This window comes from Nymphaea colorata, chromosome 3 (assembly GCF_008831285.2).
Source record: "Nymphaea colorata isolate Beijing-Zhang1983 chromosome 3, ASM883128v2, whole genome shotgun sequence".
Lineage (NCBI taxonomy): Eukaryota > Viridiplantae > Streptophyta > Magnoliopsida > Nymphaeales > Nymphaeaceae > Nymphaea > Nymphaea colorata.
In genome coordinates this window covers 20,462,999-20,603,816 of record NC_045140.1, presented here as the reverse complement: position 1 = coordinate 20,603,816, position 140,818 = coordinate 20,462,999, and the positions used below count along the sequence as shown (strand labels likewise).

General features: G+C 39.1%; 13 protein-coding genes and 1 non-coding gene across 25 annotated transcripts; 8 read left to right on the top strand and 6 right to left on the bottom strand.

Moving 5' to 3' along the window:
* Positions 1-4,431: 4,431 nt before the first annotated feature.
* On the top strand, positions 4,432-7,206 carry LOC116251554 (UPF0496 protein At4g34320-like). 3 transcript variants are annotated; one of them, XM_031625894.2, is made up of 3 exons: positions 4,432-4,865; positions 5,053-5,097; positions 5,803-7,206. In XM_031625894.2, the coding sequence occupies exon 3, from the start codon at positions 5,839-5,841 to the stop codon at positions 6,958-6,960; it is 1,122 nt and encodes a 373-aa protein (XP_031481754.1). In that variant the 5' UTR covers positions 4,432-4,865; positions 5,053-5,097; positions 5,803-5,838; the 3' UTR covers positions 6,961-7,206. The 3 variants fall into 3 exon arrangements, with proteins under 3 accessions (XP_031481754.1, XP_031481756.1, XP_031481755.1); XM_031625895.2 differs by having other exon boundaries at positions 4,865-4,955; XM_031625896.2 differs by lacking the exon at positions 5,053-5,097.
* Positions 7,207-12,478: 5,272 nt separating this feature from the next.
* Positions 12,479-17,683, top strand: LOC116249627 (methyltransferase-like protein 2). Of its 3 annotated transcripts, none has more exons than XM_031622791.2 (9): positions 12,479-12,828; positions 13,936-14,167; positions 14,367-14,503; positions 14,668-14,701; positions 14,825-14,900; positions 16,071-16,248; positions 16,377-16,466; positions 16,563-16,662; positions 17,191-17,683. In XM_031622791.2, the coding sequence occupies exons 1-9, from the start codon at positions 12,538-12,540 to the stop codon at positions 17,325-17,327; spliced, it is 1,275 nt and encodes a 424-aa protein (XP_031478651.1). In that variant the 5' UTR covers positions 12,479-12,537; the 3' UTR covers positions 17,328-17,683. The 3 variants fall into 3 exon arrangements, 2 of the variants coding, with proteins under 2 accessions (XP_031478651.1, XP_031478650.1); XR_004171234.2 differs by having other exon boundaries at positions 12,481-12,828; positions 14,352-14,503; positions 16,571-16,662; positions 17,191-17,331; XM_031622790.2 differs by having other exon boundaries at positions 12,482-12,828; positions 14,352-14,503.
* A 1,253-nt stretch (positions 17,684-18,936) lies between these two features.
* On the top strand, positions 18,937-19,008 carry TRNAD-GUC (transfer RNA aspartic acid (anticodon GUC)). Its single transcript has one exon. It is a non-coding gene; the product is annotated as a tRNA-Asp (tRNA).
* A 1,376-nt stretch (positions 19,009-20,384) lies between these two features.
* LOC116250174 (geranylgeranyl pyrophosphate synthase, chloroplastic-like) lies at positions 20,385-22,248 on the bottom strand. Of its 2 annotated transcripts, none has more exons than XM_031623645.2 (2): positions 22,035-22,248; positions 20,385-21,897 (listed from the first exon to the last, which is right to left on the bottom strand). In XM_031623645.2, exon 2 carries the CDS (start codon positions 21,837-21,839, stop codon positions 20,658-20,660), a length of 1,182 nt encoding a protein of 393 aa, XP_031479505.1. In that variant the 5' UTR covers positions 21,840-21,897; positions 22,035-22,248; the 3' UTR covers positions 20,385-20,657. The 2 variants fall into 2 exon arrangements, with proteins under 2 accessions (XP_031479505.1, XP_049932638.1); XM_050076681.1 differs by having other exon boundaries at positions 20,385-21,890.
* Positions 22,249-27,264: 5,016 nt separating this feature from the next.
* LOC116250173 (dolichyl-diphosphooligosaccharide--protein glycosyltransferase 48 kDa subunit) lies at positions 27,265-33,622 on the bottom strand. The gene is made up of 13 exons (XM_031623644.2): positions 33,220-33,622; positions 32,528-32,664; positions 32,307-32,432; positions 31,488-31,541; positions 31,267-31,380; positions 30,489-30,544; positions 30,368-30,409; positions 28,394-28,469; positions 28,149-28,220; positions 27,950-28,075; positions 27,712-27,816; positions 27,547-27,630; positions 27,265-27,448 (listed from the first exon to the last, which is right to left on the bottom strand). The coding sequence occupies exons 1-13, from the start codon at positions 33,500-33,502 to the stop codon at positions 27,401-27,403; spliced, it is 1,323 nt and encodes a 440-aa protein (XP_031479504.1). The 5' UTR covers positions 33,503-33,622; the 3' UTR covers positions 27,265-27,400.
* Positions 33,623-35,436: 1,814 nt separating this feature from the next.
* Positions 35,437-41,681, bottom strand: LOC116250244 (homeobox protein knotted-1-like 11). Of its 3 annotated transcripts, none has more exons than XM_031623805.2 (6): positions 40,346-41,681; positions 37,674-37,794; positions 36,596-36,804; positions 36,291-36,422; positions 36,074-36,210; positions 35,437-35,993 (listed from the first exon to the last, which is right to left on the bottom strand). In XM_031623805.2, exons 1-6 carry the CDS (start codon positions 41,093-41,095, stop codon positions 35,957-35,959), a joined length of 1,386 nt encoding a protein of 461 aa, XP_031479665.1. In that variant the 5' UTR covers positions 41,096-41,681; the 3' UTR covers positions 35,437-35,956. The 3 variants fall into 3 exon arrangements, with proteins under 3 accessions (XP_031479665.1, XP_031479667.1, XP_031479666.1); XM_031623807.2 differs by having other exon boundaries at positions 35,437-35,985; XM_031623806.2 differs by having other exon boundaries at positions 36,611-36,804; positions 40,346-41,679.
* An 18,092-nt stretch (positions 41,682-59,773) lies between these two features.
* On the top strand, positions 59,774-60,908 carry LOC116249680 (uncharacterized). Its single transcript, XM_031622875.2, has one exon. It carries the CDS (start codon positions 60,267-60,269, stop codon positions 60,654-60,656), a length of 390 nt encoding a protein of 129 aa, XP_031478735.1. The 5' UTR covers positions 59,774-60,266; the 3' UTR covers positions 60,657-60,908.
* Positions 60,909-70,009: 9,101 nt separating this feature from the next.
* On the top strand, positions 70,010-75,795 carry LOC116249723 (protein PHOSPHATE STARVATION RESPONSE 3-like). The gene is made up of 7 exons (XM_031622952.2): positions 70,010-70,198; positions 72,218-72,434; positions 73,086-73,162; positions 73,242-73,281; positions 73,382-73,439; positions 74,106-74,175; positions 75,090-75,795. The coding sequence occupies exons 1-7, from the start codon at positions 70,178-70,180 to the stop codon at positions 75,495-75,497; spliced, it is 891 nt and encodes a 296-aa protein (XP_031478812.1). The 5' UTR covers positions 70,010-70,177; the 3' UTR covers positions 75,498-75,795.
* A 721-nt stretch (positions 75,796-76,516) lies between these two features.
* LOC116250256 (trafficking protein particle complex II-specific subunit 120 homolog) lies at positions 76,517-86,972 on the top strand. The gene is made up of 10 exons (XM_031623853.2): positions 76,517-76,975; positions 78,012-78,218; positions 78,775-78,957; positions 79,135-79,244; positions 80,205-80,264; positions 80,648-80,942; positions 81,642-81,940; positions 82,640-83,517; positions 84,071-85,042; positions 86,446-86,972. The coding sequence occupies exons 1-10, from the start codon at positions 76,547-76,549 to the stop codon at positions 86,664-86,666; spliced, it is 3,654 nt and encodes a 1,217-aa protein (XP_031479713.1). The 5' UTR covers positions 76,517-76,546; the 3' UTR covers positions 86,667-86,972.
* Positions 86,973-94,996: 8,024 nt separating this feature from the next.
* LOC116249673 (uncharacterized) lies at positions 94,997-99,846 on the bottom strand. Of its 2 annotated transcripts, none has more exons than XM_031622865.2 (3): positions 99,690-99,846; positions 95,546-96,087; positions 94,997-95,407 (listed from the first exon to the last, which is right to left on the bottom strand). In XM_031622865.2, the coding sequence occupies exons 2-3, from the start codon at positions 96,059-96,061 to the stop codon at positions 95,402-95,404; spliced, it is 522 nt and encodes a 173-aa protein (XP_031478725.1). In that variant the 5' UTR covers positions 96,062-96,087; positions 99,690-99,846; the 3' UTR covers positions 94,997-95,401. The 2 variants fall into 2 exon arrangements, with proteins under 2 accessions (XP_031478725.1, XP_031478724.1); XM_031622864.2 differs by having other exon boundaries at positions 95,546-96,083.
* Positions 99,847-105,584: 5,738 nt separating this feature from the next.
* On the bottom strand, positions 105,585-112,175 carry LOC116250015 (uncharacterized). Of its 2 annotated transcripts, none has more exons than XM_031623338.2 (8): positions 111,900-112,175; positions 111,388-111,518; positions 110,232-111,147; positions 109,545-109,636; positions 109,055-109,129; positions 108,445-108,506; positions 107,190-107,259; positions 105,585-106,762 (listed from the first exon to the last, which is right to left on the bottom strand). In XM_031623338.2, exons 1-8 carry the CDS (start codon positions 112,033-112,035, stop codon positions 106,103-106,105), a joined length of 2,142 nt encoding a protein of 713 aa, XP_031479198.1. In that variant the 5' UTR covers positions 112,036-112,175; the 3' UTR covers positions 105,585-106,102. The 2 variants fall into 2 exon arrangements, with proteins under 2 accessions (XP_031479198.1, XP_031479200.1); XM_031623340.2 differs by having other exon boundaries at positions 111,933-112,172.
* Positions 112,176-114,208: 2,033 nt separating this feature from the next.
* LOC116250016 (transmembrane 9 superfamily member 11) lies at positions 114,209-116,788 on the top strand. The gene has a single exon (XM_031623342.2). It carries the CDS (start codon positions 114,651-114,653, stop codon positions 116,622-116,624), a length of 1,974 nt encoding a protein of 657 aa, XP_031479202.1. The 5' UTR covers positions 114,209-114,650; the 3' UTR covers positions 116,625-116,788.
* Positions 116,789-119,321: 2,533 nt separating this feature from the next.
* Positions 119,322-135,056, top strand: LOC116250017 (adenylate kinase 5, chloroplastic). Of its 3 annotated transcripts, XM_050076780.1 has the most exons (21): positions 119,720-119,818; positions 119,914-120,110; positions 120,190-120,291; positions 121,538-121,666; positions 121,750-121,884; positions 124,309-124,455; positions 125,268-125,342; positions 125,432-125,519; positions 126,431-126,480; positions 126,625-126,753; positions 127,513-127,548; positions 127,636-127,716; positions 129,278-129,416; positions 130,964-131,043; positions 132,956-133,021; positions 133,335-133,364; positions 133,455-133,564; positions 134,152-134,289; positions 134,445-134,474; positions 134,574-134,654; positions 134,757-135,056. In XM_050076780.1, exons 4-20 carry the CDS (start codon positions 121,610-121,612, stop codon positions 134,596-134,598), a joined length of 1,416 nt encoding a protein of 471 aa, XP_049932737.1. In that variant the 5' UTR covers positions 119,720-119,818; positions 119,914-120,110; positions 120,190-120,291; positions 121,538-121,609; the 3' UTR covers positions 134,599-134,654; positions 134,757-135,056. The 3 variants fall into 3 exon arrangements, with proteins under 3 accessions (XP_031479203.1, XP_049932737.1, XP_031479204.1); XM_031623343.2 differs by lacking the exons at positions 119,914-120,110; positions 120,190-120,291 and adding an exon at positions 119,322-119,634; XM_031623344.2 differs by lacking the exons at positions 119,914-120,110; positions 120,190-120,291 and having other exon boundaries at positions 121,507-121,666.
* Positions 135,057-139,156: 4,100 nt separating this feature from the next.
* On the bottom strand, positions 139,157-140,358 carry LOC116250018 (uncharacterized). Its single transcript, XM_031623345.2, has one exon. The coding sequence runs from the start codon at positions 140,271-140,273 to the stop codon at positions 139,752-139,754; it is 522 nt and encodes a 173-aa protein (XP_031479205.1). The 5' UTR covers positions 140,274-140,358; the 3' UTR covers positions 139,157-139,751.
* Between the last annotated feature and the right edge of the window lie 460 nt (positions 140,359-140,818).

The window sequence follows — 140,818 nt, the reverse complement described above, 5'->3', positions numbered from 1 at the left end:
TTTGATTGATTGTTTGTCTGGACCTGTCTATTCAATTTGAATTTGTCGGATGGTAGTTTCTGGATTTTACCTTTGGTGGCAGTTCTGGATTTTCTCCTTTGTTTGCTCAATTTTGGTCTTCTAAAGGTTCCTGTCTTCCTTGATTGAATTTGGTTGGGAAATAAAGTAACTCGAGGCCGATTATCCATGCGTTCGTCAGAATCTGTTTCACCAGACGGGAGGCTTCTTTTACAGAACGACGTTTGTGCATGACAACATAAGCAGCACCTTTCTCTTCTTGAAATGGTTGAAGGAACGTCACAAACTGTTGTTTTGGGTGAACAATAATAGAAAGCAGTCTTAGAACGAGCATCATGTTGTGTGCATGCTCTGGCGAGCAGTTCAAATTTCAGGAGGTGGAGCCTCCTCTGTCCCCAGAATCTTTAACGACGAGAGATTTTCGGCTGGTGGCCTTTTCTCCAGGACTTTGGATTGGGATGCCAAGTTTGAGGATAATCATGTCGAAGAGGTTGAAACTACTTTGACGGAAGCCCTCTCACTGAACTATGAGGTGCCTTTCTTCCCCTTCTTGGTGCTTTATTTTCCTCTTGACGGCTCTATAGATGGTTGTTTTTAATATTCGTTAATCTCATTTTCCTGTGCAGGAAGCGCGTGCTTTATTGGGACGGCTGGAGTACCAGAGAGGTAACTATGCTGCTCCTCTCCAGGTGTTCCGTGGGATTGATAATACAAAGTTTGATACCCAAGATGACTAAATCTATAGCTGATAAGGTCCAGCGTCAAAAAGCTCGATTTAAAAGCCAGAAGGTGCAAAAAAATACAATCTCTATGCATTCTGTGAGTCTCTTGCTTGAAGCTATCTTACTAAAAACAAGATCACTGGAACAGCTTGGTTTAACAAAAGGTACGGTATCTAGTTGCGTAATTACCTTTCTGTTTAAAAATGGTGTTCCTAGTCTTCGAGTAGACATGTCTGGATTTGTCTGACTGTTTTCCTATGTTTGTATGTCTTAATCATTCAGCATGCTGCACGTGATTAGTAACACTATGTTTAATGGTATTTACGATGTGTAGATATACTAATCAATTTCCTTTTACCATATCATATTTGCAACCCAACATGCAGTCAAGTTCTCTCAAAGCAGACAGCACTTGATCAAGAACTTTGAACCTTCTCTTTCCTTGGTAGATTGGAGCTATTATCCAATTACACAGTTAATACAGCAGTAATAACAGCACTATAACACCAAGGGAATAATGTTGGGACTGTACAGATGAACTACATTGGGCAGGTATCATATGCCTGAGAAATATTGGGATGGATGCATGCTCACTTACACACCCGATAGCAAAATGGACTTGTTGAGAGGGAAAAACCGGCATGTACCCTTAGGTCATTCTTTTTTAGTGGAAGCCTTCCGGTGTGATGCTTATTTAATTAGTAACACCTTCTCATACAGGTTCCCCAAAGAAAAAGTGTATGTGTATCAACTTAGAGTGTACAAAGACCAGATTACATACGCAAACTGAATAAGGCCATTTATGGCCTAAACAAGAACCTTGTGCTTGGTACTCTAGGCTGCATAAATATCTTGAAAATGAACGTGACAGGATCCTCCAATGCAGCCATTTATTCAGTCATACAAGATCTGAAACTTGTGGAAATTAATTTCCGCCTTGTTAGAAATCATATCAAAAATGACAATATTCAGATTGAGGAGAACACAAATAGCAAATGGGTTCACAAAACCGCTTACTACCATATTGTTTGAAGCCTTCATATCCAATCTTTGCAATGCTTAAATTGCGGGGGAATGATAAGCTAACAACTATAGTTTACTGGAGGAATGTGCTACCAATTACAACACTGTAATGGAGTAGTACTTGAGTAGTTAACGTGTCTGGTGGAGCAATTAAAGGAAGTGAAGCGACAAACGGGGCAGCTAAAGTTCTCAAATTTTAAATTGTTGCCATATGTTATTTGTCTTTTTATTCATTGTGATGATTGTAGCCACATGCCATTTTTTTTGCGGTTTCATGGATATGTTATTTTTGTGTTTTTTTTCAATCATTTAACAGTTGTAACTTAGTTCATTTATGGCTCTCTCTCTCTCTCTCTCTCTCTCTCTCTCTCTCTCTCTCTAAATGTGTCGACATGTACAAAGTTTTGCTTGATGGTGCCGATCATCTTTGGCGTTTGGATATAATCAAACGGATGAACTCTATTGCCACTGAAATATTTTGGACAATCCCAAAGGACAAGTGTGAAGGGGAACTAGCCCTACTTTGAGGGCGAAACCTTTGGCTTCGTGGACATAGCCCTCGTCGCCTTCTCTTGCTGGTTCAAGGCCGGCTTCAAGATAGATCCAGGACGATCGTGGAGTGGGTGGATCGATGCATGAAGAGAGAAAGCGTTTCAAAGACGCTGCCAGAGCCCGAGAGAATTTGCGACTTCATTGACTACATGAAGAAGAAGTCTGGTGTTTTAGTTAAAGCAATTAAGCATTTATATATCGAAACGTGGATCTCCTATCTAACGTCTGCATTGTCTATGATGTTGGCAGTGATCTAAGGTGAATAATATTAGTAGCCTGTAAGGCTCGTGATAATGAATAAAAGGTCTCGTTGCTTGTACGTATTTGCATAAATCAGATGAGAATTACATATATATATATATATATATGTATGAATGAATATATAGTAGGGCGAACAATGGAGCCCTTGAAAGGTTTTATACGACAATCTCTATATGCGTAGTGCTATCTTTCTAGGTCTTAATCATACCCATAAAATGCAGCATGTGAGAAAAGAGGACAACCATCTCTTTTAAGGAAGGTTATTCTTGGGGGAGACGTCAACATGTCATTGTGGTTATCATTTATTTGCATAGTCTATATTCTTAAGTTTCTCACACAAAAGGTTACTTGATTGGTTAAAATTTTAAAAACATTTGGCCTAAAAACCATCTACTGCCTCGGAATTTATACCCACCCTAAGTTAAATTTGTAGCTCTGTTTTGATTTATGCTGTCGGGTATATTCAGAAACATGCTTATTCCTAAGTTAAATTTGTAGCTCTGGTTTGGGCTGATCATGTGGGCAATTGCCCACACCAGCCCACGTAAATTGCCATACCTATATATGCATTTCCCCTCTTAACGTTTACTTATTTATATATAAGTGTAAAAGTTTAAAATTTAAACTATTAGTGCCTATTAGCTAAAATTTCTGGTTTTGCGGAAGTACAAGTTTAAGTACTTACGCCTTGAATCAAATTTGAAAAGTAGATGGGAAAGTAAGAACTTGCACTTTAATCTCATATGAGCAAATAGAAATACTAGATTCAATGTTTATTTAGGGAAACCACATTCAACACAAAATCCTTAAATGTCATACCTTTATACCTCCTATGTTCTATCTTGTTGTAAAGCTTGTCCAATCATCAGATATAAAAATACCAGTTAGTACGGACCTTGATGGTTTAAGTTTGTTGACTTTATTATTTCCAATACGAAAAGTTAATGCTTTGAACCTTAGTAAAGACAATCAATTACCTTGATTGTGAAGTAACGTCCAAGTAAAAAATATATATTTGGCTACTCACAGTGAAAATAAAATTGGCAAAAATGAAGACGAATTAAAAAAAAAGGGGGAATGGATGAGGACTGATTTTGAAATTTTGAAGCTTGGTTGGCCGCCACGAAAGACTTTCCTGCCGTTAGATCGTGACGTCGTTATGACGTGAGTAACAAAGAGACCGCTAGTAACCGCCGACACGTGTCCGAAGCAATTTCGTCGACCCTGCCAACCCGCCAACTCTCCTACTTTTGGGCCGATAAACCTTCAAATATAACAAAAATATCCTCTTCGGGTATTCGGATCCTTAATCCTGGTAGCATTCGGTTTGGGTCGGCGATCCATTTCAGGTATGGAAAAAATCGCGTCACAACCGGTCCGTGTTGACCAGGTCTGTGCAGATAGGCACGCGCCTCCCTGCTGAGAGCTCCAACTCCAGTAGAGAAATGGCTTCATTAAGCCATGCAGCAGGGCTCTCTTAAAGGGTCGGATTGGATTGAATCCGGAAGAGTCCGAGAATGATCGTCCATGCTTGGTTAGGTAAGTCAAGGTCCACTGGTAAGATGCATTGCTGATTGTCGCTTTCCGGAAATGTACTTTCTCCCACACATTTTGAGATAATTTTCATACGGACTTCAAGTTTTGCTCATAAACTACCCAAGATCTATCACTGTTTATGGTAAGACATTGACTAGATTGCTTCTTCACCTAAACTTGGACATGTTTTGTTACCGGATTCTAACCTTGAAGGATCATGACTGACTAGGCTTTGAATATGGGGATCAGTCTAAAGTTTTGGAAAAAAAAATGAAACCACCTACCTTGGGAACCTAAAATCTTTGGGCTTTTCTGAGGATAATCTCAAGCCTCGGGTTTAGGCTCTTAAGCAATCACGGAAAACGACGTAAACTTTTTCTTATGGGAAGCTCAGAAACTTAAGTTTGCATTTCGGTTGCAGCCAACAATTTGGACATGTATGAGAAGTTTTTCTTCTAAAACACTTCTTCTACATGTAACAGTTAAGTGGCTTGTGATCTTGAAAATGCCCTAGTTGGAAAATGGTGCTGGACATTTCGGGCTGAAGCAGAATATTTGGTGAGAGAGGGAACCCGTGTCGTGAGAAGTGCATATGTTTGATAATGGCGATACGTGAGAGGAGGAGAGGGGAGGTGAGGAGTGTCGTGGTGTAGCTTCTGTTAGCTGTTCGCTTCTTTGTGGGGCTCCTGTTGACCCTTGCTTCCCGCGTTAAAAGTGTGAGGGTGGCAGGCAGAGAAAGAGTTGCTTGCTCAGGTATTTCCGTGCATTCCTTCCCCCTTTTCTCTCTCCTCTTTTTCCTCTATGCGTGCAAGTTTTTCCCTGAGCTCCACCGCCTGCTTTCCTGTATATCTCCTTCTCTCTCTCGTATCATCCTCTGTGTTACCACATTGCTCTGAAAGTTGCATTTGCTTTCTTCCTCATCTTGATTTTATTTTTTCAGCACTACTACTTTCCATTACCAATCTGCCTTGAGCTCTACAGACTCGTAAGTCTTCTTTCATTTTCCTATTTCTCTATGCTGGTGATAGCTGCAATTTCCCTTTTCTGGATTTGCATGATTCACGTTGGAGGTGTTTTTTTAATCCTTAATCGATGCTTTTTTTGGGGGTTGAATCGCGATCTTCGGTTTGTGAATGTGCTTTGGTCCTTGGATTCTTCCATTTCATAGGGCATCTATTTATTGAACAATTATACACAATTTTTTTTTTTTAAAACTCTGTTGCATGATTCTTCAGTCATTCCCCCCAATCGTTTTTTCAATTTTTTTTGGGATGTTGGTGGCTTTTTTTCTTTTTTTGTTGGGTGGGGGGGTGTGGGTGTCGGGGGTGTTTTGTGGTGGGTGTGGTTGTGAAGTTATTGAACATTGAGGTTATGGCATTTTTTCAAATGGCGACGTTGTTCAACTGAAAGTAAGCTCAAAAAGCACCTGACATCGAACGGTTGCTCATTATCAGGAATTAGGTTGTATGTTGCTTGAGATTTTTGTGTAGGTCTTTTCCTGAAACCTTTTGTAATCTATGTAAAGAAAAGGGGGAAAAGGTGTTCAAGAACATCCTTTTTCTTTCGGATGTGATTTCAAGACCAAGCAATTAGTTTGTAACGAACATCTTCTAAATTCAAATTGCTATCTTACCAAGCTGCAAAGGAGCTTCAAACTGATGGTTTTTTTCTCTTATAATTGTTTTGACAGTGAGTGAAGAGGCTGCAACAAGGCTATTTTGCTTCAATGGGAAGCCAATTTAGCAAAAGGGGAGGGGAACCACCTCAGAACATTCCGATCAATGGCAATTTACACATTGCATCTGAACTGAATTCTTATGAAGCTGCTTGCCAGCTTGATCCAACCCTGCGGACATTTGATAGTACATTGCAAGTGCGTACCAACCGGGCAATTAATAGTATAGCTAACGGGGTTGAGGTTAGAGCTCTTTCTTTTGATTCACTGAAGGAGATAACTGGATGTCTCCTTGAAATGAATCAAGAGGTTGTTAAAGTGATTTTGGAGTGTAGAAAGGATATCTGGAACAGTCAAGATCTCTTTGACCTGGTTGAGGAGTACTTTGACAACAGTTTGCAGACACTAGATTTCTGCACATCACTTGAAAATTGCTTGAAACGTGCCAGAGATAGCCAATTGATAATCCAGGTCTCTCTACAGCAGTCTCATGAAACAGAAGAAGGATGGTACCAGAGGACATTAGAGGAACTGAGAAGCTTTAGGGCTGCTGAGAGCCCGTTTACTGAAGAATTCTTTAAACTTTTCCAATCTGTCTATACACAACAAGTTTTGATGTTGGAGAAGTTGCAGGCACGGAAGAGCCAGCTTGATAAGAAGCTAAAAAGAGTGAAAGTGTGGAGAAGAGTGTCTTCCATTATATTTGTGGCTGCCTTGGCAGCTGTTTTAATCTGTTCAGTCGTTGCTGCAGCCATGTCCGCTCCTCCTATTGCTGCAGCATTGGCATCTGCTACTTCGATACCCTTAGGATCAATGGGGAAATGGGTTGATTCTTTATGGAAACGCTATGAGGATGCTGTTAAAGGGCAGAAAGAGCTCATCCATTCAATGCAAACAGGAACTTATATTGCTATCAAGGATCTTGACAATATTCGTCTCCTCATTGGTAAACTAGAAAATGAGCTAGAATCGATATTGCAGAATATTGATTTCTCCCTACGGGAGAATGCAGGGCAGGATGCAATTAATTTGAGGATTGATGAGATAAAGAAGAGATTGGCAGCATTTATGAAGAGTATCGAAGATCTGGAACAACAGGCAGATAGATGTAGCAGGGATATATTGCGGGCAAGAACAGTGGTCATACAGAGAATTATAAAAAATCCAGGCTAAAGATGATGCTCCCAATATATCTTGGTTCTAATGCAATCTTCTTCCTCATTTGCCCCACACATTGAGGTACTGCAGCTACCATGCATGAGATCTCACTGCGTTATTTAAGCATAAAGGTCATGAAGTTAAATATATATCCAAGGTTGTCTTGGACAACTGTAATAATGTTCTTGTTTCCAATTATGAGCTACTTTGAATTTTTGTGTTATTTGTTGGGCAAGTAATATGCATAATGTACTGAACTTATCCTGTTTTTGCTTGTTCTTGGTCTTTGCCTGCTGCATCTCCAACTTTTTATGCTTCATCACATCTAAATTGCTTCTTTTCATTACCAAGCATGGGGCTGTTGACATGATTCTTTGTGATGCTTGTTCTTGTAGACTGACGGCTCCTGAAAATATATGTTAAAGGCAAACTTTAAAAGAAAGAAGTTTCAAAACCTAAAACATGAAAAGAAATCGTGTGAGATAAATCTTCTAATTTGGGGGACCAACTTGTGAAGGATCATGTGTTCCTCTGTCACAGGATAAACGAGGCAAGGAGAAAAGCAAGAAAATGTATGTTCTTTCTTTTCACGATAATCCCTCTGAGGGATATAATCTCTTCAGTATTTCTAGATAGGAATATGGCCTCAAAATGTTGCAAAACATGAATCTGCCTTTTAGCTACCATCTGATTCTACTCGAATGACCCTCCTTTAAAACCCTAAAAGGACCAGAATGTTGTAGATGCCCTTCAAGAGAGGAACATGTGTGTGTCCGCCAATTGGTGACCCATACCCAAGAGGGAAAGATTGACAACTGGATTTTTCTTGTGAAACTCTGAAGATAAGTAGCAATGTGCAAATCCCGTCAATCATTTTTGCACTTGGAGGAAACAGAGAGTTGGGATATGGCCTCATTATTCAGTGTGAGATTGCAGCTTTCATCTTTTCCATCTGCAAATAAGCTTAGAAGCAATAACATTCAGCTACTATTGTGGAATTATTAAGGCTGTCTGTCTATGACCACAAGCTGAAGGTACCTGAAATTGGAGAGAACAATTACAACTAGGACATGACCTCTTAGGTAAGTGAAAATTTGCAACTTTTAGTTTTCCTATACATAGATGGGCTTGTAAGCAACGACTTTTTTTTGAAAGATGGGGAGGGGGGGAGTGAATTTTATGCTGCACCTTGACCTAGATAGGCAATGTTTGGTCTTTCAAACGGTGTGCCACGGCTTCATTTTCCTTCTTCAGTCATGCTGTCACCTAATTTACATCTGAATTCTAATTGAATGGATCCACTAAGGGATGTATCGTTTTGGATCATAGATTTCTGGTCTCGTTTAGGGCAAGTTGCTTCATATCTGTGCTCCACTGTGCAATACCATGCCCATCAATGATGACTCTTCAATTGCTTTAATTTGCACCATAGTGATTAAATACACAAAAAATTGGTTTCTGCTCTGCTTGTTGAGGCACTAATCTTGAGGGTCTGTTTCCCTGCAAATGCCTTGTGGACAGAAAGATCATGACATTCGCCTACGCATTTGAATAAACGTAAATGTACTTTATCCTTATGCATATCCTTGAATTTCTCACCAAGTGTGAGATAAACATATGGATTGATGTTTAGTTAAGAATGTGTAATGGTTTTCCACTTGTTCGGTTTCACGTATCTTAGAAGTGAAACATAATCAACATTGTATATATTAAGCAACACGAATTAATAACTCCTTTTTTCATCAATTCTATTTGATTAAATGGGAACTGTATATTGGAAAAGGTGCATTTAGCTTCATCAAATCCCTCTTCAGTCTTACTAAACCAGACACACGGTCTGAAGCAATGATCACTAGCACTCAAAAGCAGGTATGAACCACAAAAAATTTCTTTTGATGTAGACAGACGGTGTTGCATGTATAAGGCACTCATTTGAAACACATACATGTCACAGACCAGTCATATGGAGAGAGTAGTGAATCTTAAATTACCAACTGTGACTGGAGGTCGATGCACTGTTATTCTCTTCGTCTTTCCTAGGCACTGCATCGTAAGTTCTTCCTTGTTGTTGAACTACTGGAACACTTTACTCCCACGTCTGTCCATGAAAGTGAACTGGACTTTGGAGGAGGCAAGTGAAACGGGAAGAATAGAATCAGTCTGTTATCTCATGTTGTGATGTTGATCAATGCTATTTTTAATCCAGGACTGAGAAATCAGGTGCATGAGAAAACTATAAATTGGAGACTTAAACCAGCTAATGGGAAGTGCTCAATCCAATAGGAAACTAGATTCCCCGTCCATCTTGCAAAATTTTTACATTTTCTCAAGGCACTTCCTTCTAAAAGTTGAAGTTTCAAGAACTTGTTGGGCACTCCTAGCATTTGTGTATTGCTTGGTCTCCTTCAAGCACAGATAAGAAACAACTATCGCAGTATATAGATCATAGATATGACAGACAGTAGACGTTAGAGCTAGAAAAGTTTTGGAAGGTTACTGGGTTGTGTTGTGGCCACATTTTTCAGATATAATTGTAAAAAACGAAGATTGATTGTTCTGAAGAAAGTGTTAGAGGTATCATGTTTGTCTTGTACGTCTTGTTACTGCTTATATAAAAAATTTAATGGTTGTCTAAAGGGTCTGGACTCTGAACTAATGAACGCTGCAGATTCCTAACCATCACAATCTCGACATCTTTTATTTCCTTGACAGTAAACCAATTCTTCTAGTGGCAATTGCGTCGGACTAAGTATTGAACTGTTCTCAAACAGGCCCCATTGTCGTCCAATTACTCTTCAATTTGAATGATTTGATACCAGAATCTGGCTAGAGTGAGAGAGATCACTTTTTTGCTGTGGAAAAGAGGAAAAGAGACATGGAAACCTATACGGATAATTACAATTCTATAAAATTGAATGTGAAATCAAATGTTCAAACACAGCCCCACTTGCCCTAATATATATATATATATATATATATATATATATATATATATATATATATATATATATGCTGCGTAAATGTTTCTCTCCCTCTCTTTAATCTATACATATGTGCATGTGCGCGCGTAGACAACGACTCTGACACCCATGTGCCTGCACCAAGACAAGTTATTTTGTTTGTTCTAATAATTTCTGATCTTGTTTCCTTGCTGGAATTTTGTTTGCTTTTCCTCGGAATTCAGCTGCCAAAAGATATTGGCCAACTTCGTACCCCGGAGATTTGTCTAGCCAAACTATCAAACAAAATTGTGATCAGTTGGATGATTTCCTCTTTCGGATAAGGTTGTCCATGCAATCAACAGGGTTTCTTCATGATTCTTAACCCTCATGATCAAATACAGAAGATCAATGTTTCTTCAATTCATGCAGAATGAGCAAATATCAACCACAAAAAATATCAACCAATTACATGGTACCAACTTAATTCGACAGAAGTATGAGAAAAAGAATAATAAAACCCAGAAAATTAGGAACGAAAAGAGTTGATATATCCATACGAAAATAAAATTTGCTTACAGTTCGTATCATGAATGGTTCTTCCCGCTTTCTTGTAACGCGCTCTTGGAAATTATGGAAGAGGAAAGAGCATGGTTAAGTTCAAAAGTAGATGGAACTAAGAAATGGTCCGCTTTTCATGAGAACGGTAGAGAAGTAAGTCGTATAAAGGCGGTTATCAGCCGAGCATCTCTCAGTCGAGCGGTCCTAAACATAAAAGGTGGCTGAAATAGTTGAGTTGTTGCAACCACCATGGTCCCAAGTTGAATGAATGGTGGAGTTGGAACCACGATTGCACTTTACCGTCCGTAACAAAACATTGCAACTGGGGTGTCGATGTGTTCGGTTCGGCCCCAACCTGACCCAGACGGTACAATGGAGATGATCCAGATCTCATGTTCAGATGGAGGTCCAAGCTGGATCCATCTTTACTCCTGTTCCATTACTGAAGTTTGATCAAATCTTGGACTAAGGTCTGCAATTTTCTGATGCAGAATGTTTAGAAAAGGAAAAATCGATCAGATCTGGTTCTCCAAACCTACTTGGTTTTTCTAATACTATAGATCAGTGTGGACCTAAACCCCACCGTGCGCTGATCGGTCCAGAACTCGGTTGATTGCTTTTTATATAAAGATAACATGGAGCGTCCTTGCCTCAGCATTAGCACCTAAGGCGATGGCGTTAGTACAACACTTCACTAACTGGAGGCTCACCATTGGAAGGGATATTAATATATCCGATTTGAATCGGATATCCGATCTCAAAAAAACTGGATATGAAAAAAAAAAAATTAATATTCAATTAAGAAATCGGATCGAATTTGGATTTAATAAATGACATCCAATCGGATTCGGATATGCATAAATATTCGACCAGATTCGGATATAGGTTCAGATCAGATTCATTTTTAGACAAATATCCTATATCAAATGCTATTAAATTTTGAAAATTGACCGTTTTAAAATTCGGATTCGGATATAAATATAAAAATCGGATTCGGATTGGATTTGGATTGTAAAATCAGATTTTGGATTTGGATTCCGATACGAATTTTCTTTATTCAAATTTGAATCCAAATATGTGAATATAAAAAAAGTCGGATATGATTAAGGATCTATTCGATCTGTTGTCATCCCTAATCATTGGCCTTTCGACTTCTCATTTTTGAAGTGAACCGAGTTCATATCCAAAGGCAAAAGAATATTGCGCCCCAAAAGTTGTAGCGCACTGTGTGGCAAGGCGGTTGCTTCATAAAAGTAATTGGATTAAATCCTTGGGTGGTCTGGAGAACTGATGCTCGGGGTTTGCCTCGGAATTTATTAACAAAAAATGGAGATAGTATTTACAACAAAAATGGGATCACTTTCCAATATGCAAAGTGAATCACAATATCTGTCAAAACAAACTTGGTAGATGATTGGCAACATCAGGTAAAACTTGAAAGAGAGGGTGAATTGGTTTATTCTAATCAAATCAGGGCAAACCCCGCTAATGGAACCACATGCCATGCATTGTTGAACTTTTATTATTTATTAATATTTTCAATTACTTTCTTGTATTTTTTTTTATTGGTTTTTGGATGAAAAGTAATTTAAATTGATCTAATAAAGTAAAGATGCTGATTCTGATCCGCTGAAAAAACTAATTCTAACAGCAGCATTTGCTTCTTGAAGACTTGGACCGAACTCAAACCGGACGCATCGCAAATATGATGCAATTAACTTCCCCGTTTTAAACATCAATCTATCGCGTTATTTTAAGTTAGTAAAAACACTATCTTGACGACGTTTTTAGTATCGATAGAAAGGAGAAGAGGAATTTAACAGGTTTATCGATAGAAAGGAGAAGAGGAATTTAACAGGTTGGTGACAAAGTATTTAACGCATCCAAATGATTTGCTTTTCAAGAGTTCTGTATAAAAACTCGGGAAAAATAAATTTAAATAACATTAACGAGAAATTGAGAGCAACCGATTAAACGGTGTTATACCTCGTCACCGCCGGACCTTGTTTTCCCGGCAATTGTCAACCGCGTTAGATCCAACCCGAATTCATCGTATAAAAGTGGGATTTCCCGCTGAGTTCGAATGTGAGGGATGGCAGATGAAGGGAAGAGGGAGGAGCTCTCCGCCTTCCTTTCCACCGGAATCTACCGCTTGGGGACGGCGAATGATGTCGTTTTCATCGATCCCCCGCGAGTGCTCAACTGTGGCTACACTCGTTTTAGGGTTTCTGCTTCCGCGTACTATGAACGCCCTTTCTCGCTCGGATCTGGGCAAACGCAACGGAAAGATGCTTCGCCAATTTTGAACTCCAAAGGTCGGAAGCGCAAGCGGAAGGAATATGTACTCAATGAACGGGAACGTGCGGCAGAAGAGCGTCACCAGGTAGTTGAGAATTGCCATCCCTGTTTCCTTATTTGCTGGTTTTTATCTTGTGAACTTGTTGCCTTCCGTAGGATTTTTTTGGTAGCTTATTATAGCAATGGGCGGGGGCGATAGTACCCTTTCCTGTTTGTAGTGAAAACTTTTGCGTTTTTTGTGGTTGGTTAAGTATTGCGTTATTTTCCTGTGCTTGGGAACGTGGCTGCATGGGTTATCAGCTTCTGAGATTCAGAATGATCCAATGGTTGATTCATCTTCCGGGGAAGCTAGAAGTTGAGTCGGATTTACTTACGTTTGAGTTCTTTGGAATTATTTCTTTTCGTTGCTCTCAATTGCATGCTTGAGAATTTTAAGATCACAGCGACATGGTTCACATTTTCATTTTTTGTGGACCGGTTTCTTGGTTGTTTAGGCGGTCTACGAAGCCTAGTTGAAGGATTGTTCCGCTGACGACGAGGGCCTTGTTTGATTTGGGTCCTTTTGTGTCTTGCATGGTGTTTTATGTTTAAGTAGACTAATCGTTGAAACGGATGACGGATACCCTCAATAAGCACTGAGCAAAAACACATGAAGTCAGTCATCTTGGTTACGGCCCTGTTCCTTTCTTTCCTGTTCTTGTATTGCAGTAGACCGGTCAACTTACTCGAGAATAGTGGTACAAATAGAAAATGTTAAAAGGAATTTTTTTGAATCTTCCTCTTGAGTCAGTATTCTCCTTTGATAGCTGCATGTCCAATTTTTGAAAAATCAAAATGAGGTTGAAAATGTACATGTCCACCCACAACCAAAATCAAAATCTTCCTCTGGTTTTATGGATCTTTGCTAATGATTAAGTCTCACTGCGTGGATGGCTCTTATGATTAAATTTGAAAATGAGGCCAAGGTCCTTACACTAAGAGTCTAAGATGTCAATAATAATTTTACAACAATTGAAAATTGTGAAAGTTAAGAAGGATGCAGGAGAAAAATCTGAGTTGTGGATTTTCAGGTCTACTGAGTCTATATGAGTTTGACTTTTAGCTGTCCGTTAATGGAATCACTATGTTTTTATATATGAATTGAACGACAAGCTTGTTGTGTGCATCTTAGCTTTCCCTTTCGTGATTTTAGGATGGAAGGCTTTTCTTGCTGAAGGCACACCAACTATTTTTAGGGGCCACAGAACTTCTGCATTGTCTTTCCAATTTAAAGAGAGATAATCTTCTGGATATGAAATACGAGAAGGCACCATTTGCTAAAGAAGAAGAGTTTTCCTTTGTTGACCTTGGAAACCTTTGGCAGGCACCTTTCTACGAGATTTCTCTCCACTTCCTTACTCCAAAAACTGAGTACATCAATGAAGGTAGGTTTTTTGTTCTTAAATATTTGACTGTTTTATGATGAACCTTTATGTTTATTGTGAATCTGTTGGCCTAGGGTGTGATGAAGTCTTTCCTTGCTTACAGTTGACCTTTCTTATATAAAAAATGTATTTTTAATTTTCTATACAAGAACTTGTCTGTGATGCTGTATCACATTTGTATCAGGCATTTTTTCTTCAGTTGTCACTGGTTTGGAAAATGGTGGAGGATCGGTCCAAATATTCAATAACCTAGTTACTAATAGTTCAAATGATGACATGAAAGCAGAATTTCTTGGTAACTGGTATATCCTGCCCAAACAAAGTTGCTTCTATATGGTAAGAAGTAAATGCATTTGTTTTGCAGCTATAGTTTGTTCCAGAGCGTCTGTACAGATTATGTTGTCTGTAATGCTTTATGTTTGTTTTCTCCTGTATTAGTAGCTCCATTCATCTAATTAATGTGCTGTTTTTCATGTGTAATATTTCTGGTTCTGCTGAAGTCTGATTTGGAGCAAATACACAATCTTATCCCAGGTAAACTTTTCGTGCAAAGTCTTACACAGGCTGACAATTTGTATCTACTGCACTTTCCTGTCCATTCTGTTTAAAGTTGATTATGGTTGTTCTGGACTTATTGTGCTTGCAACTTTTACGCAGCTTCTTGTGATCAGGGATTCAACCTTATTCTGATTGACCCTCCATGGGAAAACAAAAGTGTACAGCGAAAGCTTGTGTATGTGTTTAAACTTGCAAAAGTTAAATGCTTTATTTGGCTGTATAGTTCTTTGGTTTGGTTTGTATTCTGTATTTGGATGGAGAATCCTGCTCAGGTCCTCTGTCTCTTTTTTTTGTTATTGTTCTTAATTAAGTTGGCTATAACTGTAACACCATTAAAACAAGCTGCAAAGATAGTATTGCATATCTGATCCTGTCTTGTTCACAACAACTCTATTCATAGAATGTGTCCTGGTTCTTGATTATGGAACCCTTTAACAGAACATGCTAGAGACAATATGGAGTGAATAAATTTGTGCATGCACGTAGTTTGTATTCATGTGTGAAGCCAGTGTTTCACGTGGTCATATTTATAACTTTTGAAGTCCTAATGTAGTAGAAGTCTCAGAAACCGGTTAGACGTTTGATACTGTTATGGTTGTTTCCTTTAACTTAATTGGTGCAGAAATTTTGTTTAAGCACTATGCTGTTCTGTATTAATGATCTCATGCATCAGCTTATTTTGTTTTTCTAACACCTAACATTAGCCTTGATGCTGAAACTGTAGTCATAAACTGATAAACATGAATGATATTTTCACACTAGTGCAAGAATATTGCCAGAGAAGAAGAAAATGAGGAATAATAGAAACATGTTGCGATAATTTGAACACATTACCAATTTAATTTTTTTGTGAAAACATTGTCATATTTTCATGTTTAATATATAGTAAAATAATTTTGCTTTTTGAACATTTTAATAATTATTTTAAAATTTTATGATGATTTTATGAGGAAATTTGTACAAAAATTATGTTTTCAAATTTTGTTCTACTTTTTGTATATATATATATATACATATATATATCTTAGATTCCTAACATTGTCTTGAGAAAAATAACTTTTTTTGGTTAATACCCAAGGAAAACCACGTCTATAGAAAACCCAAGAACTATATTTCTGATTATAGTGAATCAAAGGCAGTTGCTCTTATGTAATATGAAAGTTCCTTTGAGATCCCTTTACATAGGTTTCACACCTTTCAGAATAGCAAAACTAAGCACTGGGGAGGATGACGTTTCCCTTTTCTCTATAATTTGATTGATACATGTATATCTATTTTGTTACGTTGTTATTTATATTCATTTGGACTATATATCACCTTATTCAAGCATTAATGTCCTGTGCAGGTATCCAACATTGCCTAACCGATATTTTTTATCCATTCCTATTAAGCAGCTTATACATTCAGAAGGAGCGTTGGTGGCTTTATGGGTGACAAACAGGGAGAAGCTGCGGATGTTTGTTGAGAAAGAGCTTTTCCCAGTGTGGGGTGTTACACATGTTGCTTCTGTTTATTGGTTGAAGGTTTTGCACTTCTATCGGTTCTGTAGTTTTAGTAAATTTTGAACCATAATACAAAATAAGTATTCTCTACAAATATCATGTAGGAAAGATGCAAGGGAGCATCACATAATTAGCTAGCAGTCTTGCAGGTCAGTGAAGATGGAAACCTGATTAGTGAATTGGACCTGTTTCATCATAAGCCATATGAACTCCTACTTCTTGGTTACTGTCATGCAAAGGTGAATCCTAGACTCAGTGTTTCAAACCTAGTTTCTGTTTTCCTCTGTTCTATGAACTCAATATGAAGCATGAACTAACCTTTAATTGTTTCTAAGGGTCCCAGTTCTGTAGATGAAGGGGTGTTTAAATCTCTACCTGATAATCAAGTTATTATCAGCATTCCTGGTGCTCACTCAAGAAAGCCTCCAATTGGAAGTATCCAATTATTTTCTGCATGTATATATGTTATGTTCTATACCTAATCTATGGTCTAAGGATATAATAGTAACTGCCAAATGCCATGCGTCCAGGTTAGACGGTCGTTTCAAGTCTTCTTTGCTTCTTGTGCATTTACTTAGGCCAACGCCTTGATTCTTTGTTATTGTTTTTCCAGTGTTAAAGCTTGCCATCTCCTGTTAAATCTTGCCATCTCTTTCGCATTCTTGGTGTTCGTAGTAACCTTTTTACTAAAAATTTTTCTATTGGTTCAAGTTTCTGTTAGTTAAGCAAATATACTGATCTTGGGGTTGATAGGCAACTCTGTTGTTGTTCTGTTGTGGAACTTGTGGATTATTGCTAAGGTAATGCTCGAGCAGGATCACTTTGCATCACCTTCCCATCACGCTGACTAACAGCGGGGTCAGAAGGATTTCCTCTCCACTTATCTAGAATGAATTCCTAAAAAACAAGAAATTTTTTGTGAAAGATATTGCTTCGAAGTTGCTTGTTCCTTGACGTTCTCAGAATTGTTGTTGAACTACTCACCTGGACCGAGGCCTGTAAAGTGCTTGGAGCTGTTTGCTAGGGAGCTAGTAGCTGGATGGACATCTTGGGGAAATGAACCACTTCTTTTTCAGGACTCGAGATATTTCTTAAGGTAATAGATGAGCCACAAGGTGTTGACTGGAACATTGAAAGCGTGGTGTTTGAGGTGGTGATTTACAGCTCCAGGAAGCAGTCCAGGTTCTTCTTGCAGATCTTCTCTTAAGTTATGCCCGTCTCGTAACATGCCGAAATGAGTGACAGACTGACAGTAGCATAAACCTGTCAGGATGTATCACACGGAAGTTTTCTTTTTTATTTTTTGACAAACAAGCTGGGGTTAGGCTGACTTGTACTAGATTATGCCTCCAGAAATGCACTAAATGCATTCTCAAGCATTCAGTTTCTCGTACGCTTGCGATTGCTTTCCGATTCAGATAAGTAGAGGGCATATAAAAATTTTCTGTTTCCATTATGGAAGAATGCCATCGTTGGCCTCAGGACCTAGTATCTCGGTAGTATCTGTGTTGGATCCGTGGGGCATCGTTTGGAGGTTACACGAGCTCAGAGCAACTCGTATATGTTTCCAGAGCTAGAAAAATGAAAGGAAACTTATTAATCATATACGCGGAACCACACTGAGAATTGCAAGCAATAAGATACCAACTGTTTGCCAATTAAAAGCTGCAAAATACAGACTGTTAGAAATTATACGCACGTATGGCTGTCACTAGAAGAATCGTAACTTGGCTTGGTGTATGGAGGTTTCGAAAAAAACACCTGCTGGAGAATGGGCCTCCCACCTTTTATTAGGCAAAAACAATTGCAAAAATTGCTATACAAGATGAGGCATGACCAGTAAAGCTATCTGGAATTTACAGTATTAAAGAGCATAGCAAGAAGGGTTGGTTCGGGGAACAGTCAATCTATCACAAACATCTTATCACCATAGAAAAGCCAAAAAAGGGGACACGTCTTCCTTCAAAAAAGCGACCCAGCCGATTTAACCATGCCTTGTTGTCAGAAACAATAAAGAAGTTCATGCCGATTTAGCTTCATAGACATTGTTGAAATCCAAATGCATAGATCCCTATCTTGCACGTTAGGCCAGTCATCCACCAAAAAACCCGCGCGTGTCCACGAAAGCTTCTTTCTAATCAATTTAACTCTCGAGTGGAAACGACCGACACAATCTGCATGCTCACACCATTGTTGCCAAATCATCCAAGCGGGAGGGTTCTCCTTCAAAAAATTTCTTGTTCCTAACGGTCCACAGCTTCCATATTACACCACACTTGCCAACAACTCATAATCCGTCCCTTCTTGAAGCTTGATGAAAACCACCACTGCAACTTAGAGATAAAATTTTGATGAGAGACTCTCTTCTTGCCGAATTTGATGGATATGAATCTCCATACTTTCGTAACATGGCAAGTGCATAGGATGTGATTAGCCTCTTCTTATTGTTTGTAGAGTGTTTGGAGCTTGCTTAATGAGTTGAAATGAACATTTGACTAGCTGGGCACAAACTTGGCCACGGGCCCCTTCTCTCTCCCTCTCTACTACTTGTTCTGAGTGTTGCTGTGATATTCCAAATGGATTGGATTTTGGATCCGTTAGATACATGGAGAGTCGAGGAAAAACCAACACAAGTCTGCCATTTGCATCGGCAAAGGGAAGCGGAAGTAATGGGCCTTGAAGTAAAACTGGTTACCAAGGAGCATCAAAGTCGTTGTAGTATAGTGGTGAGTATTCCCGCCTGTCACGCGGGTGACCCGGGTTCGATCCCCGGCAACGGCGTATCTATTTTTTAACCTTTTTCCCTTTGCCGTCTCCTCTTCCTCTTTCTTCCGCTTACCAAGTTACCAACTTGGAATTCCTTGTGAAGTATAAAAGCTGTTGAAAGCAAAAAGAGACAAAAGCGAAAAGCAGAAGACACATGTCAGACGACAAACTCTATCCACAGAGCATCAACCGCGTTGGCTCCCTGACAATTTTCCTGACAAATTACATCCGTTGCTTCATGCACTTTTACCTATTTGTTTGTTGCCAAGGTGCAGTAAAACATCGCTTTCTGCTTTCTCGAGCACTTCAAATACACAAGTTACCCCGTGCATTGTACCTGTTGATTGTCCAAGGTGCGGTAGGACATTGCTTCCAGAGAGTTGCATCCATTATGGACCACATCCATGAAAAGCTTTTTTCTCTTGAAAGAGACATCCACAACAGTAGGAGATGGATGGGTTGGCTCCGTTTTCATGAGAAGACTGGCATCTTGCTTTTATGAACGAGACTTTTACCACTTTCGCACGAGAAAAAGGCTCTGTATATGAAGAGAACTAGTGGAAAGAGAAGATGTCTAAATATTTATTTGTGATTGAGGAGTTTGGGTTAGACAGTCTCTCGCCAGTGGAGACGCATGCTGGGTAATGAACTCCTTACCATCTTTCAACTTGAAGATCTTAAGCTTACCCCGCCATCCAGGTTTACCCATGCTCACCCTTCTCCTTTGTTCTCCTGTAAGGAAAAGGGAAGTTTCTTCAAGCATTTAGCAGAAAACTGGCAAGATGGGCGACTTTTTTGCCCATGGCTTTACGGCAAAAGGATTTCAGTTGGAACTGAGAGATAAGTAGCGACTGTAACTCGGCTAAAGTGAATCACATTTCCTCCGTCAAATTTTCATAAGGAAATTGGAGAACTTCCATCCGCAAACACCACCACTCTCATGATCTCATCAGTTAGGTTGACAGGAAAATCTCTCATTTGCAGGATGAGTTTGCCATTCCACAAGATTATGCCACACAATCACTTTGTTGCTGAATGCTCAACCAACGAAGGTTGCAGTGATTATCAAGATCCGGGATGCATGCAACTTACTCATAAGCACATCAGTAGACCATCTACAATGGAAGATGCATTTAGAACGACAGTAATCAGCAGGTGCGTATTGCACGAAGAACACAGAAAAGCGAAGGGACGATCGCCTGTAAACATCCCCATGATCATCTTATTGTTGCATGCAGAACCCGGAAAAAGCTTACAAACATTATAGATATCGGAGCAGAAAGTAGCACACATCTTACTCACATTTGAAGCAAACACAAGCAATGGTTACTAAACATTAGGTCTCACGCACATGCGCATTCAAAACTATATTTACAGAAGACATGCAGAAAGAAAAAGAAAATCAGCAAACATTGCCTTCATTATTGGTTCATGTCATGTAAATGTCAACTATTACCAAACGATTCTTACATCAACAGTATACAATGCAAACATTTCGATAATATTACATGGCTAAATGAGCTTAGGCAGAAGAGGGATTTCACAACATCTCCAACTAGGCAAGCTATAAGCCATAAACAACGTATTTGGAAACACCAAATATAAATTCCTCACTCTATCTGTAATAAACGAAAAGTCAAATGGAGCAAGAAGAAAGAAAGAATCTAATTCTGGCGATACGCGATGTAATCCGCTAAACTAATCAATGGCAGTGCCCTGTTGAGATCAAATCCTGCAAGCTGTTTTTTGGCTTCCATGTTCAACTCTTCCGCAAATTGCCTAGACTTCTCCAGACCCAACAATTTAGGGTAGGTGGTTTTATCAGCCAATAGATCTTTTCCAGCAGTCTTTCCCAACTCGAGTGAAGACTTCGTTACATCAAGTATATCATCCACCACCTGAAACAGAAGGCCAATGCACCTTGCAAATTTTCTCAGCTTCTCAACTTCTTCATCTGAACCGCCTCCAACGATTGCTCCGATCACCACTGCTGCCTCTAGCAGGACTGCTGTCTTGTGAACATGTATATACTCCAGATGCTCCAAACTAACATCAGACATCCCTGATGAAGCCATATCAACAACTTGACCAGCGACAAGCCCCTCAGATCCGATTGCCTTTGCTAGCTCCGCAATCACTCTGAGAAGCCGATCAGGTGAAACACCTTCGGTGGCAGTTGCAATGTGCTGAAAGGCAAAGGAAAGGAGAGCATCCCCAGCAAGAACAGCCACATCTTCACCGAAGACTTTGTGGTTTGTGGGTACTCCCCTTCGAAGATCATCATCGTCCATACATGGTAGGTCATCATGGATCAGAGACATGGTGTGTATCATTTCAATGGCACAAGCAGACGGCATCGCCGTCTCTTGCTTGCCTCCAACCAGCTCACAGGCCGCGATACAGAGCATCGGGCGAACACGCTTCCCCGGGGCGAGAAGTGAGTACCTCATCGACTCATGGATGGTTTCAGGATCCCTGAGTGGCACGGCCTTGTCCAGAGCCCCGTTCACAGCTTGTCCCTTGACGGCCATGTAACCCTTGAAGTCGAATTGAGACATTTCGACGGGTTGGTCTTCTCTCCCCTCCTCTTCAACCTCATTCACAAGGCCAGCAGCTGAAAGTGAGGTTTTGGGTTCATGTTTAGAAGGCCATGAACGCCAAGAAACGAGAGATGGGGGATTTGTGGGCAGCGAACTAATTGGTCCTGATCCTTTCTCGAGGTTGCTAACAGATAACCTCTGCAGTTTCAAATTGAGCTTGGATGGGAACGAAGACATCTGGGTTGAAAGATAGCAGGAGGCAACCGTTGCTAGTCGTAAAGCACCCACATTCCATGAGGAGCTCATCTCCGGATACGAAAAAAAATCCCCCTTTCCACCACCGCTTTCCTCCTCCTCCTACTTACTATAAAGAAAAGATTGAGATACGCGATCAAATCAAACATAAAAAGGTCTATTTCTAGGGACAAAAGTCTGTACTTTGTCAATCAAATTCAACAATAAAAGATTGATGTAGGTGGTTTCCTTATAGTCTCCCTTTACCTTTGGACTATTTCTCTACGAGTTCAAGCATGGTGGATGCCCCTGCCTCTCTTCCCACCACTTGGTCAAGATTCACACAGCAAGCCAACTTGGAAATCAAACAATCTCCGGGCAGCAGCGGTCGTCTTGAATCTCTTACACGAGGTGCAGAAAATGGGGGCGGCTAACGCTTTCGGATGAGCGCTGTGCTTCATTGAAAAATCTTCTTTACCACCGACTTTCACGACCTGTCAAACGCTACTTCCGAAAGTTGAAAAACGGGTCAATACCCGGATCCGATCCGGACATGTTCCGACAGTTGAGTCGGATCAAAGCTGATACGTGACAACCCACGTCTCTTGAATCTGCTGAAAAAACTGGGTTAATGAAATTGATACGTGCAACCCACTTGGGAGGCTATTTTCTTTTTCATTCTTGATTAGGTGCATTGAATGGGTGCCATACATGAAAGTATGCTGAAAATGCGGGCCAATTCGAGGTATCATCCGAGATTATGCTTAAAGTATTTTCTTTGTGAACCTTTTCTAATGCGTTGTTAATGCATTACAGAGAGGGGAGAGAGAAGAGAGAACCATACAATGAACCATAAAGTTAAGGAGTGTTTAATTGCTCTAGATTTGCTTTGAGTTTAGAATATATGAATTCAGTCCCTTTTGAACAAACTTTTTCTCGGTAGAAAAACTAAAAATGAGGATTAAAAGTGTGGTTCGTAGGTCCTATTTGTGATTCTCAGTTTGATGAACCATAAACTTTCGTCTCAGACTCTAAAATCTGTTGCCACAACTAACTTCAGGCCTATGTAAAATCTGAGGTAATCTGACACCCTCTTAGGTCCTCCACATCTTTTGAGAGCCAAGTGGAAAACTTTGAGACCCACCCGTGTTGCTGTCCGGAGATTGGGTGGTCATAGCCATAGGGCAGCATGCAGCTTGAAGATCTGTTTTCACGCCAAATATTTCGGAACTCCGTGTTTTGTTTCGCCTCTGAATTGAAACCAAAAGCAATCTGTGCTTTCGAAACTACAAATTTTCTCCCTAAGCGGGCGAAATCCTCACTTCGCCTGCATCAAGTCTAAATTTTTTAAAGGAAGCTCCATCTGTAAATGATCTACAGTGCTCGTGCTCAAGGAAGAAGAAGATATTGTTGTTGGTCCCACGAAGCATTTCAAAACGGACGGTGTCCGTGGAAATCGATTGCATTCTATCATCGACTCATTCAACTCCCACTCTGACGCTTCTGTTGGTATTTTCTTGATTTGCATTCAAAGGCTGGACTTAATGCTAAGAAAGCTATGCAACTGCAGCCACGTTTGACACGTTAGTGGCCCACCAGAACTGACCGCTTGGACGCAACAGCATCCTTAAAAAGACAAGCCACATCAAGACACCATCATCCACTTCTCAAAAACTCATCCGACGACTTGATTAAGATCCTGTGGTCGAAGGAGACGAAGCGTTGGATCCTAACAGTAGAACAAATTTGACCCAACGCAGCTTTGATGCGAACAGACCATTTGAACCGGCTCTATTTCTAACACCCAAAATAGCTGCAGAGAAGGAATGCAGAGAGGTACTTGCATAGGTTTTTGATGGTTACATTTTCCTGTTCATTGTCAAGTCACGGGAAAACCTGAAAAGCGCAAATAATGAGACGATGCATTTTACTAGAAACAAAAAGAGTATCTTGTCTCGATCGACTGGCAAGAGTAGTCTGCATTCTTATTAATTTGGAACTTGCTTCTGAGACACTTTCTTCAAGAGGTTCACGATGAAACAACCCATTAATTGCCAACTCCACACGCCTCTCCCATTAGGGTAAGTGAAGCTGAAAGGGTAACATATTTGCGGAAAGAGTAACATATTTATGGAATGCTCCATGGCTGCATTTAGTAGAAAGCCAAGAATTAGTTCAATGGAGCTTTCACCACGCAACATGCAGCTGCGAAGAAAGGCTCGTTGTGTACCTCCAAAGTCCAAAGCAACCTACTAATTAATTTACTTTTCTTCTTCGGGAGGACGGAAAATGAAAGTCAAGTAGTTACGTAGCTTACCGGTTAGGTTGCATAAAAAGTCTTCACATCTGATGACTCGCGTAGCATCGGCATAATGAAGAAGAAAGGAAGTCGAGGTCATTTTGTTTACTTAGCATTGGCATTCATTTGCTACACTCGGCTTTGTCTGGACTCTTCAGTACTTGTCCCTTCACGTGTTTGGGCGCTCTTTCTTGACGTGACTCGTAACCCTTTGACAATAAACTCCGGAATACACCCGGCGCCTGCCCAAATGGAAATGGCAGACAGAGAAGAAAGAAAGAATGATCTCAAAGAAAATTAACACAATTTTTTACTATATCCCCAAGAAAAAAAAACAGAAATTTGGGGTATTTCATTGCAGTTTTTGATGGGCATTGGTCGTTGATTGACCAAGGTTATCGAGATTATAAATCCTCCAGTGGTGGGGCGAAGGAGAAACGACTTACCGGGAGACGCAATCTGCGGAGAGGACTCGAGAAGCCACGGTGCCCTGCGAAATCCAGGATATATGACATCAATCTTGGCTTCTCTCACGAGTGAAGTCTGAGATTCTTCCTTCCCCCTTATGGCCAATCCGTAATGTCATAATCTCCGTGTCGCGTAAAAGAGGAAGAGGCACGAATCTTCGACCGGGGAAAACTTCCGCTGTGGATGAAACAGAAGAGCAGCAAATATGACAAATGGATCAGCCAAGTGAGGATTGACTGAAATACACGGCAGTTCTCACAACATTTTCGTCTGTAAGACAATTGCAAGGCACTAAGGACGATTAGGAGTTAATTTTTATCACAGACTTGGTTTTGAAAATATTTAACACTAAGTCACTTTTTCACTGCAAGTGGTGGAAATCGTTAAATGCACAACAGAATTACCTTTGTTACCCTTCATAAAGGTATAAGTAATTTGTCTAGTTCATCTGTGCATTAACGAGACACAAGGGCAGAGTCAAAAAAAAAAAAAATCATGAAAGGAGCCAATTACAGTTTCAAAATTTTGACAAAAAGGAAAAATATCATTTCTCAAAAATTTTATGTATGATAAATAATTTTTTAAAAATTTACATTTAAATTAAAAAAAAATTGACGGTAGCCAAGGCACCTGTGGCTTCACCCCTGATGAGAGAGAAATGGAGACAACTAATACTCCGGTCCCAAACTATTAAATAACACTTCTAAGCCCAACTCTAATACCAAAAGAAAGTAGTGTCTGTAAAAAATCAAATAAGAGATGTGCTTGACATGCACTTCCTACCCAACCAGCTATGCCACCCTGATTTGGCACTGTTGCTTATGAGTATCATGATATTGCTGCAACACATCTGCAATAACATGGTAAAGCTCATAATGTGGAGGCACCATATTCCGGTGAGAGGATATTTTAAGTTGGATGCTTATGACACTTTGATGGACACGCAAATAGCAATGGCCCTTCTCGGGTTGTTCCTGCTTTTCAAGAGCTTCTCTTCCCAGTTCCAGAGATGCCAGAAACATAACATTCCATTCCCGGTGTTCTCAAAACAAGAAATCAGATGTTTTAGTATCCCATAAATCTGTTTCAAACTTTGAAACAGATCCTGCTGCCAAACGACCCTTACGCCACTCATAAACCATAATTTGTGAATGAATTCTTACAACGTCGTCATCTCATAATATATATATTTGCCACAGTTAATCTTGCCGAAGGAAGGTCTCTTTTTCACATCTTGGCAAGAAACTTTCTCTATTTTGTCTAGTTTCTTGTTGTTTTCATAACTTATCTAGTAATTTATATGGCTGTAAAAATGAGGCCATCGAGTGAGATCCCTTTTGAGAGTTGCAAGCATGTCGATCCTTTGGTCTCAGTACCATGTTCTTTTTAAAGTAATCCGTATTTGTTTGTGTAGATTGTTTCTCAATTTAGTTAATAAATTTATCAGCAAAACAATCTCAAATCTTGAACCTTTGAGGTTTATACAGCTCTGTTACAAAGTCAAATGATGAGAATGGGCCAAGCCTATAGGATTATGGTGCACAACATGATTGACTGACCTACTTGCTCTAGTGATATGCTCTGTGAATGTTCAGATGCTAAATGGAATCAAAGATTGAAAAAGTAGGATCCTTCTGTCCCACATGTGAGCGAACCAAATTGGCACCGACAAATATGCAAGGATTCATGCGCCCCCATATGGAAAAGGAATGTCATGGTTGGTACACACATGAAATAACAATCGATCCATTTTCACACGCAAAAAAGGGGTTTCATATGCCTGGATAAAACAAAAATATAAGAACTGGCATCTCAACAGTATATGGATAATGGATCTCATATTTAATGACATCAAAGCAAGAGCTGAAGTCCACGTAAGCCAGAAAAACTGAAGGCAAACCAAAGCTTATACTCGGTCAAGTCAATAAATCACAGACAGTTACTTAGATGACCGGATAGAAACCTACGGAAAACCAACTCTCTTGGAAGACAATTTGGCTGGCCTCCCTGTCATGCTGACCCATCTTCCCCTGTTCCTTAGTTCATACCAAATTATAACAAAGTTTTTAACAATAGTTCGGTAAAAATCTTATTGATAGAAGGGAACTGCTCTGCACGTACGACAGCTTCAGAAGGTCGGCTGACAAAACAAGAAATAGACGCATTTCACTGGACCCTCAAACAGCAGGTAATCGCAACTACTCGAATTCGCTCGGCAGCCCAAAAAATTTTATAGATGAATTTGAAATGTGCAAATTAATTTGCTTAAATTGGCTATACTCCCCGACGCGTCAAGGAAAAAAAAGGCAGTATGTCATAATCATGGTCAAATAGCTATAGCAAGAAGAGTCCGAGTTTATTGTGACCGCTTCCTACCTCATCGTAAACCTTTATTCCCTGCGCAGGTGCCAGTAAGGAGGTTACCACTATCATCTTGATCGCGATCACCTAACAAGGCCTGCTCATACCAAGTGGCTCCAGATGGCCTCTCCCAGGTCATGCTTCACCACCTTTATTCCTCTACTGCAAGTCGCTTCAACCCAAACCCTTTATCTTCTTCTGGTAACGGCCACCAGCATGCCAGTAAGAAATTCCTGAGGCCTTAATATCTTCTGATGTTATTCTCAAGTTTCAGGTAGAATATGAGATCAAAATCTCAAATTTAAAACAACGCGTTAATTTGAAGACGAAATGAATGATGAAGATGCAGGATAAGCAGGCCTCCAGAAATAGGTAAATCTCACTTGAACGGATGAAAAAATTTAGTCCAAAACTGCAATTTATGCTTAGTGCAATATCGGATACATTCTACAATCTCACAGATCCCGTTATATCTAGCAGCAACTACTTGTACTTGGTTAGCAAGCTACTTGTTGTACAGATAGACGACACTGAAAATGAAGAAGGCTGCCATCTGTAACATGAGAAGGCAAGCGCATAATGAGAGCTCTCACATTGCCAAGTGGATTTAAACACAACAAATTCGGAAGAGATTGAACAGATGATACTTACAGTCGAAAATGATGCTCCATAATATGGAAAAGCTGCAGGTATAAACCTCTCATATTCATTGTGCCTGAATGGTCGAACTGGAATCTGAAATCCAAGATTTTTCAGTCTACATATGGAAAATGACAGAAGTATAATGGGAAGCTACATATATGGTATAAAATGTACCTGCTTAGAAAGAGATACGCTTGTATATCCAAGTCTTTGATACTCGATCTTGAACTGGAATACTCCATAAACATCTGGAACTCGGAATGAAGTATAGAATAGACCCTGAAGTCCAAAAGAAGAGGGAAGTCAAAGATCAGCAGAATCACGAGAAGCAAATGGGGTTAATAAACGTAAGGGAGGAAAGGGGAAGAAAGGAACACATGAAAAGGTGTAGGAGTTCGGTTGATGTATAAACCTTCTTGTTGTTGGACAAGGTCTTCAATACATAGGGGCTCATCATGTAAAACTGCACTTGCACATCATCAGCTACATAAGGGATCCAACTCTGCCCAGTCCACTCATAGATCTCCACAGAGTATTCCTTCAATGAGCTTAACATGTCAGTACCCTGAGAGAGAGAGAGAGAGGGAGAGAGAGAGAGAGAGAGAGCAAACCAAGTCATCGCTGATTCTGTACATAGAGGGCTCATCCTTTTCCTCAACTTTGTTGTGCCTAACATTTACAGCCTGAAAACCAACCAGTCAGCGGGAGAATATCCCCTCTCCAGGTCTAAGAAAGCAATTAACCAATCACAATTCTGTATTACTGAATAGGCCATTAACTACTCCATTCTCCTTGTTGCAATCTTTTTAACAAAATGACGGTGCTCGTGCAAAATCATGAAAAGAAAAAAGCCCACCTTCAGGTGGCCTCTTTCATGGAAAACCCACTTGCTGAGTTCAGTCACGAATTGCTGATTTCCAGAGCTTTCATGCCTGTTTAATGGCAGAATAAGAGATAAGAATCTGAAACATCAAAGCTGTTCATATTTGACATGGGGCTGTCAAATGATGTCTGAATCAGGTAAGGAATAAATAAGATCCTGGAAAAAAGCTGAAGTCCAACAACGATCAATTTCAGATCATAGTTGGGACAACAATATGCTCGCCCCAGACCAAGTTTCACAACACCTATTAGCATATTATGGTATCATAATCAATGTGTAAAGCAAGGTGGTCAGGCATGAAATCAAATATGCCACTCAACTCACGATTTATAGGAAGTAAGACGATAAAATTTGCAACATTTAATTTTCACAATAGATGATCAGTCTCATATCCCATTCTGCCATTTATAGTACATTCAGTTTCAAAAATTTGAAGCAGGTAATAAATTAATAATCGTTTACATCATAGATTCAGATTACTGCCTAATCTGACCTAGACCAAATAATGGAAAAATTTGAATCAAACAAGTAAGGATTTTGTTAAGAAAGAGGCTGTAGTGGACCTAACTACTAATTGTACACATCCTTGAACCATTAAACCCTATGTATAATTAAGCACCCAAAATCTTACACATTTAAAGTTTGCCTCAGCATGAACCAAGGAAAAATCTGCAGAACATATGTATTTCGTAGGACACGTGTACGGTGTACCAATAGCAACCAAAATGTTTAGGTACTTTATTTCTCTTTTAATTTGCAAATTTGGCCTGCTTCTATTTGTTGAGATTTTCCAAAAAGATCCTCTCAAGAGATTGCCTTATGGATATGTCTTCAGCAAGATTGGCTTAGTGATATATCCTCAGCATTCATAGAAGCTTTTAGAGCAAAACTTGTAATTAAATCGAAACTGGCAATTTGAGCATCAGACACAAGGTTGATGTTGAGTCAAAACATGTAAACCAATTTAAATGCAACTCCGGCGATTTTGGAGAGACCTTATGAGGAATTCACTTAAATGACAGGAACAGAAAACCGAGATCAATCATAGCATTAACTGGAGATTGACTTGTACAAGACTTTTGTCTAATATACGTACATTAGAAAAATAAAGATAACAGGAAGCTAAGTCAAACCATGTTTCATTACTACTTAAATAAAAAAAGCCATCTTGAAATTAAATAAATTAGATTGACATTTGACACATGAAACTAATTGAGATTATTGACAGCCTGCCCAAAGAACTATCAGTCAGATCTCGTAGATAATCTAATAAAACAGGTTGATTGAAATGTTAATTCATTCACTGAGCTAGAACCTGATCCTTTCAAGATAGCCAATTTGTTATATCATAGCATTCAACCAAACAACAAATGACCCTCATATCTCATAAAATGGCCAGCTTACTGTATAAAAACGTAAGATATTGTCACTACCCTGCCTTTAAAGCCCCAACCTTAAGTGATGTGAGTTAACCTTGATAAAACTTTTGATGAAGCTCCTACTGCCTTTTTTCCTTTGCCACATGTGAACCTACACTTTCCAGTTTCCACACTTTACATCATTACATGCTTATATGTTGAGAGGCAACTTTTTACATTTGTCACACATTTTCTCAAGCACACCAGGAGCAAAAGAGAACCATAAGGAGTTGAGCGACAAGAATGGGGTGTGACCTAAACTTCACTTCAGCTATTCATATGACTTTATGTACAGGAGAATACTGTTACAAAATATTACGCTGCCAGCTGAGTATTGAAACTTATGAAAATTCAATCACACCTCAAATTATCCAAATTTAGATTTCCCAAAGCAAAGGAAGCTGAGAATATAAGATACAAAGGAAAGCAAAAAGCAGAACATGAACAAGAAAAGTTCATACTTATTAATACTTTTTCATTTATTTGAACAATCAACATAATAATGACAGATTCCCAGCCTATCACTTACTTAATCGAGCTTCCAGCCTTCTGCACACCTGCTCTGAACAAGCTGCAAGAAAGGTCCTTTTAGTAATCCAAGCAATACACGTTATAAGATGTCAATAACCATGCAAAAAAGCACTGCATACCGGTTGCTGAAGAGATCCAAAGACCCAGAGATTAGGATGCGAGCATTATTTCTTGCCTGCCAACAAATATAGACAGAGTTGTTGGTGTAGGACTGGTAGCATCAGAGCAACATAAATCAAAATTAACCACATACCTACATGCACCGTCTGACAATGATAGATGAAACAAATTGGTGTTCATGTAGTTTATCAAATAGTCAATTAGCCTCAGGTCATTATGAGGCAAGGGTTATTCTCAAGTCTCAGAGGGATCTATAAATGATTGGTTTTGTTTCATGAGTTCTTAGGAAGGCCAAGAGGGTCTTCTAAACTTGAAAAAGAAAAAGTGAAAATTTGAAAATGAGAAAAATCAAATTTCAAAAGAACATTTTGGTAATATTATGATATTCTTAGCATGTTTTTTCCCAGTTTTTTATGTTTATCACAGTTTTCTCTTTTCGTGAGGGAATGACACTTGAAAATACTAACCACAGCCTTTGAAATACTGCTAAGACCATACTTTTTGAACTTTTAGACATGAAGATAATGGTGTCTGTGCAGAAGGGACATAAATGCAGACATTAACTTTCCTGAATGGTATTCTATGTCTTGAAGAAATTCAAACCTAAGACACTTCATAGAAAACGAAGGTAGAAATGATGAAAATAAAATAAAATGGCAAGATACCAAGACGCAAATCCAAAACAGTAAACAACAGGATGCATTTCTGCAGCTCTGCCTTAGCAAACAGAATGACCAGGGATCTAAAAATATAATGTCACTTTATCGAACTACATACCTGCACAACAGAAACCAATGAAATGGCAGATCCTGTGAGAGTAGGAGGAGATGACAACTTGGTGTTTGGGTTTGCCGAGTATGCAGATGGCGATGCAGTAAGAACTTTCAAAATCTGCCAGACATCATACCAAAAAACTACGTTCAGTTTTCTACAACATAGAATTCATGAGAAAATTCTAGAAAACAAAGAATCACATGAATACTCTTTGAAAAGCTTACATGACTATTGGCTGCATTCAGAGAATGACCAACTCCTCGAAATAGTACAGCGGCCTAAAAAAATTCCAACCTAAAGGTATTAGAACACTGATGAAAAAGAAAAAAAGGGCTTATAATTTCAGCAAAATGAAATTCACAAGAATGAAAAAAAAAGAACCATCATTCAACAACATTGTACTCTACATCTATGAGCAAGTCTATGATAAGGCCATGGGTAAAAGCAGAATAAATGAGAAAAGGGTGCTTCATCTTTCGTTAAGGTTTATTTAGTGATAACGGATTTCTGTTCATTGTTTGAAACAACAAAAAGTTCTGTTGGGAAGTTAAGTTTTCCAGGAGGAATCACATGCCACTGTTAACTAGTGTAATCTCAGTAATTGGATATATTAGAAAAAAAAATACGAAGTGCTGTCGTGTGCTTTTCATCCTAACACACCTCTGAAACTGCTTGACCAAAACCAGTCAGGAGTGCAATTCACCAACATTTACCAATTACAAGTTTCAGTCGATCAATATAACACAACTAAACCAAGAGAAATAACTCTAAGAATGCCTTCTTCCTATCTTCACGGGAGAAATTAAGATTAGGTATCAAGTGCAGGGACTGGATCGAATCACCAATTCAAGTCTAAAGTTTATTTCGTCACACTGGCAAGGAACTATGTCACACAACACCATATGTTTAACTATTATTTTGAGTAAAAGCAAAAGTGAAAGCTAATAGCATGTCAGCAAGGCTGCGGCGTTAACATCGGAACTAAGAATAAGTTAACATCGGAACTAAGAATAAAGCACATAAACAAGCAAAAGTTAGCCAACCTTGATCTTTTTATCGCCCAATATTACTTTCGACTGAATAAAATCATCGCCTGCAATCAGAGTGTGATCCCCTTCGGTCTCAGAGACAGCATAACCGGTGTGGTCAATGACAACAGCAGAAGGATCCTATAACCAAACAAAAACCAATTCAAGTAACAAATTTCGCAGACAACCCTGAACTTCTGAGACCACTCGAGGAAGAGAAAGACATAATTATTCACCTCATCAAAATCTGCCCCACATTCAGTTGCAATATCACGAATCAGATCAGAGGCTCCAACATCCGCAGCAAGTATTAGATCATGACCGGAATCAACGAAGTCCAGAACAGCGGCCACATCCAAGGATCCGCCTAATCCTATTCAAGGAAGAAGCAATCGAACTTCAGCAACCAAAAGAATCGAATCTTATTGATAGCTGTATGAACAAACCCTCGACCAGTATAATTCAAAAACCATAACCTCCTCCTCCCTCCGTAATTAAACAAAGAACAAATTAAAACGAGTCAGTCAAATTAGAAGGAAACTAAACAGATGCAGAGGAGGGACGGCCGAAAAGAAAATACAAAAAAGTGGCTCCATAATCCAGCTTCCAGGCGCAGAAAAGAAAGACCAAAGGACCGATAAACCCAATGCACGCTCATACTGTGCAGAGCAAGAGCCATTTCCACATAAATACAACAACCTAAAGCCCTATACTTTCGGAACACGCAGATCAGAAGTTATGCAACCCACACTATCCCCCGAAAGCCTATAGTTCCTCTTCCTCCACAGACTTAACAAAAAAATGAAAAATGATAATGGCGATCACGACAAATGGAAAGCAGAACAAAGGGTACAAACAATCCAGAATTCCGAATACGCTGAAGAAAAAGTAGAACAAAGAGAGAAGGGAAACCAGATCGGGCACTTACTCTGCGCGGAGGGCGAGAATAGGACGAGCCCGTCGTAGAGGTACTGCCCATACCTCTGCAGCGCGAGCTTGGGGTCGTCGGCGAGCCTGAACTCGAGGTTGAAACCTCTCGACCGGAGGGAGTTGAAGAAGAGGGAGTGGGAGGAACGGATCGCGAAATCGTCAACAAGGACGAGGAGGCGGCGGTCGGTGGGGCTATCGGGGGAGAAGGACGAGACCAGAGGGAGGAAAGGATGCAGGGAGACCAAGGCAAGCAGCAGCACCAAGCCCCACGCCTTCGCCATTGCTGCTAGGGTTTTCGAGATCAAGCGACCGCTTCGCCTCCACCTCGCTACTCTTGACTCGAGTGTTTGCCTATTTCCCTGCTGCAGCGACGACGACGGCGACCAACTGTTGGTAAGGCTGGGAACGTGGGGAGGCAGCTTTTTACGAAAATATCCTGTTGTTATCGCGATATCTTCAATAACCTCGCCAAAATGATCGACTCTTATATGCTTCAAGCTTTAAAAACGCTTATCTTACAAAATCATGCCGATAGAAACGAATAACGTGGGAGGCCTTCTCCAGTGAGACAGACTAATTCTTTGTGTACTTACAGCAATTGTAACCATGATTTGGAGGTGGCAGATCCAAATTTGGTTTCATTAAGACTTAGTTTTTTTTTCTTGGTTGCTTTTTATTTGGTCAGTAGAGTTGCTCTCACGTATCACATCTTAATTGGATATTTTTACTACTTCTAACAGTCGAGAACGATAGGCAATAGATCTAGAATCTGATGGGTACCAGTGTTGGAATATCGATTCATGGGTTGCAGGGACACGCGTGCTGGATCCGAGATGACCATCTGCGTTTAAATTCATGTGGCCTATATATATATATATATATATATATATATATGTATGTATGTATGTATGTATATATATATATATATATATATATGCAGAGAGAGAGAGAGAAATGGTAGGTAGTAGACACTTGGATGTTAAACAAATAAGAAAACAATTTCAGTCTTTCATCTTTTCCAGATGTGTCGTCGAAAAATACCTCACCACACCCTTTTCTCTGTATACAGAAGGGGGAAATGTGGTAAAATATCCCAAACGGCTGCTCTTTGGTGCCTAGGCCTACCTAATGGTGCCTTCAAGGGCCTTAGACATCAAACTTTCAAGAGGTCTTGGCAGTATACTGGAATTAATCAAGTTTACTGCTAGTTATTCAAAGAAAGCATAGACGAAAAAGGGACAAGGGGTTGCCTTTTTAGGTCCCATGGTTGACCATCATAGGATTACCCTCAGTTGTTTATTCTTGCCGACATGTAAAGCTTGGCATCAAACCTCTGTATCAACAACCAACTCCAAAAGCTCCAAGGAAGAAGATTTTCACCAAGAGACTACGAAAGCTTCTAGGTTTAAGAAGCCATATCCTGAAATTTTGGAGGCATGTAAGAGACACGTGGTCATAAATTCCAAATTCTTTTCCTTTAAAGAAAGGCCAGCTTATGAAGCTTAAGAAGGTTGAAGTATGTACATTCCAGTTTTTGTTTTGGAAGAACGTAACAAAGTTTTCAAGTCCATCGAGTATTAAGGAGGTAGGCATAGACAGATTTTATAGAACTTATCGCGAAGGAACCCAATGGGACATGTTTACGGTCCACAGTCTACAATTTATGGCCGTTGAAAGAACACATGAACCACAGTAAGTGCAGGTGCAGAACAGAAGCCATGGCTACTGATACAAGCTCATATAATCGAACTGGCAATTCATGGATGAACCCAGTAATTGAAATGACCAACTATTGAAAAATCCATGATCTTCAAAGACTCTTTCTTGAAATAGGTGTCGCATGGAGATGTACTTTCTCTTTCTGATCTATTCCTACTTATACAAAACACATGGAGCTTTTCTGCATACTAAATGATCACGTGCAGTTAAATCATAGTATCAAACTAGATATCGTCGTGTCAAACTAGATACCAATCTCTCTCTCTCTCTCTCTCATGAATAAGCAGAGACCATTCGAACGAACGATGCTATTTTGTCTGGACAGAAAGACAAACACACACTTTATGAATACATTCATTATAACCTGACAGAGAATGGAGAACCTTATGCATGTAGGGTCTAACTAATAAGCGGATAAAAGAGAAAACACAAGTAAAACTGATGATCACCTTTACATAAACGAACTTGAAGAAAACAAAATTACTGCCCAATCTACTTGGCAACAATTGACCGCACAGCCCCCTTTTCCACTATTCAGCAAACAATAATGTCTACAGCGTGGCTTTTTGACCACCATAATATAAGATACAAAGCTGAATTTGTTGTGCTGGCTTACAATACAAACAAACTTTAAAAAATAATTACTGTTACACTCTACAAGGTTGAGCAAGATGTACTTGGATATATAGAGGAGGTGTAAACTACAACTAAATCCTACCATCTGAGCTAGAATAATTGAATATAATACAGGTATTTAGCTCACAATATTCCAATAGTAGTGTCGCACCACCAAGCTGTATCATCTCCTTGTATCAACTGCTTGCTTGGTACACAGATGCCGTCACATGATCTGCCCGCAATGAAGGACAAGAGTTTGAAGTTCAAGCAATGCACATAACCAATCGTCCAGAAAGAAGCGTGCAAAACCATCGCACAGATTTATGTCATCACATCATTTACTAGCCACGTGCCATACAAGATGCCATCTTTTTAAGAGTCCCTCCATTCAAAATTACCTAAATGAACTGTCCAGCATCATCATCACCTGCATGGCTTCTCTCTCAAAATTAAATTGGCATCAAGGCCCGGGAATTATACCACGTCAAACTTTTCACAATTTTTCTGCAACATACCTCTTGCGCTTGCTCTTTAAAACAGAAGATGAGGAAGGATTGCTATGCCAGTTTCTCTTTCGTTGGTTTATGAACCAGTTATTTATCTGCTTCAACTGGAGCCCCGTCTCCTGTACCAATCTTGCCTTTTCATCCTCCTGGGAAAAAGCCAAGCAAGCAGCACATGAGGCACTTTATTATGATTACCAGTAATGAGGGCAAAATTCGAAACACTAACAGTTGGGTATGGCCACTTTGAATGTGACTGCCACCATGCTTTCAAGAGTGAAGTTGTGTCCCCAGGGAGCTTTCCTGCTCGCCTTTTCCGCAAAATCTCCTCCCTTATGTCAGCTATCTTTTCTTTGTAACCCTGGTATATTAAAATATTATGGAGCCAGCTTTGCATAGATCACACAAAACCAAATGCACGCAATCACTTGCAACAATAGGAAAACAACACCCTAAGTATTTTGACAGCTGCAGGTTTTTCTTTTAACCATTCAGTAAAAAGTTCAAATTGAAAGAAACTAAAGAAGTACAAACATTTAGTCCTTCCACCTGCTTTAACTCATGCTTTAACTCCTGCCTAACACGCTCCATCAAAGACTTCTCAGTCTCTGTTGGGATAAGGGGGCCAAAGCCCATGTTGTCTGGACCATCAAAGCTTCCATCAAATAAGTTTGTGTCACTATCGGCCTGGTCATCATCATCATCAGACATGGTTGCACCTGTGCCTTCACCTGGGGACACACCTGTTTCATGCACCCACCCAATAAAAGGTTTTATCTTCCTGTCCATATAAGTTCTATTAAGATTTGATACCAAAAGGACAAGTAAAATATACCACGGTGTGCATATGTGCTACCAAATACAGTACTTTCTTCAATAAACAATTTAAGTAACTGACCAACTGTTCACTATTTTTGAAGAAAAAAGAACGACAATTATTGATCTAATTATTAAAACAATAACAGTCAGCAACTATTTCTTAAAAAGCAACAAGTCTATGGATACCATGATGTGCAGTTTGACAGTAGCTTAAGCATACTGACATTTCAGTTTAAGACATTTACATGGAAATGGGAGTATAAATAACCCAAATAAGTAGCATACTAGGAGACACAAGCAATTAAATGCCCCACCCCCACCCCGAGTTATCATATTCTTCTCCATTTCTTCCTCATAATCTTCCTTTCTAATTTGAGAGAGCAAAATTGTTTGTGATGCATACACTGCTTTTGCAACAAAAAAACATTGACCACAATAGTCATCAGAACATACCACATATGGCTGTGCCTTGTTTTATTTGGTAGCCTGAATGACCAAATTGTGGTGATCACGTATTAATTTATTTTACATTTCAAGAGAAGAGAAAAGAGAAACATCCAAACATTATATACTAAACAGGTACTTGTCGAGTTCATATAGGAGCAATTTACACATCCATAGCTAGAGTCAGCATACACTAAAGACACAAGTTCAGAACCTGGAATGAGTAGGATTTATATTAAGTAAACAAAACCCAATAACTGTCTCTCTCTCTCTCTCTCAACCTTTTTCGCAAAGAGAACTGCGGGACAAGCACTTGATATTTTAAACCACAACATAACAAAGAATTCACCTGTTAGACTCTGTAAAGACTGTTCCAGTTCCCAGCAAGCCATCACCGCTTCCATTGCATGAACACGGACATGTTGTTGGAGTTGCTCTTTGAATGAATAAAGCAACAAGACATAATGTGACTGGAGACCAAGTAAAATATAGCTTTAGACTAGTGCAACAATAACAATAAAATGATGATGAAAGAGCCTCTAGTATAGAAAATAAAAATTTGCAGCAGTATATTTGAAAAAGAAAAACTGAAACAAAAGAAAAGAAAAAAAGAGAATGCCCTTCCAAACAGATCAAGTATGAGGTTTTAGGGGATGGATCATGAAAGCACAGAAATCATTATCCAAGTATTTCATAGCAGAATTCACGAAGAACTAAAGGACATTCTGAGGATATGTGGATCAGCAGTTGACTATTATAAAACGAACAGGCAATTAAAACTCCTATAGAGCAACCCTTGATACATTCATAAACTCTTGCTCATTCATCCAGAGCAAAACAACAGACAGGTTCAAATACGTCACTTCACTTAATTGAGAGGAAGTGAGAGTCCAATCCCCAAAAAGTTAGTAATAGGGACAGATCCAAGAGTCATTTTCACATGAACATCCACATAGATGCTTTTCAATTTAGCAAGCTTCTCCAACCTGGATTTTTGTCATGCAAAGAACTCAAAAACTTTCCTGGATTGGCCTTTCTATTTTCAATAAGCAAAGAAGTATTGACCTTCTTATTTGTTCAAATGTGCATGTCTTTGTGCTTTATGCATAGTTTTGCAACACATCGGTGCAAGTCTAACAATGCATTTCCAATGCAAGAAACATTCTTCCTGCTTTTTATATCTTGCTATACTATATTTATCTTAAACGTTAAAATAGTAAGACTTTTAAGCTTAGTTAATCTTCCAATTTGATAAAGGGATAGAGAAAAACCAATGTGCATTGACCTTTGGCCTTATTATGTGTACTTCTTAGTGTTAAAAAAATCTATAAAAACACATGGTTTTCAAAATAAAAGGAAGTCAATATTGTAAAATAATCCGTTTAAGTGGAAGAGAATTTTCCCACAAAGATTGATACTCTGCAATCTGCATAGCCTGTTTGTATGGCTGGGCTATCAAGTACAAATGTTAAGCACAGATACATGCAAATCTTTACTCTTTGGGGAAGTTATGACAAAATTTTGACGATGAAAGGAAACAAATGGAACAAAAATAGATAAACTTGATAAAAATTTAATCCAGATATTGTTGATTAAATTAATTGAAAACAGGGTTGAGTTCCTTAATTACAGATCACCATTGTGTAACCTCTGTTTCTGTGCATGTCATTCTAGAAAATTGCACCCGTGCATTACTAGCTGCTTGTTGAACTTGGACGAAAGTTCCAAACACGGCCATGTGATGCAAAAAGGTGTTTTCACTAATTAACTAATGTACAAAGAATGGATGTCAATCAGTTCCTAAGAAGAAAAAGCAAGGTTCAGCAACTATGTTCAAACTAGTAATCACAAGAGGTATGTATACACATCATATATAAGATTGTCAGGAAGCAATGCTTTCCCCACTCAAACTAGTAATCACAAGAGGTATGTATACACATCATATATAAGATTGTCAGGAAGCAATGCTTTCCCCACTGCATGGTTGGACGCCACAAAGAATAAAGACCATAAGGCGATTCATAAATAAGCCACGAGGAAGGATATTGTATCAACTCTAGCATCTATGGTATACTAACATTCTAGCCGAGATTGAGGATCCATCATTCTTATTACGGGCAGAGTTGTGAGTTATTAAATAGTAGCTCAAAATTCTCATGTTGCTGTCAAGCATTACTATTGCATCCAGCATCCTTTAGACATGCGGTATTCCTGTTCAATGTCAAGTATCAAGACGAAAGAAAGGTCACTCTGTTTTAGCCAGCACAAGTGACCTTCCACTGTTAGGCGCGAAATATCAGAAACTCAGTAAGATTAGACAGCCCTTCATATTCCAATCTAATCAAACTTCAAAATCCAGAGTGCAAGAATCTATACTCGGCGTATGCAAGCATCTGTAAGAAGCTCATGCTATTCTTTTCATGATTCCATCCAACCAATCACGTTAATCATCTCGCGTCCAATTAGGCTGAAGTTTTGCTCAATGCAACCGTACATTCCAACCAGAGATTCATACGATCCCTTAGAGGTTAGATAGAGAGGGACCTCCCGTCATGCAAGTGAGATGACGGTCTTTCCCGGATAATCACCCCAAAGGTAACGGAAGACCTTCAATTAGAACAACCCGGCGACCAGTTAATCCATACCCCGTGTCCCGTGAAAATCTTTCCACTAGCCACTTGGCCACACACACCACAGAGACATTAAAGAGAACCCCAATTTCTGCAGAAAACGACGACCACCACCATCAGAACAATAATCCCGTTAGAAACCACCAGAAACACGAAATCCAGTAACGACGCCAAAAAATCGAGCCGACATCCAAAAGAGCTCAGCCAAAACGGCTAATCTCGAAAATTGAAACAAAAAGACGTCACAGAATTGGCAGCTTTTATGTCGAAATTCGGACACACCATGAGACAGGAGAAGCCGAATAAGAAGCATTCCAGGACCAACTAAAGAAACAACCACAAGGAACCGAAAAAGAGAAGAAGAAAAAGAACAAGGTGGTGGTAGACTGACCATGAATTGGTCGAGCTCCTTGTCGTCCCCAGGCATGATCTGGTGACCGAGCACCGAGTACTTGGCGACGACCTGTTGCGACTGCGCCAGCTGCGCGTCGATCCTGGGCAGTTGGTCTACGGGCGTGGCGATGCGCAGGCAGGCGACGTGAGCAGAGAGCAGCTGCTCGTAGAAAGGATGCGCGAGGATCTCCGCCTTGTACCGCGCGTTCTGCCACCCGTCCCCTCCTGTCGGCTGCTCCCCTCCTTGCTGCGACGCGCTGTCGACGAGCTCCCCACTGGTTGTGGTGGCCGCCCCCTGGTTGGCAGCGTTCGCCTCACCGGAGCCGTGCGAGATAGCCGCCGCCATCATCGAGTCGCTCGACCCCGGGACCTCATCGGCAGCACCACCGGTAACGTCGCTCGCGTTCCGCTGAAGCATCGGCCGGGGGAGCCACTGGCTGGCGACCGGCCTGTCGGAGGCCGTCTGCAAGTGAAGGAAGCTGCAGCGGGTGCAGCTCGAGCCGGGGGCGCAGCCGCACCACTTCCTCCCACCGTGCTGCTGCTGCTGCTGTTGGTCACCGCCGCCCGCATCCCCTGCGTCGACGAAATGGGCCGACTGCCGAAGGATAGCGCTGCTGAGCCAAGTGGGCTGCTGGGCCTTGCCTTCCTTCCCGCCGGGGGAGTCCTGCCCGAGCTGCTCCGCCAGCAAATGCTGCTCCGAGAAATGCGGCATCCCCATCTCCTGCTGCGACAGGTTGTGGAACGCCATCGCGTCCTCTTCCAACTCGCTTTTCTCCTTCTTCCTTCCCAATCTTCACTTCAAATCTCGTCTCCTTCTCCTCACTATCATCATCAACAATAATCGAGACGGACGATCGATTCTCGTTTCGCTTACCGAGAAGAAAGAAGAGCTCGGGAGTGGGGAGGGGACCACGATGAGAGGCGACGTCGGCCACCCAACTATCCTTTTTTCTTTTTCTTTTTCCTTCTCGTCCTTTCAGTTTTTACAGAACGAAGGCGCCGGCAAATTTAAGTAAGGCCAGAAGGGCAGAAGTGAGAAAGAAAGGACGAGCGAGAGGGTGCTGTGGCGTCCCTGACGACGGTTTCGATCATCTTGGAGACTTGCGCTCCTGGCTGCTAATACAGACGCTCGATCGGCCGATGGGGAGTCTCTGCCTTCCTTCTGTCCCTATCTCCCTCTGTGGCTGCTTCGCCTTTTCGTTCTCTCTCTCTATAAATTCGACTTATTCTCTGTTTCAACGCCCTCATTTCAACAAAGGGAAGCACGCTTCATTTTCTTACAAGGATGATCCGCTGCTTCCGTTTTCCCTATAAAGCTTTTTTTGGTGACTGAGAGGTGAGCATACGAAACTACCACGTTTTCGAGATAAAAAGGAAAGAGGAGGACGGCTGACGAGAGAGCGAGAAGGAGAGGACTTCAGACTTTCCGCCAAGCGGAGGGACAGCGACGGGAGACCCGTCCGAGAGACACGCGGCGAGTGCAGGCCGCCCTGGACCACAGGCGGGCCCCGCGCTATAGCACGCCTGACGGGAAATCCAAAGAGCAGGCTCCACGTGGTGAGCTTATGGGCCCCGCTGGCGAAGGCATCTCTTTTTTTTTCTTTTTTCTTTTTTCTTCTCCTCCTCCGGTTTGACCTGGCGTAACTGAGAGGCGTTTCCTTGTTCTGACGGTGGGGCCCGCGCCGCCGGATCGAACACGCCAGACGAGCGCTGGGCCCCGCTGGTGGAGAAGGAGGGGAGGAGTGGTCCCCCCACCCCGCGCTGGGTTGTAGCTGGCACGGGGCTCCACGGAGGATGGTCCCCGCCCCGACCCTCTGGACTCTGAACCCGCTGCCCGATGACCCGACTGCCCTTTGCCGGATATTTTAGTCATTTTCTATAAGATGACCGAAACGCCCATGCCTGGTGCTAGCCTGCTTCGTTTCTCACTGAAGGACTTTTTGGTGATTTTTGGGAGCTCGAAGGACGGATCCGGGGCGGCTATAATCCACATAGACCCGATACAGAACATTCTTAGGGCCATGGGGCTTTGTCTTCTTATAAAAATATCTGCGGAGAAAAAATCGTTCTCTCATCCGGAATAAAATACAAGAACAACAATTTTTAATAATTTCTCGCGTATTTTAAAAACAACCGAGAACCTCCCCAACTCCCGAAAAAGAAAAAAAGAGACCCTTTTTTTTACTTTTTCGGAATTAATCTTAGAACAGAGTAAACGAAGATGAGCGCGTATCGTTTGCTTTTACAATTGAGCAAGAAAGTCTAGGCCGATCAAAAGTTACGAAGCTCCAGATCCATCGACGAATCGGATTCGGGTCCAGCCGAGTCGGAAGAAAGAACCAGAAAAGGAGGATAGACTCTGGAGTGGTTGGCACGTGGACACGTGTCAAGAGGTTGGAAGGGGAGGCACGACGAAGTTTCGTGAAGGATCCGCTACCTTTGGTTGGCTGACGTGGACCCCTCAACGGGCTGGCCAATCGGAGGTCGCTTCGTGTCAACGTGTGTCGCGCGGGACAAGGTAGGGGACCCACTCCGACACTGGCCCCCCTTCTTCCCGCCGAGTCGTATCGTTCCGGTTCTATAGCTTCCAATTCCGATTCGTTGGTTCTTCTTTTCAATAAGAAGGTCGGACCTTGGAAGTATTATAGTATTATTGTCCCCGTTTGATGTTTTACTTTAAAATTCCCCAAGAAAAACTGTTTTTTAAGCAAAAAACTGTCTCGCTTTCAAAAATATGTCTAGATATGTCGTCCAAGCACTAGATAAAGAAAGGCTGATCATAAAATGAAAGCTTGATTAAAGTCTATGGGGTTGGTTATGTTTAATCTTTAAAGTAACCAACTAACTTTCGATGGATTGCTTAGCAGCCGAGGTGAAGTAATCAGTAGGTAGTGGTTTTTTGAGTTTGCAATGTTACTTGTCCTGAATGTTTTATATATATATATATATGAATGTTGTTGGAGAACTAAACATTAAAAATTGTCACCAATAAACAATTATCAGGTGAACATTAGCAACATTTTATGATGCACCAATGTTTCTTGGCATTTTTAACAACAATTCACGGTGCTTTGAATGATTAATTTTTTAATTTTTACCAAATTGCCGTAATGCTTACATGTTGCCAAATCTAAATATTTTATTGCCGAAGAAGTTTGAAATTTTTTTTTTCTTATTCTTCCATTTGTTCCAAGCAGTAGACAGTCTAATTGCCCACTAGCCCAATTTAATGCAAAAAATAGACAGCAGCATGCGGCTAGAAGCAAAAAAGAACAGCAAAAAGCAAGATTTTCTTGTAGCAACTTTGAATTGGCTCCACAGGACCAAGCAATTGAAAATTTTCAGAAAGCTGCCCATGTTGCATTTTTCAACTGTTGGGACCAATAGGCTCTAGGATATACTGCCTATTCCGACCAAACCCTAAGAAGAAAAAAATAAATTATTATTATTATTAATTTTTAAAATAATATCATTTAATGAAACCACCAACCGAGTGGCACCAAACTATTATACCTCCCTTGACCATTTGTCATCATCCATCTCACCCGCTAGATGCGATCCATCAACCATAACATCTCATTTTTTTTTTTAACTACCACCTTCCATCTTGATGCTAAAATGCCAACTAAAAGAACTGCCAATCGGAATTCGTTGAAAAAAAAAATTAGAAAAAATAAAGTAAGAATGTGGTTGAAGCTCTAGACTTTCCTTACATCACTATGAAAGTCTTTTTTTGACCAACTTAGATCAGGATCCAATCCGACTTTTCATTACTTGAAAAGTTTTATTAGGGAAATGGAGATAAAATGATCATAGTACATATATGGGAAGATGATGTCAACAAGTTACGGCCATCGTTATCATCGTCGCCGGAATGCTCGTCACCATAAAGGAGATGATGTCACAAAGTGCTTCTAGGTATCAAATGCTTCTAAAATTAATTTGAAATAAAAAAAAATCTTAAAATTCTTTAAAATAGTTAATAACTCAGGGCTGTTTGGCAATAGTAATAAATTGTTATTGTCCTGTGAAACTTTTATATTATTTTTTGTGATAAATTAATGAAACAATGTGTTGCCAAACATAAGACACTTTTCATCCAAACTCAAGTATTTAGAACTTTATGGGTCTGACATATTGGCACGTAACGTTCAGTTTTATTAAAGATGCATTTAGCCAAACATAAGACACTTTTTGTGATAAATTAATCAAACAATAATGATGTGTTACTGTTGCCCAAAGGTGACCTTTTCCCATGGAAAGTTGCTTCTCAAACGGAGGACTGCGCTGCATCTCTTTCACACCAAAACCTGTTTTCCTTTCATTTGAAACCCACCAGGACTTGCTTATGTTGATTGGGAGGGCGCCTCTTCCCATGGAAAATTGATTCACATCTCAGCACAGGTGATTCCATTTCTCACGGCTGCGGGAAACAGCAACCCATTAATATCAAAGAGACGCCCCTTTTGGGTCGAAAGGGATTGAGTTTTTTTTTTTAGACCAATTTTACGTTTCAAGCTTATCCATTTCATCAATAATGAGCTCTAAACTACTTGGTAATGGCTGCTGATAAAGAGTATAACGACTGAATCCACTAATCACTTAACAACTTATTTAAAAGTCTTTAAAGATCTTTTACAATTTTCAATACATGACTAAAATAATTTTATGATGGTAAAATTCATCCACCCTAGAGCATATACATGTGAGACTTTATGTCCAAGTGTTGAAACGTGCTTTGATACTGATATCACTAGAACAACCTGCTCGCACTTGGCTTGAGCCTCTAATAGATTTGGCTTCGACCCGTAAAAGGATAAAAACTAAGGTAACTAATAATTTAACAATCACTTTTTAAGTCATTGAAGATTTCTCACAATCTTATATACGAAACTAAACTTTTTAAATGTCACAAAGAACATTCCTCTCTCTCTCTCTCTCTCTAAATTTTCAAACTGGCGCAGCTCCAATTGTATACTTGTATCTTCTATTGAGCTAGCCAGCATCCGAGCACGAACAACACTCTGTTGCTCATTCTGAACTTTCGTTGCACCTGCGATACGGAAAAAAATGAAAAACGGCTGGAGATTAATGGTGCAGGCTCCCAGATGCAGACCGAGACTGGACCCAAATCTCTTGAACAGTAGTTGAGCCCCCAATGGCTGAATCCATGGTAGGTGGATGTTAACATCCAGATTTTTATATTGCTATTCTTATATTTTGTCATCATAGAAAGACTCAATTAATATTTATTCTCCAAGTCTGTCACTGCCAAAACCATGGCGTCTCGGAAAGCATATTCTTCCAAATCATTTAATGTCATTTGTCCATATGGACAGGCATCGATTGTCAAAAAGGCCTTTTGGTTCTGTCCAGACTCCCATTTAATGCAGGAGTGGGATCTTCAAGTTTCAATTTCAAGGTAGCTTCACTGATCTGCCATCATCGTATGCTTGGAAAGATACATCTCTGCTTCATTGCAGTCCTGTGTTTCAGGAAAAGCTTCCAATGATGCTTGGTACTTCATTGCAGTCATTCTACCATGGCTTGTTTTGGAGCGTCGAGATGCCATTTTCATCATGCTTCAACTTGCACCGTCTCTACACAACGTCTTGATCAGAACAATGGAGGTGCTCTCAATGAAAAAGCATGGCGGCTCTTGTTTACAGCAGAAAACTAAAATTTGAAGTGAAAACTGGTCGCTTATCAGCCCCGACTTAATCAACCCCTTGGGGATCATATTGCCCGCTTACCCACGAGCTTTAGTCACATATTAAAGTAAAAAGAAAAAAATGTTGTTAATTGCTCTGGACCTACAAATCCAATCTGAATCTTAACTAAAATTGAGTCTTAAACGGAATGTTTCTACGGGTTCTAAAAGAGAATTCAGCGTGTACGTCTACATCGCTATCGTTGTACTGTCATTTTTTTTCACCGTCCTGCACAGCGCATACGTTATGAACCGGTGATGATGGCGCTCTCTTTTATATATATATATATATATATATAAGCTAGTCATTTAATCATCTAACTAAAACGGCCTATTTCAAATAAATGGATTAATTGAGAGAAAAACATTGAAAAAAAATATAAAATGACAAATATTCATCACTTTTTTCTTTTTATTTTTCTTTTAACAGTTTATCATGTTAAATCAAACGATGCAAATTAGATGGCTAATAATTCTAAAAAACTAGAGCCACTTAAGCATTTAACCAAAACCGTCCACCTCAAACAAATAGATTACTTGAGAGAAAAACATTGAGAAAAATTTGTAAACTTATATAAAATGACAAAAATATTCATAATATTTTTCTTCTAATCGTCTATCATATTAAATCAAACGATGAAGACCAGATGGCTAGTAATTCTAAAAAACTAGAGTCATTCGTATATATAATTATATTTAAATATGTGGTATTTCATTTTAAATAGTTATAAAAAGTGCCTGCAAAAAACAAATGTAAAACAATGTGTCCCGAATTTTTAACAGGTACTGGAACTTTATTGCCAGAAATAAAGTTGTACTTAAATAGATAAATTTTAAGCATAGGTAATTTTTTTTGTTTTTTTTTTTTTAACGTTGGTTGTACATTAAGATATGAATCAAGAAAACTTACACCTACAAAGGAACACGGAACAAACTTACACCTACAAATACCTGGATATTTAATAGCATATATTTTAACATTACAGTAACTGTGTGTGAGTGAGAAAACTACAGGCATGGTAAACGTACAGACATAATTCTAGAGAGAGTGGGAGGTGTGTGTGTGTGTGTGTGTGGTGTCTTTGATATTTGACACTTTTCAGCCACTTTAGAGCACGTCATTGTTGCATCTTTTAGAAACATCACATGCACGAGGCAGTACTGTTTGTTGTGGGGAGAAAAGGGAAAACCATGACTTTTTTCTTTCACAAGGTATTTTGGAACCCAGATGCGTAAAATTTTCACATCATACGCTCGTTGGTTTTAACATCAAGTCCGCATATTCATTGGTCTTCCTGAAAACAAATGAAGATCAAGAACGCCAGGGATCCTTTTCTAAACTTTGAATTCCACTAAAAACCAGGTCGAAAATCAGGTTAAGTTTGTGTATCAAATCTAGTTTTCATGTCAAAGCTGAGGCAGCGTTTGGATGGCAAACTCAAAAAAACTGGCTTTGTGAAAACTAATCAACTTTACAAAATATTGATTTTTTTAATAAGTTTTGAAAAGCCAGTATGTGATAAGACCAAAACTCATTATTTTTTTGTGAATAAATTTGGATGCCAACTTATTTACTCCCTTACAAAAACCGGGTTTTATAAAAAAATGAGGTTTAACAAAACTATGTAACAAGATTTTAAGTAGACGATGCTAAGCATAAGCAACTGGTTTTAAAGCTTTCAATGCAAGGGGGTTGAATACGACCAATCACCGAACTATCATGGGGTTGGTGTGGGCAACTGCTTGTGTAAACCTTTGTAAAATTTTTTATAACCTAGGCAATTATATGCATCCAATCAATTGCTATAATAAGATGAATCAGTGCTAAATTAGGCTTTTACACTGCTAGCTACAATGTCTGAAACTAAAACATTTCTGAAATCTAAGGGTGAATTGAGTGGGAGGGAAGAGTAAGTAAACAACGTGACTGAGGACGGCGACAAAAACGAAACATGAGCGACCCTGCATCATGCCCAGACCTTACTTGGGCAGGACAGGATTTGATGACGACTCATGGAATGACTTGCGAAATTAATGGGAGATGTACTTTTATGGCTGACGGGAAAGGAGGTGGCTGAATTCGACCGATTTACTTCAAAAAAATCAGATTTGGATCCATCCGCATGTGGTTTTAAATATAAACATCAAATTGAACTTGGGTTCCTACTCAGCTTCAGATAAATGTTCCATATATGATATCCATATACATTTTGAAAGCCGGTCCTTGACGTATCATAGACGTCCAGCTTCAAATAAAATCCTATATATCTTGAAAGTTGGTTGTTCACATATCATCATCAGGATTCACCTGCGTGTGTAAATGTTGAATTCAAAATCAAAATGTGAAAACGAAGTTGGATATAGATCAGATTTAAATCTGAATTTGAGTACAAATGGACCTCATTCCTTAGTTATTTTGAATTCAAAAACGTAAAATCCGGTTAGGCCGAGCACAGTAGGTGCATAATTTTGAAGCAAACACGATCGAGCACACCTCCCGACACCGACCTTCCCTAGTCTAGAGGATCTTGCTTAGGGAGCATAGATGCACGAGTGAGTGCGTCGTGCACCACTCGATGAGTGGTCCACTTTTAGATTCCAAACTACCTGGCGATAGCTTCATTAATGGCCTACTGTATAATTCCAGTGCTCGCTTGTTGCCTCAATAGATTGCTCAACATGTGACATCCACCTTTGCTCAAAAAGATGGCAACCTACTCAAGAATGAACTGCAAGGAAAATTCTTTGAATCCCTCTTCTTTCTTTTCAAATATTCTTTCGTGATCTTTCTCACTGTTGTAGAATCCAAATAAAGTGCGGAACTTGAGCTTCTTTGCTGTATTTTACCTACTTTGCTTGAGAAACGAGAGACAATATTTATCATTATGCGATTTTGGATTCAGGAGCACTAATTCAAAAACTCTCATAGTTTTAAGCGCACCGCTGTATATATGCCAATAGATTGTTTTAGTACCAATATTATAAGTAAATTTTAAAATTTTTAAACGTATATAAATTTAAAAAATATATATATATTTTGACTTTTGTTAAGTTTTTAAAAACTATAGTTCGGCCCTAACAAAAAAAAAAAAAAAAAGATTGTAGTTCCGTCCTTGTTTGCCGATCTCTGACTCAGAAAAGGATGAAACGAACTTGTCAAACACAACTTTTTTTTTATTCTTGGAAACTTGAAATTCAATGTACGCTGGGCCATGGCCGGACCCCCGGTGAGAGATTTTCCTGTGGAGAGTGACAAGGCGCAAGGGAAGAACGTGCAACCTCTACACTGCAGAGACCACCTACCCTAAGAAGACGCAATGTTGAATAGTATCTCTTTTGTATATATATAAGGCCGTACTTAAAGATGAATCTTTCTTTCTCAATGCATGCTGGTGGTCACAGGAGTCCCTTCTTATGATGCTTGCCGCCGATTGGGAGCGGTCGTGGCAGCAGTTGCTTTCATCTAACAGCGGCGGCCGTGCCGGTGACTTTCCGTGTAATTACGACGGACGGATGTGAATCAATGGCTTCTTTCAAATAAGTCGGATATGATTAAGAAATTTTATTGAAATGATATATATTCAATTAGATTCCCATTTAGCTTTAAATAGGTGTCTGCTCAGACTCCGATTTGGTTTTAGGCAACATCTCAATATCCGTACAATATAGTTCAACGTTTGAAGTGCATCTAAAAGTCGGATTGGGGGCAATTCAGTTTGTTTGTGACTTTAAAATTTGGATTTGGATATGATACACAAACTTTCCTTCGGTCGGATCTGAATTCCAGTCAAGATATGTGCATGGTTTCCTATGGCCGTTGGCTAGGGATGCCGACATATTCGATTTGGATTGACTATCTGGTACTTGAAGAAAAAAAATTTGTATATGATTAAGAAATCAGATTAAATTTAGATCTAAGAAATGACATCTGATCATTTTTTAATCAAATTTAGTCCTACATCTAATGCTCATACATTTTAAAATCAGTTTGATTCGGTTCAAAATTTTGATTCAGATATAGATGCAATAATTGATTTGGAATGAATTTCATGTTCGGATTCGACTTTTCTTAACTCATATTTGAATCCGAATATTAAAAAGTGAATATGATTAAGAGTATATCCGATTTAGATGTGGCTCATGAACATTTCTTATTATTTGATTCAATGGCTCGATCTAACGGCTAAACATCTTGAGTGACGTTCTATGAGAAAAATATATAACAAAATCCTGATAGCAGATCCAACCCCATTAACAACCCTTAATCAAACCCCAGTGGAAATGATTTTACGTTTTGGTGTCCAATGTTGTGAATATCAGATTCACCATCATCCGAAATTCTTGCGTACGTGGTGTTCTGGCAAATACCCTTTTTAAAATTACAAAACTTAAGAAACATATTAAAATTGTTAGAATTACTCTACTCAAGTATCGACATGTAGAGGCTGATGAAAAACATTGAACACCCAATTAAGAAATCAAATCCGGTTCAGATTCAAGAAATAGCATCCGATCAGATTTGGAATTGGATTCAATTTTAAATAAACATATGATCGGATTCAAACTCGGATTCTAATTCAAATCCAGTTTCAAGTAAATATTCTACATCCACTATCCATATATTCCAAAAGAAGGGTTTGAATTTGGTTGTGTATCTAAGTCAGATTTGGATTTCGATCAGAAAACAAAAGTCCCATTCAGTTTGGATTTGGATTGTAAATTTGAAATCATGTTCAGATGGGGTATACTAGACTATCAAATCCCAATTTCAATCCATATATGTGAACATTGGATGAGTGGTTCATTCCACCGCTCTTAAGAGAGGCCATTGCCCCCCTTGTGTCCGCCCCCCTGGGTTTTCATAGGACATGCTTTGAGACATTCTACAGTCTAGAGGTAGAGTACATTGAAACGTGACAGTGACTACTCCAAGGCTCGAACCTAAGTTCTTAGAGGAGTCGGACCCACCTTGCCGCCCAGGACGCTACCACCTCTCGACAAGTATAGCTAGAGATGTCGATGTGCAGATGAGACACCTTTGGACATAGGTCACGCAGTCTGAAGCAGCCGAGTTGGGTGCAGTTTATGAGTCTGAAGCAGCCCAGTTGGGTGCAGTTTATGAGACGTGGTAAGAGCCAGAACGTGTAGTGCACAACACCACCCAGACAAAATCTATGGAACCAAACAAAGGCATGATGTGTATTGTGGTCCAACAAGTTGAGTCAATTTTGGGGTCCAATGGACTCTGCATGTGGTGTGCCAAAGCCCACCTTGTGTACCAGACATGGCTTTCCTGCAACTGGTCCATATGCTCATCCGTGGTGTTTTGGCATCTTCACTGACCGTTTGGCTGTTGCTTGGCCGACAAACAGATGGCGCGCACATAGTTCACCCACGTGCCGCTGCCGTCGGCGGCACTGCCGGCTGTGGTATTGACCACTTGAATGGACAGCCATGGTGGTTGAACAAGAAAGTTCAGCAAACTTGCATGGTCGCCTGATCTTTGCTCTCCCATATTGATATTTGACAGTCCTGCTCCAGAAGATTCAAGTGGTCCTTGTGTCTCAATTATGGCACAAAAACGCAAAAAACAAGAAGAGGAAAAGTTAGATCACCTTTCTCATCACTGTAGAGGATCCATGCATTTTTTTTCCTATTCTTTATGTTATGAATTGTCTAAAGATATTTCTGTTCTACAGTAGTCTGATTCAATGTCATGTTACTTAAAAATTATGTGTACTGATTCAATGTCATGAAACACATGTTTTTACAATATGTGTTGCAAAGACACTATATATATATATGGTGTGGTTATTAATCATGTATCTAAATAGAGTAATTAAATGCTGGACATGATTACACTACGTTTCTCGAAACAAGAACATGGTGTTCTTAGAACATGTGCAATAAGAACATACGTTCCAAAGACACGATATTCTTCTTATCAAATGCCCCTTCAAAATCTCAACACCGCACTTTAGCCTTGATCAAACTCTTAAGCAATAAGAAGACATGTACATTGATAAAGAATTTGTGCCGGAGAAGGGCCGTTTTAGATCATCAGTCAGGACCATTCAAGCAACAAGGATTTCGGTGATCAGATGAAGCAGGTGGAGGCAAATGGAGAAGGGAAGAAGGAGACGGAGTGGAGAAGCAGACAAATGAGATGATCGCCAAGAAGAACCTGGCAACGTGAGAGTGTATCCCGAGCGGGGTGCAATGAAGCTGGTTGGATCACATGATGGTCGTGCCTTGGTGGGTTCAGAGCGAGGCATACGGTCTGGTTTCGACCAGTGGGCTTCTTCTTCTGGGTCCAAAATGGCCCCTTCTTGTAAGAAAGTGGGTGCCTTTGAATGGGACATGGGCTCCACGCCTTTGTCAAATAGCAACAGACGCACTCTCTCCATGGGGAAACCATTTCTCATGATAAGTGGGGATCTTGCATGCCCTTTCCCAGGCAAGGTACCCTCTGCCCACATACTTCCGGTTTGGTGGACATGTACGAAGCTAGACGGTTCGGACCCAGGCCTCGCGATCCGAGCTAATTGGGTTTGGTTTTGGGCTTAGAGATTGACTTATCACTTAATCGGGTTCGGGTTTCAGGTCTAGACGTTTAACCAAACTTGGGCTTGATGCGTTTGATCTTTTCTTCTTGGACGTCCAGTTGAGGAATTGAATTGCACGTCCAGATCTGGATCCAATTATAATCAGAAAACAACAATCAGATCTTATGAATGCTAACCACAAACAAAAAACAGATCTTATGAAATTCAACCACCGAGTTTTATTAATGGGGTTTTTTTGGATGTTTGAAGAAAATAACTTCACTTCTATTTATTTAATTTTAATCCCTATCATCTGATTTCTTTAGAGTCGACGGCCGACATGATTTGGACAAAATTTCTACATCATAAACCGCTGAACGGATATCATTAACCTCTGGTGGAAAATGATAATTTAATGTTAAAACATGCACGGAGTGTTATGGATCTGATTTATCATAATACGGACCCAGATCTGGATCTGGATCTGAATGGTTTGATGTTTCACTATTCTAACTCAATCGTTAGTTGTACCTGACTGTAAGGTAAAGGGTTAAATCAAGTTAATGGCTTATCGCCAACCCAAACGCAACTCTCATTGACTGCGAACAGTAATCCCTCCATAGCAAAAAATTTATACAACCTACTCCAAATTTAGATCCGAAATGGATTTGGACCCAAGTTAAATTCCCGTTGATCCATCTAGTCATATAAGACCCAAATGGTAGCTATAAAAGGAAGTGACAAGTGAAACACAAACACATTGAAGTGTATTAAGCAACAAAACTTTCATCGCAAGATTGGTGCATAAACACATACACGTATAATATCGTGAGTATCGGAAAACGGCCGGTACAAGAAAAGCATATTTTTCTAATATGGTCTTCAAGTTTCCTGTCAACTGCTGCCACGTTTGATGGCTTGGATTTTTTCAGAGGGAAGATTTTTTCAAGGGAAAAATTCCAGGGTAAGTTTACCTAAGGTAAAGTTTCCTTTTTCTATTTTCAGGCCATGTTTGATGGCTTGGAAATCTTTTTGGAGGTAAAAAATTGAGTGTTCGTCGTCTTGGTGAGGGGAGAAGGTGAAGCCGGACATCCCTCATCTGGAGAAGGGGATATCCATGCCGGCGCAGGGATTCAATGTCGAGGACTCGATTAGGGCATCTTTGATACGCCCAAATTACACTGATGAAGATAAGGATAATCATGTTAACAATCAAAATCATGTTTTGACGCCCACCACACCAATGGAGTTTTATGGGGAACGCAGAACCGCCCCTTCTCTTGTTCAATCAGCAGGGAGGCAGGTTGGGGCAAGATGGACGGAGATAGAGAGAGACAAGGAGCAAGAGGGAATGGGAGGTAGAGAGAGAGAGAGAGCAAAAGAGGGTTCACATTTCATACTTGAACAAGAGAGTGAAGGAGACGCTGCCGTGAGCTCAACCAAACTCGGTCGAGGCAGGAAGAGGTGGTGGCGACAGAAGAGGAAGAGGCGGTGGTGACAGAGAAGAGACAGGACACGAAGAATGAAGGTAACGGGCAAAAAAAAAATCCAGGGGAAACTTACCCCGATCGAGCCTTTTTTGCGTGGATTTTTTTTCTCCGTTTGATGACACGGTTGAAGCCGTACGAAATTGAAAAAAACCACCCAATCTACCGTATTTTTCTTGGGGCCTAAAGGACTTCATTTAATCATAAGATGCGTAAATTGACATATATATATATATATATATATATCTTATCTTGAAAGGCAATATTTAAGACTGCAAATAGCTGGTTATAATTTAATCCTTTAAATTATGAAGCCCTTTTACAAAGCTTGGCTGAAAAGAGGGTTCTCAAACGAAGTATGGGAAACCCTTTATTTTAAAGTTGCAGTTACACTAGTAGTTAAAGTTAAGAGGGCAATTTCCAAGACGAACTGATTTCAAGGCGCCCTACTTTGTAGGGCCAAAACGGATTTCGGCTTCTTTTCGCCAAAAGTGATAAAGGACAGACAACGGCTGCGTCGGATAGAGTCTTGGGATGATAGGGATTGGTGCTTTAATGCAAATCATATAGAATATTAATGCAAATAGATTGAATGCTGGATATGATTTTTTTTTTTTGAGAAAAAGAACTATTTTTAAAAGAAGAACAAGAGTTAAACAAATGAGATTGCTTACATAAAATTTCGTCTTTGTCGAGGGGGACTTTAAACTCTTAAAAAAAAAATTTATCTTTCTATATTTATAATTTAATCCTTCTATTTGATCTTTTTGAAATCAATAACCGAGTAAATCTAGTACGTAAAAGATATGATAGTTACTTGTGCATGGTATGCCCAAAATAGTATATAACCCATCGAACTATTTGAAAATGATAATTTATTGGTAATCTTTCACCTAGAGGCTGAATTTTGGGTATAATCTCAAGTGTGGGTCTTATATTTCTAATTTGTTTGTTTACCGCTCAACAATTTTTACCCTGAATGGAATAACATTACATTGAAATATGTGAAAGTTTATGCTGCCAACATTATTATTTTTATAATGTAACAGCCCGAGTGAACCTTCTCCACTTTCAACGCAAAAGATTCATGTCAACTAATATCTAAGTAGGGTTGAGGAACAACGGTACGGGCTGGGCACTTGGGCCAACTGATATTTCAAAACAATGGGGGTGAACACCAGGTTAGTGGAGTTTGAGTTGAGTCAGCTCGAACTCGACTCGACTAATGAAACCTCAAGTTTGATTCGACTTGAGTTCGAGAATGAGTTGAGTAAGTTTAAACTCAGACTCGACTCGACTAATGAAACCTCAAGCTTGATTTGGCTTGAGTTCGAGAATAGCTCGACAGAAGCAACTTGAGCTCGACCTGATAGTTACATGTTGAACTTGAACTCAACTCGATAAGACTCGACAAACTCGTTGGAATAGAATTAATATTCATCATTACGCGTAGAGCTTGAGTTCAACTCGATTAAGCCTCGACAAACTCGTTTGTATAGAATTGGTATTCATCATTGCGCATGAAGCTTGAGTTTGACTCGGTTAAGCCTCAACAAACTCGTATAAATAAAATTGATATTCATCGTTACGTGAACTCAACTCGATTAAACATCGACAAACTCGCAAACTTGTTTGACTATATCAACTTAATTAAGGCTCAACAAAATCGATTAAGGCTCGAACTCGAAATCAACTCGATTGTTTGAATGAATCGACTCATGAACTCGAGATCGACTTGTTAAGTAAATGACTCGGGTCGAATTGGTTCACGAGCCAAGTTTTAACCAGTCGACCTAGAGTTTATTCACCCCTGCAAAGCAAGCCTCGCATTAAAATTATAAAGTAATACTTTTAAGGTAAAAAAAAATGGTACAAATTCGTAAGACATTCAATCGCACTTGCACACCTTCCTATACTTATAAAAAGGACTCGAGAAGAGCATCTTATGACGCCTACGGGGAGGAGTTCTTTTGTTCTTATCTTATCACTTTTTTATCAACAAATATTAGTGAACCGAACAACGGCCGAAAGTGTTAAGAGCAGCACCTTTTTTTTTTATATCAAATTGCTATTTAATGAATTGAATAGTTTGAATAAGAACAAAAAAGAAAAAAAAAAACAGAACAAGATTCCGCCTAAAAAGAAAGGTGGATATGGTACCGATCGATAGACAGCAAGGACTTAGATTCAGTTGAGTTGAGCATCCATCACAGTCTTTTGCTGTAAATTCTGTCTCTTGGTTTTCCCACTCTGATGCTTTCAGTAAAACTAGGTAGCTAGAACGGTAGGCCGGCCGGCATCATTTTCAGGAAAAAGGAAAAGAGATGCTGCCTTCATTCTTCAATCGAATTTCATGAATAGTTCGACTATAACGAGTGAAAATTAGTTAGGTTAAGATGCTTCTTTTCACATTTTGAAGAGAGAGGCCACACCGCTCCAGTCATTGTTGGGTTGGGTTGGAAAAAATCGATTTGGGTCGATTCGACGAGACTCAATTTGGTTTGATAAGTTTTTAATATTGTTTTTATTTGTTAATAATATATATTTTATTATTAATAATATATCTTATATTAAAAATTTATTTTATATTTTTTAAAAATATAATTTTTTATTTTAAAAAGGCAGAATCCAAGCTCAAGTTTTGAGCATCTAGCTCGGGTTTTAGATATGAATCTAAGGCACCCTTTTTGTTTTTTTTTGTTTTTATGGTTAGAGAAACAATATATTGAATGGTGAAAATAACCAGGGGTTTTGAATTTGAAACATAGTCCCACTTGAAGTAGACCGCTTTTACCACCACCCATTGGAATTGCGATTGCATTTCCCTTTTTTATTAACTTTTGTAAGTTAATGAAAATCGCTGGATGAACCAGTTTTTCCTTTTTTTCTTACTGATTTTTTTTGTTCTTTTAGCGTTTTAATAATCAAGACGCAACAATGTTCTCTAATATCCCAACAAAGCACGACTTCTTTTTATTAAGCAAGAATAGATGGGCTACTAGATTCTGCCAACTAAGTCGACACCCTAGCTGCTGCATTCTTTATCTTCTTCAAAATTGAAGGGTTTGAAGTCCAACCCCCTCGTCTCTTATTCATTTTCTCATAAGATAAGGGTGCGTTTGATCGCATTATACTTGAAATCCGAAGTTGATATGAAGAACTTAAATTTTGTGGATCTGCTGCTCGAAACCACAATATTCTTCGCTTTTTATTTCAACTATAGGTCTCAAACCCCTTGTTTGTTTAAACAATATTTTTTTTTTCCAAAAGCGTAGCATTTCAGTTCTTAGATGTGCCATGTAAGATCCCCTCTTAAAACAAGTTGGGGACTTCAAAGGCATTGGATCATGAATCTCAAATCCATGCTACATGCTACATGTAAAAAAAGAAAAAAGATAGATTTGATCCATGGATCTAAGAGCATCTGATATTAGATACGTGGTAAACAACTACTACCTAAAGGTAAGACCAGCTAGCCGGCCCATCCCCACCCCATTGGTCCCTGCTTAGGACCCACTAGACCTGGTATAGGGGCTAGGCTCCATCCCTATCCACATCGCTCCAACCATTTTAAAGATGTACAATGCTCAGTCTCATATTGCTTGGCTTGAGTTCATCTCTCTGAGTCGAGCTTTATGCCGCAATCTCTTGCTCGACTGTTTAAGCTAATGTCACTGGATTCTTATATATTTTCTCTTTTAAATGAAAATAAAAACCATTAAAAAGGCACTAAAACTTACCAAAAGTTACCCACATACCCCTGAAAATTACCAAACAAAGAAGACACAAGCCGAGTCGAGTTTAAACAAGTCGAGCTGGTATAACTTGAAATCAACTGCTTATAACTCAAGTTTTACAAGCTCGAGCCAAGATGAAGTAGAGCTTATATGGACGAGTTCGAGTCGAACCGCAGTTAACTCGACTCATTGTAAACCCCCAAACCAATCGCCTGCTATCCCGAGCCATTGAAGTATGACGTTCAATGGATCCTTCCCATGCAGAGGCGTTGGAGTTGGAGCAGTTGGACTTGTCATTGACGCCTTGACCGCATTACTTTGCACCAAACCAAAGCTAGCCCCTTCTTTTCCTCTGCCTTCTGTTTGAAGGGACATAAAGTACATAATTAGCTCGCTTTTTGGTGCTAAAGTACCCATATTTCATACCAACTGCCCTATTAACCCTACCTAGTTTGGAAATAGGTTTTTAAGACATTCTTTTGCATGTCAAGGAACCCTTTTAGAACTAAATCTCAAGCATGTAAACCCCAAGCGAATTCCAACCTCCATCCTTTATATATATATATATATATATATATATATATATATATATATATATATATATATATATATATATATTCAATGCCCATATTTCTTTTTATTTTTTCGAGGGCATCATTCAACAAGAAGCATACTAATCTACTATACTCGCATTTTAATATTGATTTGTTTAGTGTAAAGGTGTAGACGTAATTAGCTACGATGGTTGACCTATTAAATAGGTATCTAAAGAGGGCAGATTTTTATATGTGCGTCAGAAAGCACCATCTGTGGTGACTGGAATAGTGGAGTGACTGGTATGCAAAGACGAAAGCACAGGAAAAAGTGGGTGGAGAAGGAAATTGGGCTCTGAGAATTGATATAAAATAGTATTTCAAGTGCTAAGAAAGAGACTTATGGAGCATTAAGCAAGAAACGTTGCAGATAAACATAAAGAAGTAACACCAATCATTAGAAAATAAAGCAATGCCGTGGGAAAAAGAAAGGAGGTTGGGAATTAGAACGAAGACAAGGTGGTGATGCTGGCGCTTAGGTGGTAAAACGACCCTTGGAAAAGTGTGGTTAAAGAAAAATGGGAAAAATTTTCCTCCAAACAGACATAAATCTTGCTAGCAAAATCTTTTCCATAGCCAGCCTACTTCCTAACATATCATTGTCATTCTCGTTCTGGGTGAGGAGAGTCCGGGTAAAATAGCTGCATATTTCTACTTACCCACCTCCTTACGCTATGTTCCTCAGAGCTTCTTAGATCATTTCGTCACCCAGTTAAGTTGCGTCGTGCAAACAACAAAGAAAATTGCTAATAAAGTAATTTTTTTAATAGATAAGTTATAAATAATAGGCTGATGCCTACCACGTGGTGGAATCAGAAATTTTTTTAGCTGATAAAATGGATATGTATAAATAATAAATAGTTGAAAATACCCATACTAAAGAGAAAATGAAAACCTGTTTTATCAGATTCTGCTTTGCTTGGGATTCCCAACTAGAAAAAGAGATGCTTGCCAAGGCACCTGAAAATTTATGGCATATGGAAAGAAATTTCCCAGATTTATCTTCAGAGAGAGAGAGAGGAAAAAAAAAGGGGCTCCCCACCGAACACCAAACTTAGATTTCCGGATAAAGATGGAAGAAAAGTAGGGCCAATATCCAAATCGAGCCGAACAGCAACCGCGTCCCAACGGAAAAATTTTGTGGGACGAAAAGTTGTTCTCTTTTTTCCGGTTTTTGCTGCCGGAAACCGGCCGCTCTCGCGATGCGCTCGCACTGAGCTGTCTCCGAAACAATATTCTGAAAATGGTAGGGTCCTCTCCGAGAGCACCCGAGGCTGTTGCTAGTGGCAGGCAGATTGGTCTTTTCGCTTTCAGATAAGCACGTGATGATGTATGAATGATGTGTTTTGAAAACTATGGGTGTCGTGGGTTCTCTCCTCATCGGAAAACCGAGTGAGAAAACCAACTCTCCCCAAAAAGCTCTACCCCTCTGCGTCAAATCCGTGTATGGGTGGTACCCATAAATATGAACCCAAATTTGCGGCTAAATCCCAAGAGGCTTCAGTTTCAGGCTTCCTCCGCTCTCCCCTTCTCTCTCACTTCCTCTGTGTGACATTTGCTTAGTAACGCCACCTCTTTTTCCCCGTCTTTAAGTTTTTTCGCTGACCATTCAGCCGTTTCTATCTCGCTCTCTCCCTGTATCGCTAGAATTTATTCGAGCTATCTTCTGGTTCCACCTGATCTTCTTCTGGATCTGTTTTCTTTTCTGATTTCTGAATATTTTGCCCATTTCCTTCGCTTTCGCAAGTTTTTCGGTAACCCGATTGGCCGTTTCTTTCGTCGGTTCCTCCATCGAAAGCCCCTTTTGCGTTTCGGGATTTCCTGCTTCTTTGGGCATTCTGATTAAGATGTTTAGCGACGACCATCGATCCCCATCTCTGTTTTCATGCTGCTTCCGCTGCTACGAGGGCTCCGACGAGGAGAAGCCGAGGCTGCTGCGACGATCGTCGGCGTGGCTGAGGAGCCGGGCTCATGAGTTGCCGGAGCTCAGGGACAAGTGCAGGAGCCTCTTCTCGAAGGTGGGGAGGGAGGGCATGTGCAGAACGAGGCACGCGGGGGATTTTAAGTACGACCCCCTGAGCTACGCCCTCAACTTCGATGATGAGTCTCCGGACGAGGAGGCGCGGCTTCACGATTTCTCCGCGAGGTACGTGCTCGCTCCGGCGCCCGCGAACAGGGGCAGGACCGCTGACGAGTCGTCGGTGGCAGTCGTTTCGAGGGAGATCACTTGCAGTTGATGGAAATCAATTTTTTCCCCACCCTGGAAGGGCGACTTGAGATAATTGCATGATATTTCGGTGTTTCTCTCTTTGATTCTTGTATATATGGTTTTATGATGATTGCGATCAAACTCTCTCTTCTCTCTGTCTCCTGATATATCTTCTTTTTGTATTATTTCTAGAGCAATCATCAGTATGGCGTAATTTCCTCTCTCTCACAAACTGGTTGTATGTATGTTCTGTCTTGCAATTCATGATATGCTATTTGCATCTCTGAGAGTTAATGCAACGTTCTTTGTGGTTACACCAACAGTTTGGCAGCTCAGGATTTTGATTCCCCACTAGTTGTTCTTCCTCACTAGTCACCATGGCTAGTGGATTTGTTGGCAGACTACCTTTCTTCCCTCTCTCTCTCTCTGTGGTAAGAGTTCAATGGATGGTAGTTGTTAGTGGTGGTCGCACTTCCATGGCCAATATGATCGAATAAACCACCCATGCGCCATGATTCTGCAGAGAAAGAGAGAGAGAGAGAGAGAGAGAGATGGCTTTTCCACATTTTCTCTTTTGTAGATGCATTTCACAACCTTCGGATACCTTTGCAAGTGGGTAATTTTCTGCGGTGTTAATCTCATCCATGAGAGCTAGATGACTACTAGAAAACGGAGAAACAACCAAGAGAGGGGGAAACGTCATGATGCTCCAGATCAGTACCCGGGCCCCCTAGCCGGTGTCTTTATTCGGAGCCTTGAGTGCTTTTTCTTCAATCTTAGGGAACCAATCTTCGGCCATTGTTCCCATTCCATGATTGTAGAGACTGTATATATTTTATATGGAGAATCTTGACCATAATCAACAAATGTCAGTCAATGTACATTGGAATAATTGAGCCCATTATTTTTTTTTTTTTGGCGGCAAAAATAGTAATCTGGTTCGTGAACAAAGACAGGTGTAATATTTTCCTGCTTATCTTTTGAGACATTCTCAGTTTAAACAGTAGCATGGATTTTAAATCGATGGTATATGTTAAAAATTATGGTCATGAATTTAAGGTGTTGGATTGAGGAGGGGATATCCAACCTTAAATCTATGGATATGAGATTCTAAACTATCAAACACAAATCTCAGATCCAAGGTGAAACAAACACAACCTAAGGAATTTTCACACATCGAGACCCATGGAGACCTCCAAAAAAAGAGCTCTATTGCTTTCTTTTGAAATCGTGATACCGAACTAATTTAGCGATAAACAGATATAATTTTTTAGTTATGCCTCTTATGTGTGTCTTAAGCGTTTTAAGCTGTTTTCCATATATTTAACTATACATAAGAATGTAAAATGTATGATATTATAAGAATTTATAACAAAGCAATAGAAAATAAATTTCCAGATCAGATTTTAAAAGGTATGAAAGCTAAGACTGTAGAATTTTGGAACTATATAAAATATGATTTATTCGTCTAATTTTCATGAGATCTTGAATGCTATAAATTCAAACATTTTGCATTCATCTGTGCAACTGAATTTGTAAAGCTGGTGTAAGGCTTGAACAATTGTCCCCATATACATATGAGTTCTCATACTATACAAAGATGTTACGTCAAAAGAAACTTTTGCAAAGTGAAGCTACTACTATTTTAATAAATTACATTTGATATGGCTGGCCAGTTGTAAGTCATTTTGTATTTTATGATCCTCATGATCGACTAGATATACTATTAGGCAACACCATAAACGATGCATTTACTATTTAGTAAGAAGAGCATTGTGTTTCTGCCTTACGGAACACAACTTCTAGTAATACGTTATCTAAAAATACCATATTTTTGTTTCAGAAAATAATCTCATTATGAAATTTTTTCTTGCTCAACAATCACATGTTGGATGTAAGTAAGCCATGTTTCTGAAACGTCAACATGTTGTTCCTGAAACATTTGTTCCAATCAGACAAAGTTAATCTTTTCACCAAATGCCCTCTAAAAGTTTTTTGAAAACTGCATCGATAGAACATTTAACCAGCCATAGAAAGTGATGCCGCTTATGGCAACCAATAGCTGCAGAATTAAACATTAAAGGGCTATGCAGGTTCTTCTTATAATCTCCTATGTACTGCCAAATTTTGCTTGAGATATTGATGCCAAAAAACACCTTACCTTTGAAAGGCGTGGAAATATAAGTACAAAAGTTTAGTGTTGTCCACAGTTATCCTAAAAACAGTGTAATTTACTGTTTCCAAATAGAATTTCGTAACTTTTTTTGCTTTTCAAAGCCTAAAACAAGCGAAGAGCCTTAAACTTTCTCATCATGTGTTTGATTGTGCATTTAATCAACAGAAGACTAAAACAAGGTAACATTTATGCCTATAAGACTCGGTGAGTTCTAACATCATAAAACAGGAAAATATAAAGTCTAATAAGAATCATTTGACAAGTACTTCTGCTGCGAAACTAGAGGTTTGGTGTACCTAGTGCGCTTTCTATACTGAACCAAAATCGTTAACCTTTGACGAACTCTATAAGTAAAAAGAAATACAATTCTTTAACGGAAAAAATGTCATCCAATTTGGTCACTAATTTGGTATCGACCAATGGAATGAAAATTTTCCTAACATGCCACAACATGTGAATGAGTACATGAGATCTTGGTGTCTTGGATTTGTGTTCTCTTGAAGAGCTCAGAATACTGTTTCACGAACCTGTTATCGTTTTACCTTTTTCCTTGTTATAGATAATGTGGGAGAAGAGCAGTCTCCACGCTGCTTCCCATCTTTCATCTGAAACCTATTCGACAATCTCCTTCATTGTAGCTGGCTGCATGTTATCTATCTACCTGTTTATTTGGCCCACAGTAGATCAACATCGTCATCTTCATCATCACCTTGCACCACCACTCTGGCAGCTTCTTCATGTTACTCGAAGGATATCAAGTTGAAAACCTTGCGCTACACCTCATAAAGCTGAGTGTTCATGGCTCACCCTCATCTGAAAAAAAAAAAAAAAGGAACAAGAGAGGGGCCGACCACATCCGGCTCGATTCTCATGCTAATTGTCAGCACAGTGCACAACTCAAAACTTGGTATATGTGCTTCTTTTGGTTTAGAAGATGCACGACAATGCCCTGTTATTTTGTTCCTTTGCATTTTAAGAATGGGCCAAAGCATGGAAAATGCGTGGCGTTGCGCTGCATCAAGCAAAGCTTTAATGGTGCAGAATCGACTCTTCTTCAATGGCTTCAACTCCACACGTTTCACAACCCTGTATCTGTGGTCCCTTTGTAGACTTTTAATGCGGAATTGAGGATGCTCCATTAAAAGAAAGAAGAACGAAGACCTTATTTCTTGTTAAGATATAAGAGAGAAACTTGGAACAAGCAGGAATTTAATGTGCACAGCCCCAAAATGTATAAAATATTATGCAGGAAATCCAAAAGGTTGAACAAAAGTACCCACTTTTGACCAAGTCCCTTCTTTTTCTTTTTCCCTAATTTCCTTTTCCTACTTTATCTAAGATTTTTTTTCCCTCAAATTTTGAAATGCTGCCTAACTTGCAGCAAGGGCTAAATATGATCTTGACAATTTTATCGGCACATGGATAATGGTGTAATCATAAGAAAGTAAACGATCTTAGTAGTTTTTCATATTATTAAGTTGAAATCCTTTGGTCACGCTTCCATCTGGGGGACATTTGCTGCGCTTGTTAAAATTCCTTTTCAAACTTTCAAATGTCTTAGATGGGTAGATCGGGCTGTTATGGGAAACATCGGGCTAGGAATGTTCACATTATATTCACTTCGGCTTCTTCTCTATGAGAGTTGAAAACCTTCCAATGTCTTCATAAAAAATTAGGTATTAATATTCACAACCTAGGGACTCGATAATCAACCTATTATTCAAAAAATTTGTGTTAAACATGTCTTACTCTTTTTTTTTTTCTTCTGTGATTGCATACATATTCTCCAACCTTACTGGAACTCTTTTCCCGAAAAGATGGGGAAAAGACAACATTCTGCTTTCTGTTCTTCTTCTTGCTTCGAAAGAGAAGGGCATGCCTCACCACCCCTATACCATACAGGATTTGATGTGGGAAAAGTTTTCCAGAGTAAAAGTACAATTCATGTTTGTAAACTTTTGAAATTCAAGCTTGTTAGCACAAAAAGAAAAGCCTATCCTTAGGTCATGCTATCCCGATCTGCCACTTTTTAACATACTCCACTTACACTTTGACCCAGCCAAGCATTGAGCCTGGCCGGCCCCGGCCCCATCCAGAACCCTTGTTCCGGGCAGGCTTGATCCCTTCTCTAGCGGCCTGCGGCCCTTTGACTTATCGAGCCGAGCTGTCTTGAGGTCATTCTCGCAACCCAAGCATGGCCGACCACCGGTCAGGCACCAGCTCAAATGCCATTTGCCTCTTCTTGGAAGAGAAGGAGAGGAGACAACCAATAACCTTTATTTCAAAACCCCCGAATAACACTCCTTATCCCAATTCTAAGCGTCATCAAGACACTAGTGTTTACGAGAATCGAACAAAAGACATGCCTCTCGTACACACCTGCTGCTTGACTAGTTATGCGACCATAGGTTGACCATAGGTTGAGTGAGCCCACACCGCTACCGAACAGGCTGCTAAAACCAATCCGTATACGAGCCAGCCAAACCAGGGGCTGGCCATATCACGGGATGCCCAGACCACATTTGTTCACCTTGAACGAGGCACGGTAGAGGTGCTGTGACTCTTGTGACCAAACTTCACAATTTTTATTTATGAAGACAATCTCTAACCGATTTCTAGTTCATTTTTTCCTTCCAAATAAAAGCCTACGCCTTTTACCATTACAGATTAATTAAGGAATCTATTTATGTTTCTTTTCTATAGTCTTATGTGGTTGAAAATATAAGAAAACCATTTACTACAAAAAGAAGGCAACGTAAAAAAAAAGGCACACTTCAATACATATCAAAATCAGAACCGCGCGGGAGGATTCAAAAACACAAGCACTTTCTAGAACCAAGAGAAAATATTTGTCCCCGAAAAGCAATCATCTAGAACCATAGCATTTCTAAATCCTAAGCACTCGAGCAAGATTCTCTGAGAAAATAGCATTTCCCTGTTTTCTTCTTTTTGTTTGAACTTCTGGTGCTCAACTATGTCCAAAAAGCGTGTACATGGACATCATGCAGCAGGAAGCACGTGAACTTATATACTCACAAACAAAAGGACATACTTTTCCTGCCTTCCCTATACTAAAATTCGGTTATTTCTTATGTTAATATTGTTAAGAATTTTGATATATTTTTTTTAAAGTATCCAAAAAAGTATTAAAGAAATTGAAATAACTTTCCTTTCTTTCGTATAGTTGTATAGTTGATGATCTTCAACCTTGTCAACTATGAGCCAATGGCAGAGATACATTGAAGCTGGTGCGGCCCCATAAAAATTTCAACCACCAAAAAATCTTGGCTCTGCCACTGCTGCCATCTCCTCCATGAACACCCTCAAAATCTATGGCATTGTTTTTCATCATCACACATTACAAGAGAGATATAAATAAACTAAAAATGAAAAACAAAACAAGTGAAATGAACCATGAAAATGGAGTGAAAAAAGGATCGAGTATGATTCTAGGAAGTCCTTTGTTTCTTTTCTCCCCAACCCAATATCCAAAGACTGACTTCTTATCTATCTATTGTGGCAAACTTGGATGTACTCATAACATAACCAATTTGCCTTAAACCTGCAAAGCTCAAATTTTTCAATTTTTTTAATGTAACATAATCCGAAGTGTTCAGCAAGAAGACATTTTCTGCAAAAATGCAATATTCACGGACAAATTTGATCAAAGCCATACACTGCATTGAATCTTCTGGCAGAATACTGTCTCTCAACTCTTGTGTCCCCTGCTCTGGGAAGACCTGCAAACATACTAATGCTGGTGGGTGCACCCAACATGAGCTCCTTTTTAATGATGTAGGTCCCAGCTTAGCAGCTGTTAGGTCCGGAATGAATCGGGACTCATAGTCATATATGGGCGTTTTGTCATTGTTATCTGCACCATATCTACTCCACATCTGGCTCCCCATCTGTTCCTCTCACATTTCGAGTAACAGATACTTCCAATGCTTCATACCCAGAAAAAGGAACATCGGGGAACTTAGAAATTGTGGTCTTTAATTACAACTACAGTGGTTCTTAAGGGAGTTGGTGCAACAGTCGGAGCGAGCTGGTAAACAGCCAGTTTCTAAGCAGGGAGCTACTGATGCACAAGCTGAATCACGGCAGGGAGTGACAACTCAAGACATCAAAAACATACCGTTTATTCTAGGGGCACAAGGAGTCGGGTGGAATCTTTGCCGCTTGTCTAGGTGGTAGGATGAAATCTTTCTCTTGCTCACCTAAAAAGATTATTAGTTACATAATTAGTAGCTGTCTCAGGTGTTTAGCCCACCAATCCTTCATAAATTCCTCTAACCCAGAACAAAACCCCAACTTCTGTAGTACAATTTCCAAAGCAAGGAAGAAATTAATTAATTAAAGAAGTTTATCACTTCAATCGACTAATGGATGCTAGTTGATCAACACTTGCACACACAAACACGCACGCAAGCGCACACACACACTCACTTTATTATTTGTAAGGATATGTTATGTATGTAGTAGTCAAATCTAGCTCATGACTGTCAAAATGAATTTCTTTCCATCTCCCGTCATGGATATATGTACTTGTTTGATTGTACCCATTTCTCTTTGAATGGTGTATGGTACCCCCAAGCCCTTTCCCATATATTAATGAAAGTAGGTAAACTACCTACACTTTGCCCAAGTACAATTCAGTTATATATACATAGAAAAATTGGTATGTCCTTGACCACTTAGGTCAGGGATAAAAACTAGATCTCTTAGATTTTGGTTAAATTATATTTTTAGCAAAATATCAACATTGTAGGTTGTTTATAAACACTAATATAACAAACATGTCATAATTCAGGTTACTTTTATAAAAAATATTAATTTTTCTACTAGCCAAATTTTGATGTTGTAGGAGAAGTTCATTTCTCTATTGCTATAAAAACATACTTAGACTTATAGCCCATTGATTTAATATATGTTTCTGACGATGCAAAAATGTGTTTTAACAATCAGTTCCAAAGGGTTTGATTTTTATCCCTAACCCAGTGGTTGGGATCTACCAATTACTCTCTCTCTCTCTCTCTTTATATATATATATATATATAATTAGGTCTGTCACTCAACAGTGATCATTCAATGAATGGACTGTTGAGTATTTAATGAAGTGAAATGAGTTTAATTATCTTATGCTTTTCATGAATACGATGTCCAGTGTCTACATCTTATATATCGACTTCTCATTATTAGGACATCCATGCAAGCATAACTTACATCTCTATATCAGAAGTACGTTCAATAGTACAACTGTTTATGACAATTGTCACTGCTAATTAATTTAGATTTCGAACTCCTTTTACTGCAGCAGCAATCATCAACACGCAACTTTTACTGAATTTTTATTGTTGATTAATTTTTTCTAGCACTTCACAAAGAGTCCATTTTTCATCATTTTTAATTTCGTGATTTCGACTAACATATTGTATATAAATTAAAAGTGAACTGACGATTGATGGGCATTTAACCTTTCTCGAGTGCCATGATTGGCATTTCCTTTTCCCCCTTTTTTTTCGAATAAACTGTAAAAAAAAAAAGAAATTGAGCAAAGTGGTGTATCAAAATAACAGGGAATAAAAATGACTACTGGGAGGAATTCAAAGCTTTTTGGCCAGTGCAATGATATCTACCTCCTTTTTCTCATTGCAGCCGAGACAAATTCACTTAGGATCTAACGATGTGGGAACGTATACTCCTCTCAATCGCAAACATTCAGATAAAAAATGAAGTGGAAATCATAATTTTTACGCTGTTATAAAAAGGCTGAACTTTTTCTCGACATTAAAAAATTTATATGGCATTAATTAGGGTTTAGGGCTATTTAGAGGTTAAGTGGAGAAAACAAGATACTGATCAACTAACGGTCACATACCCCACTGTTTATAGTTCAAAGAAGTAAAACTTGTAGAAATCGAGTTGATGGCTGATCCTTCATCGGTCCGTGAGTTCGACCAACTATGTTATGTCCGGACAGACGGATTTGTTTGGGGAACATAAAAAAGATGTGCGGCTTCTGAAGGTATCCTTATTGGTTAAAAATGAAGAGTTTGAAACCATGCATCCTTCTTCAACCACTTTACATGATGTTACTGTTGCTTCCTTATATTATATAGGGAAAAAAAAGTGCAAGGATTAAAGCTGCCAAGTGCCAACGATTCTAAGTTCTAACTTGACTAAAGATTGACTTGTTTCTGACCAAAATGATTTTTTTGGACCATGCATTTCCACTATCAGTTGATCTTACGACATCATTTCCACACCTCAACACCCTTTTTCTGATCGCATCTGTTTGGTCTCCGATTTTTGTTTTAAATTCGACCCATGGATAGTCCTACACTTAACTTTTCTAATTGAAATCATATCTGCACCGAATCGTTGTTTGATCATGCAAAGATTAAATTCTTGGGCTGTCAACATCGAATTAGAAGTTCGGGTCGTGAGAGATGATTTATCCAAATTTCGTCCGGCTCCCAATGTACTTAGCTGGTACAGATTCAGATCCTGCAATTTGTTCAAACCCACTAATCCAAAGACTATAATTTATGGATCTAGGGGGGCACATGTCTCCCTTGCTTGCAGAAATTTTTAATGTGAACAAAAAGGAAGACCCAAATTTGCTGGGTACTTGATGATTAAAAATTTAAAATATGCTGCTGAAAGTATCATAAAATATTAGTAAAGATACAACATTGCTGTGCTGCAAACTATTCTTTAATGCTTATGTAGTGGTTGTTTTTTTTTTTTTTAACTTTTAACTGTTTGGTAACATCCAACATGGCAAATTTGTACTTCCATGGACATATATAAATGGTTATTTTGCTCCTTTTCAACTAGAATCTCACATATGACTTGAATATCTGGCTGCTTCACTACTAACAAATGAACCAGACAATATGAGCAGGTATCCAAGACCATATCATGATCCAGGTAAGTGGTCCAGATCTAGTGCTTCTTTCCCTAACAGCGACATATCTCTGCAAAATCGTCCTTGACTGCTTGCTCTATGAAGATTCAAACCCACCAAGCACTATTCCTATCCGATTCACTATTTTTTTTCCGTGTCTTGTGTTTCGCATGAGAGATCTCCGAAATCAGGTTTATGTTTTGAAGTAAGTGTCAGGTAGGGAGATGGGACCCACGATCTTGTAATTATTTTTAAGTATTCGGGTTTCTTTCTCCAGCCCTGCTGCTCTTCCCCTTACTAGATTCTCTTGAAAACTTTATTGAAACAGTGTCCGCTTACGTGGGCATTGACAGTAATGGCAGTTTTGGCTTTGCTTGTCAAAAACCTTCCCCAACTCTCTCTCTCTCATACACACAACTGAAGCGCCTCACCAACTCTGGAAGGTTTCACACTCCGGCCCATGAAACAGCAGCATCCCTCTGTAAGTATTGAGGAGAAACAAACCCGTTTCTTGATTCTTTCTTCACTCGGACGCTTTTCGTGAAGTTGGTGTTGGTTGTTTCTGTGAGTTGCGTGCTATGCTTTCGAGGGGTTGATCTCATTCCATGGTGTGGTATGGGGATTTTTATATGATACATCTACGTGATTATCCTGAAATTCTGTTGCAAACCCATCTTCTGAAGACACGGTTTTGTGCTCTTTCTAGTTTCTAGTTATGGCGTTCTGTTTCTTTATGCCTGTTGAGAAAGAGAAAGAGAGAGAGAGAGCCTTCGCTGTGTTGCTCTGAGTTAGATAAGAGCATAGTCAGATATCATTGACAAAGAGTGCAGACTTCCTCATTTGGGGTAATACCTGAGAAGAAAGTTTGGTTTGACACAAACTCGTAGACCATGGAGATTATTGGATTAGCGGGCGACTTTAGAGCTTTGCCCCTCTTTGCGTTGCTGAAAAGTTTGAACATAAATATTAACATGGTCTTGGTGTCTTTGTTTTTAAGGAATGGAATTATTGTCTGATCAATTAGTTTGAAGAAGTACGGGGTTAGGTGAAGCAACAAAGCAAAAGAAAGGGAGCAATATAATCCTTACATAGAGGTCCCTCCTCTAGGTTCAGCAAATGTCCTTAGCTAAAAGCGAGAAAAACTGTTTGCCTACCTATAAAAGATTCTGTATCTAGGCTCAAGCCATAGGCTTCAACTGCTCCTAACAGTTTCCCATACAAATGAGACACAGAGCCATGACATTACATTGACAAGCAAAACAGGGATGAAAGAAGGCAAGAGATAGTCCATATTGTCATGTCCATGATTGAAAAGCAGGTGAACTGAAATTTCCAAATCAAGTATACTGTTTTTGTTTTGTTTTGCAAACCTAATGTGACTAGGACACTAGAGGTGCCATGACACCGCTTACTGGGCACACAGTCAAGCTTGCGTTTCTTTTTAGCCTTTATTATATTTTTTCATCTACTTATTATTTTCTTTTTTTATGGTTTCTCATTGGCATGACTAAACCTCATACAATTGACCTTTTAAGAATCTGATGTCCTTAAAAATATCAAGCTTCTTGTGATGTTTCCATGGTTAAGTATCTGATTATGCACACTGGTTCGTAAATGTGCTGCTGTACATCTGATGTGGTGTCAATCTGGACTTGAGTCCATGTCCATGCAGTACAGATGCTTGAGCACGATAACCTTCTGTAACAAAAATTTTTGTTGCAAACCTGGAGTCTCACCCTTGTTGTGGTATGGTATGTAGTGGGGACACGAAACTGGTAAATTTGGGATCCAGTTAGTTGGTTGGTCTTAATATCACAAAGAACCATGAGTTTGTTTCTTTTGTCAGTGGTGGAGGAATGATGCCACAGTATTTCATCATCAGATAGCCTTATGCATTTGATTTAACCCACTTTTAGTATATGAAGAATCCATGTTTTCGTGGTCATGGGAGATATGAATTTGGTGTTCACACTGTGGTCTCCATGCATGAGATAAGTTTTGTTTGTTCTATCAAAAACTTGTTCAGTAAGTTGAAGACTAACTTCAACAACATTGATTCTATAGGAAACGTTTAAACATTACCACAGATTTGAAATTTCTAACAGAACGATAAGAGTTCCATTGCATTTTAATCCAAGTGCAGGTAGGAGAACATATATGAACGTCCATGCATATTGTTGATAAGGTGTCCAAGAGCATTCCTTGTCTGACCTCAAGGGAACAGAATTTTTTTGTTTCATCATTAACAATATGATTAAATTAAAGGCATTAAAGCTAGTATTGGGAATGATCAGGTTGTATGCTCCTGGATATATTGCCTGTTACTTTAGTCTTTTCTGGTGTATGTAATTGAATCTTTGATCAAGACAAGTATCCCATATATGTTTTTCCCAGCATATTATCATCAATTGTGCTTGCAAGGGATAAGCTTTCGGCCGCGTTTTTTTATTAAGAATCTATACTGATGCAAATTAACTTTTGGTTCCCTTTTTCTTTGAAGATGCTTCATGAAGATAAAAGTTCAGAATTCATTTCCATTTCTCATAAGTGCCATGGGAAAAAACAGTTCTCGACAGGAGATGTTGCTCTTCATCCAGGTTCAGTTGGAATTCGTGCTCCAACAAGTGCAACAGGTTCAACTAAACAACGTCTTCGTTGGACACCTGATCTCCACGATCGATTTGTCGAGGCCATTGCACAACTTGGAGGGCCCGATAGTAAGTAATCCTGCTTCTTTAGCTGAAGTAAATTATTGTAGCACTTTCCACTGGTACCTACATCTAGTGGATTAAGTTGATCTATCCTATTGTCAGTTATTGATGTCTGCATGCATATGCATGTTTATCCATTTAACATTGCGTTATGGATCTTATCAAAAGCATTCAGACATGGGGCTTCTGATCCTAGGATCCTCTATTTTGGATGTAATTAACTTTCATTGATTTGGTTGACAATCAAAAACTTCTGTAACAGGTTGGCTTTGGTTGTGACCACATTGGGGTTAGCCACTTGGGAATCCATATGCACATTGTTTGCAATCATACAGCCAAGTGTATTTCCAAAATAATAATAATAATAATAATTTTAGACAGGTGGTAAAATTGTTGGATACAGTTAATTACAATGCACATAACACGAATTTCTATCAGAAATAACTGATCTACTTGAAAGACATTAGTCTAGTGTGAATAATGTTATATTCTATTGAATTTTTTCTTAGTAGTCCCAACTCACTAGAATTCTTCTGTAGGTCAACATCTTTGTATTTTACTTCGTAGTTCATATCTCCATGCAGTAAATTTTATTGGTGGGTGTTCTTTTGTATATGATTTTCTAGAATTATCTCAAGTCTTTCATTAATTTGGTAGGGGCAACACCTAAGGGTGTGCTGAAGTTCATGGGTGTTCAGGGGATCACAATATTCCATGTTAAGAGCCACTTGCAGGTGAAATTTATGACGAGTCCCTATCGTGAACTCTAAACTTGTTGTTTTATGATTGATATTTTCCCCTTGTCTTCTCTAGAAGTATCGGCTGGCAAAGTATATTCCAGATTCATCAAATGGTCAGTTCATTCACTCTTGTTATCATCCAGCTTGGAGTTATAGGAGCTCTTTAGTTAATAAAAACTCATTTCCTTCTGTATCTCTTATTTTTCATTGCAGGAGGAAAGTCAAATATTATGAAAGAAGTGGAAGTTGCTAAAGATAATGACTCACACCAGTATGTTATGACTGGTTCTCTTCATATTTAAATAGTGTGATTTTATAGAATGATTCTCATCTTGTTTGGGCAAATCTTCCTGCAGCAGCATCTCATCATATCTAACATTATTCAAGAAGATAGGGGAATTTTGAAGAATAAGAAGGAGGGAAATAGTATATGAAATATATAATACTAAATTTAGAAGTTCAAAAATTTTAAAACAATGGTGGACTTTCTCCTTTTGGTTACTTTTCCTATATATTGTGGTCCTCTCAAAATATTTTGATATCTGTGACAATGCTTTAAAATGTCACTGTGTCATTTTTATAGAAAAATATACGCTTTTTCATAAGTTATTGATGTACATACTGATGAGAGATTCTCTTTTGAATACTTGCAAGTTGGTTGAAGTAGCTGGAGTATTTATTGCCTTGTTGAGAATCACGTCCATTCCACACCCTTGCACGAGCATGATCAATGATGGGGTGGGGTAATTTTTATCAACTCAGAATCAATCCATGGTCCACTCTGGTTTACCTTTTGTATCAGGGGAAAAAGAAAGAACTTTCATGTTGAGCATGCATAGTTTTCTCAATTAGGAGAGCACATATGCTTATAAATTGTTCTTTTCTTTTTTGTGGATGTGTGTGTACCTCTGTGTTGATGACTTGCATACCGATTCAGTGGAGATGAGATCAATGAAGCAGTTCAGATGCAGATGGAGGTTCAGAAGAGGTTGCACGAACAACTAGAGGTGCAATTTCTTTGTTATTCACTAACTTACCAGTAGGCTGTAGCTCCCTCAGCTGTATTTGTTGACCTGTATGCATCTATATCTTTGCTTGACAATTACTCTCTCTCTCTCTCAAACGTCCATCACAATGAAACTTAATGCACAGACAAATTTTGTCATGCCACAGGTAATTCATGCATTCTGGACAACCTTACATTATTTGCAAATTTCACTCATCAGTCAGCTTTTTGTGTCTACATTCTTTAGTTGTTACGGGAATGCTTATACTTTTAAAAGTGAACATCAGATGTTGTTGATTATCACTGCACTCTTATTAAGAAAAGTTTGTAGCGAACTTCATAGGTAGTACTGCCTGTTATTGTTATTTAGATCTGAAAAGCACAGTCTAAGGTAGTGAGATAAATTATTATCAACAAATTGTGGTCTGTGCTGCGTCTCCTCCTTTTTTATTGGTACCATGCTGGTCCTTGTTTCACTGCAAAAAACTGCTGCTTTAACAGATCATAAGGTCTAACCATATGTGGATTGAGAACAAATGGTCCTACACACTGAGATTTCTGAAACAAAAAAAGAAAATTGTAATCTATCATTTGGTTCTTTTTTAATATATAGATATTGTAAAATCAAGGTACATAACAGCATATATTTGATGCATCATTTCAAAATATAATACTATAATGTTGGTATAGAGAATGTTTCTTCCCCTCTGCATTTGGATGTGACTTTCTCGTTGGCGAATTTTCTTCATGACCCTTTTTTGCATGTGGTGACGTTCTATGGCAGTTTTGTGCAGTCTGTAGATGTTGCGGCATTAGTTGGACCTACTTCTTAGTCTGTTGGTTGCTTATGGACTTCCCCAGCTTACCTGTTTGAATCTCTTCATTGACTAGCTGCATGTTCTGGTGAACAATCAGGTGCAGAGACACTTGCAGATGCGTATTGAAGCACAGAACAGATATTTGCAGAAAATAATAGAGGAGCAGCAACAGCAGAACAGGCAACAAGATTCACCTGCAGAAAGAAGTCTTCCTTCTGCAATGAGAACTGTAAATCTAGTTGACGGCACAGACAATGAGTTTGCAGTTAACATGATTCCTAGATGGCAAGGCCAAACAGATGATCTGAGAACTGAGTCTCATTTCAGGCCTAAGGAGAAATCCCCAGTTGATCTCTTTGAATTGGCGCCTAAACGACCCAAGTCAAGCATTGAAGGTGCAGAAACTAGAGTCGGTGCTTTTGTAGCCAAGAGTCCAGACTCTGCCAACAAGCACCCTCCTCTCATGTCATCATCTGAAATGGAAGCATTCCTCAAGCGGTTGTAAACAAGGTCCACTACACTGCATGGGATATCATTAGTGATGATGGTGACACTTGCGGGGACGAGAGATGGTGGTGGATGCTGCACTGACAGTGGCTTGAAAGTCGGCATAATTTTTCATTTGACCTGATGCATTCAACCTGGTACCGTATTCACCATTTGCCTCAGCTTCACTCTTGAGCTGGCTGGCCCCATTAATCAACTTTTTGTCTATAGCTTGTAATATTTTCTTGTTTTTAGTGCTAATTTCGATCTGTAAATCTCTTTGCTGGTAGTATCAAATACAAGCACTCTTCCCCTTCCTTCATGTGCATGCCGCATGTAAGATTTTAGAATGCAGTGGCGTTTGTTCTGCTTGCGTCTGATTCGGGTCACGATCCACTCAATCAATCTACTGGCATCTGATCCATATGCACGTCCACTTTGGGGTCTATGAAGTTGATTGGTCTGCAGGCTCGTACCCTTGATTGAGTGGTGTAGATTGATATTGGACATGTGGTAGGCCTCTAGCAGTTCGGGTTATGTCCTCTATATCTGTACTAGTGTATGTGACGCAATGCCTAGAGCTTCTCGCTCTAAACCCTGTTGACAGACGACGGGAAAGGTGATGCCGAAAAGCGATGTCTTCTTCTCTCAAATCAAAGAACGAAGCCCTTGGTCTTTCCTTTAATCAAACCCAAACCAAGATCCACATTTGAATACAAAGCCAAACCCATAATACAATCCTATCATAAATCCATATACCTATACCCAACCCGATATATTCAAGCCATTATCTAAACCTAGACCGTGATCCAAACCTGTCCCAGGTTATCCAAATCCAATATTGTCCTTCCACAGGTACATTCTCAAGCATATCAATGGATTCAAGGGTCTGTCGTTCGGAGCTGACGGATTTGGTTCCTCAAGGGCGACCCCTTGGGTGGATGACGCAAAAGCGCAAGCGGGAGAAATATGGTTTTGGACTTGGGTTTCATTTATTGGTTTCTTTTATTTGGGTACAGATCAAGAATCGACTTCTAGTCTATATAAAGATGTTGAGGCCTCAGTCGAATGCAAACTGTAACTCCAATGGAGCCGGACGTCAGCATCGAGGGCGGGTGTATGATCCGGGTGGCGGTGCTGCCAATCGGCCTCGTGCCGAAGGCGCGACTCCGTGATTATGCGGCAATGCTCTCTCGCCACCAGCGCGTGGAGCTCTCGGCCATCAGCTCATTCTACACAGAGCACCAGAAGAGCCCCTTCACTCACCAGCCCTGGGATTCCGGCAGCCTCCGCTTCCGCTTCCTCCTTGGCGGAACCCAGACCAGCCCTTGGGACGACTTTCAGTCTTGCCGCAAGATCCTCGCTGTTATCGGCCTCTGCCACCTTCCTTCCCTTCCCGACCTCGACGTCGTGGCCGACCAGTTTGCTTCCGCCTCCCGCCCCTACTCCTCCTCTCTCGTCCAGCGCTGCTTCGCCTTCTGCCCCAACGACGCCCAGGTTGATTTTCCTCTTCTTCTCGTTTATGTATTTTCTTATTGGTGAAATTGGATTGAACGGATCACAGGACTTTAGGGAGTAGTTATGATCTGGTGGAATGGGAGATTCTTGAATTGGTGGGGGAGGTAAAATTGGTGGCCTAGGGTTTGGAAGGAGTCCTGCTAGCAGGATGAGCTCGCTATATGATTCCTTTGACGTTATTAGAACTCGGAATATGCATTGCGTCTTTTTGTTTCACAATAGGAGAAATATTTCTGAGAAGTGGTAAAAACCGTGTATCCAATCCTAGTAAGTGACTGGTATCAATTTCGTTCGTCGCTTTCGCGGAGGATTAAGTTGAACGGAAGATTTACATTGTATGATACATGTAGCTGTTAGCGCATCTAAAACGAAAAAATAAAAACAATGCAATCGGCATTACCGTCGAGGATTTATATTTGGGGTTGGTCGCTTGTTATTCTGCTCCTTATCTTTGTTAAATATTTGTATGCACGTTTCAGCATTTCAAATTTCTCTGCAAGTATTACTGAAATTCCTGAAGACCATGATAAGCTTCCAGGTTACCATTGTCCCAAGATTCTTGTTAGCTGAATCTTGGCCTTTCTTTCCACTTTATGATGGGTTGGTGATGAATTTTTCGACTTGTTGGCAGACTCGATCTGTTGACTGCTTTTCTATCTCTCTCGCTCTCCCTTTTTCTTCCCTATATATGAAGGTAATCATCCTCTGGCATCAACTTATGACCTTGATTGTACCTTGCAGATTATGTTCCCTTCTACAATTTGGTTATCATTTTGTGGCCCTTCAATGTCCTCAGGCCTTAGGTTCTCACACTATCTCCTGAAACCTATATATACACATACCTTTTGGTTATGATAAAGTGGTGTGGGATACATTGCAAGGAAACATAGAGATTGAGTGTTACCAATTAAGTTAGCTGCACATGTGCATGCCATCATTTCGTGATGTCTCAATCTGCTTATCTGGTCCATGTGTTTCCTTCTCACAGTTCTTTGTTATCCTTTTCTTCTAACAGTTGGAGGATGGTAGTAAAAGGGGAGGCAGCATAGTGTTGTTCCCACCTTCTGATCGGCACACTCAAGAGTTTCACTTGCAGACGATGATGCAAGATATTGCTGCCTCGCTATTGATGGAATTTGAAAAATGGGTTCTTCGTGCAGAATCTGCTGGAACCATTGTGAAGACACCTCTAGATTCTCAAGCTAGCCTGATCTCAGAGGAGGTTTATGTCTTTACTCGATTCTTGGACAATCACTCCTGAATTAAGTCCTTAATAAAACTGATATTCCACATTTTTTCAACCCTTGCTGCGAATAACAAGGTTGATGCTGTTTATTTTTCTTGACTTGTGACGGGAGCACATCTAGAGAAGGATGCTAGAGTGTTTGTGGTTGAACCAAGAGGTCTCTTAAAGTCTTCATTTTTCTTCTCATAAGAGTTGTTTCACAAAGACTTGCCATTTATCGGTAATAAAGAAATGGAAACAAGCACACTTGGCAAATGTAGTAAAATAGAGGAATATGTGCTGCATTTAGCATGGATGTGTTACTTTCCTGAAAAAAGATTTATTGGTTGTATCCTAATTGGTTCATCCATGGTGCCATGATTTACTTCGTGGGCCAGTAACAAGGTTGATGAAGTGAATAAACCGGTTTGTCCAAACTCAATAAATCGGCTTGATAGAAACTTAGTCTTTAGTCATAAGATGAATATATTTTTTGTCTTAAAGGGATTTGGCCAGATTGGTAATTTAATATCATATCTTGGAATGATTGAAGGTGATAAAGGCTAAAAAAAGGCGGCTTGGGCGAGCTCAAAAGACAGTAGGGGATTACTGCCTGTTGGCTGGCTCTCCAGTTGATGCAAATGCACACTACTCTACTGCAATTGAACTTGCAAGGTTGACAGGGGATGTTTTTTGGCATGCTGGTGCTGTGGAGGGCAGTGTATGTGCCTTGTTGGTAAGTTGCTCGCCTAATATATGAAGCAGTTTGCTTGCAAAGAGTTAGTTCTTTACATTCAGAAAAAATAATTCACTTAATAGTTTATTTCTACATAGTCTGAGGCTGCTAACATAAATTTGAAGGTTTATTGCTGGTGCACTTCTCTTTGTAACTGATGTTGCTTTTGCTATGTAGATAGATCGGATGGGCCAAAAGGATCAAGTCCTAGAGGATGAGGTGAAATACCGTTATTATGATGTGATCCAACTTTACAGAAGATCCTTTATACAAGATAATGCCCAAAGGTTTTATTATAATCTGTTCTCTTTATCCTATAAATTTTTCTTTGTTTTATGAACTTGTTGATAGTATGTTCTGTTTTGGTAGAAAAAGAAAAAAAGATCCTTTTGGTAAAACTGGAGTTGATTGTCTAGGTCTATTTACAAACCTACTCATAATAAAAAAAAAATCAACACTCCTGGGTTTCCATCTTTCTAGGAAATTTGGAACTTTCATGCCAAAAAATGATCATATCTCCAATTGGCACCCCTCATTTTGTGATATAAAAATATTTCTCTTGCCATGCCCTTAGTGAACGAGGCAAATGTCAATTTTTGTTAGTGTAATTCCTAGATGTAGTTTGGCCAAGAATGTCTTACTTATCCCACCAAATGTTTTCTCATAGCAAATATTTTTTTTTATTGAACTATTTTAATGTTGAAATTAATATGGAAATATTTTTTTTTGTGGGCATTGGGATGAATATTTGGTCATCCGACTAAAAGTCAAACCTTATAGTTGTTATTTTAATGCTGATGCTTTTGGCTGTTTTAAATAATACATGAAATTTTCAGTGGCTTGTCTCCTCAGAGAAAATGATTTTTTGTTTTCTCTTTATGAAGCACTTTTCATTTGGAAGTATGTTTTTTGTAGGTATTGGAGTGAATGTTTTTTCATCCTATTCATAGTTTAAAACTTTGTATTTTTTTTAGGTGGATTTGGCAATTGTATTTGGTGCATTAAATTTCCGTTTTGTAGAGGGAGAGATAGAGTGACTTTATCTGGTGCCGCGTCAACCTGTGTCTGTTACAATCCTTTTTCAGACTAATTTGATCTTTACGTCTTCCATAAAGGTTCAGTTGGTCTCAGCTGTACATGCAGGCACAGGAGTTGATTACTTGATTTTTTTTACTGGGGCATTAGTATGTTTGCCTATTATAGCTTCTGATGTTATTATGTAAATTAACTTGTCATTTTTGTTGCAGAGTTTCAACTGTTAGCTTTGAATTGGAGGCTACACTAAAATTGGCTAGGTTTCTTTGCCGGTAAGATACAAGGCCATTATTCAGAAGCATCCTGATTGAATGAGGCGACTGTTAGCTGACAATTTTTTCCTTAAGGTGTTAAAAAAGCGTATTTTTTCGATCTTTGCTTGATCATGGCTATTATAATCAAAATTCTTACTTTAGGGACATAACTTTTCCTTTACGTACACAATTTAAATTTGGCTGTTGGGTTTGCATGTCAGTGTTAAAGCATTTAATTTAGGTGCCTTATAGGAAGTTTCATACATTTGATAGCCACTATATGGCCAAATTTTGAACCTTTTATGCAATATCTTGAGAATTCCATCTGGAAGAAAAGGAACTTCCTTTTTCCTTTTCCTTTTTTACAAAATTCTAATTAACCACATGATTTAATTTGTCAGGCGAGAATTGGCGAAAGAAGTTGTTGACTTGTTAACAAATGCTGCTGATGGTGCAAAATCGCTAATTGATGCAAGCGATCGTTTAATCTTGTATGTTGAGATAGCACGTTTATTTGGAACCCTTGGCTATGCTCGCAAAGCTGCATTTTTCTCGAGACAGGTTGCTCAGTTGTATTTGCAGCAAGACAATTCTTTGGCTGCTAGTAGTGCTTTACAAGTGTTGGCAATGACATCAAAAGCATATCGTGTGCAAAGTAAAGGATCCAGCTCAGTATATTCTCATTCATCTTCAAAGGCATGTTTCTACCTTTACATATGTTATCTAATTAAGTCTCATTTGTTCTTGGGGGACCTGGTCTTTGGTTTATCTGCTGTTGTATACATAACATGCATTTCATATACTGTTGTTTTATAACCTTTCCGAATGTTTTAGCAGCAGTCCTCTTATTAACATAGTGCAGTTCATCGCTGAACCGTGTATTAGCTGTTGGATGTGCACAGCAGCTAGAACCAATCACAAAATAAAGTTGGGCAATCTGCTTTGGTAGTTGGTCATATTATAATTATGTGAGTAGCAACCAATATGTTGGCTTATTTACAACATTCCCTCTAGTCACAATTAAGATCATCAGGATAAGGAGCTGTTTTGGGGAGCGAAGTTGTTTGAATTGAATGGGGGCTATCACATTTTATGGATCAATAACCATCAATTTTCAAGGTTGTAAAAATTAGTCACGATTTGCTTTTGAACTTTTATCCCATACTTCTTGTCTATATTTACATTTTTTTCTGATAGAAGCGCTGAATTATGGGTGAAAGCCTAAATTTCCCCATGTTAAGGACTGAGGTCTTAGAAGTCTCCAATTTTTTTTCCCTTTTTTTGGGTCATTGAGAAAAAGTCATAGGTTGGGAATTTTTATTTTTCACAACCATAGCAGTGTGCAATAATGGGTTTGATTATCATGTTGACTTGTGTGTTAGTCATTCCTCAAAGGTAAAAGAGCTACAGTCTTGCAATTCTGAAAGTGGAAGGAACCATTCTCAATCAGTAGTTGCATTGTTCGAATCACACTGGAGTACCATCCAAATGGTTGTTCTTAGAGAGATATTGCTGTCTTCTGTTCGTGCTGGCGATCCTCTTGCTGCATGGAGTGCAGCAGCTCGCCTTCTTAGATCTTATTATCCCCTTATCACTCCTGCTGGCCAAAGTGGCCTTGCTAGTGCACTTGCAAATTCAGCAGAGAGAATCCCCTCAGGAACTCGGTGTGCTGATCCTGCTCTTCCATTTATCAGGTACATCTTTCTTGAATTTATATTAGCAAAATGGAATTAGATAAACTATAGAAAAGACTGTTCTTCATTGAAAAGGAACACTTTTTTTTTTATTTTACAAAAGTGTTTCTATAGTTTCTGATCATATTAAAAAGTTTTTTGAAAATGAAAATGTTTACTCTCATTCTTTTTGAGAAGCACTATAGCTGCATTTCTAAACACACCATGACATAATTCATGTTTTTTTTTTCTGTATTCTTTTCAAGAAATATAACAATATTTGTGAAATAGGTCAAAGAAATGTTAACATTTGACACCTAGCCAAAACAATCACTATAGAAGTTTGAGAAGGACTACCTGCTTACTAAATATCCAGAGAGTATTTTTTATGTCCCTATATGTATTCTACAGTTTATTTCCAGTTTGAGCTTGATCAATGTTAATGATTCGGGTAGTTTTTAAGTGTGTGATAAATTGTTTTTATTCCTGGTGCATTACAATAATCCTGCTAAGTGGCTTTGATAATTTTCAGTGCATAACATTGTCTCTTTTCCTGATAGTGTTGTATTAATTAGCGGTCTGATATTCAAAATATATTCATAATGTGGCGTAACATCGTCATTCTGTAAAGTTCTTGGTGGATGCCTCTGTACAAGTGTTATGTTTAGCATAAAATGTCAATATTCACATTCCTCTTTTATGGGCTCTACCATTTCTTAGGTTACATTCCTTTCCATTACATCCTTCACAAATGGATATTGTAAAGAGAAATCCAGCAAAAGAGGAATGGTGGATGGGATCTGCTCCTACTGGTCCTTTTATCTACACACCTTTCAGCAAAGGAGAGCCAAGTGATGGAAATAAGCAGGAGCTGACTTGGATAGTTGGGGAACCAGTTCAAGTTTTGGTGGAGTTGGCAAATCCGTGTGCTTTTGACTTAACTGTTGATAGCATATACCTTTCAGTTCACTCTGGAAATTTCAATGCTTTCCCCACGAGTGTTTGTCTTGCCCCTAACTCAGCCAAGACTATATCATTATCTGGTGTTCCAACTTCAGTTGGTCCATTGACAGTTCCAGGATGCATAGTACATTGTTTTGGTGTAATAACTGAGCACCTTTTCAAAGATGTTGAGAACTTGTTACTTGGAGCCACACAGGGCCTGGTACTTTCAGATCCTTTTCGCAGCTGTGGATCATCAAAGTTCCGGAAAATTTTGACACCAAATATTTCTGTGCTACCTCCCTTGCCACTACTTGGCTCTCATGTTGTTGGAGGTGGCGATGCTGCCATGTTGTATGAAGGTGAAATTCGTGATGTTTCTATAAACATAGCAAATGCTGGGACTGTTCCTGTTGAAGAGGCACATATCTCTTTCTCTGGTAGAAATCAAGATTCTATTTTGTCAGTTGCACGTGAAATTCTAAAGTCTGCTCTCCCTCTGAAGCCTGGTGCAGAAGTCACAATTCCTGTGACAATAAAAGCTTGGCAACTTAGTTTACTGGATTCTGATAACGTTATCAACAGAAATACATCTGGAAGCAGTGGGAGAATTTCCAAAGAAGGAAGTAGTCCCCTGTTAATTATTCATTATGCAGGTACTAACTCATTATTTTGTGTTAGATCATTTTCAATTATGTGAAAACTGCATGAGCTTCACTTTCCTCACAAATTACATTCTGTTGTTTCTTAGTTTGAAAGGTCTTTGAATTTTAAGTCTTCAGCCATTTTTTCTTGATAATTGTTAGTTTTATTTGGTTTTTCCTGAACTTTCTTTCTCATTTTGAGGAATTAAAAATTTTTGTGACCTTTATGTATCACCCAAATATGCGTCGTCCACCTGTTGCTATTTGGTATTTTCTTGGTTATCTATGCAATGTTTTTTCTTACTATCATTTTTAGCTGCTTGTGCGTGCTACTAGATATGCATGATTGTTCTTTGTTACCAAATTATTTCCATTTTTAGGCTGCAAGCAAATTCTGGTATCATTTATGCTTTCTTTTGACTGTCATTTTTTATTCACTCATCACATCAATCTGTCAATTTTTTCCTAGAGTATGCATTAATAGGTCAATTTGATTTTCCTGTGATCATTGTTTCAGAGCTCGTTTCTCCTTTCAATTTTCTGATTTTTGCTACCTATATTTCAGGACCACGAGAAGCTGTAGATGTAGGTCCAAACAGTGAGCATGTCCTTCCTCCTGGTAGACGCCTTGTTGTTCCACTAAATATATGTGTTTTACAAGGATTATGTCTTGTTAAGGCTCGTTTACTGTCTATGGAAATTCCTGCTCGTGTAACAGAAACAATTCCTGCACCTTCTCAGGAAGAGCAAGTCAATGATGGTAATGAGTCAAGAGGTAGAACTGGCAGCTTGGTCAAGATTGATCCCTATAGGGGAAGCTGGGGTCTTCGTCTTCTTGAGCTTGAGTTGTCTAATCCAACAGATGTTGTGTTTGATGTCAGTGTGTGTGTCCAGCTAGAAGGACACAAAGGGAGCATGAATGGGCGAGCCTTGGAGTTAAATGACAATGAAAATGCTGACTTTGATTATCATAGGACTCGAATAGACAGGGATTACTCAGCCCGGGTGCTAATACCACTTGAACATTTCAAACTACCTGTTCTGGATGGATCATTTTTTGGAAAACAGCCTCGTCAAGGAGAGGGCAACAGGAGTCCAGCAATTACAGAAAAGCATATGAAAGCTGAGCTAAATGCATCTATCAAGAACCTAACTTCAAGAATAAAAGTGAGATGGCATTCTGGACGGAATAGTTTTGGAGAAATGAACATTAAAGATGCAATCCAGGCAGCATTGCAGACTTCTGTTATGGATATCTTGCTACCTGACCCTTTGACATTTGGTTTTCGGATTTCTGCCAAAGAACGTTTCTTTGCTGATATTGATGACCACAGTCCTGTTGGCAATTCTGTGGAGACCATCATTACAAGTAATGCAAGTCCCAAAAGTTCCATATTGACGCATCGTATGACTCCTATGGAACTTCTTGTTCGCAATAACACAAAGGAGGTCATCAATATGAAACTCAGCATCAGTTGCAGAGATGTAGCTGGAGCAAATTGCTTTGAGGGAAACAAGATAACGGTCCTTTGGGCTGGTATGTATTTTTGCTGTAGGAGAAAATATCATGCTTTCTTTTCAGGACTTTTGTGTAAAAGGTGGAGATAAGTTGCTTGAAAGAGCTTTGGCTTGGATCAAGCTCACCCATTTAGTAAGTGGGCTAGGGCTTGACGGTTTGTCATGAAATTAATTCATATTACAATTTATGGTATTTTGAAAGATTATGCCTTTACTGTATTTGCCGTATTTCTCTAGCAACTATTATGATATATGTATCAGAATTTTAGATCCAGCCTGTTGAGAAATTGGTAGATGCCAGACCACTACAAAGGGTGTGACCATTAAAGTGTTTTTTGTGCAATCATGTGATCTTAAGAATGATTTGATGGAAAACATATACTAAGTTAATTATTCATGAGCTTAATATTTTTTTTATAATAATAAAAAATGGACGGCTCTTATAAGATCAAAATTTTAATGTTAAAAAAATAATATTTTCATAAACAACCTGACTTGAAACATGTTTTATGTTAAATTAGTCTTTGTAAATGCGTTAGGATTTTTTGAAAAATATTTCAATAAAAAAATTAAAAGGGTATATATTTTGTCCTGGATGAAGTGGTCTGGGATTTACCAATTTCTTTGGCCTATTATATCAGCAGAATATCTTGAAATTTTCAAATATGTTAAATAGATAACGTATAGTATTTTGAAAATGTTAAATATCTTGCGTTTTTCAAGTCAACCTCTTTTATATGACTTATGTTTTTCTGTTTCTTTTGTTTTTATATCTAACTTTTTATATTTAATGTCTAAAAATAAATAAATTATTTTGCCATAATTTGTGTGTTGTTCTATTTCTAAAATTTTTAAGATGTTTCTGGGAGAACCATACTTTCACAAAAAAAAATATCATATGCAAATTGTGTCAAGAATATGTGACGAGTGATATTGGTGAATGTGATTTCTATCTTTAATGTGTGGGGCATCAGGTAGGTCAAACTAAATTATATCCACAGTGAATTTGGCGAAGATTCGCTTTGAGCTTGACCTTGATTGTTTTCAATTTTCTTTCTCATTTATGTTGATGTTTTCTTGGATTCATTCTCTTTCGTTATTTTTATGTATTGGACTTGAGGGATATGTAGATGAAAAGGAACTGTCAATCCACAGATTGGAATTCTCCTTGGTTTTGTTTTTGGGATAGGCTACACAACTACTACTAGGAAAACTATTCCTCTTTTGGATAGGCTACAGTATTACTATTTGGAACCTTTTCATTACCTTTGCCTGCTTCCAAAAGAGTTGCTTAGATGAACAGGTTGTTGATATCTTCCATTGACCAGCCAAGGAATGTGCTTGTCATGGTCTGTTCTTGTGTCGTGCTTTCTCTATTTGATGCTAACTTTTTTCTCTCGTGTTTCCTTGTTATGCTTCAAGGTGTGTTGTCCGCAATCTGCTTGGAGGTTCCCCCACTTCAAGAGATAGCTCATTCATTTTCCTTGTATTTCCTCGTGCCTGGTGAGTACACGTTACTGGGTGCTGCTGTAATTGATGAAACGAACGAGATCCTCAGAGCACGTGCCAGGACGGACTCGCCTGATGAACCCATATTCTGTAGCGGTGCACCATTCCATGTGCGCGTTGGCGGGACAACCTAAAGCAGTTAGGGACCTCCGCTCTTGTGCTTTCCATTTGTTAAACCCTTAATTTCTCTCCTTCCTCCTCCTTTTTGATGTTGTAAAAGCCAGTGCTTCCCATGGCACCAATTGTATGATTCATTTAGAGGTATCCTTTTCTTTCACAATTCTTTTCCTCCTTTTTTTTAGTGTAAGTTCTTTGTAAGATATAGGTTTTTCATAAGCTGGACGCTGATTGTACACGAATATATGAGGATGAAAATTGAAAAAAACGGCCCTTATATTTTCCATCTGGATTGGAGATGCAATCCATACAGTTGCTATTTTCATCATCTGTAACATCTGGCATGATTGGAAGCAATAGGCTTGAACTTGTGACTATTTTTAGAACACTGTGTATGTTTATCTTGAAGACAACACATTCTTCCGAGGCACATTTCTCAATTTCTCAATATGGCGCTACATTTGTGGTGACAATTGTTCAATAAAGGTGTACCTTGCCATTGCGTCTTAGGTTGAAACCTTTGCTCTAGTTGAAGTGGGCCTACAAGAGTGAACAGCCAATTTATGGCCTCGTAGAATTACAAAATATTATATTCACCAAAATCAATAAAAGAAGACGAACTTTAAACACAAGAGACCTGTTTGGTGATTGATTGTCACACTGAACCTTTTCTCATACGAAACGCTCAGAAACATAAGGCTGCGTTTGGATGCATCCCTTGAAAAAACTGGTTTTGTGAAAACCTGGTTTCGAGAAAACCAGGCTTTTTAATGTTTTTAAAACCTGGTTACTAACTTACTGGTTGGCTAGGATGTCAAAAAACCTGGTTTTTCTTTGGATGACCAAAAAATGGTTTTTGGTGTTGAATTTAAAAACGTATGTCAGCTGAAGAATGGGTAGCTTAAAGTTAGTTTGTTTGTTTTTTAAAATTGTACACCACTTTGGGTTTAAGCCATTCTGATAACAGAAAGTAGGCATTTGTAAATCAGCCAGTAACATGTAAACTTGTTCTACAAAGTACTAAAACTTACAATCCTAGGAAAGTATACTAAAATTTCAATCCTCCGGTATAATTAAAATCAAAATTAAAATTCAATTCCACTAACATCAATTCGCTTGACCACAGTAGAAAGAACAGCCATCATAATAGGACCTGCAACAAGTTAACTGGGGATGCCATGTTTCTACTTGAACAGTTCTAGGGTTTAACTAACCCCTGTGCAACAATAGAGAACCAAAAATAAAATGTATTACCAAGACTGTTGCAATCTGATCATATAACCAAACTTTTGTTGCATCTTTAATATAAAGCCGGTAATCATAAAGCACACCAATTTGCTAGAAATGCAGTATGAAGAACTACCAACTAGGTGTGGTCAGCTCTGCTGAGAAACTAGGCTGCAAAACGGGTATTAGATCAAAAGAAAGAAGAAAGAAAATCATAAAAGCAACCGCGGGTTTTCTGAGAACTATTGCTTTCAAAGTCTTGCAATATATGCTTTAGAAAAATGTCCCAAATCTACAGAGAACAATTGAGACGATCCTGTGTCCAATGTCGCAAAACAAGAATGACTTTAGGGACTTCATGAAGAAGATGCCTTACATACAAGCTATGGATAATATTCAACACAAAAGAAGTGACTGGTGCACTTGTACCACAAGGAAAGAGGGTCTTAAGTGCAAGTTGAAGTGCATGAAGATATCGCTACCTGGCTTTAGATCATGGGAAAGAAAAAAAGGAAAGGGGGTTTTGGCTCTTTGTGTGAAAGAGAAATTAACACGAAGTAAAGCGGGGAAGGTATGAAACATAGCATAATAACATCATCATCCCACCAAGGAGAAAGGAAAATTTCGTGTCCAATTGATACCCTATTTTACAAGGTTGTCTTTCAGTTTTCTATCTTAGTTATTCGATTAAATTTGGACGTTTACTTAAACCACATACCAGAAATATTTTTTCAGAATTTCTTTCTTATCTCTCTCTTGTTTGAGAAGAAAATACTAAAAGTTTCTAACACGGAAATTGGAATCAAGAGCTCTCATGTTTCGTGCGCAGCTGCAATTTCTGACTAAGATTTTTTTTTACGGACGTGCTTTTTCTTCCTTTTAAGTTGAGATAAACAGATATCTTCCAGTATATGCCGAGAGAATAAGAAACTCGTTATCTTATTCAACTAGATCTTAAGCCGGTCTACCAAGTAAGCCACAGAAACACTTGTGGGCATTTGACGATGAAAGGGTCTTTCCTGTTAATGTTTATGATTTCCGTTGTCTTCCTTAGAAATTTGCTCTTGAGAGAGGGAACATTTTGGGTTCTGATCACTGGGTTTCCTCCTTCGAACTGGAGTTCACGCCGTAGAGCCAGTCCCGTTAAAAGATGTCTGCAATCTGTGACGGATTTGTCTCTTTTCTTCTGTGTGGATAGCAAACGAGTCACAGTTGCTTGTTCTTCCACATCCTTACGGATGTAATATTTGTGGCGACTGTTTTTCTCGTCTAAATTCTTGCGTAAGCCATTGCTACTTGCAATTTGTTTCTATCGTTGACGAGAGCAGTATTATGGCACCTCCTTTTCCCGTCTTCGTCATCTCAACTGGCTGCAAAAAGCTTGAATAGTATATCCTGATATCCAGAATCTGAATACTTCCAGTAGAAAATATAACTTGATAAGGAGTATTTTACTGCTGATTATGTTGCAGTAGTTTTTTCATTTCCCCACCTAACGTTATTCTCTCTCTCTCTCTCTCATGGTGCGGCAACGGATGTAAGAACGACGCAGCACCTGACACCCGGTGGACAACGAGGACCATGGTTGATTATTTCACAATTATATAATTCACTTCCCCTGTTCATACTGATACTCTTCATGTCGTCCCGCAAGAGATTGCCAAGAACTTTTGCAACTACAGTGGTGCCACCATGACGAATCCATTTCTGTACTTCCACATACGAGTACGACCATGACTAAAGGGAATCATCTTCTAAATTTAGGACATGCCTCCCCTGTTGAAAGCAAGAGACCCATTTTAAGCCCTTACAAAAGGTAATAAGGAGCCGATCTTTGCCAATCAAGAGCAAATGTTTGTGGGCTTTGCTTAGTGGCCTTTCTACTCTTCAGCTGTGAGAGAAAGTGAGTTCATTTGTTTTTTATCTTTAAAAGAAAGTTTTTCTTAGTGGGAACTAAGAGTATTTCGCTACCCATGATATTTGGCAAACAAAATTTTATATGTTCATATTTTTAAACATGTTAATTTTGCACTTATAAACTTTTGGAAAATATAATAGACCTTTGTGGAAAAAAAATATTTCCTACCCCCACCCTTGGCTGCTTAGCCCCGTTCAACCCGATAAAATTTTTTTTAATACATATCTTATTAATTTTTATATATAATTATAATATTTTATTATAATTAATTATCTTTATATATTACTTTATATCAAAATATATGTTTTTTAATTTAAAGAAGGTGCGCTTGGGGTCGAGTACGTGTCCGGTCTGTACCTCTTTGTCGAAGGATTCACTTTCATAACCGACAATGACAGGACAGCACTTTTGAAGTTTTTTCTTCTCCGTAGTATGGTAGATCAATGCAAAGGCGTTTTGCAAATATTTTTTCAAAAATTTAACCAACATGAAATATGCCACTCACTTATATATTTTATATTATCATGTCGCTTATTTTTTCCTTTTACGACGTTGTTAATGTTATTTTCTCCAGATCCTCTCATACAAATAAAATTTAAAAATTGTTCACAGTTATAAAGTTTAATTAAAAGAATAAAATAAAAAGTGGAACCTTTTTTAAATTCATGCAATTGACAAATTTTGTATTATCTTACGCGTATGAAACAAAACTTAGGAAAATAACATGCTTGCAGTCATGTCTTTTAATGTATCTAACGCCAATTTCTGCTTCCTTTCTCGATCTCGATTACAGGCAGCGGTGAATGTTTTATATTGTTATTTGTTTATTGTTTGAAGGCAAAAGGAGAAAGAAAAACTTCGGTTTTAATTGCTATTTTATTATACACGTATATGAGCGCAATAATCGATGCCTTACACGCAAGCCGAAGCAACGTCCCAACAGAAGAAGGAAAGCCGAATTGTCAAAATAGCTTCGCAGTCCCATTTCCTTCTCTTCCTGATAGTCGGCAGATCATTTTTTGGAGATGAATTCACAGCCCAAGTTGCAGAACGACGAAATGTTGAGGCTCATGGCTTCCTTGATGCTCGAATTCATGAGTTCATCGCTACCATCACCAAGATGCAGAAGAAGGATCACGGCTGCGGAGTTCGCCTCTCTGCTGCTGGGTGCGGCGTCGACGCTGATGTTTGTGGGATCCATGGCCTTCTTCATCGGGGTCTTGATGATGCCTTTTGTGGGCATGTTCTCCATGGTAGCACTCTCAGTTGGAGTCATGGCACACTTCGGTTTTTCGCGTTTGCGGTCCTTCTCCAGGTCCTGAACCCTCTCTGCCAATTGCTTTACATGCAGACCGATGGCGTAGAAATTCCTTCTCCTATTGTTCCTTTTTTGTCCTGATCCTCTTTGTTTTCTCTTCTGGGATCGTTCATGGTTGTTGTAATTGGAAAAATCTGTGGGAAAGTAGACAAGCAGAGGGATAAAATGAAGATGGGGCTCAATACCCAGAAATGTTACTTCAAAATTATAAGTTTCTTACGTTTTTATGGTCCCCGTCTACTTTTGTTGCTCCAGTTCTTGGATATTATCTTGATGGGGATTTCTTTTTCCTCTATAGTACTTCCAAGTTCTACAGGAAAATGTGTCGAAATACAGGAAACGTGATGGTTCATTAGTAAGTTGTACATGAATTATGATAATTTCATTCATTACAGTCAAGTCGCATAAGCTACAGATGGAATGGAATTAGCAATCGGGCACTGTAGATGGTGATCACGCTTTGCGTACATACTCATAGAAACAAGCGTCTTCTGAGAAAGGTCTTGAGAAACTTTTGAGGCCGTGCAATTCTGAGATCATCGCCATGGATATTGTTTTTTGGGATGAAACTTGAGAGCAAAAAACAAAGAACTTGACAGCGAAAGAACACAGAGCTTGTGATTGAAGGTTGAAACCATTAGGTTTTGGGAGCGACGATCGGCGGTTTTCCACTTTTCAGTACATGGAACGCCCGCCCCATCTCACCCACCATACCAACGCCGGTCACCGACACGATAAAATTGGCGACTGGTTCAGACTTCAGCCAGATGATTGGGATGCTTGTGGGGATGATCGGGTATTGATTTGCTGATTATGTGTCCAATTCCATAGAATCCGATTGTACCCGAGCCATTTACCAATTCATGGATTCTCCTAATTTCTATTTTTGTGTATGTGGTTTTTATGACATGATCTATACTACTGATCTATTTGAGCAAGAAGTTATCAATTTAGGGAAATTAAACTGCCCTTTGAATGACAAGTTTCATCACCCAATACTTCATTTAAGCTTTTAAAAAGAGACATGAAACCGATTTCGAGGGAGGGAAGTTTTTACCCAACACCTTGTCCTCTTAAAAGTAAAGGAGCATGCACTATTCTTGATCAAGCTGACCTCATGTCCCCTAAATTTCTTTTGCATCATCTCTTGCAAGGTTCGTTTAACTTGGGGAATGGAAATTGATATCCATCTTCAAGTTGGTATTCTTCGTGACGGTGAGTTTAGTTATTTAAATCTGGTGGCTAGCAGTTCAGAACTTCATGCTCACCCTGTTGTCAAATGCATCACTATCTTTTCATGAAGCTCCAAATCGCCGAGGTTAAAAAGGTTCTTCTTTACATGGAATAATACAAGTGCGCCTCAAAAAATTTGCAAATTGAAAACACATTTCTTAAGTGAATCTTTTACTTTTTTTGTTGGTTGTTTATGTATTCATTTTTTTATGTTATCTTATTAGTTTCTCATCCATTATATTTTCCCTTAATTTTAAGATTTTTTAGTTTTTTAAAAAATTATTGGTTTTTATTTTCTTTTTCAAATTATATATGAGAAAAACTTCATCATTTAAAACACAAAAAACGCAAACTCTTAAAATTGCAAACTAGCGAGAGATTGTTGTTAAAATCTGTGATAATTGGCCAAGTCATGTATTCATGGTCTCAACTTATGTTTTTGTATTTTTTGTTTTTTTCTTTCTTTTTTTTGTTATCTTTTTTTAAAAAATCAAAATTAAGCAAGATGCGAATACCTGTGACTACGGTCAAATTTAATTGGTGTCTTTAACTTAATTGGATTCATTTCTCATTACATATGCTCCATATGGTGAGTCACATCCACAAATCATATGAGGGTTGTCTTAGACGAAGTTGGGTATAATTTCGCAATATATAACTCGGAAGCCGATTTCATTTGCACATTAAAAGTTTCAATTAACGTAGGTAGTATTGATGATTTCTTCTTAGACTATAGAATAAAATATGACGCTGACAGGTTCTTCATCCTGTCTACACAACAATGAATTATTCTTTCTACCACATTCATCATATGTAGACAGGTTCAGCCATTTCATGCTGCCTACTGTAAAAATTCAGAGCCCTTTTGGTGCCTGAAATGAAAATGGTGGAATTTTTTCCAAGTGAATATATATATATATATATATATATATATATATATATATATATATATATATAGAAGTACTTATGAATGTCGTTAATTTTAGACGCTTGTCATTATTCTTGGAGAAAGGGAAAAGAAATGCTCAAATTAAAAGAATTATAACAGCCACATACAAGCAGATAACATGAGGGCTTGTAGTTTTTCAACAACACCACGCGTCAGCAACGTAATATTTCTTTCGGAAAAAGGAAGTCTTAATCAAGGGCAACGTGAACAATGAAATTGTTGACCGAGAGCTCACATGATGTTACAGGTAAAACACATTCCGATACCACGTTTTTCATGCAGACATTGTGAAATATTCTCTTCAATCAATCGCTGGATGACATTAGATGAGCGGCAAAGTGGTGGCCGAGCCAAAAATTTTCAGTTAAGGGTATTCTAAGTTAAAATAAACTTTTAAGACGTACTCATACCTAAAAAACTGAAATTTAGTGAAGTTTGTACACATAAATAAAGTAAATTTTGTGAGCTGGTATGGGCAATTGCCCACATCAACTACAATGGCAGTTGCCCACAAAAGTGCTAGTAAACTATTGTAACTATGGTAGCAGGAAAGTTCAGTTAATCGATTGGAACTAATCGGACTTGGAATCGTTTTCTAATCAGTAAAAAATTTGACAAAGAATTGAGCGGCACCACTGAATCGAATGGCACATCGAATTGTTGTTTCATAGATTCAGTTTGAATCAACATCTTGGAATCAATTTCGCTGACGCTGCCTGCAGAAGCCTATCCAAAACCGGTGCTTCTAAAATTTACTTTACCCAAAACAAAAAATATGTGAAATAATTATGATATAAGAACTAGAGATGTTGATGGGTAAGTATTTTCTTGCTCCTTTTTTGTTGGGTAGTAGATAAAATACTACTCTACTGGCCCAATAAACTTGCAAATGTTGTATCTGAAGGTGTCCGAATCCCGAAGTTCAGACACATATCACCAATATCCGTCAGTCAGTATCGAACCGTATTGGTCTAAAAAAAACAACTAAGAATCTTTTTTAACCATTATTTTGTTAATAAACAGGCTGATAAAGTATCGCATCATGGGATCGCTGGCAACGTTCTCATTGTTGCTTACGTGATGCTATCAGCTGAGCGATATGGGCAGATGTGCAGTTCTAATCCCAATAAATTTTATATTCAAACTGTGAGTAGGAACAGCAGATTCCAACGACTCCCTCGTGCGAGGGAAGAACCAAGCAACCATTTAGAACGGAAGTCCTGGTTCGAGATTCTCAATTTGCATCCGGAAATTAAGTAATTCGATTTGCATGAGATTAAAAGGCTTCTTCAAAGGGCATTAGCACTGCACAAAACGTAAACTAAAGCGCTCAATCACCATATCACAGAGTCCTCAGCATTGTGATTGAGCACATCCTAGCCTTTAGAATCTACTGTTTGACCTGCAGTAATGGACAAAGTTTGGATATCTGTAGCATGAAACCATAATTGACTGTAAGAGCCAATTTCCTTTTCACTTCATTGCGTGTTACCATTACTATCAACGCGTGTCAAGAAGACATAAATGAGCTCAATGGTCCAATAGACTCAGAACAACGGCGAGATTCTCTATTCTTTTCTTTCTTTTTTTTTATTCTCAACTCACCTGCAATCGAAAAGGGCATGGACACCATAAATCAACTGGCATCCATAGTTCTATGCATAACTCCCATTGGAAGGCAGAATTCTCTTACTTCAAAGGATCGACAATCACAAGCATATTCTTGAAAATTAACTTCACGTAGCATTGTTCCTCGTTTCAGAACAAATGGACGAGTTATTCATTACAAGTAGGACTGAAATCCATTGCTGTAATGGCTGAGGGATTCATGCCTATGCCAACGGAGGAAAAATGACCCACCCTGAAAATTCAAAAGCAAAATGAAGTACTGGACATGCATTTCAAAAATAAATTCCATCTCAGAATTATTGACATGATCCACCATTGATGATCATGGAAAATTGATGGAATATGAGGAACAAGATTGAGAATTTCAGAAGTGTCAGAGACACACAGTAAGCTCCAATTCAAGGTGAATCCACTCCAGAACGCATGTCAGCTCACCCGATGCCAAATATGTGTCATAAAGTTTGCCAGTAATCGAAAATTATGCCTGAACAATGATATCATCATAAGTTCTTTGTAAAGACAAACAAGAATTATCGAAAAAAGGCTAGTGCATCTTCACTTACAAGGTAAGGGAACCAAAAATTTACTCTACAGAATAAGGTTTCATTAGTAAAGACGTTACCTGCTGCCGAGCCTGTCTCGCACAATCTGCAAAGTTTCTAGCGACCCGTGCACATTTAAGAGGATCCTTCATGTGTTCCTTGTAACATTGCAAGCAAGCATCTTTTTCCGCTACGCAGGGTAGAGGCTTCTGGTAGGGAAGTTTAAACTCCTTATCATGAAGTTCCTTTGCCCTTTGTTTAACTTCTTCAGTCATGTTGGCCTCTATCTTTTTCATCCTCTCAATGACTTGCTCACTCTCCTTTAGGATGGACTGAATTGCATGTATCTCCGGATTTGTGACAGCGGCTGAAGGAGGAGCAGCAGGAGGCTGCACTAAAGGCAAAGGTAGCTGTGAAGGGAGTGGTGGCCATCCTCCAGCAGGAGTTGATGTTTTTGAGTCAATGGGTGGACGATGTACATGCTCCTTACCCTGGCTCTTTGACTTGGATTTCTTTGGTTTCTTAACCTTTCCATCTTGTTCTGCAAGCCTATCAACCAAGCTAGAGCTAATCTGGATTGTAAACCTCTCACTCATTGTTCTATGTTATCCTCCAGTCCTGTCTTAGAACAAATTCATATCTTTCAGACACTATATAGCGAGCAAAAGACAGAGATACACACACATACAGAGAAGACGATAAACATGTACTTTGACTGAAACCAGCTCATAACCATTTCTTTTTCCTTTAATTCCAACACTACTGATCTTCTTTGGATTCAAATTAAATGGATACTTGTAAAATGAACTTGACTTCCATAAAGAAATGCAAAACATCATAAATACTGCTTAATATTATAAGGACTAGATGACATTATTGAGAAAAATCAGATCTTCAACATAAAACCAACCATTTTTTCACAAATTTGGCTTGCTGACAAAAATGTTGCACCAGTGGCATCTTAATTACACATAGGTTCTTACAAGGCTTAAACTTTTTAAGCTTCAAGTATATAGCTTCTAATGTTCAATATATGTTTTACATGGCTACCAATAAGCCATATCACATACATGAGGCCTCAAAAATATACTACATAGCAAAGTAGATACTACACCAGCATGACATGATTGTACACAAAAAGTTAACACACATTTTGTGATTAAACAGTAGCACTACTTGTGCTTCCAACTTTAAAGTATCAATTCTTTCAACAAAAGACCTCGACCCTTTCCTCATCAGTATGACAGAACCTGGAAGAACAAGAACTGGTTATTCTGATCCAATCAAACCTGAAGAAAATAAATGCACAGGTAGATTGGTCCAAAATTTCAACTCATTCAAAAGCTGAGTAGGTTCCCAGATTTTACATCTAAGACCCAAACCTGCTTTTAACCAAATCAATGCATTTTTTATGATTGCACTGTGATGCAAACACAATTTGTAAGCTGACCTATATCCTCACTAATTGAAATAACAAGGAACTGAACCTATTTGTATCCAAATAGGCCAAAACAGAAGTATTTAATAAAAAAGGTGAATTTAAATCTGTCATAAATTCACACAGTTCTCTAATTTATTAGAGTTACACGAAAAATCCCTTCTAACATTTTCAACCAGAACTATTAAGAACTCACAAAACTACTGAAGAGTCTGAAGTTCTCTTCACAAGTTTTAACCTCCTACCACACTTTCTAACAAATCAGGTCTCGATATGAATTCCACCAAATCAAGATTTTTTTTCAAAGACCCGATGTCCTATATGTGCCTGGAATAAGTAGCACACAAACAAATTCCCATCTGTACTACTCCAACAATAATATGATATAGGGGCGCACAAACATGTATGATATGTATGGGAATTTGTATATATATATATATATATATATAAACCAGCACACACATACTACTCACAATAAAAGCATCACGTGGTGTTGAGTCATCTGTCTTAGAGAAGCCCCTTTTGTATATCGTCCAAACATTCAAGGTCATATAACTGAATATTCCACTATGCAGGACTTTGCTCATAATTTTAACATGACCAGGCTACATTGTTCTATGGGTACAAATTCTCTAATGCCAAAAAAAGAAAAAGATCCATGAAAATGGAACCAAGATTAAGGGGAAGAGGATGCTCAAATCCTGGCAAGGCACATTTAATGTGACCGAAAACAACATAGAGAAGACTAATACTTTCATAGTAGACTTTGAAAAGGATTCTCTACAAGTTGATCGAATCAGCTTCATTATCACTAAGAAGAAAAGATCTTGTTTGGATGCATGGGCAGAGGCAACCCTGTCCTGCTGGATTTTTTTACAACAAACATTGACATAAATTTCTTTGGAAAATGAGAAGCCGTCCCCCAAATAAATTTTCTGGTTGCACCTCTGCTTGTATGCTTATCATTCATAATATCAATAGTTATCTACAATTTGAGAAGTAAAGAAACTTCAACCAATTTCCACACACTAGGATTCGCTCTGCCAAAGCCTCTGAATTTCCACCGTGAGATTTTTGGTACAGTAACAAATTATCCACACATTCCTTCATCTTCTCATGTTTTACAGCTACATTCTTATACTCTAGAAATCATCATAAAGTTCACATAAGGACCTCCACTATCCCATATGTCCCATCAAGTATGTCCAAACGCCATTGTATTGGCTCGGATAGACAGAAGATCCTAGGAAACGCAAAATTTAGTTTGAGTATAACCTTTTCTCACCATGCACGTAGTGAAGGTGAAGTTGGTCCAGAACATCAAAGATTTCTGTTATGATTTTACATTAATTTGCAAGTTGACAAAAACAACAGATTCTAAAAATCCTAGTTAAAATATGTCATAGATAAACAAAAAATTCAGTAAGTGAGGTCTTCTGCTTCTTTGCTAAGCAACTAAAGAGCAACGCTCTATTAAAGAGAGAGAGAGGGGAAAAAAAATTGCGTAAGAGAGGGAAGAGTCATTGACATTTTGTCCTCTTCTCATTGCATCAAAAGGTCCTACAGGCTTTCAACTTCAAATCTCTAAAGCTACCGTGGAAAACTCAAAATCACATAACTCCGAGAAATTAAACTAAGAAACGATAAAGATCAACTTTAAAACGTTTATCACAAATTCACGATCGTCCCTTCTTGAAGCCTAGACCCATTGTTTTAGCTAATAAAAATTCCTATTCCGTTTTCCATGACTCAGTATGAGAATTGCTTCTCCCTATTCCAGAAAATCAAATCAGCACGCGTTCTCTCATAGGAAATCCTATTTATCCAAGCAAGTTTTGGCTAACTCGTTCTTAGGTTTCAGTATGCAGCAAATATCACAGAAACAGACAATAAAAAGAAACATGTCAATTCGGAAGGATCAGGAATCTTGTGACAAAGAAAGGCATTGCGATGGAGTCGATCTTGCTACTTCCTTAAGCTTAAAAATATAGCAACTATTACAATTATATGACTTGAATACCAAAAAGTGTAAATTCTCAACCCAATTCAGAATTCTCCCTCTACTGCCAAGAATTAGCAAAGAAACAGCCTGATATGACACCCAAATATACAAATCAGGAAGATTAAGAGGAAGAGGAAGACGGGGGGAGATTCGTCGGTGATAGGATGAGGATGACAGAAGAAGAGGAAGAAGAAGATTAAGAGGAATAAGAAGAATACACGTAGAGGCAGAAAGGGGACGCAAGTCAAGAAAGAGAGACATAGGCAGAGACAGAGAAGCCCTACCTCGTGAAGGAGGATGCTGCCATGGGAAAGCGACCACTACTGTGAGTTTTGTGGTGAATGAGTACTGTAGTGAACGGCGGAAGAATGTTGCGATGGGGTGAAAGACCCCTTGAGACGATGGAATGGGATGCCCAACGGGCACTTCTTTTGCCCGTGGATACAAGTCGGACCTACGAAGGCCTGACTTTTTCCCGTAGAAAACAATCCGCGCTCTCCCACTCGAGATCATGGTCTTTTATCCTGTGCATGACGGAGCATGGACAGAATCCGATTCACGGATTTTTATACTCCCTCTACAAAAATCCAGGGCCATTAAACGGGCCCTATAAATGACACAAAATCTGAAAATAACATTAAACGTTGATCAAATTCGCCCAATGCCCAACAATTCTTGAGACCAAATCCGGCAACTTTAGGGGCTTCATGCTCCTGTTTAAAATATACGAGAGAGAGCGAGAGCGAGAGCGAGAGCGAGAGCGAGAGCGAGAGAGTCTACTGACCCGAAGAGGAAAAGGGAAATCGTCTTCAGCAATTACCCAGGAGACAGCCACCCGCTGAACAACACCCCGAAAGGGCGGCAGCCCGCCGGAGAAGACGATCGGAAGGACGGAGGTAGTGTTGCAGAGACCACAAAGGGGAGCAGAGGGAGCTCCGGCAACCAGAGTAAATGGTCCATACTTGGTTCGGGTATGGATATCAACCATGTCTGGTACACTTGGATTCAACAAAAATCATTCAGATCTGAACCATGGTTTGGATCCATATACCTTGACGGTGAAGAATGAGTAATCCAATGAGGTATGGACCTTCACTCGGATCCATCCACCATGAAGATAAAAAGATGAGCATCCTTTATTCGAACAAGAAGATAAAAAGCAAGGAAGAACATTGCAGTATAAATTTTTTTTATATTACCACTGTGGATTTCGGTTTTCACTTTGTATAAAAAACCTGAACGATACGCTCTAGCGGTCGATTTGCATTTGTTATCCCTTGGTCTGTCTTTCATTGGGGATCGAACCTTCTTAAAATATATCCGCTGAATGGGTTTCTCAATCGATCTGATTCAATTTAAATATAATCGTAATCATATCCGGTCTCAGATATTCACATATTTGAATTCCAATATAAGCAATGTGAATATGAAGTCTCATTTTACAATTTGAATCGGATCTAAATCTGAGTTTTCTATTATAATGTAAATTCAGATGTGAATTTTGAATTGAACTTGACCTATTTTCAAAACGTAAGAGCATTGAATATATAATATTTATGTAAAACGTGAATCTAATCAGATATTTATGTATGTTTGAATCTGAATCTGATCAGATGCCACTTTTTAAATCTGAATTTGATCTGATTTTTTAGTAAAATATTCAAATCATACGTGCATTTTATGTTAATACAAATGCTTAGAGGCCCAATATGCTTGGAATTCATTTGCACGGATCTACATTTGAGTTTTTGTCTTTCAAATTTGGCTTCCATGGTAAAAATCTAATATGATACTATGATGAGTCAAAAAAAATTACATAAGGTACCGACACCAAATCTGGGCTTCTATCTCTAATAGCTCTCAACCAAACACAACGGTTTTATCGTTAATTGACATATGCCGGAATAACGGAAAAGAAGCCGATGGAAGCAAGGTCGGTTGAATAATTATCCAATTTCTTTATCATTTTCTAAATAGCCAATTTGTAAACAAGTAAAAGGTTTTTTTTTTTTTAAGGGGTGAGCGGTTCATTGCCACCTCCCCTAAGAGAGGCCTTCCCCCCGGGCTCGCCCCTCGGAGTTTTCACAGAGCTGCGTCGGGCCCTTTTATAGGCCAGGAGTAGCACGCGTTGAGACGTGACAGTAGTCACTCCACGGACTCGAACCAAATCCGTTAAAGGAGCAGGACCACCTTACCGCCCAGTGCGCTACCACCCCTTGAGGTAAACAAACAAGTAAAAGGTTGTCACCAACTATCGTCATATACGTAGAAAAATCTCATTCTGTTATTACCATCGGATCCAGATCCGCTATCCATCTCTTTCTTTATATAAAGGGACGTGGGTTTCATTTTGCAAAGTTAGTTTAACCATGCCTGGTGCACGTGAATCCAACAAAATTCATTCAGATCTTGATGCTGGGCCAGAAGCAAATGGATCAAGATCCAAAACTTGTAACTGGATATAGAAAGTTTCAAATATTATAAATGGATTCAGATCCACAATCCATCTCTTTCTCTATATAAACGGAAGTGGGTTCATTTTGTAAAGTTAATTCTACTGTTGAAGAGAGTAAATGTTTTCCCCCTCAATGTTTTGTCTTTTACACATTTTGAGTTTTCTGTTTTACTTCTCTTGTTGTTACCACGCTTTTACTTTGAACAAGTAATAGCTGTGAGAAGTTCCAAATCGTCGTTTCTGCAAGCAAAACTTGCAAAAGATCTGGACCATGGTTTGGATTCATATACCTTGACGGTGAAGACAGAGTATAAATCCGATTTTACAATCTGAATTCGATTTGAAACCGGTTTTTATGTTCATGTTTGAATCTGAATCCAAATTGTGCACTGAATTTGACTGGTTTTCAAAGATCATTGGACATGGATATCAATTTCAAACTAAATTTGATCTGAATAGAAATTTGATCAGATATTTATGTACATCTGAATCAAAATCTGACTGGATGTTATATCTTTTAGATCTGATTCTTATCTCTTTTTTTCTTATCGGATATTAAACTCTTTTCATATTTGATTTTTGTCAGAACAGTTTGGTTAGATGTTGGATTCAAAACGGATAGATTGACATCCCTAGCTAGATAACACACTGAATTTTATCTTTTTAAATCGGTTGGAAATAAAATTAGGAATCCTTGTTAACGTGAATTGAGATTAGGCAAAGTGGCCTCGCATATATGTGCCTTGCGTTAATTCATATCCTTCTAAGAGTCCGGTAAGCTTCGAACTCATTTGCATGGACCTACATTTGAGTTTCTGCCTTTTTAAAATTGTCTTCGATGCTAAAAAAATATTTAATCAGGTGAGAAGATCGTCATGCCTTATTCAACGCTCCATTAAGAAAATAAAGACAAGGTACCTGTCAATCTCATTATATATATATATATATATATATATATAACCTTTATAATTTTCAAAACTTTTTAAACAATTTCATTATAGATAATGTAAAAAGATGGTCTTTACCCTCTAAGAGAGAAGTGGCAAAACGGGAATTTATTCTTCATTTTGACGACTTATGCCGAATCTGATAAGGGAATGGTGGCAAACAGCAGTCGATTGATAATTATCCAGTTTCTTTATCGTTTTCTAAACGGCCAATCTGTAAATAAGCTAAACGTTATCACAATCTATCGTCATATTGCGTAGAAAAATCATATTCTGCCATGCTGGTTTTCAAGGCCTAGCGAGACAGAGAACCTGTTCTCCTCGTGCGCGGAAGGAGAGAAGCAGAGGCAGAACAATCTTATACTGCTATTTGGCTTTCAAGGTCTTCGATTGAATGAGCGATCCGAGAAAGAAAGTGAGAACCTGTTCTCTTTGTGCGCGGGGAACAGGAGAAGCAGAGGCTGAGGCCATGGAAGCAGAGGAGGACGAGTGGGTGGCGAGGATGCTGGAGGACGACGTCCTGGTGGCGCAGATGCTCATGCAGCTCATGAATGGGAAGCCATCGTCTTCACCACCTCTCACGTCCCCAGCATTGCGATGGGGACGACTCGGAAAACGCCGTTCTCCCTCCACACCGAGGCTGCATGGTTGGTTCGACGGTGGCGCTATCAACGAGGGGGCACCAAAGCCAGCATCGCCATTGACGCTCGTTGAGGCCGGACGTCATGACGGTAGCCCGCTTTCGCCCTTGGAGTGGAACACGAGTCCCGGAAGGAATGCAGGTGAGGGGGAGGATTCTCCAAATAGCCAAAACAGCCGGAAGGTCGATCAAGCTGGAGATGAAGCTCCATCGACGTCCAGCAGCAGGGCCAACGGTGAACCCTCTGTGAGCGTAGTGAAGGTTTGGTTTCTTCCGACGAGCTCCTGTTGTCATGTTTCCTGTCCTCTGTCCGTTGATATAAATCGAGTTACAGCGAAATTTAGTTATTAGTCGGTTCGAAAATTATGATGCTTTTTCTTATGATTTATTCGTGGGTAGTCAACTATTCCATTAGCTAAGTTCTTTGTTTGGTGCATGGCGGCAATGGTGATTCGCCGAAGGGTGGAGGATGGCTTGTCCTGCGAGGGACATTGACTTCTTCGCTTGCCCTCAGAGAGAGAGAGAGAGTGAGAGAGAGAGCCCTGGCTATGTCCCTGTTAGATCAGGAGTTGTTGGTGTTTCGAACTTGTTTGACTCACTCTCTCATCGTCCTAAATGGTAAAAAAACTGGGATGTAGAAGAAAGTAGTGGTAGAAAAGCTATGGGAATTTTTTTTCACATGTTTTATCTGTTTTCCTGCTGTCCCTCTTTGTTATTCTACTTTTGATCGCTTCCCAGTGTGATAGGCCTCACAAATCCTGTTTCTCATTTTTCTTTTTTAACCGTTCATCATGTTGAAGTGAATAAGCTTGGTTTGATAGTTAGGTGAAGTTGGACACCATTCTATATATATACACTATCATTATTTTTTTTGTTCCAATTGCGTCTTTTTTGTTTCTTTTTTATATTTGCCGGAGGCAGCTGCTGCGTCGTAGAAGAGGCGAGACTGTCACTGACGCAGTTTTTCTGGCGTCAAGGACAGTCATTCCTTCCATGCTTCATCCCTGCTCTGTTTGTTAGCATATCCTTGTCTTAACTTACTTTCATGAGCACGATCTTTTGATGTTTGCGTTTTTCGTTGTGGTAGTTCTCTAAGAACAAACTCATTTTTGTGTAATGGAAAAAGCGTTGATGTCATTAAAATCAAGGACTAGCGACTGAAATCTACTTGATTTAGACACTTTTCTTCTTTCAAAGGCACGTCTTTTCTGTGAATGTGTTCATGAACATGCATGCTGTTTTGAGTTCTAAATTCTAATGAAGGGCTTCCTCAAACTATTCTCTTTTGCCTTGCAGTCGAAACCACCTGCACCTGAAGAACTGAAGGTTGTGGCCATCCCTCTGTCGGAGGTCGCCGCTTATCCCTCCGTGACACCAGAGATTGAATCACCTGCACAACCAGGTGTCCTGGCTCCCACTGCAGCTTCCCTCCTTACAAATGTTGCTGAGAACTTGACCGAGTCATTGCCATCTGACCATGTTCATGAGAATGCCGCTACTGCAGAGACATCCTGCGGCACCTCTCTTCCTGACTGCAGTAGATCAGCTATTCTTCCCGACTTGAATTTGCCTCACGCAGATTGGTTCTGAGATCTCAGGCTGTGAACCTGCCCCTAAGCATACGTAAGTTCGAGAAGCAGTATAACCTTCACCACGGCGCCAACCTGATAACAAATGTCTGCAGGTTCACCGCCATGAGTTACTACTAACTTGTCGCCCACATTTCTAAATGTGCCCCATTATTTTCTTTGCATTGTTCTGAATTGTTGTCTGTCTCACTCCTACGTTTCATTGAAAACTGTAAGGAATTCTTTGATATGGACCTTCTATATATCTATTTTTCATGGGTGCATTCAAGAATTTCAAAATTTTATTCAATATCTGATGCATCTTGGATTTGCTAATGCGGCGAGCTTACCGGAATCATTATTTATAAAAGCAAGAACTTTTTGTTGGGCATGTTTTTTCAGTTAAACTTGAGCAAGGATCTGAGTTAGGAAAACCAAGGATTAGCGGATTAGCGTAATTGGTGAAGATCAAACTTTATTCTGCCCTTTTCACAGTTTAACCCTTCGGTTTCCAGAATGGATAAGCTATAGGTTGCTTTAAGGTTATATTTTTCTTAGATTCATCCAACATCATTGTCATTCTTAGTTTGCATTTCACAGAACTATATATACATATATGCCATGTTATTGCTTAACTCTCATGACATCAGCCAGGCCTGAATCCTTCTTTCTGTTGTAATAACTTTTCTATGGCGTTATGGCTTAAATGGACGGGGATCGCCATACTCGCCCTCGTGTCTTTGCTTGCTGCGTATAAGCACTTAGTAGCTTATTCTCTTTTGAATCAATTATTTTTTCTTTATGTCGTCGGGGGCCTTACAGACACCTGAACATGCAAGATGCAACCACAAGGGTGTTGGAATATACATATTTAAGAGAAATTAGGAAATCGGAGAACATATGTATGGGAAATTAAGAAATGAGGAGATAGACCGTGTTATATATATATACATATATATATATATTATTTTTATTTTTATTTTTTGCTGCTACTGTTTAAGATGATTAATTCAAGGGAAAGGAAAAAAAAAAAACTCCCCGCCGCGCATATCGCAAATCAAGAGAGACGTAATCAGAGAACTCATCCGGGGATAACTATCTTACAAGATTCCACGTCCATTGAAAATTTCTCAACAACATCAACCCCCGTACGTTTGCAACAACATGAGAAAGCCTCCAGCAATTTGCTGAAGGAAAAGATGATGGTTAAGCCAGCGATAGTGAAGTGCCGTAAATTGAGAAATTGATTTCCAGCTGAAAGTGAACGGATCAGTTGATAATACATGCCTTATGGTGTCGCAACTAAGAGAAGAGGGTAGGATGATTGAATATACAGCCGTACCAACAATGTAAAAGACAAATTATATATGATCGTTGAAGGCGGATGGAGCACCGGTTGAATCACACTTAACATGCCCATCACCAGCAGCTACCTTGGAAAGTGAAATCCATGGCCGCCAATCTGTGAGGGAACGAGGAATGATACGGCAGGATAATCAGCATCAGAAACCAGTTAGGGGCTTTTCCCTTTACATGGTTAGAGGTCATCATCTTTGCCCATGGAACAAACATACAGATTTGGACATGTTAACGAGTCTTTTGTGAGCCCAGGCCCAGATTCTTTGGTCGCCTTTTCGCACTCAAAGGCTCAAGTATACCTTGGCCATCCTTACCCAAGCCTGTGCCTTCGACAAACCCCATCTTTGCCATCATCCTCGAACCAAACCCCCTCGTGTGCCGCTCAAATGTGCCAATCTTTTGGAGTTCACCACCGGAAGTGGCTGCAGGAATGGCGTTTCCCAGCCCAAGTGACTTTGGGCGTTGAACAGCCTCGATGGGTTCAGCTATACCTTTTCCATCCTTGCCTAAGCCACCCCCTTCCACATATCCCATCTTTGCCATGAGCTTGGATCCAATGCCCTTTGTGTGCATCTCAAATGCACCAAACTGCGCAGAGGGAGTAACTTGCTTGGTCTCTGTGCAAACGTTGTCCTCCAAAGGACTGCTTGGCTCCTGAGGATGACCATCCATTTGCATCACACCACTTGCAACAAACGACATACGCTTACCATTAGCATATCCATACTCCTGCCTTCCAGCTTGCTTTCTAGGTTTGCTTTTTCGACCTTCGGATGATCTGACCACACTTTCAGAAAATTTGTTTGCTGTTGCCTGGTCCCTGGATGTCACACCCTTCAGTTTCTCCTTATTGTGTTGATTATTATACTGTTTACCAAATTCCAACATCTGAAAGAACAAAATGATGGTCAGAAAATGTGCTTCAGACATGATACCACGATCATCAATTTGAATTCTATTCAGTAGACAAGCTACAGTTTCCCAGTGTGTCAGTAAAAGCTACAGAAAGTTTGCCTCCTTTATTCATCTGTAAGCTAGGAAAGAAACGTACTGCTATGCAGTAAAACATATCAAATAAGACAGGAAAGAAGTTAATAAACAAGAAGCATGTCATACCCTAGCTAAATATTTTGATGGTCTCAGGTGAGAAAATAAACAAAAGAGCGAGCAAAGAAAAGCAGAAATGAATGAGATGGTGATAAATTACCATAAAGGTATGGTGAGGGCACAAGAAGGAAGCCAAAGTGATATCATCATTAACAAGCACAAACATGAAAATCGCAGCAAAATAGATGGCAAAGTCACAACCACATACCCTTTCTAAGCGAACTTCATCAATTGAGGATGGCAATGTCGTATGCCCAGTTCGTGTCACAGTCACAAACCTTTAAAAAAAATCAAGACATGTCAGAATGGTCCAACCATGGATAAAAAAATCTGTAAGAGCAAACTTGAAGATAGGAATCAGGAATAGCTTCCTTCTTCAAATCCCGATTATGCTTAAGCTCAAAATTAATACATAATACATGAGGTCCTATGTTCTTGATTATGTCAGCAGACATATGCCAAGTTTATACTGGCAAAACTAGTACCCGACCTGCTTCCCAGCAAACACTTGTGTAGCTGAGACAGAGAGAGAATGCCATCCAGGACACAGACTATTTGATCTGGAATAAGCAGTAGCCTCCATCAATGGGCACTCTTCCCACTCTCTTTGCATGTATACTGATGCCAGAGTGGCTCAGAGTGGCTCAGAAGTTCAGGAGGTGAGAATGACCCAAGGGTTCCACTTGTGTCAGGAGGTATCTTAATCACTATCGATTGGAGACACTAACAAGACACACTAAAAGCACATAAGTGAACCAAATAAGTAAATATTATGTTAAAAAAAAATCACTAAAAGGGATTCTTGTCATATCTTTCGATGTGTTAGTCTAGGGAGACAAGTTTGAAAACCTCCACCTTACTCATTTTGATCTTTCTTTCCCTTTTTACTTTCCTTTATGCTGATGTGGACAGGTCAGTTAGAACAGCCCTTTTGATGAGGTCCGTCATAACATATTCACCTAAAGCTTTTGACCGTATGGATAGGCAACAGTCAATAAACCAGGAGCTCAAAATGCCCTGTCAAGGTAAGAAACAGCCATCACAGCTCAGTTTTGAGGACGTACAACCATCCCAGGTGGCACAGAGCTGACACCAAGGTGCCAAAACTTTCCAATGGTATGACCTCTTCAATATAAAGGCTTGGCGAAAACTCTTTTAAACACAGAGTAGCTATGTCTGACAACACCGATAAACATAAGTATGGGACTACTTGGAGGCTGGAGCTATAAGAGACATGTTCCCAGTCAATAAGCAGAAAAATACACATAAAACCAACTAGTGAACAGATGCTCAGATTATTTAACTAAATTGTTATTTCTCATACTACCTATAGTATTTCAAAACTCCTTCTTTTAAGTATAAACTATTAATAATGGTTTATGTCATGAAGTAGAAGCGATAACACAATAACAGCAATACCAACAATCTTTAGCAAGAGACAACAGAACAAACAACGCAGCTACCTTTTTTTCCCACAGCCTTGAGACCCACTCTTTAGTCGATAGACTGATGCAAGTTTTTGCACCTACAAATACCAAATACAAAAGAAAAGGCACAAGATCAATGGTGCATTCTAAGCAATCAAGTTACTTTTTTATTCAGTTTTCATCATGAGAGGCTAATTAAGCTTCGCTCTAGTCTAATGATAACTACATTAATTTTGGCTTGTCTGCTACCCATTTTTTGCTTCGTATTCTTTTTCTTGTTTTCTTTCTCTTTTCTTTATTTTCCCTCTTCCCAGGCTACACCTTTCTTCACATATCTTGCAAAATCTAATTCATCAGATATGATCGCCAAATATGACACATTAGAATGCAAAAGAAGAATGTCAAGCCCTCAAGTCATTGTATGAATCATAAATAGCAATTACCAACCGCATTTTTTGTCATATCACATAATCTGTGTGATTCCCAATCATAAAAAATTTCCTCTTTATTTTCGAAAGAGGAATGAAGGAGAGTCCACAAACAAATTAGTTTGCAAAAGTAGATGCCTATCTGTCAATATTTTGGCAATGTTTTTCTTACCAGGTAAAAGCAACTTATACATTTAGTACTAAGATAAACAGTATACCTGAGCACAGTCACGAGTATGCATTGGCTGGAAAGACATCATGTCAACCTCATCAAGGACCATCTTTCTCAAACTCTGCATATATTTTACAACAACACGAACCTCAGGAATCATATTTCTATATCATAGAAAATCCAATGTCAAACTTCACACTATACAATAGAACACACAAAAAGTCAAAAACATAAGAATGCAATGATATATTGTAAATACAAGAGAATATACAAATTCCAAATGACAGATTAGAGTAAAACTTAGTAACTTAGAAAATGAACCAGAAATGGTGGTGTAACTAGATCAGACTTGGATGTGCTAAGTAAACAGGAAGGATCGGATTTGTTATAATTAAAAAAAAAAATAGAGAGAGAGAGAGAACCTCAAAACCAAAATCAATATGTTGCAAATCTAGCTGCCAATGACACCCAAAGACTATGGAGAGGTTAAGGACTAATAAAAGAGGGGAATACAAAGTCACAAACAAATGGATTACCAAATTGATCTGATCCAAGTCCACACCACGACGTATCATTCTCTCTCTCCTCTTTAGAGCAATCACCTCTTTCCGATGCTTTTTCTTCCAACCTTCCAAAACATACAGAGCATATTCAAACTCAAGTATGGTAAGCACACACAAGCAAGCAAGAAAACGCTCAGCTTCCCACAAGGACAATGATTCCATCCCCCCTGAGAACAAGACCCCATGTCATAAGAGTCGGGGGTAATATCACAGACGACAGGATTGCAATCAAGCCCTTACCACCTAGCCACATCAATAAAATTACAGGCTTGACTCCTTAAAGAAATGGTGGGGGACAAGTAGTCATTGACTACTCATTAGTCATGCAGGCAACAAGTGTACACTTAACTAACTCTACAATAAAGGGCACATTTTGAAACACATGCATGACCATGCATGCACATATGCAAAGAAGAAGACTTGTTATGAGTAAAAAATGCCTAAAAGAATCTAAAATGTAGAAAATATCTTGTGTATAAATGACACAGCTTATCTCCAAAGATTATTGAAACGTAAATGAACTTAAGAATGCAACATGGTTAAAAAGTATGCGGCGACTAAGCTAGATATTAAGAAAGTATGATTAGCTTAACTGAGAATCTATATGACTTCATCAACTTAATACTGCAGGGAGATCAAAGGAAATTATAGCTTATTTACCTGGGACATTCTTATACTTCTTATCTTTACGAGCATCCATGGGCCATGACAAAGAAACATCAGGGGAGTGCTTCTTTTTATTCTTCTTAACTTTCATCCTCGAGTCTTTTAGGGACAAAATACTGTCCAAGCCACAATCAAAGGTACCAAATTCAGCAACTGATCTCAAAGTGACATGATTCATTTGAATGTTTGTTCTGGTCTTTGAGGATAAGCCCTTCTTTGCTAATTCTTGCTGTCTAAATTCTTTCTTTTTCAACATGCTATGTGTCGGTGTCTCAGCATCAAGCCCTTCATCCAAATTCTCTTCACCATCGCTGGAAGAACTTGAAACAGTAGAAGACGATGAACATTCTGCTCCCAATTCCTGCAAATTTATAAATTCTGTGCTGCCACCAATACCATTCAAGTAATCCTCTGCAACGTCATCGTCAACATCGGAGCCACTAACATAATCAAAGTCTCCGGAACTTTCATTGCTGGAATCCTCAACGTCATCACTGGAAAATGACCCAACCAAGTCTTGATCCTCATCCGACAAGGAACATTCTTCTTCGTCATCAGATACATCTTCTGTAAGCAGACGCACACCCCCGATAGACAGAAATGCAGAATTTTTTTGCTTCAACCCTTTCTTCTTCTTAAGGTCAACCCCATCATCATCGCTATTGTCAATTTCATCAAATTCAATCTTCTCATTCAATTCGACTGACGAGACATCCAGCTCCGCAACATTTCCTTCATCTCCTCCATCAAATCCCAATCCCCTGTGGCTGGTTTCACCTAAGACTAATTCCTCATCTACGTCATATTTAAAAGTATCTGCAGGCATTGGCATGCCTGGATTCCGACTTTCAAATGCAGAAATCGTGGTTTTATCTTCCATAGTAGTCACAATATCATGTTCCGAACCGTTCTGGAACAAAAAAATGCGAATGATATTAAACAAACCATTCAACGTGGTGGTTCAACCAACAAATGATCTTCACATCGGAGCACTATCCTTTTCTAAATCTAGACTATTACGTTCGAATGAACAAAATGAAGAGAACATAGAACTCAACAAACATTCAATCCTATAAGGCAATGAATCAGAAAACGGACAAAACAAAGAATCCGCCTTCAAAAAAATCTGAATTCTTGTTTTGCTCCTTACCTGAGCATCCGCATCCATGGACAGGTACGAATAATAAAAGGTACCCCGATCGTTCTTCCGCGACAAAGAACTTCCTTCCTTCCCCTTTGATCGAATAGAGCGCGACTCAGGGTGGGATTTCCAGTGTTTTCCTGTAATCCAATCCAGGCACACAGAAGTAACAATCATGAAAATTAAAAACAAAAAAAACAAAAAATAGTAAAAGAACTATATATTTTAGACCAAAAATCAAAACAAAAAAAGAGACAGATGGGCAGCTGAAGAGAAAGAACAACGTGAAGAAGGTGGTCACTCGGAGTGATTAGGCAGAAAGAAGAAGAAAGGTGCACAGATCTAAAAAAGATGAATATGACCTCCTTGGGTTATTGGGGAGAAAAATGACAAAAAGAGAGGAACAAAATTAAGAGTACAGGTTAGAGTTGAGAACATATCGGGCACGTTATGAATTGAGCGCAAACAAGAACAACCGAATAATAGAAGAAGATGGTCACATCGGGCTATCAGAGAAAAACCAGAACAGGGAGAAGAAAAAGCATCACGGCAACCTCTCGACGAGCTCCCTCCGCGGAAAGCACCATCACCACTGTCACCGCCACTCCGGTTGCACCTCCTTTTCCCCCCACCGCTACGACGGCCACCGCCACCCATGATGCCCTCCTCTACCAGGCCCTCCGCGTTCCGAACTCTCCCGGAAAAGCTCGGAGGCACACGTCCTAGTTCCCACTTACGGTATTTTTCTCGCTAAGTTGAAACTTTGCGCGATCAACTCAAAGCTCCTGTTTTGTCCGTATAAAAGGTATCCGTTTAACAAATGTCCGTAGAAATGCAGAAGTTGGTGCTACCGCCCTTACGAATATCGTAATTCAAGTAAAATAACGTAATAATTTTACAGGTGCGTCTTCAAAAAAAGGACGATATGATTTACTTCTAGCGGAGGAATTGCCCCTTTGCTTGTGGATAGAGAGATTCGAATATCCAATCGATTTTCCGTGAGCGATTGCTATTCGAACGGGTTATGTTTTTGTACCACAGAAGGATAGGTCCTACATGTAAGTTGAGGCATGCAGAAATCTGGCCACTTAACGCAGTTTTAGACCTTGAAAAAGACGACTTCTCGATAATGCATTAGATCAAAATATAAACAAAACGTTCAACTGTGCTTCCTCCGAAAGAGTCATCTGAGTCTTAGATCATTACATTCGCCAAAATATAAGACTTTAAAAAAAAAAAAATTGATATGTATTGTCTTAAGTTGATAAAATGAATGGATGATGGTTTGCACGACGTATGTCTAAATAGCATATTGTAAGAGTTCGCGCGTGTGTGTGTGTGTGTGCGTGCATACATCTAAATAGCATATTCTAAGATTCGTGTGTGCGTAGGTGTGTGTGCATAAACGTGTATGTGTGTGTGTATAAAGTTCATGAACAATCATCAAGACTGTGCCAACCAGGGCGGGTTTTTTTTTCAGATTATGGACGATGGCGGAAGGAAGAGGAGGGATTCTTCCTCATCATGTAAGATAAAAAAAACAAAGATGCTTAAAAGGCAATCCAATCAAAGGTACCAGAGGCGTGCAGTTCTATTGATCCATAATCTTCATTCAATATATATATATATATATATATATATATATATATATATATATATATATATATATATATATATATATATATATAGAGAGAGAGAGAGAGGGGGGGTGGAGAGGGAGCTGTCATACCCTTATATATTAGATCTATCGATGAATATCAATTCTAAGAATATTCAACAATGGAGACTAAGTTCGAAATATAAAGTCGAGTTGTTTTTTTAAGAGACCATAAGCGGTTCGAGGTTTAAATCCATGGTTTGTCATGCTCCGGTATGTTATAATCTAGGGTACAAAGAGTGACGAGCATGACACCCAATTTGGATGATGCACCGTAGGTTCACCTAAAGCTCTGAAGCAAGCCAAAACCTTAGAGGCATATAATGGTATGACCTTGTATGCTCAATGTGTTTTCTCTTAATTGCATTTGTTTGTCATGGATCTTAGATCAACAATAAATTTTAGAGCCTTGGATCTGAGATTGGAAGTTTTTAAATCTTAGGTTTTAAAAGCCCTTGTTTGATGCACCCCCTCAAGCATGTGTAGATATGGAATCCACACTTAAGTCAAACACACACCCCCCACCACCCTTTTCATCCGATCTGAGATCCATGGATTTGTGCATTTTCATGGATATGAAATCTGCAATCCTTAACTCTACAGTTTCATAAACTTCAGATTTACTCAGTAAATCCGACTTTATATACTAGATTTGAAGCTATCAAATGCAACCTTAAGTAACCATTAAAAAATTGTCAAGAAGAAAAATAATACAATCCCTTTTATTAGCGGTTTAGACTAGTAGCTCAGGTATGGAAAATTGTTAAGCAAGCAAGTATAGGCAAGCCGTCAGCCATCAACCATCATACAATATTACAATTGTCTTTCTTCCCAACCCAAGCAATGGACGATGGAAGCAAGAGGACGGAAGGTCCGGACCGAATCTGAAAGCGTGGACAACCAAAAAGACAATCAACTTTAACTCCAGAATTGGACGGTCCACATGACCACATTACCAAGTTTTTATTTTTTTTGCATAGTTTCTATTATGATACGGATGACAGTATAAGTTTTTGCAGACATTTTTCTCATCCCATAAGTCGAGCCTTGTTAAGGAAAGACATAAAATTTGAATCAATAGTTACATACCCAGTCTTCTCTGCGTAATTAGCGATCCTTAACGAATCGGTAATTTGATCGATATATTGTAAATCAGTTCCCCGCTGTGTTACAAACCGATATTTTTTGAACGATTTTGCTGAAGACGATTCTGACGACGGTTTCTTCGAGACCCTATTTTGATACAGTCGACTTTTCAATATTCATTGTGGACATTTCTTCAACTCTCTTCCAATAAATCTCTCCGTCGGTCTGTCTCTCCCTCTCTCTGCCTTCTCCTGACTCCTGATTCTCAGTGCCGCTTCTCACCATCTTGGTCCTCCTCCATCGTGTCCCTTCTTTCTCAGCAAGAGGTAAGGCCTCATCTGTGACTTCCCTTATTTTCCTTTTGCTGCTGCCTTTTCGTGCCTTTACACAAGTCCAGATCTGTAGATCCCAATATAGCCAAGATCTGAGAGAAGTCATCTGTAGCCGTGCCCTTCCATTGGGCATCTTCTAGATCTAAGGTAAAGAAGGTAGAAACTTCTTGGTGATCCAGAAAGTTGGGTGTTCATCAATGGATCCGTTTCCAAGATTCAGATTTTTGGTGCTGGTTCTATGTTTGATCTTGAACTCTGGAGATGGGTTCTACCTCCCAGGTAGTTACCCACACAAATATTTGGAAGGGGACAAGCTATCCGTGAAGGTGAATTCCATAACATCGGTTGATACAGAGATGCCCTTTAGCTATTATAGCTTGCCCTTCTGCCAGCCTCAGGAAGGGATCAAGGATAGCGCGGAGAATCTCGGCGAGATCTTGATGGGTGATAGGATCGAGAACTCCCCTTATCAGTTCAAGATGAAGGGTAATGAAACTGAGATCTTTCTCTGCATGACCGCCCCCCTTACAGCAGACCAAGTTAAGTTGCTCCAGCGTAGGATAGATGAGATGTATCAGGTGAATCCGATGCTCGATAATCTTCCGGCGATTCGATACGCGAAGAAGGACACTTATTACCTCAGATTTACGGGGTACCCAGTTGGGTATCATGCCTCTAATGGGTATTACTTGTTCAATCACTTGAAATTCACTGTATTGATTCATAAGTACGAAGAGAACAATGTGGCCAGGGTGATGGGAACAGGGGATGCGGCGGAAATGATCCCACCAGTGGAGAAGACTGGCAGCAGCGCGCCTGGTTATATGGTTGTGGGTTTTGAGGTTGTCCCTTGTAGCCAACAGCATGACGCCAATCTGGTTAAGAACTTGAAAATGTATGGCAAGTACCCTTCTGCCATAACATGCGACCCATCTACACTATCAATGGTAATGAAGGAAGGGCAGCCTGTAGTGTTTTCTTATGAGGTTTCTTTCGTGGAGAGTGACATAAAGTGGCCGTCGAGATGGGATGCTTACTTGAAAATGGAAGGATCAAAGGTGCATTGGTTTTCAATTCTCAATTCTCTCATGGTCATTGCCTTTCTTGCGGGTATCGTGTTTGTGATCTTCCTCAGAACCGTTCGGCGAGATCTCACGCGTTATGAAGAGCTTGACAAGGAAGCACAAGCTCAGATGAATGAGGAGCTCTCCGGATGGAAACTTGTTGTTGGTGATGTGTTCAGAGCTCCCGATAGTCCTCTTTTACTTTGTGTCATGGTGGGAGATGGAGTTCAGATTCTTGGCATGGCAGTAGTAACCATTCTTTTTGCCGCTCTTGGTTTCATGTCTCCAGCTTCACGGGGTACACTCATTACCGGCATGTTGTTCTTCTTCCTTGTTCTTGGGATATTGGCTGGTTATGTGGCCGTTAGACTTTGGAAGACAATAAAATGTGGTGATATCTCTGGGTGGATGTCGGTTTCTTGGCGTGTTGCTTGTTTCTTCCCCGGCATTGCATTCTTGATTCTCACTGTCCTAAACTTCCTGTTATGGGGTAGTCACAGCACCGGAGCTATTCCCTTCGCCTTGTTCATTATTTTGCTTTTGCTTTGGTTTTGTATCTCTGTGCCTCTCACACTTGTTGGAGGATATCTTGGAGCAAAGGCTCCACATATTGAGTACCCAGTCAGAACCAATCAAATTCCTCGGGAAATACCTTCCCAGAAGTACCCATCATGGTTGCTTGTTCTTGGAGCGGGTACACTTCCTTTTGGGACACTCTTTATCGAGCTTTTCTTTATAATGTCGAGCTTATGGATGGGCCGTGTTTACTATGTCTTCGGCTTCCTGTTTGTCGTGATGGTTCTGCTGGTTGTCGTCTGCGCTGAAGTTTCACTTGTTCTCACTTACATGCATCTGTGTGTGGAGGACTGGAGATGGTGGTGGAAGTCCTTCTTTGCTTCTGGTTCTGTTGCCATATACATTTTCCTCTACTCCATCAACTATCTTGTTTTCGATCTTCAGAGTCTCAGTGGTCCAGTTTCTGCCACTTTATACCTTGGGTACTCGCTTCTCATGGTGTTAGCGATAATGCTTGCGACGGGAACTACAGGCTTCCTTTCTTCTTTCTGGTTTGTGCATTTCCTGTTCTCGTCCGTTAAACTAGATTAAGGTCACCAGCACACGAAAATTCAGAGGCGAAGAGGCGGACCACAGCTTAAGTTCATTTAATCGAGCAGTTTGATGTAGTTTTGTGGATGTTCATTCCATTTTGTTTTTGTTCCAAGATTATGTAATTGATAAGACAAGACGTGAATGATGTTGTGTTAGTTCAATTCCTTATAGTTTTAATTGCAAACTTGTTTCTTTACACACAACAGTAAATGGATTGTATTGTTAACCAAAATATTTTGCACTGCATCATCTGGATGTTATGCACGGAGGTAATAATGTCGGTGAATCTGTATTTTGAGTTAAATTGCTCTGGCACATGTTATAACTAGATATATGGATCGCAAGCATGGCTGTGTCAAGTGTGTATTCCATAACAAGTTTCAGGTATGTCTATCGAAGGAAATTAAAAAATATTTGGCTTTTCATGGTCATCGATTTCCATTTTCATCCATTATTTTGGACATGCAAGTGTTTTCTCTGTACTAGGTTTTATCAGCAGTCTAGCTTTTCCCGTTTCTTTTGTTGTATCTGACCTGATTTCTTTTGATAATCTATTTGTGGTGGCACCTTCTATTGTTAGGCGCAGTTGTCCAACTGACAGATATGGATGCCTGAAATAACAAGTGTGAACCAAAGTTTCCTTTGACAAAACTACAGGCACAATCTTAGAAATGAAACGGTATTGAAAAAAGACCTTGGCACTTCACTTGATATGGAGGTACGAGAGGTCTTGAGAGGATGCTTTTGTTGCTCATTCTAGTGACCTCAGCTGCCCCTTCTATCATGTCGAGTCTCGGTGCAGTTTGGCTTTCCATGAAAAATCTAACCAAGCCAAGTTCCCTTCAGAAATTTCCTAGTCTTTTTACCTGTTTATTTTCAGTCTCTTGTGGATGATTCTGCATTTGGTGAAACTTGATATTCTGCATGATGACATTGCTCAATCCTACTGAGGGATTGAATGAAAGACACTTAGAAATTGTCATGTACGTAGATGCTAACCAAGAAAAGTTTTCATCTCTCAGTTTTTATCGAGGCTGGATGCTATGTTGTAAAAGTAACATTAACTAAAAGAGTTTCAGGTCTGTGAACTTCTGGTCTTGGACATTCTTTATCGCATGCTTGTTGAAATTATGCATGTTTGTTATATCATTTTCTCTCAATTATTTTCACCAGCATCCAGCAATACATATTGATGAAAATTTGGTGTAAGCGAAGCCAAAACAAAAAAAAAGAATGCTTTTTCAGCTTCATCTTGGTCACCCATCTGCCATAACTGTACCAAATTGGGCAGGTTAATAAAATGCTTATTTTTTCTTTATGCTTATGCTTACCAAGTACAAACTACATGTTTGCAAAATCTCACCCTCGTGTCCATCATAGCGGCTTTCATCACGAGTATTAATTGCATTGCCACATCAGTTGATATGTTCTTAGGTCTGATAATAACTATCCAGTACTGTATTAATTATGTTTAACAGTTACAGAAACTGAGAGCCCTTCTGTTCTTTCTTCCACCTACTAATAAGGCACACCCTGAGTGCTAAATCACTCAAGAGGAGAACTGCAAGTGAGCTCTAGGTATGCTCTTGCCTCGTGCTTTCCATCTGTGGTGGTAATGAGCAGCCTTATGTTACCACAGTGAACTGTACCCGGAAAAAGGAAAAAGGGTACAACTCTAACGTTCGACTAACTTGGCCTCTTAGCCAGGTGTATGGAGGTTGGGGGGAAGAGAGAATGACTTAATTCAAGAATTTTTTTTGTTGAAAAACCCAACGATCTATTTATGGCTATCTTTTGATATTTGGGTACAAAGATTTTTATGATGATCCGAATGTATTAATAGATCATGCTTAGGGTGTCAAGCTTGGTTGGTTTGCATAAATGGCATAAAAATGGTGCAACTTGTTGACCCATCCATGTCATGCGGTGGGCTCGAGTCCAAGTGAGCCCAGTCAGCTCGCTTTACTTCAAACAGTGAAAAGAATTAGACTTATCAAAGACGTGATTCAGAGAATCAGAGTTACTTGCAACCCTTCAATTGAAGATCTCTACATGACAACCGTTATAATTGGTTGGATTAGTGTTCATCATGTTGAATGGTCTTGATTAGATGGTTAAGTAACTTTGAAGTTACCTTTATATATATATATATATATATATATATAACTCAATTTTGATCCTTAAAAAATGACTTGTGAGAGAAATCGGCCTCAATCAAGTGGATGGCAAGTTGATTTAATTCGACACCCGATTCAAGAGTGCCATGTGGTTGTTATAAAATGTTTTTTAAATATTTCAAACGTCCCTTAGTTTTGCTTAATTATGTGTGTTTTCCATTTATTTTTGAAGACATTATTTTAAATATTTTTTTGGGCTGATTCACAACCCATTTAGTTATTCAACTAAATCAGCAGACCCGCAGCCTCACGGATTAGATTTAATAAACAACGTATCTATGTATTCGTAGGCAACTTGGCATGTGCATGTGTTGGACAAAAGGGTAGCTCTTAAAAGGAGACATGTTTTGAGGCATAGCTCGTAGGTTTAGGCAGCTAACTGTAATTATTACAATATCAGCAGTTTCCTATGAATTAGCAAGTAAAACGAGAACCTTCAAGGTAAAATTGCAAAAGAGACTGCGAAGCCGCGTCCACAAGGAGCTCCTACCTTTCAAATCTTTTCATCTCCCACACACAAAGAATCCCAACGGGCCCCGCCTTCCATTATCTTCGCGCTCCTGAGAGGAGGAAGAAGCGCGCGCCCGAGACAGAGACGCTTCCCGCCAATGGCGTTCTCAACCCCATTCTCTCTCTCTCTGGCTCCGCACTGTCGATCCTTTGCTTCCCCCTGCTCTGACGCTTCTCCTCTCGGCCTTTCTTCTCCTCGTCTCCCCACCTTTCCTCTTTCCCTTCCCCTATCTTCACCCGCCAGTTGCTCTTCCGTCGCCGACCTCCGAGGCACCGGCATTCGTCTCGATCGTCCGCCACGTAGTCGACGTGGTGTTTGGGTAAGGGAATGTCAGCGGTTCTTGAAGTTATAACGCTCTCTGCAGCCTGACACATCAGCTTTTAACGTTATCGGTTTGTTTTCAGAGGGTATGCGCGGTTGCCAAGCACGAGCCCTTGAAAGTGATGATCAGCGGGGCGCCTGCTTCGGGGAAAGGAACTCAGTGTGAGTTCATCGTCAAGAAGGTATGCGTTTCCACGTCGTTTATCTTATTCTCTTTGTTACCGAACAATTAGCATGATTCGAAATCAAGAACATGGAAGGACGACGTTCAATGCAGATGATAAATGGATACCAAATTCGAAAAAGTAGATGGTAAATGGCGGCAAACTCGACAACGTAGATACGGTGCTCCTTTTGTTGAATCATCCATGCTCCTATTGTATGGCTTCTTCTCTATCTAAGATTGTCCAATTTTGAAGTTGGAGAGAATGCTTATAGAGAAGAAAAAAGCAAAAGAAGAGAGAAAAAAACGTGGTAAAAAAGCCTGTCCATTATTTAAACCATTTCTTATATATTAAATGCGTATATTTAATGTGCTACAACTTTGGTTTAGATTAACCATTGAAAGAGGATTCATGGCGCTGGAGTATGACACGAGAGGAATAGCGGCAAGCAAGAAATAGGATTACTGCAGAAGGGTGACTTACGGCAAGAGGTAGGTCGGCGAGTTGGAAGATGCCAAGAGGGAGGACATCTAGAGGGATCGAGTAAGGCACCCGGGTGGTGCTTTAGGGAATCTGGTGCAGAGTTTGGATCTATCTCTATCTAATAATTCTCAGACAAGAGAGGGTACCAAACAACCGATAATCAAACTGATAAATGAATGAAACCTAAGGCCTCCACTAAAACATCCTAGACATATATCTCTGTCTGTTATCAGAAACGGCTCGAATTGGTCGATTCGAATCGAATCGGTGGCAAACAGATTCAATTCCAGGGCCAACATGTGTCAATTTTTAGTTACTTTTTAACATTTTGTTTCGACTTTCGATTCAGCTGAATCGGCGTAGGTTTAACCGGTTTGATTTTGGGGTTCGTATTTCCACACTCTTTTTTGACAGTCTACTCACCTCGAATCGAATCGGTGGCAAACAGATTCAATTCCAGGGCCAACATGTGTCAATTTTTAGTTACTTTTTAACATTTTGTTTCGACTTTCGATTCAGCTGAATCGGCGTAGGTTTAACCGGTTTGATTTTGGGGTTCGTATTTCCACACTCTTTTTTGACAGTCTACTCACCTGCTTTTCTCTCTCTTTCCCTTTTCTTCGTTTTTCTTTTCACAGCAGTCTACTCCAGCTTCAGATTGTTAAATGAAAGGGACTTGATAATCCATTCTTTTGAGGCTGTTTCACCCATTTTCCATATATAGATGGTGGCCCACGAGAAAGTGGATTGACAGAATTAGTGTTATCAAAATCGTCCCAAAACGTCTGATTGAATTAGAAGCAATGGCAAAGCAGTTTGATTTTGTGATTGTCACGTGTCGATTTTAAGTATTTTTTAAAAATATTTTAAGATTTTTCTTGTTTTTAATTATATTTTATACATTTTTTCCATTTTTTAAGGATGACCTTTTAGATATTTTCGGCCGATTGGCAACCGATTCGGCTGACGGATTCACTGACTAGGCAGCTCCTACAATTGGGTTCACAAACCTATTTTTACCACACTAGACAAAGTATCCTTACAAGGGAAAGGTGCAGCTATGGTCCTGTTATGTTCCATGCAATTGTTGCCGATCTATTCTATATGTAGAGGCAAGTTACTATTAGAAGAGTATGCAGTTCGTAAAATTGTGCAAATACGTTAGCATGTTACGTGCATTTTCTTTAGGTTCCAGCCTTTAGACGTGTCTTTCCATATTGCAGCTATTCATTTAAAGTGATCAATGATTTCCAGTACGGCTTGGTGCACATTTCGACCGGTGATCTTTTGCGGGCTGAAGTATCTTCTGGAACGAAGATTGGCGTGATGGTGAAGAAGTTTATGGAGGATGGGCTCCTAGTTCCAGATGACATTGTGACAGATGTATCGTCAGTCGTCACTAAGGTTCAGCTGGTTTTCTGTTTTTGTCGTCTGCGTTACCATGAATTCCCATTTTGTGCTTGTAGATTGTGAAGGCTAGGCTGTCGCGGCAAGATGCAAAGGAAAAAGGGTGGCTTCTTGATGGGTATCCACGGACATTGGCACAGGCACAAAGCCTTGAAAGTAGCAGTATTCACCCTGACGCCTTTCTTTTGTTAGACGTATGCTAGCATCTACTTTTTGTGTTTTCAGACAGCTCACTGTGCATCTTCAATATGAACTTTTTTTTTCATTTTCTGTAATGTTTACTTGTGAAGACGTTAATATGCAACCGTTTTAGTTAAAACTGCATTAGCCATTATGATTGTGAATATTAGACCCTAATAGTTGTGTTCTTCTTTTCACAGCGAGATACTGTACTATTTCACGTGTTTCAGTAGATTGAGTGCTGAAATGTTGAAGAAATTGAGTTTAATTTTTTTCCCAGAAGTGACTTGAGAAACCAAGGAACAATACCTCATTTGTTTGATGAATAATCTTTTGGCCATTTTATTGTTCAATTTTTTTGCTTAATTTGTCAAACCTACTTTTGAATGGACTCCATTTTGTTGTTTCTCTTATGTCAGACGAAGAGATTATGCGCCTACATTTCTCTCATCACTGTCTGCATTTTGTCACTCCCACATCTCTGCTGTTACAAGGCTAATGTGTGTTAAAGAAGTGCATCAACTACCTTTTTTTTCCCTATCATCTTCATTTGTTTCACCTTTTGAGTCTTACATCTTTTTTTTTTCAAGCTATTTTTATCATCTTCAGCTTTAGTTTACCATATAACCTGTTTTTCTTCTCAAGGATGAAGACGGAGGTGTTTTTCAATAACCTCTTTGCCTCCGTCTCTATCTTGCTATTTTCCCACTTCAACAATCTCAACTGTTTTATTTGTTCTGTTCCCAATTTGAAAAAAAGAAGTATTAAAAATGGCTTCTAGCTATGGTCTCAACGAGGAAACCTTGAAATAAAGATGAAGAACTGAGGGAAGCTAGTGAAGACTAGTCACTACATATGCTTCAGTTTGTTTCATGTGTCACCACTTACCAGTTACGCTCTTATCATTACTTCTCCAGATTCCTTCTAGTACTATCTTTGTTTTTCTGTTTCTTACTGGTTGTCTCCTAAACCATTTCATGGTAAATTGAAAGGGATGGTCTGATATCTTTCTGACTTTATTTGGAAGGGTCAGCTATTAATTCCACATAAAGTTGGGACTTATAAACCATGGTATCAGTATCACCTTCAAAGCAGTGGATGTGCAGTAGAAATGAAGAAACATTTAATCTCATATTTTAGAAATGAACATTGGTTACTTGGGTGAATGGGCTACGGGGATTACTAAGCAACAATTTCTTAATATATTATTGCACAAGTCTTTGCTATCTCTTCCAGAAATGGTGGGAAAGTTTTTTTTTTTATTGGTAGAAAAACTGCAGTGAGGCTGTTAGGAAACCTCAATTTTTGGAACTCTTTAATCAAGAGCACAGTAACAAAAGATCTTCCAAGAGGTCAAACAGTGTACTAAGACACAAGATCTTCAACAAGGTACAATACCCAAACCCTTTAGCAATGAGACAATACGGTGCACTATGACAGAAGTTCAAGCTGATAATACAGCAAAAAGCAGTGGCACCTGGGCCCCAAACTCTGTTGTAGACACAGCAGCAACAAGCTTACGAAACAGGCACCAAGGCCTAACCAACGCACCACAAAGGGGCACCAAGGCCCAACAAGAATCACACGAGTGTATGACGAGAAAACTTTATTGAGGAAATATTAAGGGTTGTTAAAAAGCCTCACAACATGGTATTCAATAAGACAGTAAAGAGCTCTTGGAGGACCCAGTGGCTAGAAGTGTAGCTGTTGGAGTCTCCAACGTCTCTTACAGAAGAGAAATAAATACAAAAAAGAACACACATGAGTCCTATCTACAGGTATATATCACATTTTATATATGTATGTATATAAACCTGAAATATATATTTACACATATTTTCTAACAAGGGTATCATGATTGTTCTGTTGGCAAATGTGCAGTAACACAAACATGATTTTAGAATTTATTATCAGTTTATTTGTCTAATGATGGTAGAACTAATGAGTACACTCTTTGATAGTAGTTGTATTTAACGCCGCCTTTCCCTTTTCTAATGAATTATTGAGTGTCTATTAAGCTTGAGGATCTTGTGATGATAACTTATTTTCTCTATCATTCACATTCTTAAAGATCTTTGGAACAAAATTATCTGTTGAAGGAACAGGCCCTTCAACCTCTAGGTACTGGTAAAATATCACATCTGTTGTTGGAGTTAATGTGGGAAGGGAATACAGCTTGTCTGTTGTAATCCTTTTTCTTTAGTAATATCAAACACCATATTTCAATTCAATGTAATATTGAATGGATGATTTCAATATTTGAAGAATAATAATTGATAGTTTGAGTTTAAAACTAAAAATAAAGAAAACATACTTCTCCGATGTGTATTTTATTTTATTTTTTTAATCTTTATCGCTGGTTGATTCTTCTTTTAAGCTGTGACGGATTTCTGGTGATCTTTTCTCTTGGTACTTTCATAGTAATTGTTGCTATTCAGGTTCCAAAAGAAGTGCTCATAGATAGAAGCGTTGGAAGGAGAATGGATCCCACTACTGGAAAAATATACCATCTTAAGTACTTTCCTCCTGAAACTATGGAAATCTCATCAAGGTTGATTACTCGTCCTGATGACATGGAGGAAAAGGTAGCAGTCTATTAGGTTTTTTATTCTTTACTGCAGTTTTAGCCTTACATTTACAGTATACTTGTTGCATGTGTTTATCACGACATTTAGGATGAATGAAACATGGTTCACTAAATGATCCAAGATGAAGTTGAACTATTTTTCTTTTTCTTTTTCTTTTTTGTTTTAAAGAGCTTGGTTTGGTGGTTCAAAGTTTAATGTAACTCCAAAGGGGCCTGCAACAGCGAAGCTGCGAAGGGTTGCTATTCCTCTCCAAAACATAATTGTCTTTACTAGTTCATAAATTAAAAAGGAAATGAACTTCAAGCTAGTCAAACAATGTTGCATATATTTTGCTCCAAATACTTGAGTAGTTCTGTGGTCCTGTAGATGCATCTGATATTCATGACATTGTGTACAAACTTCATGCTGCATTTGCTTGTGCATTGGCACACAATGCTTCTTGTGATATCTTGAATGGTTGGTATAACCTGGTGTGTAACATATAATATATGTGCGTGTGTATGCATGTTAAAATATGTGAGCTTGCGTATATATGCATGCATATTAGACGTTTGACAGTTTATAATGTGATATGCATTGCACTGTCATTTTTAAAAGATTCCCTTGTCCAAAGTGGCATTATAATCAAGCCCAAAATTAAAGCCATTTAAGTGATGGATAAAGATTGATTTTATTTATCTACTTCCAAAGTGAATATCTTGGTGTCCTTTTTGGGAGAGTATATTCTTTTTCTTGTCTTCCAAATGTGTTGTTCTGTTTCCTCTTTTCGTAGATCATTGAAAATGGCTATTTTCTTTTTGTTATAATAGGTCAAGGCACGTATTGAATCGTATAACGAAAATGTCGAAGCTGTAACATCAGTATATGCAGATCTGCTGATAAAGGTACCTGCATGTTTGTTTTCTTATTTAAATTTGAGGCAATTTTTTTTTTCTTTTTTTTTTTTTGCTAATTCAGTGATTGTCAATTGCAGGTTGATGGGAATCGCCCTAAAGAGCTTGTTTTTGAATCCATTGATTCATTGCTTAACAAATTGAAGAGTGATAAATTAAAGATATTGAGTAAGTATCCTTTATTTAGTAATTTCACTTTCATTTTGAATATTTCTGACAGTTCTGTACTATCTTTTTGTCCATCAGTAATGTCAGAATCTTAAACACAACACAAGACACTTGTTCTGTTGAAGGTTTATTTCACATGATTTGTCCAAAAATTCAAATAAATGTCTGTGACATGGAGGATTCTGTCTGCTAGCTGTTTCCTTTTTGTATGCTCAAAAGTTCAACTGTCATTTCTGGGTGCTCCTGACGTGCCAATCAGTTGATTGCTTCAAAATTTCAAATACTATGATTAAATACTAAATGGTTCTACAACATGATACTGGCTGGTAAAATCCTATGAACCTTTTTGCTTGAAATAACAAGTATAAATTGCTTCGTTGGTGAATCCTGGTGTGTGGTATGTCCCTTTTTGACACATTGTATGGATTCTTCAACCAGCTAAAATAGGATACTCAAAGAAATGGGCTGAAAGTCTTTAAGCACACAAGAGCAATTATCTGTAAATTAAAGAAGTGCTCTCAATGAATAATGCTCATTAAGGCACAAAGAACACACTTAAAAAATATGTAATGTTTCACTTAGAAGTGCTTACGACAAGCAGTGGACAGATGAGCGAGTCATCTATGAATATATACACCAAAGAGGCTAGCTGTTGAAACTAGACAAAGGCTAGACACACCCTGATCAAGGTCCCAGCTTTCACCAGGAAAACCGAAAATAAAGAATAAAAAATTATATTTACAGAATATACTTATACTTTTTTTTTTTTGCTCATCATGATTTTGTCCAGAGTTGTTGTTTCATGTTTTGATCTTACTATCTTACATGATTGTTTTACTTAATGGTGCACTTTAACATTCTTCTTTTGCTATGGGCTTTGCCACTTACATGTGACATTACATATTCATTAGATGAAGCAACCATCGATAGTAGTACTGCAGGCATGGCTCCTTTGAGAAAGGTACATAGTTCCCTTTGACAACAGGGTATGAACTTTTATTTTCTCTGCTATTAATGATCTTTGGTGTAGTTTTCAACATAAGTTAAAGCCAAAGACTCTCATATTAAGTTGTTAACTACTTTTTCTTTCCAAATTGCTTGTTAGGAAAATTGGAGAGGAATCCCAACGAGGCTGAACAATATTCCACATTCCAAAGACATAAGAGAATATTTTTATGATGATGTGCTACAAGCTACTCAAAGAGCTATTGAAGATAAACAAACAAGATTGAAGGTTCAGTGTTCATGTCTTAATCCTACCTATTTAGCCAACCTCATTGACCTATCTCATGCTGATGAGTGATGAATGATAGTGTGAAATAATTTGCCATATGTGGTTTGAAACGGATCCAGGATCTAACATATCTGCTAGTTGTGGGACACGTGATACCTAAGAGACAAATAGCCCACTGCTTACTTGGGTTTCAAGTAAGAAGAGACACATTTTGGTTAAGGTGGTGGCATGCCTTGTCTCATGAAGGCTATTTGGAAACTGCGATCACTGATGAATTTTATAAAAAAAAGGAATACTTGATTTAAGGCTAGCACTTTTAAATGCTTACTGATTTTGCTTGTAATAACCAGTTGCAGGATATCAAGAAAAAAAGGGGAGAAAATTTTAGTTTTATTGGGTCCTTTAACTTTATATCTTGCTTTGCGTTGCACACAGATGTGCATTGATGTCAGACAATGCAACTTTTGAATGCTTCAAAGGTCATATCATTGTATTCTCATGGATGAGAAACATTTATGAAGTTGATAAACTAAAGTACTTCTGAGTTTTCTGGTCCATGCAAATCAATATTTTTTTTTGCAAAACTTGAGTTTAGTATAAGATACTAAGGCATTTCATGGAAAGTGACAATAGTTCCTATTCTGCAAGAATGATGCTTTTTATGTTCTTTTCTTTCTACATACGTACTTAAAACATGTTGATATGTTTGTTGCCATCACTAATATTTCTGTATTATATGATATGAATTTGCTACCTAAGGTGGAGATTAACATCCCAGAGCTTAATCCAGAAATGGTGCGTATCTGTTTCTGCTAATTGTGTTTCTTTATAAGTTGTGTTTTGCTACTTATTTGAAAATTTTCAATGTTCTACAAAGGGCAGGATGTTTATCGCATTGGCACACTTATGGAACTAGTTCGAGCTATTGCACTTTCATTTGCAGACGATGGAAAGTATGTTAAGGTACATGAAGTTACTAGTTGATGTCGTGTGTGTGTATACATGAATGTTGTTTGGTCAGAGAGAGAGAGAGAGAGAGAGAGAATCATGTCCAACAGATGGATTTTGTCTTCAGATGTATGTTCATTTTCTAAAAATGTAGTAGAAAAGGTATGTAGGAAACAGAACTAACGAAAGACCTGCTTTTGGAGCTTGTGCAAAGACAACTATCTGAAATGAGCTTTTGGAGGAGCTACTTAACACAGATGATTCATACTTTGGATGGCACACTCATGTCAATTGGTCAATTATAGGATATAGGTATTTCTAACATATTAGGTGACTTATTATTCAAGTCTGGGTTGGATCTAGATACAAACCATTCTTTTACAAAATATTTGTGACCCTAAGTTTGTTTTGTATAGATTATGAACATTTTTAATCTTTAATTACAATTGGTTATGTATGAACTCATAAAACTGAAACTATTTTGCTTGAATTTGTGTCATTGCAATGTATAAACTGTGAATTCATTTTGCTTGAATTTCTGTGGATAATAGCTTCACATGTATATATCTATATCTGTGTGTGGGCGTGTTTGTGTAAATTAGATCTAGACAACCCAAGGTTGGGACAGCTGCTTCTATCTCTCTCTCCTCATTAAGGGCTCAACCATAAAGATTTAGTGAAGAGAGAGGTGGAGAGAACTGTCTCAATTGTCAAGATTGAGTCTCCTTACATAAATGGGTGTATGCATTTCTGATAGAATCTGGGTCTCAAGCTGTGAGTCGGGTCCATTGGACCGACACTATAACTGAAAAAGGTTTATAATTACAAATACGGTTGGTGGTAGGTTTTGGGGATTACGGCATGTTAATAAAGGTCTTTCTCAGGTGAGGGTTGTTAAAGTTAATAGGTCTAATTCTGCTCATGTTAGTCATAGACTATTTATGTCCTTCTTATTGTAATATGTTTTAACTTAGTTTATAGTTTTACCCCTTGCAAGTGCGGTCAGTTGTTTATTAACTAAGGGTAGCCTTGTATTTTACTGTCTTTAGTAGAGTATTAGTTAGGGTTTTGTTTTCTATTGTTGTAACTTTCTCTTTTACACAAGAAGAGAATGACGTGAAGATGATGCTGCTGCTGATGTACTCTCATGCATATTGAAATAACATTGAATCTTCTTGTTTTCTAGGTTTGAGTTTGTTGGATTTAACAGTCTGCGCTGTTGTGGATTGGGGTTTTTCAATTTGTAATTGCTCCAACCAGGATAGTGTGGCTATCACTGTTACACATGTACCTAGATTTCCAAAACTGTCACATCATACTTCGATATCTGTAGCTGCACTTGGAACTACACTTGCACCCATATACACATCTACATGACTTAGTTTTGGAGTGTGATATTTCATAGGCACTCACATGCACACATATTTACTTGTTTACGAGACATGTTTGGACGTTTGTGAATGGTCAGAGACATGCTTCTTTGGGTGCAGTTTCATGTGCTTGAGTTTCCAAAAAAAAAAAAATGTGACCTGGATTTGTGGATACATGAACCTTCTAAGAACTATTGTGTCTTCAGGTCTGCGTGCAAGGGTCTATGGGAGAAGGAGCTCTTTCTGGCATGCCATTACAGCTAGCTGGAAGTAGAAGGATTCTGGAATTCATGGACTGGGGTGAACATGGTGCACTAGGAACATTTGTGAACATTGGATCAATAGGTCTGAGTCTTTTGGCAAATTACCTGTGAATTGTACGCATAGATGCTGAGTGTTTATGACTAGGTTGAAAGCATAGTCACCAATTTTAAAAAGAATAAAATAAAAAAGGAATTTATTGTGACATTTTCAAAATCGTCAATTTCAATTTATTGTGAAAATATCATGTTAGTATCTGCCAAGAAAAAAAAATTATAATTTTTTTTTTCATTTAACATTTTAATGATTATTCTGAATTTGATTAATGCTTTTGTACTAAAACTTGTAGATTGGGTGCATGTCTTTCTCTATGCACACACACACTCACACATATGTAAATTTTTTAATTCTTGAGATTTTCCTGACAATTTCCTAAGAAAAAAAGCTCCCTCTCTGATACCTAAGGAGAACGTCACCAATAAAATCTCGAACTATATTTGTGACTAAATTCGGAAGCTTCAAGCTCCCTATGGTTTTCTGCTTCTCAAGTTTTTTTTTTTGCTGTTAGAATTGCTCACGTACAAAGTAAGCTGTTGACTTCTACCAGTGATTTCTTGTTTGTCAAATGATCCATAGACTTCCGACCATTACTTATAAGTGTGTTATTTCATAGTCAACTTTCATGTATGTGTTTTGCTAGTATAAAAAAATTGTGGCGTTAAAAGTATTGTGGCATTTCATTTTTCAGCCTCCTATCATCAATCAACTGGGACGCTTTTACATTGTAGTAGGTCTGGTGTTTTCTGATAAGCTATTTTGTGAACTCCTCACTTCTTGGTTGTTCACTTATGATTTGGCAACTTTTCATGCTTATATTGACAGCATGTCCTAGTCTTGTTGTGGTATTAATCATTATGATGCACTGGTTGCGTTTCTTTCTTAAGGTTCTTCATGATGTGGTTATTGAAAACATCAATCAGCATAAATCTTATTATTGCCTGAATCTCATGCAGTAAATGTCCAACTCGTTAGAATTGAGTGACAAATATCAACTTAAATAAACTAAGTTTTGTGTAGTGATTAGAAAGAAGAGCACTTGTCTGAAAAGTGGAAGACCCTTAGCAGGTATGAACAACTATAGGTGCTGAACACATAATTAGCATTAATATGTCTTTTTGAATGCCCTGAAAATGAATGCATCAGGGAAAGGTTAAGAGATATAAAATTTGCTTTGAAGCAGGAAGAGATCAGGACTTGCATTTCATAGAGCATCTATTGATAGGAAAACACAATGGAAACTTGTGGCAACAATTTCCTTAAGAAATAGTTCACTTAATGCAGGTTGTGTTGTTCATTGGTTCGTGGTCCTTATGAATTTGTTCAGCTAGCCCACACACATACTCTTAATTTATTGTCTGATTGGCTATAAGATGAAGTTCTAGAACTGCATTCGTATGTGTGATAGATGTAAAAAATGAATGAATTGTCAATGTATGCTTGTTTGTGTTCTTCCATTTGAAAATCGCAAGACTATGTAATTGTTGCTCATATACTCCTAGCATTCAGCTAAAAAAAAAACATGCCATTATCATTAAGGGAAGAATGACTGAAGCCTCTTTTCACAATAACAGGTGCTAAAGATGTGAATAAACAGGACGATATTTTTATCATTGTGGCTCCACAGAATGCTGTTGGTAACTGCATAATTGATGTGAGGGGCTTGCGTTCTTTAAATTGATCTCTCTCTCTCCCTCTCTCTCTCCACATGCATGCTCACATGCACACACACACACACACACAAACAAAAGGTTATTTAGACAATCATTTTTCCTATGTTAAAAGTTTATAACATATGAGAGAAAATGCTGCCTCTTACACCTACAACTTTTGCCATCCTATGTGAAGATGCAGCTGCAGAATTGGTGCATAATGAATGACCTATAGAAGCTCATTTTGCTTTTCTGATTTTTTATGAAAAAATGTTACAGCATACAGAAGTTTCCAACTTCTTATTTATGTGGATTTCAAATTTTTTTTCATTTGAAAATCGAACTCAACTCTAGGAATTTTAGTGTCATGGTTTGTCTTTAAAGTTTAAACTTTCTAGGTCTTGATGTGTCCACAGCACAGGTTCTGAGTGGGCTTTTGGGTCTGTCTGCCTAGGTAGCGCTCTTGACTATAAAATGTTGTATTACACCATAATATTTGTAGTGAAACAACCTGTTTCTGAAGTGCTCTTATTTTTTTTGCAATCAGCCCTATGGGTCAGTGTTGTTAACATTGGTCCATATCAGCTGCTGCCAAGAAAAATGGCTGATGCAGGTATATATACATATATATTAGTCTTTAAATTTAATATATTTAAAATTATTTTTTTAATTCAGAAAATGATAAATAAGCTGATAGGAGATGATACATATTGGCTGATATGCTGTATATATGAGCAAATTGATGGCGGTGCCCAGTGGCAGAGCAGTTTTTCTTCAAAAGGGAGCCATTATATAATTTTCAAAATCTTTACCAGGGCCAATATAGAATTTTTGGAATATTTAGGAGTAGATTTTTAATTTTTCAAAAACTAAGGGGTCGCCATGACCCTATCGGCCTCCCTATGCTCCAGCCGTGGCATTACCAATTCCACAATAGCATTGCTATGGATATGCTCTACATGGTTTGTGTACTTGAGCTGCTGAGCATATTTTGGATTATCTAACTGGCTTTGTTTAAGCTGTTCTTAGGATGTGGAGTTAAATTGATTGTATAAGGAACATATCCGACATATTTTTGCTTGAGGTTCTTGTGTCTTTAAGGTAGCGAACGTTTTACCTTTCTTCATATGTCCATGCATGTGTTTTACATACACACGTATGCATATATCATAGACCCGTGACAACATGCAATTCAGAATATATTTCTGCTACTTTCTATAACATGATTAACATCTCTTGAGGCCTGATCTGTTCTTTATATTTGTAGTAAATTAAGAGAACACCTTGTCCATGGTCTTTGCATTAATATGTATGTCGGTGAAAGGGTAATTAATCAAGATTGGTCTCTTACAGAAGGCTGAGTACTGCTAGAGCGAAAATTAGCCTATGGGATGCCATTTTTTCCTAATCTTTTACCCTGCCATGGGCCAGAGAGTAAGCCTGGGCATTGGGCCGGGTACCTGGTACCCGGCTTAACTCAAGACTGGGCTCGGGCACAATAAAAGGCACCGGGCTGGCTCAGGTGGGCCTAACTAAGACCGGTTCAGCCCGATAAGATATTTTTAATAGTATTTTTATATATAATTATAATAGTTTATTACGATTAGTTATTTTTATATATTATTTTATTTTAATATATATATATATATATATTTTAAATTTTAACTAGCCCGAACCTGGGCTCGGGTTTTAGGTGTTGGGTTAGGCCCGCGCCACAGTTACAAGTCGCAGGCCAGCCTGAGCCCGACTCCTTATCGGGCCGGGCCGGCCTGATGCCCAGGCCTATCAGAGAGTACTTCTCATAACTCATGCTTGTATGTCGTGCACATGTATGCGTATTTAAGCATGTTTTCTGCTTTCATTAAATTTTTTTGTGATGTTTCGTAGCTACTAATTTTTTTATTATATGTGTAGGAATTAAAAGCTTTGACTGATGAGGCTGGTGATCGTCCTGTTATTTTGGTCAACCCCCGTTTAAAGGTTCTGTATCTTAATAGTGTAGCTTGTGATAAGCTGCAAATTGCCTTTTGGTTTGCCTAATTTATTTTGGTTCACCCTTGCCAGCTTGGGTTTCTTTGTATAAGTGTTCATCTTATTATATGTTATTCATAGAGCAAGCAAGATCTGTACCTTGTGAAGTTGGTCTATGTTGATATTCTAGTTCTATTTGTTGTTTTGCTCAATATCTGACTATTTGAATGCAAAGAAATGCTGTATGCAACTGTCTTTGTGTGTGTGGCTGAATTATTTTCAGTTTACTTATTTATCTACATTTTATTGGGGCTATTTTCAGGATTTACCAAGTTCAAGTGGAATAATGCAAGTATGTGTGCCTCATCTCTCCTTATAGCTAAACCTATTTGTGATGAATAGTGAAAAATCAGTAGTTATTGACGGTAAATTGGTGTTGAAGGTTATGGGAAGAGAAGCAAGACTTGAGTATGCATCCACTTTCCAAAGTTGCTACCTTTTTCGGCTTTTGTACTATGCAGGCACCTTATATCCTATCATGGGTGCACTTAGGTAATGGGACCAGATTGACATGCTTTCTTTCTTTTGTATTTAATCTCTCTTTGCCTGTTCAAGGTTTGCAAATTTGTAACCTTATTTTACTTGATCGTCATAATACCTTGCGCAATGGAGGTTTTCATGCATTCTTGGATGTGCACATGAATCTACAAAGGGTTCAAAATTTGGAACCAGAATCAGCATGGATTGGACCTAGGCAATTATGAGGTCCAACCAAATATTAGTGCATTTCTCAGTCACAACTAGTCCCTCCATTTTGTTTCTGGTCAGTCTTCCCTGATTGAGTTGTATCACTTTTCTTCCTCTTTTGTCTTCTATTCTTCTTGTTTTCCTGGACACTGCCACCCTTTTCCCCTTTTTTCTCATTAGGAGACAATGAATATAAAAACTTCAGTTTTTTCCACTAAAGTAAGTTGGTAATATTATGCAAAAAATTTTCCTTTACATTCCATGGAACTTTGAAAATTACCTGATCCATGTAACATGGTAACCCCCATCCACCACCCCGTCCTTTTCTCACTCTCATGTATTTTAAGATCCGAAAGTATCTAATTTATTTTTCCTTTTCTCTTTGTCCAAAGGATGTCATATCCATACAAATATGAACTGTATAGAAGAGTTGATGAGGGGTATGGGAAGGAAAAATATGTCATTATCTCTACATTTCCTGAGAGGCCTACGCCATTACAAATCAATGATGCATTCGAGGGAAAGCAAAGGTAAGTTTCATGTGTTTTCTGTAGTTGTCTCTTATATTTGATGACTGTTTTAATGAATAGTCAGGTTTCAGGCAGTTACCTTTCAAGTTGTGATTTTGTGCCTATCCTAATGAATGGATACTTATTGCTCTTGTCTTCTCAATTGAAACTTGCAGAGACTCCAGAGAAACAACTTCTGGATTTTGGTAGGGGAATTGTTAATTGTTTCATTTTTCTTCTATCAGCATATTTTTCAATTTAAATTTTATCATGAATGCATCTTACACATCTTTCCTGGACTGCAGGGGTTTCCTAAGTAATATTTTTTGATCTATGATATGGACGGGCAGAGCTTGTGAGGATGGACTTCTTTTACAATGGAAGAGGTCAGTACATATGTGTTCTTTTTTGGATGTGCTATTTGTGAAATTGCAATCTGCTTGTTTGTAGAAAATATTGACATGAATTATTTTCCTTTTTGAGTATAGTTGTTTGTTGAGTTGGGGTACACAGGAGTCAGGACAATCCTGTGGCTGTCACAGCGTCACGGTGACAGAAAAGCACAGCATCAGGAAAATAAATGTGAAGTTATTATTTCCAAGTGTGCATATGTTTATCTAGTATTCTGTTATTTTATTGTCGGCATATTTAGACAAAATGGGTTTTCCTTTTGTGTTATATTATGAGCTGTGTTACATGAACATATGCGTGTTTGTTAAGTCAACCGAGACACTCAGACGGAGTAGGACACTGTAGATCCAGCATGGGACAAAGGCATCGTTTGGTCATTCACTTTTTCCTTTTTCTGATTTTGATTAGTTGTTTCATATTCATTTTCTTTTCCTTTTAGAAATCTATGGACTAGATTATCTTCCAATTTCAGCTTGCATTCGTTATTCAACGTTAGTAATTAAGATGATTCTCTTCCAGTATTGCCTGAAGAAATATTTTCTGTAGCACGTCAGTAGTAGTGTCCATGGGGGCTTCACGCCCTGTTTGTGCATCCGTGAGAAGTCTCTTAAATATCCTGGTCACTAGCATTTCATCTTTTGCAATTCGTAGTGCTTTCATGCTTCATATTTTCAATTTCAAAGGTCAACAGGTAAACTCATGCTTAGAACCGAAAGTAATAGCTTGCTCTCCCGGTTTCCTGAAGCCTTAAAACTCACTGAACGCTCTGTAGGGGATGAATTGTAGACAGCCCGTAAGTTCCAATGCTAAGAATGCATTGTCGAGAAGTTTAGCCCATTTATCACTAGGATAGGTTAATCCATTGATTATACTTTATTAGATTTTCATTGTCTCGATTAGAGATGAAAGATTCAGATTTTTGGTGAGCTATACAGAAACAAATGTTTGTGATTCTCTCCTCTCAAAAAACTTGGCCTTGATATAGGAAAGAGGAGAAAACCCCTAGAAGTACCAGGCAAATGGGACAGTATGTAACTGTCCCATGAATATGGCCCAAAGATTAGGAAGATTCAAATCTACCTCAATTTTTCAAGCAAATTCATGGAACAATTTGTAGTTGTTCCCTTTGCCAAACAAACCAGAAGCCATCAGGTCTGGACCAAAACATTATACTCTGCCAAATGCATCACCTTTATATGGATCAATTGGCAGCAACCTAAAAAGTCAACCATGGCTTCTGAAATTAAGTATATCAGCCAGATCAATATCTTAAAGCACATCTACAACAAGAAATAACCAACCTTTTACTCTATCCCATTCATTAGGATTAGAACTGTGTAAAAGCCCAGATGTCCTGAGCCACGAGGGCTTCGCATGAAGAGCACGGTCTCCACTCGTGCAAACTCTCCATGTACAGGTGAGGAGACCTACCGAGGAGGAGCAACTTTAATGCGTAGGAATTCTTCTGGAGACTGTTTATCATGAAAAGGTTCGTTGGGAGGTTATGGTTATCCTTTATAACGTGATTTGGCAGACTATCTGACCTCGTTTTGCCCATTGAAACATCGCATCCCCCAAAATGGTATCATCAGATAACAGGGCTTCTGTGCATGGGACTATCCACAAAAGCATGGCCTCAATTGAACTGCGCGTCAACCCTTTTCACTAGTTTATGGAACCTGAATACCTATGCATTATTCCAAGTGTTCTGTTTGAAGGACAAATGGACAGTGCATAGATTCAAACTTGCCGCCCACCTTTTATGAAGCCCAATAAAAAAGTGTTCATCGATATAAGAAATCGAACGCCTCGGAATTGAAATTGAAATAAAAGCGTGTAACTGGAGTTGTTGAGGCTCGCTTAACTAGACAAGTTACCAATTAATCCTACCATCCAACCAACTCATAAATTCGTCTCGACTTTTCAGTCGATAATCTGATCTGAATATTAAGTACTCTATAGGCATAGGGAAATGAAATCGATATAATGCACTGCCATTCTTGGTCTGCATGCATATATATGTCTATTTGAGAAGCTATAGGGGAAAGATGCGCAAAAGGCATCCTATCGAAGGATGGAGAAGAAGGGAACTAACCACACTGTTTTCCTCCAACTAGTTTTCTGTTTGCTTCTAAAGTGCGGTGCTGTTGATGGGCAAAATGGAAGGCAACCAGGAAGGACAGGAAATGGAGAAAGCCAAGTATGTGACCCGCTTCTGCAGTACTTGTTTGGGACCTGTGGGCAGTGGCCTTTCCCCACCTCTCCCCTTCCAATCGCATCTGTTCCTTCCCCTCAACCACCACGCCGGCAACGTCCACGACGCCATGTAGTTCCACCGCCACCGTATACAGTATCGCCACCGGGATCTCCTCCGTCTCCTTTGCACCTGCCATCTTCACCACCATCACCTTACGTACCTCTGCCACCATCGAGGCCTTTGCTCCCACATCTTTCTCCACCACTGTCGCGGTCATCTATGCAGCCACCACCGCCACCGCCTTATGTACCTTTGCCACCATTGCCGCCCATGCCTTTCCTTTCAAACATATCACCACCAAAATCGCCAGCTGCCTTGCCAACCGCCTCAGCACCACCGCCGCCTTACGTAACTCTCCCGCCATTACCGCTGCCTTTGCTTCCCAATTTTTCCCCTGGATCGCCGAAATTTCCTTCTGGACTGCCATCGCCATTTCGAGGACCGCCGTCTGCGACTGTTCAATGCCCGCCACCTTACCCGTAGCTGCAGTTGAGCCAAGTCTGCAATTTTCGCCACCGACACCTCTTCTCCTGCCATCGTTAGTATTTCCACCACCGTCAGATTCACAATGGGTGCCTCCATGTCTTTTGGGTAGTTGACACTTAGCTTTTCAAAATTTGGATGTGCATGCGTGCGTTCAAGATAGGATTGTTGACAGCGCCAATTTCTGTTTTTATAAGGATATGCTTCGTTGCATATCGAGATTTTGATTTCTCGTTTCGGTTCATCATTGATCATGCATGACAAGGATAAGCTAAAGAGCCTCCCCCCCGTCAGCAATTGTTCTGCTTCTCACAAATCTAACGTTTGATAAATGTAATTTGACCAAACCTATCCGATTTTAAAAACAAATAATCTAACTTGACTAAATATATCAGATGAAGTAGATCATTTCCAGACCACGTTTTCATTTTAGAATTAGCGGACTTAGCTCACAAAATTTAATCTCAACATGGCTTTTATTTTTTTTTTCTCACTTTGCTTTTGAGACATTTTACATTCATTAAACTTAATCCAAGAATTAAATGAAAACTTCAAATATCAAAAGGCGTGCTTCGAAGGCACACTTGCAAGGACACTATCTAAGGATTTTATGCCAGAGACGCATTGGATGGTTTATTTGCGAAGACATAATGTAAGGATTTTATGCAACAGGGGATGTTCATGACACAAGCTTAGAATGCTTGTAGTTGCCTTCCTGAGGAAGTTGAGATTAGGTGGCTCGGACTTAATGTGCTTATTCTCCGACTTGGTCACATTACGGTCCACAAAATTAAGAGATACTTGACTCTGATAGCAACGGACGTTGCATGAGGTGCCTTGTTGGCTCTGGTTTCATGCTTATTTTCCATTTTCCTCGCATCACACTCCACAACTAAAGATAAGACTCTGACAGCACCAGATGTTACATGAGGTGCCTTGCCCGGCCTTAGACGGCAGCAAAAAGAAATCAATGGCTGGTGCTTCTCGGGAGTCACGTGGGATGTAAAAAGCAGTAAACTACTAATGGTGACAGGACCCACTTTCTAAGAAGCCAGAGCAGCACGAGTTAAGCCTCACCGACAGATATACGTGTGGACTCAATAACCACCCAGGCCTACACGGCAGAAAGGTCAAGTTAAGACCCAAAACATACCTTTCTTAGCCACTAAGAGGTTGTCTCCATGGTCCAAGAAGCCGTCTTCGGGTTGGACGCGGCTTATAGCATAATACCTTCTAGCCGGGAAATTTTCCGGCTGACAGGGAAAGCACACGCCTCCATCTCAAGAGCGGCAATCTTTGTGCATCCAAGAAAGAAGAATCCTCGTTAGAGGGAGAAAAACTTCGGCACTTTAGAAGTCCTTCCACGGCATGGCTAGCAATAATGAATACGGCGATACCAAATTAGTTTCAGCCTCGTAACAAAGGAGACGTGCCATAAGAAGATCCCTCCATCTTTGGAGAAGTTGTAGCTCAACGATGCGTCTTTATACATTGATATGACAATAAACTAGCTTTCACGAAGCAACATCAACGACGCGGTAGATGTCCTGCGCTAATATGCGCTTTGAAAATTTCAGGATCTTTGCACTTCTGTTCTGTGGCACCAATATTTCACTATAAACATCTTCCAACAAAACAATCATAACCTCCTTCGCGTTCTCACCGCTCACGGTTGTATTTACTCACAGCTAAACGGAATTGGGAAAAGAGAAAGCAAAACCGAGCAAGCAACAGGGCTAGCAGTAATCAACAAATTCATCTATTTATACCACAGTATTGATCCTTACATCCCACTGATTCAGATCATATAACTATTGGTACGTACACCCTACTGATTCAGACATATAACTACTGAGACCATTGCCCTAGCAACCTAACATATTGAACCCTAAAGCAAACTGATCAGACCTGTAAACGCTAACATAATCTTGTCCCCACGCCTAGCAACACCGACTCAGACATAGCTTCCGTGGAACATATATTCACAGCAACACCGACTACGAAGAAGAGAGAAAGAAAGAGAGAGAGAGAGAGATCCTAAAAACCTAGATTAGAACCATCGAACCTCTAAGTAAGAGGACAATTAGTTTTCTTCAGCCACACTCCCTCCTGCATCCCATTCCGAGTCTTCCTGTTGAAAAGATAAAGGAGAAACTCGTAACCGAGAACGTTCCGAGAGAACGTTGTCAAAAGAAAGTAGGAACCACAATCGTCCACGAACATCGACGATTGGCTACCCAATTGTCTCCGAACATCAATGATTGGCCACCCAATTGTCCCCGAACATCAACGATTGGCCACCCAATTGACCACCAACACCAACGATCCCCTTCTAGAAATCGAGCTGCAACATCCGGCGAATATCCTTAGTCGCCATTTCTTCGGATCTGGACTTCGTCTTCCTGCAAAACGCCGGGAGAGGCAGGGAGCTCGGCGAGGGGGACGACTCGAACGCAGTCCCTGCGTAAGGGCCCGAACTGTCCACAGAAAGGCGTCCCGTCTTGATATCCGGCAGCCGGATCTTCCTGGGAACCAACTCGGGTTCCGGCCCGATCCTCTCCGTCGAGCAGACAAGGAAATCGCCGTCCGCCCGCCGCTTCTCCTCCGCCTTGGAACCTTCGTATCTCAACGCCTCGCCCCGTTTCAAGATGTGAACTCTCTCCATAACCAGGTTAGCGGCCGGAAATTTCACCGTCAAGGAGTCCTTCCCATCCGACTTCGCCGGGCTGCGTTTTCTCCGGCCTGATCTAGGGCGATTCCGCCCGGTCTTGGGCGTCCGAGAAAGGCAGCCCATCGACAACTTCCCGAATCTATCCGCCAGGCAATCCTGCGATCTCAAGACAACGGCAGACATGGCCGCAGAGCGAGCGAGAGAGAGAGAGAGAGAGAGAGAGAGAGCTCTAGGTTATTCTTCTTGTTTGCGATGGACGGGGGGAGAAGGCGGCCTTTTATGGGCGGAAGCGGCGGTTGCGATTAGCTAACAATCCCAATCAACCCTTTGAAAACTTGAAAGGCGGTGGCCCTGCGCAGGGACACACGGCATGACCTAGCAAACCCTAAAACCGTTTCCGTTGTCAAACCGATGGCCCCCGTCTCGTCTCAAACCGGTTTTCTGGAACCGATCGAATCGGATACGAAAATCCTGATTTTTCTTCAAACTTACAGCTACGAACTCGCTTTCGGCAGGATGAAAAGAGAAAAATAAAATCAGATATGTCTTTCACTATGGAAAAAAGAAAGGGGAAAGCTAATGGAACTTTGTTTTGTGATTTTCTATTATGAGAATGTGTTTTAACTTGATATGGAACGATGATACGACTCCCACAAAGCCGAGTTTTTCCAACCGATACAACTCCCTTGGTGAAACGTTTGGTTAGATGGGCGCGACCCTTTCCGTGA

Excerpts from the sequence above, each read along its gene's own strand:
- LOC116249723 (XM_031622952.2), top strand. The coding sequence starts at position 70,178 with ATGAAACAGCAGCATCCCTCT. Across the intron at positions 72,435-73,085 it reads ACAACTTGGAGGGCCCGATA|GGGCAACACCTAAGGGTGTG; the intron begins GTAAGTAATCCT and ends TTAATTTGGTAG. Across the intron at positions 73,440-74,105 it reads AAAGATAATGACTCACACCA|TGGAGATGAGATCAATGAAG; the intron begins GTATGTTATGAC and ends ATACCGATTCAG.
- LOC116250256 (XM_031623853.2), top strand. The coding sequence starts at position 76,547 with ATGCAAACTGTAACTCCAATGGAGCCGGACGTCAGCATCGAGGGCGGG. Across the intron at positions 76,976-78,011 it reads TCTGCCCCAACGACGCCCAG|TTGGAGGATGGTAGTAAAAG; the intron begins GTTGATTTTCCT and ends TTCTTCTAACAG. Across the intron at positions 81,941-82,639 it reads CCTGCTCTTCCATTTATCAG|GTTACATTCCTTTCCATTAC; the intron begins GTACATCTTTCT and ends ACCATTTCTTAG.
- LOC116250244 (XM_031623805.2), bottom strand. The coding sequence starts at position 41,095 with ATGGCGTTCCACAACCTGTCGCAGCAGGAGATGGGGATGCCGCATTTC. Across the intron at positions 37,795-40,345 it reads AGGAGCTCGACCAATTCATG|TCACATTATGTCTTGTTGCT; the intron begins GTCAGTCTACCA and ends CTTGGTCTCCAG. Across the intron at positions 35,994-36,073 it reads TTAAAGAGCAAGCGCAAGAG|CCATGCAGGTGATGATGATG; the intron begins GTATGTTGCAGA and ends TTGAGAGAGAAG.
- LOC116250018 (XM_031623345.2), bottom strand. The coding sequence starts at position 140,273 with ATGTCTGCCGTTGTCTTGAGATCGCAGGATTGCCTGGCGGATAGATTC.
- LOC116249680 (XM_031622875.2), top strand. The coding sequence starts at position 60,267 with ATGTTTAGCGACGACCATCGATCCCCATCTCTGTTTTCATGCTGCTTC.
- LOC116250173 (XM_031623644.2), bottom strand. The coding sequence starts at position 33,502 with ATGGCGAAGGCGTGGGGCTTGGTGCTGCTGCTTGCCTTGGTCTCCCTG. Across the intron at positions 27,631-27,711 it reads GCGTATCTCTTTCTAAGCAG|ATTCCAGTTCGACCATTCAG; the intron begins GTACATTTTATA and ends CTTGGATTTCAG. Across the intron at positions 27,449-27,546 it reads ATGGAGCATCATTTTCGACT|ATGGCAGCCTTCTTCATTTT; the intron begins GTAAGTATCATC and ends CTCATGTTACAG.
- LOC116249673 (XM_031622865.2), bottom strand. The coding sequence starts at position 96,061 with ATGAGTGAGAGGTTTACAATCCAGATTAGCTCTAGCTTGGTTGATAGG.
- LOC116250174 (XM_031623645.2), bottom strand. The coding sequence starts at position 21,839 with ATGAGCTCCTCATGGAATGTGGGTGCTTTACGACTAGCAACGGTTGCC.
- LOC116250016 (XM_031623342.2), top strand. The coding sequence starts at position 114,651 with ATGGATCCGTTTCCAAGATTCAGATTTTTGGTGCTGGTTCTATGTTTG.
- LOC116250015 (XM_031623338.2), bottom strand. The coding sequence starts at position 112,035 with ATGGGTGGCGGTGGCCGTCGTAGCGGTGGGGGGAAAAGGAGGTGCAAC. Across the intron at positions 111,519-111,899 it reads TTTTTCTTCTCCCTGTTCTG|GAAAACACTGGAAATCCCAC; the intron begins GTTTTTCTCTGA and ends ATTGGATTACAG. Across the intron at positions 107,260-108,444 it reads CAAGGCTGTGGGAAAAAAAG|GTTTGTGACTGTGACACGAA; the intron begins GTAGCTGCGTTG and ends TTTTTTTTAAAG.
- LOC116251554 (XM_031625896.2), top strand. The coding sequence starts at position 5,839 with ATGGGAAGCCAATTTAGCAAAAGGGGAGGGGAACCACCTCAGAACATT.
- LOC116249627 (XM_031622790.2), top strand. The coding sequence starts at position 12,538 with ATGGCAGATGAAGGGAAGAGGGAGGAGCTCTCCGCCTTCCTTTCCACC. Across the intron at positions 14,168-14,351 it reads AACTGAGTACATCAATGAAG|GCATTTTTTCTTCAGTTGTC; the intron begins GTAGGTTTTTTG and ends CATTTGTATCAG. Across the intron at positions 14,901-16,070 it reads AGTGTACAGCGAAAGCTTGT|GTATCCAACATTGCCTAACC; the intron begins GTATGTGTTTAA and ends TGTCCTGTGCAG.
- LOC116250017 (XM_031623343.2), top strand. The coding sequence starts at position 119,413 with ATGGCGTTCTCAACCCCATTCTCTCTCTCTCTGGCTCCGCACTGTCGA. Across the intron at positions 124,456-125,267 it reads CTGATGACATGGAGGAAAAG|GTCAAGGCACGTATTGAATC; the intron begins GTAGCAGTCTAT and ends TTGTTATAATAG. Across the intron at positions 129,417-130,963 it reads TGTGAACATTGGATCAATAG|GTGCTAAAGATGTGAATAAA; the intron begins GTCTGAGTCTTT and ends TCACAATAACAG.